General features: G+C 44.1%; 2 protein-coding genes across 7 annotated transcripts in view; both read left to right on the forward strand.

The window, feature by feature from the left end:
• The first annotated feature begins 30,706 nt into the window (after positions 1-30,706).
• Positions 30,707-91,823, forward strand: ABCD2 (ATP binding cassette subfamily D member 2). The gene is made up of 10 exons (XM_040343615.1): positions 30,707-31,789; positions 49,496-49,676; positions 50,423-50,544; positions 53,802-53,967; positions 60,266-60,360; positions 67,136-67,281; positions 73,886-74,031; positions 78,425-78,509; positions 80,822-80,947; positions 91,473-91,823. Exons 1-10 carry the CDS (start codon positions 30,878-30,880, stop codon positions 91,681-91,683), a joined length of 2,190 nt encoding a protein of 729 aa, XP_040199549.1. The 5' UTR covers positions 30,707-30,877; the 3' UTR covers positions 91,684-91,823.
• Positions 91,824-132,585: 40,762 nt separating this feature from the next.
• KIF21A (kinesin family member 21A) overlaps positions 132,586-144,179 on the forward strand; it is a 235,803-nt gene continuing 224,209 nt past the window's right edge. For all 6 annotated transcript variants that reach the window (XM_040343616.1, XM_040343619.1, XM_040343622.1 and 3 more), the window contains exon 1: positions 132,586-132,756. In XM_040343616.1, the coding sequence (XP_040199550.1) occupies positions 132,713-132,756 (44 nt within the window). In that variant the 5' untranslated portion in view covers positions 132,586-132,712. The remainder of the gene's footprint in view (positions 132,757-144,179) is intronic.

A 144,179-nucleotide genomic window follows, 5' to 3' on the forward strand; every position in this document is an offset into this window, starting at 1 on the left:
CTCGTAATAACCTTTGAAGGAATCCGCAATTTCTCTGGTTGCATAAACCATTTTCCCGTCTTTCCTTTTGATTTTTTCGATGTAGTTTCTAGCTTTCTTTTTTTGAGCCATTTTGGCTAAGAGCTTGCTTGGTTTGTTGCCCCATAGGTATCTCTCTTTGGAGATACAGTTAAGTTTATTTCTCGCTTCCTGTTCCATAATCTCCTTGAGAGCATCTCTTTTAATAATTAAATTTAGATATGTTTCTTTTAATCCCTGCTCTTTATGTTCACGTTCCAAAATCCCTATATCTTTAATCAGGATGTTTGCATTACTTTTCATCTCTTTTTTTTTTTTGGCGCCCTCCGCAATTAGAATTCCTCTAATGTACGCTTTGTGTGTCTCCCAGAGGGTTGCGCTGTTTATCCCTTCTGTATCGTTGATATGAAAAAATTGTTTCAATTCCGCCTCTACCCTACTTGCCCCTCCTTCATCTCGTATCAGACTATCATCTAGGCGCCACACCGGCCCCTGTCTCTTTTGTGTAGAAAGTTTGACTTTCATAGAAATTGGTGCATGATCTGACACCGTCATAATTCCTATGTCCGTCTCTGTTATAGAGTCCAGCAACCTATGGTCCGCCAAGATGAAGTCGATTCTGGAGTATGTTCCGTGGGGGGTAGAGTAAAACGTGAAATCGTGCGCTTTTGGATGAAAGATCCGCCATACATCAACTAATTGGTGGTCATGAATCTTCTGTTTTATTCTTTGTAGAAGCCCGTTTCTTGTCTCCCTCCCACGGAACGTACTATCTTCTTTCGGATCCAAAACAAAATTAAAATCGCCCATCAGAATAGTGTATCCCTTTGCGAAATCATTCAATTTTCCCAGAATTTTCCCAAGGTATTGGGTTTGGTGGACATTTGGGGCGTATATGTTTGCTAAGGTATAAACAATATTGTCAATCCTTACCCTTAGGAATAAAAATCTCCCTTCTGGGTCTGTCATCCTTGCCTCTAAAATGAATCCAAACCCCCTTGTGAACCCGATTGCGACGCCCCTAGCACGTTTCGAGATAGAATCACCATAGAACCAGGTGGGGTATGCTGGGGAAAAAAGCTTGATATTCGCATCTATGGTTAAATGAGATTCCTGAACAAATACTACATCCGCTCTTAGTTGTTCGATCTCTGCAAGGACCTTAAGTCTTTTAACGGCGGAATTTAATCCCTTAACATTGTAGGATAAAAATTTTACTTCTGTCATTTTTTTATACCTAGATCATTTCGTGCTAAACTGTCCCTTGAGATTCCTTGGGAGCCAAAAATCCCTATTCCCTTCTCCCTTACCCCCCCCGCACCCTCCTCCCCCCTCCCTCCGTGGCCAATACATTCCTCCTCTCCTTCCCCCCTCCCCCCCCCTTGCCCAGGCCTATACATCGCCTCTGAACCGTAGGGATCCTTGGTACCCCCTACCCGTCGGTTCTTATGGATGAGGTGGAGCACCCCTGCGACCCTCCCATCCATCTTCCCCAGGACTTTCCCGGGGATTTGATCTTATATGGGTGGGGTAACAGATCCGCCCTCCCCGTTCCCCTCCCTAGTCATCCCCTCCCCCTCCCCAACCCCCCCTCAGCGCCCAGGAGCACCTCCAGATTACACCCCGAGGGCCAAGCAATTATCCGCTAACTATTCAACCCATCCAGGTAAGTCCACGGCAGGCATATCCAATTTGCGGCAGAACCCTGCCAGCTCCTCGGGAAATATTAATTTTGCTGACACCCCTTCTTTCTGGCCTATCAGACAAGCCGGGAAGCCCCATTTGTAATTTATGTTATGCCTACGCATCTGCTCTAATAAGGGTTTTTGGAATCTTCTTCTGGCCAGGGTTTCCCATGCTAAATCCGTGAAGATCTGAATCTCCGTGCCAGCATAGGATAAGGGAGGCTTTCTTCTCAGTTTTAACCAGATCTCCTCTTTATGTTCGAAATGTCTGAACCTAGCAATGATGTCCCTGTGCCAATTTCCTCCTCCCTCTCTGATCTTCCCCACACGGTGGACCCGTTCCAATTTTAGGGGACCTTCCGTGCCGTTATCCAGGAGGGGGAGAAACAGATCATTGAGGATTTTTCTCAAGTCTTCACCCTTCTCCTCCTTAATTGATCGTATTCTTAAATTTTGCCTTCTATTACGGTTCTCTTGGTCTTCTAATCTGTATTGCAGCCATCTCTGGTTTTGTTTCATAGTCAGGTGTTGGTTCTTTATTTCGCTGAGATCAAGGTCTTGCTTTTCTATTCTTTTCTCAACTTCCTCTACTCGTTCTAACATATGAAATAAGTCAGTTCTTAATGTACTAATTTCCTCTCTTATTACATTCTCCACCCTTTTTAACATTACGTCCATTTCCCCCATGGTGGGGACATGGGAGCTCAGGCTGGGGTCATCCATTTGGTTAGATACGTGGTCAGATTCTGTTGAGATATCGGCAATTGGGGATGGCAATCCCCCCACTCCCTTTTTGGTAGTCCCAGTTTTTTCAACTTTTTTTGTCGGGCCTGGGCTCTTTGAGCTCCCGTCCGGGGTCATGTAGTGTCTGATCGTACTCACGGAGGAAGTCTCTTTAGGGATTTTCGGGACAGCCCCCCTTGTTGACTTGTTCATATTGTATTTCTTTGTCGTTCTGATACGTTTCCCCAGTTTGAGCAGAGAGGGGCAGGCCTCCACCCCCCCTTCTCTCTTTTTTTTTTTCCTCCTTTTGACGCTGTGTATTTTTTTTTTTTTTTTATTCAAAACTTAGTGAGGCGGAAGTTGTGGGTACTAGGGGGGAGATATTGGTTGTTTCTGGAAAACGGCTAGAATTCTGACTCCCAGTATATCCAGAGATTTTTAAAAGTTTCCGTGAACTGCCCGGAACGTTAGGGTGGGTGGATAGTAAGAGCTACGTACCCCCTGATTTGAGGGGGTTTTCACCCTCAAAACCTCTAGAAGCCGGCTTGGGGTACCGAAAGACTTTAGGTAAGGTGGGCCTGCTGCACGCTGTGCCCTCTATCGACCTCTGCTCGCCCAGCAGAAAAACAAGGTTAGGCCAGTGGTGTTGGCTACAACACTAGTGTTCCCCTGGTGCTCCGGTCTGGCCCTCCTGTGATTTTACCTAGCCCTGCAGAGGTGGGAATAGTGTCTCTTATGTGACTGATACCTTCCCACCTGTAACTAGGGGTGTAACGGATCGTTATTGATCCGTGATCCGCACGGATCAACAGCCTCGGATCGGCACACACGTGATCCGCGGGATACGCTGTAACAGCCGACATTGTAATTGCCTCCGCTCTGCTGCACTCACACAGCCCCGCCTCCTCCTAACCCCCCAGCTTGTGATAGACAGAATGCTGGGATGTGTTCTGTCCATCACAGTGCGGGGTTAGGAGGAGGCGGGGCTGTGTGAGTGCGAGTGAGCCGATCCCTTCCTCCCTCCAATCACACTCTCTTCTATCGCTCCTCATACATCGCCCCGCCCCTTCTACACACACGCCGTGTCCCCATGTTATCTGCCTGTGTGTCCATCCAGGAAATGTAGCGGAGAATCACCGGGAACCGCAGAAGTGGGTGAGGGGCGGGTGTCCCTGGCATGTAGATCTGTCACAGCGCCGGTATTTGTGAATTTACCCTAAATGAAATAGCCGGCAGTTGTTTAGTGTGGATTGGAGGACTCTGCTGGTTTTCTCTCCTTCACTCCACGGGCTAACAAGAAAAATGTATGCGTGTATGGCTAGCATTAGTAGAGGAGGGGAAAGCTATAATCTCTCATACTTTTATCACTATTTGTGAATTTTGTTTTCTCTATCTTGTGACTGAAGATAAGAGAGTGAGGGGAAATGTCACTAATGTTGCCCTAAACCACCATAACAATTGGTCCTTACCTTTTACCATGCCGTTCAAAGCTATAAAATAAAAATTTTGCTGAAGTTAAACTTTAAGTGGACCAGGTGGGTGTCCTTTCTCAAGTATTCAAGATTGATGGATGAATGCTGCATGTACTACAAACCATTGTCACACTGTAGTTAACCGTTATGGTGCAGATAGAACCAGGATCAATTGGAAAATATATATTTCCAGTTGATTGTCAGTACTAGTAGTGTAGGGATGATCAGTTGATGAGGCTGCAATTTGGGGCACGGTGAGACTACAGTGGAGGGCACAGGTCACACTGCATTGATGGGCATTTGTCTTGTCTTTTTTTTTTTTGCCGATCCGAAAAATGATCCGATCCGTGACTCCCGATCCGAGGAACGATCCGAACCGTGAGTTTTTTGATCCGTTGCACCCCTACCTGTAACTCAGGGTTTTTTTTTTTTTTTTTTTAGTATGTTTTTTTTCTTTATTTCCCGCGGCGTATAAGATCTTTAGAAGTTGTAGTCCTGAAAGCTTAAGCTCCTGAGGTGATACCTTAGCACTATTACCCCTTTAGATATATATGTAAATATATATATATATTTTTTTTTTTTTTCCCAATAGCCGGTCGGGGTAGGTAAGGCCCTTTAAGAGCGGCCGTCCAATATTTATTGCCTGTACACCCAAGCAATGCCCCCTAGAGACCCATAAACAGACAGCAATTGATAGAGGCAAATACGGTGGAGCGGGGGTATCTCATACTTTTCCACCCCTCCCCCTCCAGTCGATATCAGTGTGAGTATCCACCAGGTATGAGACTAGAATCGAGGAGACCATGGGTGCTTGCGCAAATTAAGAAAATATAGGGAGTAAAGAAAAAGTAAAACTTTCACATGTCCACTTATGAGGCATAGAGTATTGCACATGAAGTATGGGGACTCCGCTTTCTTACCCAGTCTTCACTTATCACGAGGTCCACATACTGCTACAAATCCATTTTTAACATGAAGAAAAGGGTTCATATTACCTCATGCCGTTTCTCTGGGTGTGCTTCTCTGTTTTTTTTCCCTGGAGCTGTGGTGGTCTAGAATCTATGCAAGCAAAGCAGGGGGGGGGGGGGGGGGGCATCCAGCCCACTCGCCGCTGCAGGAAGCTTCCCAGCTGATCCACCCCCGATCCACCTCGCCTGTCACCTGCCGCCGGGGGGATGCGAGGGGGGGGGACGGAGGACGAAGGGCTCTCGGAGATCAACGGGGGGTGATGTTGGCTGCGGGGTGGGCGGACCAACTGCACGGCGGACTCCCTCGCCTCATCTCGTCAGTCTTCGCTGGAGCTCCGCCGGGTCTAGATCCCTTCATCACCCGCAGCCGTGACCAGGTCGAATCCGTCTCACGGGCAGCTCCTCCCTCCGACGTGCGTGCTTCACGTGCACCACGTCATGCTCTCCCCAGATCTCATGAGCTGCTGACTTTTAATAAGCATACAAATTGTCTGGAACTCCCCTTTAAGGCAAGTTTCTGATCCACTCCTCTCGGCAAAAAACAGAAGGACCCTGGAAATCGAATATGCACGTGGATGCCACTCCATCTCCTCGCACATAGAGATGTAGGCCTTCCAAGTGCGATGGTAGATCTTCCGAGAAGATGACTTTCGCGCCCTCAGCATGGATGAGATGACCGAATCCAACAGACCTCGGCCCCTTAGTACCTGGCTTTCAATAGCCATGCCGTTAAAGCCAGCGACTGTAAAGCAGGATGAAGTATGGGACCTTGAGACAGAAGGTCCTTCCGCATTGGCAACCGCCAGGGTGAATCCACCACTAGGCGCACAAGGTCGGCGTACCAGGGACGCCAGTGCAAATCCGGAGCGATTAGAATTACCGGGATCCCCCTCGGCCTCTACTCTGTGGAGCAGACAGGGGAGCAACTTCAGTGGGGGAAAGGCATAAATTAGCCGATACTGACCCCACGGGGCCACCAACGCATCTGCCCAGGGATCTCTGGACCTGGCCACGAACCTTGACTTCTTGTGATTGAGTTGAGAGTTGAGAAGCCAGGAGGTCCACGTCCGGCGTGCCCCACCTCCGGCAAAGGAGTTGAAACATCTCCGGATGTAACAACCATTCCCCTTGATCCAGCATCTGGAGACTTAGTTTTCTATGCCCGGAATGTAAACGGCTGACAGAGCCGGCACGCTCCTTTCCACCCACCGCAGGATGTGAGCGACCTCGGACAGCACAGCCGAGCTCCGTGTTCCCCCTGATGGTTGACATAAGCCACTACCGTGGCATTGTCCGACTGGATCCTGATTGGACGTCCTTGTAGCCTCTGCGACCACAAGGAGAGGCACAGCCTGATCACTCAAAGTTCTAGTATACTGATCAGCAGGCGGGATTCGTCCAGAGTCCAGCGACCCTGGGCCTACTGGACCCCCCAGACTCCCCCCAACCTGTGAGGCTGGCATCCGTCATGATCACAGTCCAATGGAAGGGAAGGAACGACTTCCCAGACTGAAGAGCCGGGGATCTCAGCCACCAACTCAGAGAAGCCCTGACCAGGTAACTTACCTGAACCTGACGATCCAGAGACAATCTGTTCCACTTGGACAGGATCTCCTTCTGAAAAACTCGAGTGTGGAATTGGGCATATGGTACTGCCTCGAAGGAGGCTACCACGAGGCCCAGAACTCGCATGCAAAAACGGAGCGACGACCATTTGCGGGATGCTAACAATTTCACCGCCGACTGGAGTGTCTGCAACTTCTCCAAAGGAAGGAGGACTTTCGCCTCTGAGGAGTCCAGAATTAATCCTAGGTACTCCTGACACTGAGCCGGTACCAAGAACGATTTCTGAATGTTCAGCACCCAACCAAAATCCTGGAGGGTCTGACTGGCTATAGACACGTCCTCCTCTAATTCTGAGCCAGAAGCTGCTTATAGAAGGCCGTCTACGTAGCCCACGATGGCAATGCCTCGCTGTCTCAGCAGAGCCAGAATCGGGCCGAGCACCTTGGTGAACACTCTTGGTGCTGACGCTAGGCCAAAGGGAAGAGCCTCAAACTGATAGTGGTCTTCTCCTATTGCAAAATGCAGAAACCTCTGGTGTCCTGCGCAAATTGGGACATGCAAGTATGCGTCCTTGATGTCCAAGGATGCCAGAAAGTCCCCCGGAAGGAGAGCAGCCACCACCGAGCGAATGGATTCCATGCGGAACTTCCGTACTCTCACAAAGGCATTTAGGGCTTTGAGGTCCAAGATTGGACAGACCCCGTCCTTCTTCGGGACCACAAACAGATTAAAATAAAATCCCTTAAACCTCTCGTCCTGCACCCCGCAACTTAGCAAGTCTTGCACTGCCCTCAAAAGGGCAGACCGAGGACCCGGAAAGAAGAGGGAGATTTGAGGGAAAGAATCTGTTCGGCGGACAGGAAAGAAACTCGATCTTGTACCCCGAAGTGACCACCTCGCAGACCCACTGGTCGTCCCCCCACCCATGAGTCGGGCGGGGGCAAACCTTCGTGTGGTGGTTTTGGCTGCCGGCTTGTTTGGCTTACACACCCAGGGACGTCTCTGTCCCCCAGCTGAGCCTTTGTTAGCCTGGGAGGGTCTACCCGCGGGCCCTGACTGACCAAAATACCGCTTCTGCGTGGGGAAGGAAGGACCCAGCTTGCGGCACGGCTCCTTCTTCTTGGTGGACTGAGGGAGGAGAGTGCTCTTACCTCCAGTGACATCTTTAATAATGTCGTCCAGTGAGGAACCAAAAAGTCTCCCACCTTTGAAGGGTAAATCTGCCAGGGCTTTTTTGGATGCTTGGTCAGCAGACCAGCATTTCAGCCAAATCAGGCGGCGTAACACCACCGCAGAAACAGAGGCCCTGGATATCAAGGGGGCTGCATCCAGGGTAGCATCACAGACATATACAAGGCCCTGGACCAACTGGTCGGCCTGTCTAACACACACAGGAGGGAGCTGATGCTCCTCCACAGTCTGGTGCAAAACCTTTGCCCATTCAGTGAGCATCTGAGACACCAAGGTTGCAGTCAAAAGTAGGCCGCAATGCAGACCCTAGTATGGTAAACATTGAGCGAGTCATCGCCTCAGACCTCCTATCAGTATGGTCCTTGAAAGGGAGAGTGGTTACCTTGTTTAACAACCGGGGGTCAACCACCGGAGGAGAAGCTTATTTTTTCAAAAGGCTGTCCTCAAAAGGGAAACGGACCACCAGGCGCTGAGAGACCACAAAGGACTTCTGCGGCTTTTCCCATTCCTTATCAATGAACTTGTCAAAGACGGATACATAAGGAAAAACTTTTACTGAGCCCTCAGTGGATGCTTCAGCTTCAATATCCAGCTTAAGGGAGTCCCTCACAGCACTGATGAGCGCACTGACAAGTGCCCTGTCCTGCACTGACCCAGGCGAGGGGTCTTCCTCACAAGGAAGATCTTAGTTCACATCCTCTGACACCCCACAACTGGGGTCCTGTGCCGCAGCCAGGCCCGGGTCTGAGTCAGAGCATTCCCCAGGAGATGGCGGGGGAGGGGGCGCTTTGTACCCCCCTTACGCCCGTATGCCGCTTCCACCCTGGCAACAAATGATTCCAGGACTGCCGACAAACTGTCTATGGGAACCGCAGGACCAGATACTGACTCCATAACAGACAGCTCTCAGGGACCTATTCAAGACCTGAAAGTCCACCCTCTTTGCTGCATTGACCGGGGGAGGGGGGGGGGGGGGTTACCCAGGGAACTTACCAACCCAGCAAGAGACTGCTCAGCGCCACTGTCCGTCCTCTGTACACAGCGTGTATTGTGAGGAAAAAGCTGTGAGGTAAAGCCGTGAGGTAAAATTCTGTGAGGAGATTTGTGCTGCGCGCCGTTTAGAAAGCCAGCACTAGAGGCCAAATCCCACACCAAATGGCCGCCAGACGCCTCAGAGGATAACAGGGTGCGGCCACGACAAAATGGCCACCAATGGGAAATTCCATTGTAAACAGCAGGTATGCAAAAAAATGGCGCCAGCGCTGCCAAAGTGGCAGTGAAACGCTGTGATGTGGATGAGAAGGCCGAATGAGGCTTCCCTGAGGCAGAGCACACCCCCATAGAAAAAAATGGGCCCAGACACCCCTCAGTCTCCCAGTGGGAAATGGAGCCCCCCACAAGTCCATCCCGGTAGCAGCGTGTATAGTAGCAGAGAGAAATGTGACCAAGAGCAGGGAAAGGGAGGATAGGAGAGCCCCCTAACCCCAGGAATGCCACCGAGGCAGGAGGGACAGTACTTACCCATCATGCGAGGACCCGCTGGTGCATTCATGACAGGCATACAACTGCGTTGAAGTAGCTATCGGCTCAGTCCACTGTAAGTGAGACAACACAACAGCCCAGTTATGTGTGGACCCTGGAGCAAAAAGCCCACCGGCCACCCCAGGAGTCATGGGGTATGTCGTTGCAGACCCAGTGCTTAGCTAAGGTGTGCTCACGCTGAATGGCCGGACTGAGGAGACTACAAGGATCTATTTATCCAGCCTGTCACCCAGCCGGCAGTTGATAGAAGAATCTCAAATAAAATAAAATAAAACATTTCTTCAGGGCGCTGGGCCCAAAGGGAGCCACGTCCTTCTCCTCTGCTAGGCAGAAAAAAACTGAGGCTGCTCGCTGCAGGGAGGAGGGTTATGTCCGGAGGGACCGCCCCCTGGGCAGGGCTGTTCAACTCTGTTAAAGTAACATGTATTTAAATTAGGGCTGTGACTGATTAAAATTTTTGTGTTCGATTAATCGTTTTTTTTTTTAATCGATTAATCGACTAATTTCGATTAATTAACGCACATACAGATACAACTACTTTTAGCTGATCTCCTTGCATTGCAACTCTGCATTAGCCACTGGTAAATGTGGTGGGGGCAGTATGGGGGCAGATGTGTATATTCTTGCAGTATGGGGGCAGATGTGTATATTACAGCATCTGCCCCCATGCTGTAATATACACATCTGACCCCATGCTGTAATATACACATCTGCCCCCATACTGCAAGAATATACACATCTGCCCCCATACTGCAAGAATATACACATCTGCCCCCATACTGCAAGAATATACACATCTGCCCCCCATACTGCCCCCACCACATTTACCAGTGGCTAATGCAGAGTTGCAATGCAAGGAGATCAGCTAAAAGTAGTTGTGTGGCAGATGTGTACATTACAGCATGGGGCAGATGTGTATATTCTTGCAGTTTGGGGGCAGATGTGTATATTACAGCATGGGGGCAGATGTGTACATTACAGCATGGGGGCAGATGTGTACATTACAGCATGGGGCAGATGTGTACATTACAGCATGGGGGCAGATGTGTACATTACAGCATGGGGGCAGATGTGTACATTACAGCATCTGCCTCCATGCTGTAATATACACATCTGCCCCCATGCTTTAATATACACATCTGCCTCCCATACTGCAAGAATATACACATCTGCCCCCATGTGTACATTACAGCATGGGGGGCAGATGTGTATATTCTTGCAGTATGGGGGCAGATGTGTATATTACAGCATGGGGGCAGATGTGTACATTACAGCATGGGGGCAGATGTGTACATTACAGCATGGGGGCAGATGTGTACATTACAGCATCTGCCTCCATGCTGTAATATACACATCTGCCCCCATGCTTTAATATACACATCTGCCTCCCATACTGCAAGAAATATACACATCTGCCCCCATGTGTACATTACAGCATGGGGGCAGATGTGTATATTCTTGCAGTATGGGGGCAGATGTGTATATTACAGCATGGGGGCAGATGTGTACATTACAGCATGGGGCCAGATGTGTACATTACAGCATGGGGGCAGATGTGTACATTACAGCATGGGGGCAGATGTGTACATTACAGCATGGGGGCAGATGTGTACATTACAGCATCTGCCTCCATGCTGTAATATACACATCTGCCCCCATGCTTTAATATACACATCTGCCTCCCATACTGCAAGAATATACACATCTGCCCCCATGTGTACATTACAGCATGGGGGCAGATGTGTATATTCTTGCAGTATGGGGGCAGATGTGTATATTACAGCATGGGGGCAGATGTGTACATTACAGCATGGGGGCAGATGTGTACATTACAGCATGGGGGCAGATGTGTACATTACAGCATGGGGGCAGATGTGTACATTACAGCATCTGCCTCCATGCTGTAATATACACATCTGCCCCCATGCTTTAATATACACATCTGCCTCCCATACTGCAAAAATATACACATCTGCCCCCATGTGTACATTACAGCATGGGGCAGATGTGTATATTCTTGCAGTATGGGGGCAGATGTGTATATTACAGCATGGGGGCAGATGTGTACATTACAGCATGGGGGCAGATGTGTACATTACAGCATGGGGGGCAGATGTGTACATTACAGCATCTGCCCCCATGCTTTAATATACACATCTGTCCCCATACTCCAGGAATATATACATCTGCCCCATAATGTTACCACACACAGATTAATTGTCCTTTCTTACCTGACTATCAGGCAGGCAGACCCATCTGCAGAGTAGCCGATGGACACACGTGCGCAAGGGAAGAAGATACAAGCAGGCGGGCAGGTGATGATGACGTCAGCGCGCCGCGGCTCCGGAGCTAGGCCGAAGCCGCGGCCTTTCCTATGGGCGAGACCGCGGAGCTCACTCTGCGGATCGTCATCGATCAAAATAATTTTAATCGACCAAAGAAATTAACGATTAATCGACCAATTAATCGTTAATTTCCGCAGCCCTAATTTAAATATATAACATGTTCTGCCTAGTCCTCTCCTATGAACAGGTACATAACCCATATGTCAAGACTTGCAAGGCTGTGTCCGTCCATGGATGAAAAGAGAAATGGCGCCCACATACAGCGATGTGGACAACAAGGCTGCGGTGAAGGCTTCTCACTAAAAAGACTACTCCCCACAGAGTGCAGGCCTGGACACCCAAACAGATCATAACCGGGACCTGGAGACCCACAAAGGTATACCCCAGGCGCAGCAAACCCTGCAAGGGAAGGAGGAAAAAGAGTGACCGAGGGAGAGGAAGAGGAGGACAGGAGAACCCCCCTTCCCGGGGAATGCCCAGCTGTTCCATCCTGCCGAGGCATGAGGAACTATACTTACCCGTCCCTGCGAGGACCTGCTGGTGCATTCCTGACAGACCTTCAACCAAGTAGTACGGAGTAGCTGTCGGCTCGGTCCACTGTGACTGAGACAGCAAGCAGCCCGGTCATATGTGAACCCTGGAGCATATAGCTCACCGGCCACCCCTGGAGCCATGGGGTATGTTGTGGCCAACCCAGCGCGTAGCTAAGGCCTGCTCACGCTCAAAGGCCGGACTGGGGGGACTACAAGGATCTATATTATCCAGCCTGTCACCCAGCCGGCAGTTGATAGAAGATTCTTCAAAATAAAATCGTAAAAATAAATAAAATAATAAAAAAGTACTTAAGGACCCTGAGTCCAAAGGGAGTCCTACTCCTCTACCAGTCAGAAAAAAACTGAGCTGCTAACTGCAGGGCAGAGGGGTTATGGTCTGGAGGGACTGCCCCCTGGGCGGGGCTGTTCAACTCTGTTTAAAGCAGTGCTTCTCAAATAGTGGGGCCGCGAGGCTCCGTAAAGGGGGGCTCGTTTGACTTTGGCAAATACTGCATACTGCAGAGAGAGGGAGCAGCGCGATCACTTGAGATTGTCCCAGCGCAGCCCCAGTAGCAGCCCGACGCGGAGGACCACGTGACCCTTTCGAGGAGAACAGACCCGATTGGATAGACATAATGCTCTATCCTGATTGGCCAAACCCTCCCGTGTGACTCTTTGTAGACACGAAGTGTAGCAGACCCTCAAGTGACATCATGGAAAAAAATTTAACAGGGATGAGAAGACAGGCGGAGAGAGGAGAGAAGGAGATAACAGAAAGTCTCCCGAAAGCTAAGACGAGGAAATATGACGAGGCGTATGTAGCGCTTGGCTTCACTGTGACTACGGTGGGAGACGAGGAAAAACCGGTGTGCTTACTATTTATTCTCTTATACGTTAATAAAGATACGGTGTTATGCAGAGGTGTACTTATAACAATTTTATAGACAAATGATACTATTAACAGTCGCGCGCGGGGGGGGGGGGGGGGGGGGCGAAATGTTTTCTTCTTCCTAGGGGGGGCATGACAGAAAATAATTGAGAAGCACTGGTTTAAAGTAACATGTATTTAAATATCCAACATGTTCTGCCTAGTCCTCTCCTATAGAACAGGAACATAACCCACATGCCAAAATTTAAGGAAGCTGTGTCCGTCCATGGACGAAAAGAGACAACAATAATTTCTTCCTCAGTTTAGGCAGATATATTCTTCTATATATTTTTGGTATAAAATAAAAATAATAAGCGTATACTAAATAGGTTTGTGCAAAAGTTAAAGCATCTAAAAAATAGGGAATACATTTATGGCTTTTTTTTTTACTAGTAATGGCGGCGATCAGTGATTTTTAGCGGGACTGCTACATTGAGGCGGACAGATCGGACACCTAACTAACATTTTTGACACTTTTTTAGGGGAACATTATTACAGTATTCAGTGCTAAAAATATGCACTGTACTGACGCTGGCAGGGAAGGGGTTAACATCAGGGGCAATCAAGGGGTTAAATGTGTTCCCTGCAGGTGTGTTCTAATTGTATGGGGGATGGGCTACCTGGCTTAGCAGAAAGACACGATCTGTGTGATCTCCCCTGTCAGAACAGAGATCTGCCTTGTTTACACAGGCAGATCCCCGTTCTGTCACTGAACAATCGCGGGTGGCCTTCAAGTCCACCCCACGTGCTGAATTGCTCAACCGCTGGCTAGTGGGCGCGTGGCCACAAACTACAGTTCCCAAGCCAACGTACGATGACGGCTATTTACGGGAATGAGCCGACATGCCACAGAACAATAATGGCGGCTGGTTGGCAAGTTTATATAGATATATAGAGCTAGATTCAGGTAGCTTGGCGCTTCTTTTGGCCGGCGTAGTGCATCTCATATGCGCTACGCCGACGTAAAACAGGGAGCCCAGAACAGTATTCTGAAAGATCCCGCGCCGTATGTTGCGCCGGCGTAGTGTAAATAGGCCGGCGTAAGCCAGCCTAATTCAAAATAGGCAGGTAGGGGGCGTGCTTCATTTAAATTAGCCGTGACCCCATGTAAATGAATTGCCGTTCATACGGCGCATGCGCGCGCATGCTCAGAATCACGTCGCATATACTCCCTAAGAAACGTTGGCGCAATGCTTTCGACGTGAACGTAACCTACGCACAGCCCAATTCATGTACCACTTATGTAAACAACGTAAAATTTGACGGCTGTTCCGACGTCCATACCTTAACATTGGCTGCACCTCATATAGCAGGGGTAACGTTACGCCGGACGTAAGCCTTACGTAAACGGCGTAGCGGGCGCAAGTACGTTCGTGAATCGGCGTATCTAGCTCATTTACATATTCTACATGTAAATCTACGGAAGCGCCCCTAGCGGCCAGTGTAAATATGCACCCTAGATACGACGACGTACTAAGACTTACGTCGGTCGGATGAAGCAGGAATTCAGGCGTATCTAGTTCCCTGAATAGCACGCATAGATACGACGGTGCATCTTTCAACTTACGCGGCGTATCAATAGATACACCGACGTAAAGTGTATGTGAATCTAGCTCATAATTTTTATTATTGGTCTTTTTAGGTTTATAATGCAAAAAAAAAAGCAGGAGGTGATCAAATACCTCCAAAAGTAAGCTACGTTTATGGGGAAAAAAATTACATAACTTTGGTAACGGTATTGCATGACTGCGCAATTATTAGTTAAAATAACACAGTGCCGTATCGTAAAAAAATGGCCTGGTCATGAAGGCGGGTAAATCTTCCAGAGGTCTAGCGGTTAACAAGAGGCAGGCCCTAATATTACCCTTCTAACATGTCCTAAGAATTACTATTAAAAAAACAAAATCAGCCATTTTATTTCCCAATAGCCAAAGTCATGAAAGTGTCTGTGTGGACATTACAGACACTGACAATTACACGGAGCAGGCTGCTGGTTATAACGCTCTCTGACAGGGCCACTTTAAAATGGCTCCGCCCTCCCCCGCAAGTATATAGTACTTCAAGCCGGAAGTTACATTAATAAATAACACAATTAAGGACTCGCCTGGAGCCTCCGACCCAGTTCATGGTGTGGTCGCCTAAATCCGTTCTCTCACTGAAGCCCCTCACGGAAGGCCAGTCTGAGCCTGAGGTAAAATAACTGTATCACACCCGCGTTCCCGCCCACACAGAACGCCGCACCACGTGATGTGTGCAGACGTCGGTAGCCACACCTCCACAGAGGCGGGTCGGTAATAATGCTCTGTTCATAGTTGCCTGTTAGTAAAGTATATAGGAGCGTGTTCTATTATATTGTGTCTACAACTTGAATCCTTCAAATATGATGTTTCAAGCAGTGACTTCTATGTGTTTGGATTAGCTGTTTTATGTAAGAAGCTGTGCTGTACAGGGGCTATGGCTGCACTTCTGCAAGTTTGTTAAAAGAGAAGTATTGTTTTTTTTTTTTTCAAGAACAATACTTCCCTAGGTGGATGCTGCATCTGTACCCCGCTGGCACAAAGACTGAGAACCAAGCGATCAAACAATGCCGATCGCTCAATTCTCAGAGCTCCATTAGCAGAGAGCTAGTGACTGTCTCCCCCCCCCTCCCCCTCGCTCACTGGAGGGGCGGGAGTGGCTGGCTCAGGCTCTCAGTGGTTCGCTGAAAGGCTGAGCCAGGTGTGGGTCCAGGGATGTGGATGGATCCCCACCATATTGTCAAAATACTTTCCACAGCCTAGACCAGGGGTGTCAAACTGGCGGCCCTCCAGCTGTTGCAAAACTACAAGTCCCATGAGGCATTGCAAGGCTAACAGTTACAAGCATGCCTCTCACAGGCAGAGGCATGATGGGACTTGTAGTTTCGGAACAGCTGGAGGGCCGCCAGTTTGACACCCCTGGCCTAGACTGTCTCTGACGTCAGCCAAGCATGCTCTCTGCTGAAAACGGGTCACAGGAGTCACAGAACGAACTGCACAACTGTGATCCACACAAGTACAGCCAAACATATTTACATTCCCCCAGTAAAAACACATTCCCAACGATTAGCAATCACTCCTAGGGAACACATTTAATCCTTTGATCGCCCCTAATCAGGGCCGGTGCAAGGATTTTTGCCAACTCAGGCGAAGGTGCATTTGGCCGCCCCCCCCCCCCCCCCCCGCGGCACGCACACGCGCACATGCACACATACACCATACATTATATATGTATATATATCAGACCCCCCTTCCGCAGTATGTATCCCCCTTACTAAGAACAGACCACCCTCCGTCAGCATAGACCCCACACTAAGTACAGACCACCCTCCGTTAGTATAGACCCCCTCAGTGTAGAATCCCCCCTCTTAATGCAGACCCCCCATCAGTATAGATATCCCCCTTTAGTGCAGACCCCCCATCAGTATAGATTTCCCCCCTTTAGTGCAGATCCCCCACTAGTATAGCAGCCCTCAAAATTTCCACTCGCCTACTAGCATTTGGCGAGTGGATTTAAGCTGGGGGCGAGTGATAACAGGGCTGCATGACCAATCTCCCTCCAATCTGTGCCTACACTTAGAGTCCCGATGAGATTGGCGGCCGAAGAGGAAAGGTGCATGCTCGGGAAAAGTAGTCTGTTGAGCCGCGCACAGGCAGAGCAGTACACAGGTGCTCTCCTTACAATTCTCATTAAGCCATGGGACCTAACAGTATGGCCTCTCTGAGCCTGCCCCCCTCCCCCGGGCCCCGACCAATGTAGCTGGAGAGCAGAAAGTAATGAGTGAGGTGGAGGATTGCAAAAATGACCACTCCGGTGCAGCGCTCACTGAAAGTTGCCCTGACATGAGAGCGGCAGCCTTCTAGTTTGTGCAGTTTTCTTCTCCATGTGCTCTATGTAAGTTTAGCCTGAGCACTGTGAACAGACTGGTCTCAATGTGTGCTGTGCGCTGTCAGTGTGCGCTGTGCTATGGTGTCAATGGCTGTGCAGTTGTGTGGATCTCAGCGCTGGATTGTACTCCCTCCCGCTGTGCTGCAGCTCCTCTCCTCTCTGCCAGCCTGAATAAAAGGGGGAAGTGGGGACATGCAAGCGTGGAGCCGCACACACAGGCTCCTGATGATGAGATGAATGGGAGAGAGAGGATGGATGGGAGTTGCAGAGGAGACAGCAAGAGAATGGGGAAGAGACCCAGTTCTAGTGCCCTGTCGCTCTGGTCTGCCCCCAGTGCCCTGTCCCTCTGGTCTGCCCCCAGTGCCCTGTCCCTCTGGTCTGCCCCCAGTGCCCTGTCCCATTTTGTTAAAGTTGTTGTTGGTAATATTGAATTTTGTAACTTGATTCTGCATAAAACATTGTCATTCCATGACATAATCTACGAGGGCGTGTTTACGGGTGCAATTAGGCGCAGGGCAGTGTATGAATTAGGTGGGGCAACAGGTGGCGAGTAACTCTTGAGGCCTGGCTAGTGGCTCAGGACTTGAAATTTTGAGCCCTGAGTATAGAATCCCCCTTAGTGCAGACCCCCACAGTATAGACACCCCCCTCTATAGTGCAGCCCCCCCCCCATCAATATAGACACCCCCATCAGTATAGACATCCCCCCTCAGTATAGACATCCCTCTTAGCACAGACCCCTCCCTCCATGGCAGCTGACAGGGGGTATCACAGGGCACCAGCACACAGGGGGGTCCGGACAGCAGGGGGTTTGGAGTGGGGGGCAATTAAAGAGGAGGGGGGACAATTACAGAGTTTGGGGGGCAATTACAGAGGAGGGGAGGTAATTACAGAGATGGGGTGCAAATACAGAGGAAGGGGTGCAAATACAGAGGAGGAGGGTGCAAATACAGAGGAGGGGTGAAAATACAGAGATAAGGGGGCAATTAAAGGAGGGAGGTGAAATTACAGAGGAGGGGGGAATACAGAGGAGGGGGGACAATTACAGAAGAGGTGGGGTGAAAATAAAGACGAGGGGGGAATACAGAGGAGGGGGGACAATTACAGAAGAGGGGGGTGAAAATACAGAGGAAGGGGGAATACAGAAGAGGGGGGGCAAATACAGAAGAGGGGGGTGAAAATACAGAAGAGGGGGGTGAAAATACAGAGGAGGAGGGTGAAAATACAGAGGAGGGGGGTGAAAATACAGAAGAGGGGGGTGAAAATACAGAAGAGGGGGGTGAAAATACAGAAGAGGGGGGTGAAAATACAGAGGAGGGTGAAAATACAGAGGAGGAGGGGGGGTGAAAATACAGAGGAGGGGGGTGAAAATACAGAGGAGGGTGAAAATACAGAGGAGGAGGGGGGTGAAAATACAGAGGAGGGGGTGAAAATACAGAGGAGGGGGGTGAAAATACAGAAGAGGGGGGTGAAAATACAGAAGAGGGGGGTGAAAATACAGAGGAGGAGAAAATACAGAGGAGGAGGGGGGTGAAAATACAGAGGAGGAGGGGAGGAGAAAATACAGAGGAGGAGGGGGGAGAAAATACAGAGGAGGAGGGGGGTGAAAATACAGAGGAGGAGGGGAGGAGAAAATACAGAGGAGGAGGGGGGAGAAAATACAGAGGAGGAGGGGGGTGAAAATACAGAGGAGGGGGTGAAAATACAGAGGAGGGGGGTGAAAATACAGAGGAGGGGGGTGAAAATACAGAGGAGGGTGAAAATACAGAGGAGGAGGGGGGTGAAAATACAGAGGAGGAGGGGAGGAGAAAATACAGAGGAGGAGGGGGGTGAAAATACAGAGGAGAAGGGGAGGAGAAAATACAGAGGAGGAGGGGGGTGAAAATACAGAGGAGTGGGAATACAGAGTGCAAACATAAGGGGGAGAGAGAGGTGACAGGCAGCTGCTGCTACGGAAGTTTTTAATTTAAAAAAATGCTTAAATACAATCCACTCACTCTTCATGTTAGAGCTGTAGGCATGTCAGTCTGTGAAGTCGGCTGTCCCATTCTCCCCTCTGATCCACACTGCTGTTATCACTGAATCACTGGAGGAAACAGAGCCACGGGAAACTCATGTGAACTGTCAGCCTCTGATGATGGAGACGTGGTTAAGCCTCCGGAACGCTCTGATTGGTCACAGCAATCCCAGGCACACAGCACATTGCAGTTTCCCCGGTATCCTTGGCTTCTTCCAGTGATTCAATGATAACAGCAGCGGGGATCGGAGGGGAGAATGGGACAGACGACTTAACAGACTGACATGCCTACAGCTCTGACAAGAGTGAGTGGATTGTATTTAACCACTTGCCGCCCGCCAATGACATATTGACGTCGGCAAAGTGGTTGTAGAATCCTGACTGGACGTCATATGACGTCCTCAGGATTCTGAGCCGCTGCGCGCCCCCAGGGGCACGCATCGCGGCGATCGTTGTTGCAGGGTGTCAGTCTGACACCCCGCAACACCGATCTCGGAAAAGAGTCTCTCACGGAGACTTTTTACCACGTGATCAGCCGTGTCCAACCACGGCTGATCACGATGTAAACAGGAAGAGCCGTTGATGGCTCTTCCTCACTCGCGTCTGACAGACGCGAGTAGAGGAGAGCCAATCGGCGGCTCTCCTGACAGGGGGGGTTTGCGCTGATTGTTTATCAGCGCAGCCCCCCCTCGGATCGCCACACTGGACTACCAGGGAAGCCCACCCTGGACCACCAGGGAAGGGCAAAAAAAAGGGGGGCAAAAAAAAAAAAGTCTGGGCAAAAAAAAAAAAAAGCCTTAAAAAAAAAGATGCCAATCAGTGCCCACAAATGGGCACTGATTGGCACACATGGGTAAATCAGTGCCGCCCCACAGTGTCCATCAGTGCCACCACACAGTGTCCATCAGTGCCACCCCACAGTGTCCATCAGTGCCACTCCACAGTGCCCATCCATGCCCAGTGCCAACCTATCAGTGCCCATCTGTGCCACCCATAAGTATCCATCAGTGCCACCCATAAGTGCCGCCCATGAGTGCCCATCTGTGCCGCCTATGAGTGCCCAGTGCCGCCCATGAGTGCCCATCAGTGCCGCCAATGAGTGCCCATCAGTGCCGCCCATGAGTGCCCATCAGTGCCGCCCATGAGTGCCCATCAGTGCCGCCTATGTGTGCCCATCAGTGCCGCCTATGTGTGCCCATCAGTGCCGCATACCAGCACCGCCAATCAGTGCCATCTCATCTGTGCCCATCAGTGCCGCCATATCAGTGCCCGTAATTGAAAGAGAAAACTTACTTATTTGCAAAAAAATTAACAGAAAAAAATAAAAACGTAATTTTTTTTCAAAATTTTCAGTCTTTTTTTAGTTGTTGCGCAAAAAAAAAAAATTGCAGAGGTGATCAAATACCACCAAAAGAAAGCTCTATTTGTGGGGAAAAAAGGACGCCAATTTTGTTTGGGTACAGTGTAGCATGACCGCGCAATTGCCATTCAAAGTGCGACAGTGCTGAAAGCTGAAAATTGGCTTGGGCGGGAAGGTGCGTAAGTGCCCTGTATGGAAGTGGTTAAACATTTATTTTATTAAAAACATCCGCACCAGCAGCTGCCTGTCACCTCTCTCTCTCTTGCCCTTTTGATTGCTCTGTAATTGCTTCCCCCGCTTGCCGCTCCGATCCCCCTGCTGTCCGGGTCCAACTCTGTGCTGGGACTTAAAAGGAGGGCGACTGTCATGGTCAATTTTCTGCCCTGGGCGGCGCCGGCGCCGTAAGGCAAGTGCACATGTTGCCTTGCACTAGCGCCGGCCCTGACCCCTAATGTTAACCTGCCAATGTCAGTACAATAACAGTGCATATTTCCTGGTGCCTCCATGGCAGCATACCTGTGACAAGCTCCGCCTTGGCTCCTCCCTCAGGACTAGTGAATATTATAAAAGAAAAGGTTAGTGCAGTCCCCACATTCTCCTTTTTCAACTCATACCTTATGGCAGTGAATTCTGGGAACAGACGTCCTTACCTTCTGCATCCGGCAGCTTCCGTCCGGGTTCAAGCCTCTCCCGGACACGGTCCCTTCTCTTGGGCAGCTAAACGCGCTTATAAGGTGGGGAGTCCCTTCTGTAGGATCTTTTGGGACGAGCAGTGTTGTCTCTTAAGTAAGAGTCCTTTTCTGCATGTTTATCCTTTATAGGCTTTTGGCTGGCGTGATATCAGAGCAAGCAGCTACCTGTGTCCTTTTCCTTCTATTTTGTTCTCCTGCTTTTTTTTTCCCCTCTATCTCTTCTTCCCTTCCTCTGTGGTCTCTCTCCTCGTTTTTCCCCACAGGTATCCCTCTCTTCCCCCGTTCTCCCCCTTTCCTGCCCATTGCATACTGTCCCCTGGGTGGCTTGGCATCCCCTTAGGAGCGGCGCGTGCTCTCTGCGCTGCTTTTCTGCATCCATTCTGTCTTCCGCTGCGTTCTGCGCATGCGCCGGCGGCCGTGGCCGTCGGGTCCCGAGTCCGCCGGATCGCGCATGTGCGGTGGCCATCTTGGCAAAGGGCAAACACATGCCCTTTGCCAGTAACTTATTTGCACCTGGGACAGAGGCGTTACTTTTCGAGACTCGAAAAAATTAAATAATAAATGCACATTTATTTACCTGCAAAAAAATGTGCATTCATTAATTTTTCCTAAAAGGTGAACTTATCATTTAAAGTGGAAGTAAAACACAATTAAAAACTATTCTTATAGTGGATGTAAACCCGATTCATGAAATTTGAGCTGGGCACATATATCTGCAGTATTTTATCTCACTTCAAAGTCCCATAGCTCTCTTCTGAACGATTCCTCTGTTATCAGCCTGATAACGCCTGACAAAATCTCGGACACATCAGATAAAAGCAGCCTGAAATTTCTGTCAGGGGAGGTTGCTATAAATAGATTAGCAGGGAGCTGGCCCTGTTACAAAACACCTCTGAGAGTCTCAGCCTATGTGGGGAGGGGGTGTGTGCCTTTCCTCCAATCAGCAATGTTAGCTATCTTGGCTGTATGCCCAGACATCACACTCTGTGTTAAACAGGAAGAACTTTCTAAACAGTATATAAATGTGAAGACAGCAGATATACGTGTAAAACCTTTGTAGTGAGATTTGGTTCACCCCTGTGTATCATCTGAGTCTGTTCACTTCACTGGGTGTATGGAGGGTTTACATCCACTTTAACCTTAAAAAAGATGTGTGTACTTACCTATTTCACTCCAGCCTGATCACGTGATCGTACAGCCCCGGCTCCCCTATTCCAGTGAGTTGCTACTGCAGGTAAGAGGAGGGAGTTCAGACAATTGCTGGGCTATGGGAGATGTCACAGCTTCCAGAATTCCCAGCAGTTGGCAGACTTACCTGTCAAATGCAGCCCTCCAGTGTTGCGTGTTCACCACTTCCCTTGGTCCCCAGTGTTCCTTCTTCTCCTAGTCTTCCTTACAGGTTCCATCTCTTCAGGCACTTGAATGGCCAAGCTCCGGTGATGTCACTCCCAACATACACACAGGAATCACATTGCCACGGCACAGCTAGAGTGCTGTAAATGTGATCTGAGCTGTGTATGTGCAGCTCAGATAACATTACTGCTGACAGGCATCGGGGGGCATTTATGACAGAAGAAACCACTGGGGTCTCTCCAGTTATAAAAACCCTGTCTGTCAGCATTTTTTTTTAAATGGACTCAAATTACACTTTAAGAATAATTAGACTCAGGATTTTCTTTCACTTTAATATCCAGTTATTCTTTTTCATAGAGATAGTAAATAATAGCAGGGGTTCCCTGTGGAGCAGAAATTTATTTGAAGGATTCCTCCATGTTGTAAGTGTCCATGCACATTGTGGGTTTATATAGCATTAAACAATTGCCCCAAACATGAATTCAGTGAGAAGTGTACTGGCATAACTTCTGCATAAGGCCCCTTTCACATGGGATGGACCCCGTTGCGATCAGCAGGGGATCTGTGAGTTGATCTACTACCGATCAGAGCACAGTGGGCGGATAACACATCCAAGATTGGTCAGTTTCTACAGAGCGGACACAGACAGAGCCTGCTTTGCTCTATGGGTGGCCAGAAAAAAACAAAATCCACTGTCTGTTTACACCGGACTACACTCCGATCCACTTTATCTAAACCAGTGGTCTCCACTGCGGCCCGGGGGTCAAATGGGTACTGTTTCATCCACTGATACCAACAATGGGGTGTTATTCCCCCCAGTGACACCAACGATGGGGCGCTATTCCTCCCAATGACAACACCGACGGGGCACAATTCCTCCCAATGACACCAATGATGGGGCACAATTCTTCCCAGTGACAACCATGGGGCACAATTCTTCCCAGTGACAACCATGGGGCACAATTCCTCCCACTGACACCAATGATGAGGCACAATTTCTCCCACTGAAACTAACGACAGGGCATTATTTTTTACCACTGATGTCAGGACCTTTTCTATTCCCGTTGGCCACAGTCCGGCTCCCCTAAAGTCTGAAGGAAAAGAAAACTGGCCCTTTGTTTAGAAAGTTTGGCGAGCCCTGGTCTAAACAGAAGAATGTGGATCCCCTTCCATTTTTTTAGCAGACCAGATCAGACCTAGAGGTGGGTGGTTATAAATGGACATGTGTCCATACAAATGCATAGACCTTCTGACCAGGTCTCCCTGAAAAACTGACAGGTGGGTCTGATCAGGTCGCCCATATGAAAGGGGCCTTATATAAATGTAATTGGAGCCTAGTAGCTAGAAAAAAATGAATATTCTAAGCAAAAGAATAAAAAGACATGCATATGTCTTAATCTTGATTCACACTATAAATCGCACAGGAATGGGGACTGCATTTCTGCACAATTTACATGCAGTTCAGGTCAGTACAATTTGAGCCCTTTTTTTTTTGAATGGGTTCAAATCGCACTGCATTGCACCAATGTAGTGCATGCACTACTTTTTAAACACACTGCAGCTACTGTTGCCAACCTACCAGATTTAAATATACTGACATGACACCCAAGATTTACTGGCACAGCCTAGTTTTTACTGGCATTTCCAAAAGTTACAAAATTAAAATTTTAAGTGCATTTTTCAGTATTTACGCTACAAACAAGTACAATATGAAATTAGCAATGTGATTTAAAGGTAGATATTAAGGCAAAAAAACATATTTTTTCCCTCCTGTCGAAAATCCGATCATTCTTTGCTGGGGTTTTTTGCCTTCCTCTGGATCAACTGTGGGTATAGGATTGTGTACATGGGATTGTATGATTTTTTTTTCTTCCCTTTTATAGGTCGAACTAGATGGACTTGTGTTTTTTTCAACCTAAGTATGTAACTATATGTAACAGAAGAGGGAAGGGATAGAAGAGCGCCAGACGACCACTGGTGTAGCAGTTTATTAGGAACAAATTTAAAACCAGTAAGAAGTTCCAGTCACAGAGGGTGTCAAGTGTGGAGGTCTGGGACCGGAGGAAGCTCAGGAGATGATCCCGCCCGGGATCAGGTAGTCAGTCCTTTGCCGCCGCCGTGGCTCCAATAGATTTATGGGAGAGGACGCTGATGAGAGAGCTGTCACGAGCCATAAACCACCTGTCAGCCCAAGGGATGGAAAAGCCAATCGGACAAGTGGTTTCTGGCTCGTGACAGCTTGCTCATCAGCGTCCTCTCCCATCCATCTACTGTAGCCACGGCGGCAAGGACTGACTACACGATCCACAGGGGGATCACCTTCTAAGCTTCCTCCAGTCCCAGACCTCCACACTTGACACCCTCTGTGAGTGGAACTTGTTACTGGTTTTTAATTTGTTCCTAATAAACTGTGCTACACCATTGGTGGTCTGGTGCCTTTCTCTCCCTTCCCTCTTCTGTTTCAGCACAGGTTCCCAGCCCTGAGTAAAGGCAACCTCGCTACCACTGGAGACCACAGTCAGCTTCACCATTATTGGCCTTGATACCCTTTACTATGTATTGAGACTAAGGGCCTTATTTAAAAAAAAATATTCTGGACATTTGCAATTTACCAATTTAGGGCAGTGCTGAGAATTTTTGTTTGTTTAAACCATATGTAATTGACTGCAACTGGACTATGCGATGCAGTGCAGCCAAACACACTGCGTTTGCGACCTGTGTTTGGGGTGTTGTTAAAGAGGAGGTCCAGCCCCCCAAAAATGTAAAAGGCAGCAGCTACAAATGCTGCAGCTGCTGACTTTTAATATATGGACACTTACCTGTCCAGGGACCCTGCAACGTTGGCTCCCCAGCTGATCTTTGGATCGACTGTTGGGTGTAACCACTGACATTCCTGGTGTAGCACCCTGATGTTTAGGCAGGGTTGCTAGTACATTTACCTGCCAGGTATAGTTACTCTGGCCAATTGATAGGGGATCAATTGATTCCACCCTAAGACCCCATCCACACAGGTCCGACTTTGGATCCGACTTCAAGTCGCCCCTAGTCGCCTCAAGTTGCGCTGCATGAAGAAATCAATGTAAGCGAATGGAGCCATCTTAATGCACACTACTGCAGTCACTCCGACTTGAAAAAAGGTTCCTGTACTACTTCAATGCGACTTCTAGGCGACTTGTACCCATTGATTTCAATGGAAGTCGCCTCCGGGCCCCCCACCCCAAAGCACCCTGTCCCCATGCTGATGGGGACAAGGTCCTCTTCCCGACAACCATGGCCGTTGGTTGTCGGGGTCTGCGAACGGGGAGCTTATCAGAATCTGGGAGCCCCCTGTAATAAGGGGGTCCCCAGATCCCGGCCTCCCACCCTATGTGAATGAGTATGGGGTACATCGTACCCCTACCCATTCACCTGGGGGGAAAAAGTGGCAAGAAAAAAAACACACTAGACAGGTTTTTAAAGTAATTTATTAGTCAGCTCCGGGGGTCGTCTTCCGACTTCGGGAGTCTTCTTAAAACCTCTCCGCTCTCTTCTCCTGCTCTCCGGTTCTTTCTGCCTTCTGCCGGGTACTGCTATCTTCTTCCAGTTCTTTTACTAGCGGTGGCCCGGTTTTCTCCCTTCTTCCGACTTCTGGGGTCTTCTTCCGACTTCTGGGGTCTTCTTCCGACTTCGGGGGTCTTCTTCTCCCACTCTCCGGGTTTCTTTCTGCCTTCTGCCGGGCGCCACTCTCTTTCTTCCAGCTCTTTTACTAGCGGTGGGCCAGTTTTTTGCATCTTCTTCTTCCCTCTTCTCTTCTACGTCGTTGACTCAACACTTCCTCCCGCTGTAATGCCGGGTGCGCGGTGTGCAACCATTTATATAGGCATGGGGCGTGGTCACCGGGTGATATCACCCGGTGACCCCGCCCTTTATGTCGTCACCACCTGAAGCATGATGGGACTGTGACGTCATAAAAGGCCTATATAAATGGTTGCGCACCGCACACCCGCAATTACAGCGGGAGGAAGCGTCGAGTCAACATCGAAGAAAAGAAGAGGGAAGAAGACGACGCAGAAGACCGGCCCGCCGCTAGTAAAAGAGATGGAAGAAAATGGCGGTGCCCGGCAGAAGGCAGAAAGAACTGGAGAGTGGGAGAAGAACACCCGACTGAGGACAGAGATTCTTCAGTCCCTTTCTCTTCAGCTAAGCAGCAGGGGGAATCTGCACAGCACAGCGTGATCGGGGTGTGCCCAGGCACACCTGGCATACCCTGTGCGCACGCCTATGCTATCTGTCAAGTTAAATCGTTCAGGAGAGGTTGTAAAACGTCCTGTGTACATTAAGCCTAATTGGCCCGGCGGCAGAGGAAGGAGGATGGGGGTTGAACTACAGGTACCCGTTCCACCCCCCTCCCTTCACCCTGAAAGATGCCAAATGTGGGGGGAGGAGACAGATAAGTGGAAGTCCCACTTTTTGAGTGGAACAACCTTTTAAGATTGCACTGACACCAGGGTTGCCAACCTCCCGCAGCATTTTTTACTGACAAAACAAAAACAAAACAAAAATTTACTGGCGGAGCACATTTTCTACTGGCAACCTGAGAAATTACAGAACTCCTATTGAAAACTAACACAGTAAATATTTAAACAGTATAAACATGATATGGAAACACTGACAATACCTAGAACAAAGTAATTTGCTTGATTTACACTTAAAAAGTCAACACAGCATGAATATATTATTTACTGGCACATTTGGCACCTTACTGATTTACTTACTGATTTACTGTCAGTAAATTGACACCTGATGCAGATCACAAGAGCAGCGTGTATTTGATCACGAGTGCACGGATCACGCTTTCTAGTGTGAATCTGGGCTTACGCACGTCAACGCTTGTAAATATTCACCAAATTAAGCGTAATTTGACAATTACCGGGGAGTCTATCTTATGACATTAAAATGGAAGTCAACCCTCCATTACAACTTTCACCTACAGGTAAGCCTAGATTAAGGCCTACCTGTAGGTGTTTGCAATATCTCCTAAACCTACACGGTTTAGGAGATATTTGGCAAAGAGAATGCACCGTTGTCTACGGCGCATGCGCACTGAGAATGACGGTTTTCTGAATGGAGAATGCTGGCTTTGACGGCTCCCACGCGCATGCGCGGAGTGATGTCGTCACGGCTCCGGCCAATCACAGCGCCAGAGCGGCGATACCCGGAAGTAACCTCGGGGAGAGATGGCTTAAGCTGGAGGGGAAGACGAGGATGACTTCTGGGGCTGCTAAGATAAGTAATGTATAATGAGCTAGTATGCTAGTCATACTAGCTCATTATGGCTTTGTCTTGCAGGTTTTTATTTTATTTGGGTTTACAACTGCTTTAATACTCCCTAATGCCTTGTACACACGACCGTTTTTCTCGGCAGGAAAAAAAAACAAAGTTTTTCCCGACGGGATTCCTCTCAAGCCTGCCTTGCACACACACGTTCAGACCAAATACTGCCCATCCAAAGCACAGGGACAGACACCACGTACGACGGAACTATAAAGGGGAAGTTCTATTCAAACAGTGCCACCCTTTAGGCTGCTTTTGCTGATCCTCGTGTTACTAAAAGTTTGGTGAGAGACGATTTGCGCTTTTCAGTCCGTTACAGCGTGAATGCTAGTTTTACCAGAACAAGAGCTCCTGTCTCATACATGATTCTGAGCATGCACGTTTTTTTCCCCCTCGGAAAAGCATACACACGACCATTTTTCCAGATGGAAAAAGTCAGGCGGGAAAAAAGGAAACATGTTTTCTTTTTTTTTTTTTTCAGTTTTCCTGTCGGGAAAACTGTGATGGAGCATACACACGGCCGGGATTCCCGGCCAAAAGCTCTCATGGCAGTTTTCCTGCCGGGAAAACTGGTCGCGTGTACTAGGCATAACTGTGTCAGACTAGAGCAGGGGTGCCCAAACTTTTGAAGAGCAAGGGCCACTTAAGAAACGTTGTAACTGGTCTTGGGCTACAATGACCGGAGCGGGTGGATGGCAACCCACTCTACTCTATAGAGCCCACTGTACTTTTTTTTTAGTGGACTGGATTGGTAGGCATTTGTAAACGGACATTTACATCTGCCATTCCGTAGATGTAAATGAAGGGTCTGACTGACTGTGTGAAAGGGGCCTAGAGCTGCTTTCACACTGATGCACTGATGTTTACCTGCACCGCAGGTGTAGAACAGTTCACCTGTGGCTCAGTGCAGGTAAGTTTGAAAGCAGCCTAGTAACCACTGCAGTACAGATATGCCCATATTTAAACTCTGATTTTATTAATAAACTTATCTTTAATAACAGTATTCTATTTCATCCCAGAGCAGGAGGTCACGGCCACATCAGAGGGCTCCGTGGGCCACTGGTTGGGCACCCTTGGACTAGAGGATGTAGCCATGGGGGGTTATTTACAAAAGGCAAATCCACTTTGCACTGAAAGTGCACTTGGAAGTGCAGTATCTGTAAATCTGAGGGGTAGATCTGAAATGAGGGGAAGCTCTGCTGATTTTATCATCCAATCACATGCAAGCTAAAATGCTGTTTTTTATTTTCCTTGCATGTTCCCCTTGAATCTACAGCGACTGCACTTCAAAGTGCACTTGTAAGTGCAGTCGCTGTAGATTGCTGTAGAACTGAGGGGAAGCTCTGCTGATTTTATCATCCAATCATGTGCATGCAGTTTTTTACTTTCCTTGCATGTCCCCCTCAGACAGTGCCGGGGACAAGGCCATCTGGTGCCCAGGGCAAAGATGACAAACTGCACCCCCCCCCCCCCCCGGGTATAAAGAAAGAGGCAGTGTCTTTTTAAAACAGAAAACGCTTAAAACAATACAACACTACAATACTGTAGCCCTGTCGCAGTATATGTACTGTGGGGGGTCGGCATCTTGTTAATGTGTAAGTTCACCTTCCTGAAAATCTGTCCTGCTAACCCGGAGTCCCCCCCTCCCCCCCCCCCCCCCCACACACACACTGACAGCTTGTATCGCCGCTTTACCGGTCTGGGGATTTGAAATCCCCGCGGCTTTCTCTCCTCTTTGCCTGAGTTAGCCCATTCATTCATAGCTGACCATCTGCTTACTTTGTTATTGACTGCCTGGTTGGTTCCTCCTCTTGCCTGGCAGCTCTCTATGGTCCTCTCTCCTCCCGGGTTGGCCTCTCAGTGACATCACGTCACTCCAAGACTTGAAAGCGAGTGTCGGGTGGACATTGCTCCGCCTGACAGGGAAGCGAAGACCGGGTCCTAAGCTTTTCCCGGGGTGCAGGAGAGCACTCTGCAATTCTTTGCAAGCAGGTGCAGCTCTGCAGTGTTGTAGGGGTGGTTGGCGGTAGTCACAGTCAGGGCCGTTTGAAGGAATTTGGGGGCCCCAAGCAAGAAGGGGGTGTTGCTGAGTTTCAAGTTGAGAAGCGGGGGGGTGGGTAAGTTGACAAGTGTAAAAAATTATTCTGCTATAAACCAGATATGGGGGGGGGGGGGGGCTGCTGCTGCCGAACGTCGGATAGTACTTCTTCTGACTGCCTGTGTTGTAGGGGTGGTTGGCGGTAGTCACAGTCAGGCCCGTTTGAAGGAATTTGGGGGCCCCAAGCGCAAGAAGCGGGGGAGGGGTGTTGCTGAGTTTCAAGTTGAGAAGCGGGGGTGGGTAAGTTGACAAGTGTAAAAAATTATTCTGCTATAAACCAGATACTTCTTCTGACTTCCCCCCCCCCCCCATGTTCTTTTTAACCCCCCCTCCCTGCCGCGTACCGCTGCATACAGCTGCTGCCCCCCTCCCTACCGCATACTGCCGCATACAGCTGCTGCTGCCAAACGTCAGCTAGTACTTCTTCTGACTGCCTCCCCGGCTCCCCCCCATGTTCTTTTTACCCCCCCTTACCGCATACCGCGCTGCAGAAGATTCAGTTTCCCTGAATCTCAGTTTCCCGGCCTGAATCTCCTGTACCACGCGGTTACGGTACCCGGCCGGACTGCAGGAGGAATTAGGAAAGGAGCTCGGCCACGCTACAGGCTGCAGCATTTATAGGAAGCGGCGGCAGCGGCGCTCTGTTGGGGCCCCAGGCCAGTTTAACAGCACACGGCCAGCACTGCGCCTCCCTTCCTACAATAAATGGCTTCGTCCATTCTGCCCACCCCTTGCACTGGCCCTGCCCTCAGATCTACAGCGACTGCACCTGTAGTGTATTTTCCTTATGTAAATAACCCCCATGATGTCTGTTTTATGTTTTGTTCTTTGAGCGTTTATTCTTGCAGGAATCTGTGAGTACGCCCGTGTGCATGGCATGGCTGATGAGCACAATAGAAGCAGCAGCGAATGACAGCCAGCAGGGTGAAGCTGTGTTGTAATGAATGTGGAGTGGGCGGAGTCAGCGCTCCATCCTATGGCTAGGAGCTGTGATCAGGCACATGAGATGCTCAGTGTACTGCATGTGTCACTATGCTGACAGCTCTCTTCCCGCAGGTCATGATGCAGTGCGGGGGACATCTGTACACCGCGGCTTAGTGCAGAGCAGGAGGAGGAAGGGGGGAGAGCAGCGATCGGATCTGACAGACAGGCAGGCAGGGGGGAGACATGTCACATCTGCTACAGGCGGCCGATCGGGTGCGATGGAAGAAGAAGGAGGCGGTGGTGAAGAAGGCAGCCCTGGTCCTGGTCGCAGTGTATGGAGTGAAGACTCTCTATCCTCTCCTATGTAGACAGCTCCGAAGGAAGGAGCCCAGTCCGTGCAGACATGATCCTCCGAGCCAGGATGGGGGGAGCAGCTCGCCCTCCTCCCCCGCTATCAATGCGGAATTCTACCGGCAGCTGCTGGAGCTCCGGAAGATCCTCTTCCCCCGGCTGCTGAGCAGGGAGCTGGCGCTGCTGTCCGTACACTCGGTGGCGCTCGTCTCCAGGACCTTCCTGTCCGTCTACGTTGCGGGTTTGGACGGGAAGATCGTGAAGAGCATCGTGGAGAAGAAGCCGAGGAGCTTCCTACTGCAGCTGATGAAATGGCTCCTGATCGCCATCCCCGCCACCTTTGTAAATAGCGCGATCCGCTACCTGGAGTGTAAGCTGGCCCTGGCTCTGCGCACCCGCCTGGTGGACCATGCCTACCAGACCTACTTCGCCGATCAGACCTATTATAAAATCATCAACATGGACGGCAGGCTGGCCAACCCTGACCAGTCCCTGACAGATGACATTATGATGTTCTCCCAGTCTATAGCACACTTGTACTCCAACCTGACCAAACCTATCCTAGATGTGGTGCTCACCTCTTACACCCTCATCCAGACTGCTAGATCTAGAGGAGCCAATCCCCTGGGGCCTACTATGCTGGCTGGCCTGGTGGTCTATGCAACAGCCAAGGTGCTCAAGGCCTGCTCCCCCAAATTCGGCAAGCTGGTGGCCGAAGAAGCCCATAGGAAGGGCTACCTGCGCTACGTCCATTCTCGAATCATAGCCAACGTAGAAGAAATCGCCTTCTACAGGGGCCACAAGGTAAGATGAGAAGAGCCCAGGAGGGAAATGTGAGAGGCCCTGGGAAGATGCTGCTGCTATTGTGATGCTGATGAGGTCCCATCCCCCGCCTTATTATCTAGCACTCTTTCCTCTAGAAATTTAAAACCGTCTACCGCTAACGCAAAAGGCACAGTTGGCTCAGCGTGTGGCACAGATGTCATTTTGTTTGTTGTGTCGCTGTGCAATCTTATCCTTCAACGGTTATATCATTGTTGACTATATGCTGCATGTGTAATATCAGGTACAGTATCTCACAAAAGTCAGTACACCCCTCACAATTTTGTAAATATTTTATTCTATCTTTTCATGTGACAACACTGAAGAAATGACACTTTGCTATAATGTAAAGTAGTGAGTGTACAGCTTGTATAATGGCCCTTTCACACCTGCGGACCGTATGTCCGTTTTTCATCCATCCATTTTCGGATGAAATATGGACATACATGTATCCCTATGGGATTGCGGATGAAAATCCGCTGACACCCGATCTTATCGGTCCCCGATATGCTCAGTTTCTGCAGACGGAGGAAAATCCTATTTTTCCATCCGTCATCGGATCGGCGGTCTGTGTTCATCCGATCCCCTCATAAAGGAGAGCGGAGATCTGCTCGGGTTGTCCCTGCACAGGGTGGGTGATTAACGGAGCGACCTCTGGATATGTGCAGGGACTGCCCTGTGATCTGCTGGCTCAGCCGGGATCAACGGAGCGATCCCCGCTGAGCAAGCGGATGTATAAGGAACGGATCCTCACGGGATCCGTGGGTGTGAAAGGGCCCTAACAGTGTAAATATGTCCCCTCAAAATAACTCAACACACAGCTATTAATGTCTAAACCACTGGCAACAAAAGTGAGTACACCTCTGCGTGAAAATGTCCAAATTGGGCCCAAAGTGTCAATATTTTGTGTGGCCGTTATTATTTTCCAGCACTGCCTTAACCCTCTTGGGCATGAAGTGTGGACCAAAAAAAGGGTCCTGTGCGTGTTTGGGTCAAATGAGATGCCGATTCAGCCATACAGTTTGTATGGCTGAAATCGCATCGCACAGACATCGCATGTGATCTGAACAGCAATGTGGTGCGAATCACTTGCGATCTCGCACAGCGCACTAATGTGAACCAGCCCTAAGTTCATTCAGCCTTACTGGGTGTAAGTATAAAAAGTGAGAAATCCACCCCTCCCCCACATAACACATCCTGGTAATATAAAGAAATGTTGCATATGTGATCAGGTGACCTCAGACACACACTGCAATATAATAATAAGATCACTCAAGCTTCTACTCTGCCCAGCTCTGACTAAATATATCTCCCCTAATCACTTGTCTATGTATATTCTGCTGTCTGTTCACTGCACCATACATTACCTCTCACAATGAACTGTGAATCACCTCCCATATTATGATAAACATCCAGGAATGTGCATGTGTCCAAGCTAGTGCACAAGATATGTAAATAACCTGTCAAAAATTTGAGGGGTGTACTGTTATACTGTATATAAACACACCCAGGCAGGTCTAATGGACAGTATTGATAGGACCAGTGTATTATTTATGTTACGCCTAAAGTACTTTGTTTCACACAAACGGTCCTGTCAGTTTTTTAAGCTGAACTGATTGGACCGTCCATTGCAGCAGGTGTAAACTAATTTTGGGGTCAATTAACTAAGATACATACCACATGCATTTTTGAGTTAAAATAACTCATGTGGTATTAATCTCAAAAGTAGTCAATTCACTAAAACACGTGTTATTTACCGAATGCGTTAAATATTTTTGTTTATTAGCACTTACATTTTCCATTTTTTTTGGCTTTTTTTTTCACTTTTTTTTTTGCAGGCTAAGGCAGCTTTCTCACAGGGGCCTCCACCTGACGGACTCTGCTTGCTTAGCAGGGGATCGCTCTGCTGATCCCTGCTGAGCAGGTGGATGACAGGTCTGTCTCTGCTCACTGTGCTGAGCAGAGATGGGCCCAGTCCCACTCTCCTCTACGGGGCGATCAGGAGAAAATGGACTGCCTGTCCATTTTCATCCAATCCACTAGATCAGGGGTGTCAAACTAAATTTTATCGTGGGCCGCATGAGCATTATAATTGCCCTCAAAAGGGCCGGTTGTATCTATAAGATTAGATGTCCAGCACATTCCCCTCCCCATAATATAGATGTCAAGAACCACCCCACCACCAGAAGTTGAGTCCCTCCACTCTCCCTTACATCACAGTGCACCCCCTTTCCTTATGCTGCTGCTGGGAAGAAGCTGGATGCATTGCTTGAAAGCAGAAATAAAGGGTCTGGAGGAGGACCAGAAGAGGGCTGAAGCTCTCCTGCAGCTGCAGTAGAGGTGCGAGGGCCACATGAAATGGCCTGGAGGGCTGGATTCGGCCCGCGGGCCTTGTGTTTGACACCTCTGCACTAGATGGATTGAAAATAGGTCTACCATCCATCTGGATTTGGCGGACAGGATCAGATGTCACCGCTGACATCTGCTGCTCCATAGAGGTGAATGGAGGGTGTGATCAGGTCCACCTGATAAATAGGCGGACCTGTTTGGACACACTGGCCCGGATTCAGATAGAGATACGACGGCGTATCTCCTGATACGCCGTCGTATCTCTGAGTTCCGTCCGTCGTATCTATGCGCCTGATTCATAGAATCAGGTTCCGCCTAGATCTCCCTAAGATCCGACAGGTGTAAGTGACTTACACCGTCGGATCTTAGGCTGCAATTCCAGGCCGGCCGCTAGGTGGGGTTTCGTTTTTTGTACGCGAGGAATATGCAAATGAGGAGTTCCGCGGATTCAGAAACGAACGCCCGCCCGGCGCATTTTTTTTAAGTCGTTTGTGTTTGGCTTTTTCCGGCCGATAGTTACCCCTGCTATATGCGGCGTATCCTATGTTAAGTATGGCCGTCGTTCCCGAGTCGAATTTTGAATTTTTTAAGTTGTTTGCGTAAGTCGGTCGCGAATACGGATGGACGTAATTTACGTTCACGTAGAAACCAATGACGTCCTAGCAACGTCATTTGGAGCAATGCACGATCGGCGCGGGGACGCGCCTGATTTAAATAGTAAATTCCCCCTAGCCGCGGAATTTGAATTCCGCCGGGGGATTTACGATCTTTCTGAATACAGCACTTGCCTCAAAAACTTGCGGCGGCGTATCGTAAATCAGATAGGTTACGCGGATCTAAAGATCTGCTACCATATCTGAATCTAGCCCACCGTGTGAAAGGGCCTAACACTGCACCAGAAGGCACACAGCAGTATTGTGAAACTATGAAAACATTCTAGGGTGCTATCATTCACAAAATGGTCTCCCTCTGATGAAGCGTTACAATTCATTTTCATTCCTGAGCTCAGAGGAGAACATTTTCACACTGATACATTGTATACTTTTCCCTTCCTGGCTAGTGCAGAGTTCCTCTAATTGTTATTTTGTACTTTTCTAAAATACCGCCAGCAAACATCAGGTGATAAATAACAAATGTGTGTGTTTTTTTAGTGATGATTTTATGATTTATCTCATGTTTTTGAGCTGAATTTTCCTCACTCTTCTAACAATTGTGCGGTATTTACCTCACATTCAATATCTTACTTTGATGAATCGACACTTTTATTATCTCATGCAATATTAAAAAAAATAAAAATTGTCATGTGACCTTCATATCACATGCGGAATGCTTTAGTGAACTGACCCCTATGTCCTCATGCCCATGAGCATTTTGACAGCCGCGCTTAGGAGTTTTTTTAGAGCTTAAAAACGCCTCTCCATGTTATTCAATGCCCACACAGGCATTTTTGAGCTGTAAGTGACATAGGCGTTTTTAAGCTCCAAAAAACCCCAGGACCAGCGTGTTCTGAGGCTCCAGCGCTAGAGCTGTAAAAACGCTAGACGTCGGTAAAAGCTGTTAAACACGGCTTAACTATGTAAACAGTGCTTTAAGCTTCGTCAGGCGTTTCTCTGCCTCTATTCAACATCAATGGTTCCCTATGGGATCTCAATACTGTGGAGCAAGATCATCACCCCACAGGTCCGCAGCCAGCTCCCACCATGACCCACAGGTCAGTGGCCCCACAGGTCCGCAGCCAGCTCCCACCAGGACCCACAGGTCAGTGGCCAGCAGGACCCACAAGTCCGCAGCTTGGGGGTCCTGCTGGCCACTGACCCATGGGTCCTGCTGACCACTGACCCGTGGGTCCTGCTGGCCACTGGCCCATTGGTCCTGCTGGCCACTGGCCCGTGGGTCCTGCTGGCCTGTGGGTCCTGCTGGCCACTGGCCTGTGGGTCTTGCTGGCCTGTGGGTCCTGCTGGCCACTGGCCTTGCGGGTCCTGCTGGCCACTGACATGTGGGTCCTGCTGCCCATGGCCTGTGATTCTTGCTGGGAGCTGCCCATGGCCTGTAAATCCTGCTGGGAGCTGCACATGGCCTACAGGCCAGCAGGACCCACATGCCATGGTCGGCTCCCAGCAGGACCCACATGCCATGGTCGGCTCCCAGCAGGACCCACATGCAATGGTCGGCTCCCAGCAGGACCCACATGCCATGGTCGGCTCCCAGCAGGACCCACATGCCATGGCCAGCAGGACCCACAGGTCAGTGGCCAGTTCCCAGCAGGACCCACAGGTCAGTGGCCAGCTCCCTGCAGGACCCAAAGGTCAGAGGCAAGCTCCCAGCAGGACCCACAGGTCCGCGGCCAGCTCCCAGCAGGACCCACTGGTAAGTGGCCAGCAGCTTGTGGGTCCTGCTGGGATCTGGCCACTGACCTGTGGGTCCTGCTGGCCACTGGCCTGTGGGTCCTGCTGGCCATGGCCTGGGAGCTGCCCATGGCCTGTGAATCCTGCTGGGAGCTGCCCATGGCCTACAGGCCAGCAGGACCCACATGCCATGGTCGGCTCCCAGCAGGACCCACATGCCATGGTCGGCTCCCAGCAGGACCCACATGCCATGGTCGGCTCCCAGCAGGAGCAACATTGGGGGGTGGGTGCTTTGGGGTGGGGGCCAGGTCCTGACTGGCCATAGGGCATACTGGGCATATGCCTGGTGGGCCGGTTGCAGCGTATCACAGCCAGCTCTGACATTTCTCCCCTCCCCTTGCTGCCCGCACGACCAGTTAGAGGAGAGGAGCTGCTTCTACTCCTCCCCCTCCTCTCGTTCTCTCCTCCTGTGTCTGCCCCGCCCACTCTCCCCGACAGACACTGTTCTGCTGCCTAAGGGATGTGGGCGGGAATATTCAAGTTAAAGCCAAACAGAAAGGAAAGATGGAGTCTGATATCCATCCCTCTAGTCAGTCCCTCCTGCCTCTGAGTGAGTACTGTATACACTGATGTAGGGGTGCCCTTCATTCCCTTCTCTCTCGTTTCATCTTTCTTTCTTTCTTTCTTTCTTTCTTTCTTTCTTTCTTTCTTTCTTTCTTTCTCTTTCCCTATTATATATCTGTCTTTATCTATCTAACTTTATCTATCTATTTCTATATCTATCTATCTATCTATCTATCTATCTATCTATCTATCTTCCTTCCTTCCTTCCCTTCTTTCTATATTTATCTATCTTTATTTTTTTATTTATCTTCCTTCCTTCTCTTCTTTCTTTCTATCTTTAGCTATCTTTCTTTCTTTATCTATCTTCCTTTCTATCTATCTATCTATCTATCTATCTATCTATCTATCTATCTTCCTTTCTTCCCTTCTTTCTTTCTATCTTTATCTATCTTATCTATCTATCTATCTATCTTACTTCCCCTTTTCTTTCTATTTTTATCTATCTTTCTTTCTTTATCTATCTTCCTTCCTTCCCTTCTTTCTTTCTTTCTTTCTATCTTTATCTTTCTTTCTTTATCTATCTTCCTTCCTATCTATCTATCTATCTATCTATCTATCTATCTATCTATCTATCTATCTATCTATCTATCTATCTATCTATCAATCTTCCTTCCCTTCTTTCTTTCTATCTTACTGTAATCTATCTTTCTTTCTTTATCTATCTTCCTTCCTTTCTATCTATCTATATTTATCTATCTATCTTTATCTTTTTATCTATCTTTCTTTGTATCTGTCTTTCTTTCTTTCTCTCTCTCTGGCTATCTATATTTTTTTGTCTCACCCCACATCCCATCATTAACCCCTACGGCCCCCCCGGGCTGCTCAGTCTAAAATGCCCGGGCCTATTTTTTGTCCCAGTCCGGGCCTGGTGGGGGCCCTGCGCTCCCCCATCCCAAAGCACCTTGTCTCCATGTTGATGAGGACAAGGGCCTCTTCCCAACAACCCTGACCGTTGGTTGGCGGGGTCTGCGGGGTGGGGGTTTATCGGAATCTGGAAAGCCCCCTTTAACAAGGGGGCCCCCACATCCCCGCCCCCACTCTATGTGAATGAGTATGGGGTACATTGTACCCCTACCCATTCACCTTAACAAAAGTGGAAAAAATAAACACAATACACGGGTTTTTAAAGTATTTTATTAAGGCAGCTACGGCATTTCTTCCGATTTCTACTAACCTTTCCGGCAATGTCTTCTCCCTCTTCTGGCGACATCTTCTCCCTCTGCTGGTCCTTCACCCTCTCCGGTTCTTCTCTCTCTGCTGTCTCCTATCTGTGCTGTCTTCTTGCTCCACAGACCCCGACAACTAACGGCCAGGGTTGTCAGGATGAGGCCCTTGTCCTCATCAACATGTGGACAAGGTGCTGCCCAAAGCACCCCCCCCATGCTGAGGGCATGTGACCTGATACGTTCCCCCTTTCCTGACCTACCGGGCTGTGTGGATAGATCTTGGGGGGGACCCCCACGCCATTTGTTTGTCGTGGGGGTTCCCCTTAAGATCCATACTAGACCAAAGGATCTGGTATTGTCCTGGGTGGGAACCCCACACCAATAATTATTTTCGATTTGGCAGGGGTTCCCCTTCAAATTCCTTCGCACACAAGTCGCGCCGCAAGTCAAATCATCATGATCCGACTTCTGGTGCGACTTCTATTCAAATCAATGGGATCCCATAGGGAACCATTGATTTTGAATAGAGGCAGAGAAACACGTCTGAAAGCTAGTGTGGCTAAACAAGCATTGACACTTTTAACACTTTTTTCCTGTCGTTGGTACTAGCTTTATAGCCTGTTTACAGCCTCCTACCTCCAATCTGATCCAGTCCGCTAAAAAGAAACAAAGGGATCACTTAGATTTTAATCACACCTAAGTGTGCGCAATTGCCACGTGTGCAAAATCGCGGCAAAACACTGGGCGCGATTGTGATGTTGTAACTTGTTAATGGCACCCTAACCGCAGTGTTTCAAACAAATGCAAAGTTCATATATATCCAAAGTATTCTGTGTAAAATTTGTAATTCTTATATTGTGCTTCTTCTTCACCCTTGTGAATCCTTCACCCTAATTTTAGACCTGTCTCCAGGTCTAAATAAAATTTCTCCTGGCTCATCAGCTCCTCACATTCCTTCCGTCCTTTCCCCTTCTCTGGGTCCTATTATGCTGGTGAGGCTCTTTATACCCTTATGTTTCTCCTTCCTGCTCTGTTCCTTAACCACTTGGGATCCGCGCTATGGACGAAAGACGTCCACAGCGCGGCTCTCAAGTCAGGGTTTGACAAATTTGCTTGGAATCTACAGTAGGAGCCAGCTAAAAAAGTTAGGAGCCAGAAAACGCACCCCGTCCTGACGAGCTTGACCTCGACCTAGACCTCCTCTGTAACGCAAAACATGCAACCTGTAAACTTTTTTAAATGTCGCCTATGAAGATTTTAAAGGGTAAAAGTTTCCACGAGCGGACGCAATTTTGAAGCGTGACATTTTGGGTATGAATTTACTCGGCGTAACAGTTTTCATAATATTAAAAAAAATGGGGATAACTTTACTGTTGTCTTATTTTTTAATTAAAAAAAGTGTAATTTTTTCTCAAAAAAGTGTGCTTGTAAGACTGCTGCGCAAATACGGCGTGACAGAAAGTATTGCGACGATCGCCATTTTATTCTCTAGGGTGTTAGGATAAAAAATATATATAATGTTTGGGGGTTCTAATTAGAGGGAAGAAGATGGCAGTGAAAATAGTGAAAAATGACATTAGAATTACTGTTTAACTTGTAATGCTAAACTTGTAATACCAACGGCCACCACCAGATGGCGCCAGCTCACACATCTGGTGGTAATAACTTGTAATACCAACGGCTCACCACCGGATGGCGCCAGCCCACCTTCCAAGCCAAGTCGCCAGGACGCTATTTCTAGTCGCCATGGCGACCTGGCGACCGGGATTTGTCGAGCCCTGTCTTAAGTGCCGAGTGGACGTCTTTGGACGTCCTGTTGTTGTCATTCCCCGTGCGCGCCGCTGGGGGCGCGCAGTGGGGAAACAATGTGCCCGGCGCATCGCTCGGGAGCCGATGCGTGTGCCTGGCGGCCGCGATGGCCGCCAGGTACCCGCGATCAGCAAAGACAGCAGGGACGTGGAGCTCTGTGTGTAAACACAGAGCTCCACGTCCTGTCAGGGAGAGAGGAGACCAATCTGTGTCCCTTGTACATAGGGACACAGCATTGGTCAACTCCCCCAGTCAGTCCCCTCCCCCCACACAGTTAGAACACACCAGTCACATTTATACAGTAATTAGTGCATTTTTATAGCACTGATCGCTGTATAAATGTGAATGGTCCCAAAATTGTGTCAAAAGTGTCCGATACGTCCGCCGCAATATCGCAGGCCTGACAAAAAAAAAATTGCAGATCGCCGCCATTACTAGTAAAAAAAAAATCATAAATCTATCCCCTAATTTGTAGGCGCTATAACTTTTGCGCAAACCAATCAATATACGCTTATTGCGATTTTTTTTTAAACAAAAATATGTAGAAGAATACTCGGCCTAAACCGAGGGAAATTTTTATTTTTTTAAAAAAAAATTGGGATATTATTATAACAAAAAGTAAAAAATATTGTGGTTTTTTTTCAAAATTTTCTGTCTTTTTATGTTTATAGCGCAAAAAATAAAAATCGCAGAGATGATCAAATACCACCAAAAGAAATCTCTTTTTGTGGGAAAAAATTATAAAAATATAATTTGGGTACAGTGTTGTATGACCGCGCAATTGTCATTCAAAATGCGTCAGCGCTGAAAGCTGAAAATTGGTCTGGGCACGAAGGGGGTTTAAGTGCCCAGTAATGAAGTGGTTAATCAAACAAATGTCACCCAATAGTGTAGTATAAGCATGATTTATTTAAAACATTAAAAAAAATTAGCAGTCAAATGCTTCCACAATAAAAACCCGATGAAGCTGCGGCTCCAGTCCTTCTCCCTCCTCTCGTCCTCCACAGTGCTACATCACCTGACTCTGCCCAACGCGTATTATCACGATCACGTGACTTCGTCAGGGGTTCTCTTTATATAGGGTTGAGGAGTTGTAGGGAGCGTGGGGAAACACAATAGTTTTTTTATTTTATTTTTTTGTTTTTTACAATAAATTTCTATTCATTTAAATTCATAATATTAATTAAAAAGTCAAATATAATACAATTATACAGTGATGGGAAAATACATTTGATCCCCTGCTAATTTTGTACATTTGCCCACTGACAATGAATTGATCAGTCTATAATTTTAATGGTAGGTTTATTTTAACAGTGAGAGACAGAATAACAACACAAAAATCCTAAAACACGCATTTCAAAAAAATTATCAACTGATTTGCAATTTAATGAGTGAAATAAGCAAAACACAACTTAGTACTCGGTGGCAAAACCCTTGTTGGCAATCACAGAGGTCAGACATTTCTTGTAGTTGGCCACCAGGTTTGCAGGAGTTGGATTTTGTCCCACTCCTCTTTGCAGATCTTCTCCAAGTCATTAAGGTTTCGAGGCTGACATTTGTAACTCAAACCTTCAGCTTCCTCCACATATAGTCTATGGAATGTTGGTCTGGAGACTGGCTAGGCCACTCCAAGACCTTAAAGCGGGAGTTCACCCATTTCTAAAAATTTTTTTTTTCTTCCCCTAGATTCCTGCTCGTTCGGTCTAGGGGAATCGGCTATTTGTATTAAAATATGAGCCGTACTTACCCGTTTTCGAGCTGCATCTTCTTCCGTCGCTTCCGGGTATGGGTCTTCGGGAGCGGGCGTTCCTTCTTGATTGACATTCTTCCGAGAGGCTTCCGACGGTCGCATCCATCGCGTCACTCGTAGCCGAAAGAAGCCGAACGTCGGTGCGGCTCTATACTGCGCCTGCGCACCGACGTTCGGCTTCTTTCGGAAAATCGTGACGCGATGGATGCGACCGTCGGAAGCCTCTCGGAAGACTGTCAATCAAGAAGGAACGCCCATTCCCGAAGCCCATACCCGGAAGCGACGGAAGAAGATGCAGCTCGAAAACGGGTAAGTACTGCACATATTTTAATACAAATAGCCGATTCCCCTAGAGAAAACGAGCAGGAAGCTAAGGGGAAAAAGTGCCCTCTAAGGGTGAACCCCCGCTTTAATGTGCATATTCTGGAGCCACTCCTTTGTTGCCTTGGCCGCATGTTTTGGGTCATTGTCATGCTGGAAAACCCATCCACGATAGATTTTCAATGCCCTGGCTGTGGAAAGGAGGTTCTCATCCAAGACTTGACGGTACATGGTCCCATCCATCGTCCCTTTGATGCAGTGGTGTTCTTGGGGTCATAGGCAGCATTCCTCCTCCTCCAAACACGGCGAGTTGAGTTGATGCCAAAGAGCTTGGTTTTGGTCTCATCCGACCACAACACTTTCACCCAGTTCTACTCTGAATCATTCAGACGTTCATTAGAAAGCTTCAGATGGGCATGTACATGTGCTTTCTTGAGCAGGGGGACCTTTCGGGCGCTGCAGGATTTCAGTCCTTCGTGGCATAGTGTGTTACCAATTGTTTTATTGGTGACTGTGGTCCCAGATGCCTTGAGATCATTGACAAGATTCTCCTGTGTAGTTCTGGGCTGATTCCTCACTGTTCTCATGATCAATAAAACTCCACGAGGTGAGTTCTTGCATGGAGCCCCAGACCAAGGGAGATTGACAGTTATTTTGTGTTGCTTTCATTTGCAATTAATCACACCAGCCTTGTGTAGGTCTACAATCTTGTCCCTGACATCCTTGGACAGCTCTTTGGTCTTAGCTATGGTAGAGAGATTGGAATCTGATTGATTGATTGATTGCTTTTGTGGACAGTTGTCTTTTATATATATAACAAGCTGAGATTAGCAGCACTCTCTTTAAGAGAGTGCTCCTAATCTCAGCTCATTACCTGTATAAAAGACACCTGGGAGCCAGAAAACGATCTGATTGATAGGGGATCAAATACTTATTTCACTCATTAAATTGCAAATCAATTGATAACTTTTTTGAAATGCGTTTTTCTGGATTTTTTTTTTGTTATTCTGTCTCTCACTGTTAAAGCGGGGGTTCACCCTAAAAACATTTTTCTAACATTACATCCAGCATACGAACAACATTTACAGTATGCAGGTCTTTTTTTTTTTTTCGCCGTACATAGATATAGTGTGATTTTCTCCCCGACTTCCGGGTTCTGATTTCCGTGGGACTGGGCGTTCCTATCCCTGGGTTAGATGATTGACGTGTTGTGAAAAAGTTCCCATGTCGCACAAGGCGCGTCACCAGTTTTCCGTAAATAGCTGAGCTGCGAGGCGGGGCTATACGGCGCCTGCGCCCGCCGTGTAGAGCTGACTGCGCAGACGCCGTATAGCGCCGACTCGCAGCTCGGCTATTTACGGAAAACTGGTAACGCGCTGTGTGCGACATGGAAACTTTTTCACAACACGTTAATCATCTAAACCAGGGATAGGAACGCCCAGTCCCGCGGGAATCAGAACCCGGGAGCCGGGGAGAAAATTTACAATATAATGGTATGTACGGCGAAAAAAAAAAAAAGACCTGCATACTGTAAATGTCGTTAGTATGCTGGATGTAATGTTAGAATCTTTTTTTAGGGTGAACCCCCGCTTTAAATTAAACCTACCATTAAAATTATAGACTGATGATTTCTTTGTCAGTGGGCAAACGTACAAAATCAGCAGGGGATCAAATACTTTTTCCCTTACTGTATATAAAAATATATATATAATTTAAAAACTGTCATTTTCGGGTTTCGGTTTTAGGCTAAGTACATCCTGCATTTCAGTTTCGGCACCAAAATTTATTTTTGGTGCACCTCTAGGATCGCTCCGTCTAGGTGGATGGGAGGGAGGTTGGTTGTAAATGGACATCCGCAGCAATCTCCAAGTTTTTCCGGCCCTCCTCCTTCCCCCCGCTGCATTCTGGGACATACACAGGCCCCAGAAGATGGCAGGACCATTCAGAAAGCGCAGCACCGATTTCCCTTAGTGACGACATACACAGGCCCCAGAAGATGGCAGGACCATTCAGAAAGCGCAGCACTGATTTCCCTTAGTGACGAATATGCCGGCACCTGCACCCAAATCCGATTGAAGAATCGGCTTGCGGTGCCGACATTCCTGGATCCCTGGACAGGTAAGTGTCATTAGTATTTGTAGATGTTGACAATTTTATTTTTGCCCAGACTGGCATTGTACAGCTCTGGGACTTAAATTACTATTAAACCCAAAACCAAAAATGTAATATAATGCAGATTGCTAATCATTAGTTGTAGTGGCTGCATTAGCTTTTTAGGCTTTTTTTCCTGTTTTCACCTGGTGATCTGGCTAGTAACACACCTCCTGTAATATAGTGCCTTCACTGGATAAAGAAGCACAGAGGCACCTTTGGACAGCAGCATTGTCAGTCTGGGAGGAGGAGATATATGTACAGTTAGATGTATTAGCAGATATAGACACACTAAAAATTTGAAGCCAAACTCCAGGTAAAATTTTATCAGCAGTTACAGAAAAACGTTTTTTTTTTTTTTCTTTTGAGGTGAAGGTTTTTTTACATTAAAAAAATAAAGGCTGATCATTGTAAGCACCTCTGCCGTGTAACATGGTTTGTCTCATCCATGTATACTAATACATTCTGTTGGAGAGCTTCTCCTTTTGAAAAACAACAGACTTACTGGCTAGATCACCAGATGAAGATACAAGAAAGAAAGCCCAAAAGGGCAAACTATCACATCTATTAATTGGAAAGCTGCACTATAATAAGGACCCTTACATACGGGCATCATAATTTACTGATGTTTACCTGTGTGCAAGGGGCCAAAAACTGTGTGTAAAGAGTAATGTTGAGTATAGGTGAGTGAAGGTGTGTAAGTGTATAGATGTGTAAAATTCTTCTTCATTGCCAGTATTGTAATATTCTTATTTATACTTATGACCCCCATGTGTAAGGGGCCAGTACCGCGGCCGCCGCTGGGGGGAGTTTGTGTCGTAAACCAGCATCGGGTATGCAAATTAGGAGTTACGGCGGATACACAACGGTTTTTCGCGTTCGCTACGTCGTCCGTAGTCAAGTTTCCCGTCGCAAAGTTAGTCGTTTTTTGGTGCCCTAACTAGTCAGCAAGTGTATTGCTGAAAACAATTTTGTGGCGCTAAAAATAATAATAATGATATGGTACTAATAGTCTGTGTTAACACCAATTGACAGTGTAATCAAATAAAAAAGTCCATATATAATAAATCAATGACAGTAGATGGTTAAAAATAAACTGTTGATGGATGAGTAATCAAGTGAATGGTTCCAAACACCACGGTGAGTCAAAGTAAATGATTTGTGAAAATGAATTGTGTATTGCTGTCTAAAGTATGGCCGTCGTTCCCGCGTCGAAATTCAAAATTTAACGTTGTTTGCGTAAGCCGTCCGGGAATACGGAAGTACGCTACGCGTGTCGCCGTTCAAAAAAATTACGTCATGGCGCGCAAAGCACGGCGGGAGTTAGGAAACGGAGCATGCGCAGTAGGTCCGGCGCGGGAGCTCGCCTAATTTAAATGGCACACGCCCATTTGAATTGGCCCGCCTTGTGCCGGAGGCCGCGGGCGTAGTTTTCATCGCAAGTGCTTGGTGAATCAGGCACTTGCGATGAAAAATTGCGGCGGTGTAACTTATCTAGGATACGTTACGCCGCCGCGATTCTATGTGAATCTGGCCCAAGATTCCCTCGCTGGATTGGAAGAGGTGACTTACTTTTTCCCTGGGATCCAGCAATGAATTTCTGCAGTGCGCGGCGGCCGGATCTTCCGCCCTGTGTTCCCCTGTTTTCCTGCAAGCGTTGCGTCGCAGGGGGACGGAACGGAGCCAAATTCAAACACAGTATAAAGTAAAACACACTGGGCCAGATTCATGAAGCACTTACACCGTTTTTTTGGTAGATGCACGGCGTAAGTGCAGATTTGCACCGGCGGATCGCTGCGCCTTACCCAGAGAACCAGATTACGCCTCCAAATAGACTTCATCGCCTCGGTGTAACCTTTCCACGCCGGCGCAGATTTACGCTGGTTGGATCTGCCGCGGCCATGGTTTTTGTGTTTTAAATATGCAAATGAGGTTTTTGGGCCGATTCATCAACTTAAGCTTGACCGGCGCAGGCTACTCCCGGTGAGCGGAGCTGAAATTTCCGGTGCAAAGTTACACCTCATAAAAGCAGGGGTAACTTTGCACCAAACTTGCAGAGGTCAGCTGGAGAGCAGCTAAAGCAGCAGCGTTACAAACGAACTGAGCAACAACACTTGCTGGACAACACATAGAGGCGGTCCCCATGTTGGGAGAGGCCATCAATAATTACAGCCCTCTCCTCTGGGCTGAAATTGGTTATCCGCCCACCTGAGGATTCCTCATCAGCCATAACTGCCCCACCACAATGCAAACGACCTAGCTTAGAAAAAAAAAAGCTTCAGTACATTTGCACCTGCAGGGCGGAAGTCTGGGCTCATTCATGGACTGGGCTTTGGTAGTGGGTCGGCGTAGCTCAGGAATCACGCCGGGGCGCAGTTCTGAGCATGTGCAGATTGGGGCATTTACCCCTGGATGTCACTGAGCATGTGCGGTCTAAGATGCGCCCCGGCGTGACCCCTGCGCCACGGTCGGCACTTCATTAGCATAGGGTGACTCCCAGTTGGCCTTACGCCGTCTAAAATCCGCCCCGCTGGGGCATCGTAGACAAAAAAGTTTCTTGAATCACCTAACTGCCTCTCCGCGCTGGACCGGTGTAGTCTAAAAATTATGCACCACGCCGGTGCAAATCTGCACCATTGTTCATGAATCTGGCCCACTGATACAATGTAATCCTATTGGATTACAATAAAAGATAAAATACAGTGACCTTAGATTGCCCCCCAGTGCTTTCTCCAGTGCCCTTGTCTGCAGATTTACTGTACTTTGTGACTGTAAACTGCACAGCGACCATGACATCAAAATCGTTATGCGACCTGCTGGAAAACAGCCATACAGAATCGCTTGCAGAGGAGTTGAGTGACAGCGACTCGTGGGGAAGTTCGTCATCAGATGTAGAAAGTGATTTCAGCGATGATCCTGCGACTGTGCCCAGCGATGTGCGGACTTGGTGCTCAATTGTTTGCGGTACAGAGCACATCGCCACCAAGATTTCTGTTTACAGGAGCACCTGGGATCAAAGTGGATGTTGAGGATGACAATCCCTTGGCATACCTCCAACTTTTTTTGACGGATGAAGTTTTCGCCAAAATTGTTTTGGAGACGAATCGCTACCAGGAGCAACAAGCTGCCCTGTTTCTCTCTTCATTCGCTGCTGTCTCAGCCAATGAGGATTAGGAGTCCAAGACACTCCTGCAACATTGCTGGATCTAGATGGGGCTGCACACAGAAGGCCTTTTTTTTATCTTAATCTTGCTCAAGAGTAGGGTGACCACATTTCCAAACTGCCATTCAGGGACACCCTCCCTTCCGAAAAATCAGCTTGTGCTGTAACGAATCACAACACAGTGATTGGACACAAGAGGCAGGATTTATGACTTCTCCAATCACAAGCAGGGGGGGCGGGGATTGTGCTCCTCCAGGCATTCTCGGCCAGGACAAGTACTGTCAGTGAGTAAAGCTGTGATGTGGCGGCCTTTTTTTGTGGGCATCAGATTGGCCCATGTCAGTTTCATTCCGGGACACTGTATTGTCCTGGAATGAAGGTGCGCGGGACAGACCTGCAAAATGCAATCCAGGACACGTGGTCACCCTACTCAAGAGCCCTTTGGGGTTTTTGTCCATCAAAATAGTAACAGCTAAGTAATTCCAATGCAGAGAATTAGGGCTTGTACACATAGGCTGCCTGAGCCGGTCCAACGTAATTCCCAGCATATTTCCTCCACCCAGTTGCAGCATACACCCTGTCATTTGCATGGATGACTGTGTGCTGCTGTACTTGTGTATACGGAGAGGCTATTGTAAATATAAACATGAATACAGTGTACAAACTTTTGCAAGAATATATAAAAAATTCTATTTTTTGCAAACACTTGTAGGGTGCACTCAATATTACAATAGGACTGCTGTATACATGAGTACAGAGGCACACAGCCATTTGCCTGGATGTAGGAAATATGTCTGACTTTATGCTGAATGGGTTCAGGTGGCCCCTGTGCAAGAGCTCTTAATGGCCTGTTAATAGCAGGTACATTGGGACTGAGCTAGGCAATCTTGCCCAGCACAGTGCCAATGTAAGAAAAGGCAAAAAGCCTTGTTCATGTCAGACCAGGTCACAGCACCATGCTGCAATGGTGTATGCTATAAAAAGTATGACATGCAGTACTTATTTCGGTGCAGCTAAAAAGAAAAAAAATAGTAAACCGTGCCTTGGTCAGACATCAGCACTACTTCTCTCAGCGCACAGCAGCCATGCGTTAAGTGTGATTGCTGGTGTGAACAAGCCCTGAATCATTATTTAGCATATGAAAAGCACAACAAGGCCCATACATCAAGCATGAGAAAATAAAACAAGCACACAAGTTGTTGCTAACGAAAACCAATGATGTTTTGCCTTTTGCTTTATGGAAAAATGAAACAAGATTTCTGTTTGTATTTGCCAGTATAGGATAACTCTATTCCTTGTTTTAGTTTGTCCAGGTATATAATGATATTGTGAAAGAGTATTGTTAGTAAAGCGATTTCTGGACCAATCATGTGACTTTTAGCCTGGGCTCACACTATTGCGATGCAGGAACCAGCACGATTCCAGCGCCGGTTCCTGCATCGCATCTCCCCGCAGGCAGTTTAGACGCTGCGGGTGTCAATACAAAGTTAATGACACCCCCAGATCGGTTCACAGATCGAAAGAAGGGGTTAAAATCACCCGTGTTGAGGCGCTTCCGAAGCGCTTTTCATTTCAATGGGCAGAGCGTTTTGGGAGCGCTAAATACAGCGCTCACAAACCGTCCCAAAGATGCTGCTTGTAGGACTTTTCCTAACATCCCGCAAGCGCGCCACCCTAGTGTGAAAAGACACACTGAAATGAATGGGAGGCAGTTTTCAGGCACTATTTAGAGGCTATTTCTAGCGCTATTTCTGCCTCGGGCGTTTTGTAAAAATGTTTTTTCAGCTTTTTAGAAGCAGGGTCACTTTAACATACCTGTCTGCCCTCATGTTGTAAAGTGCTGCACAAACTGTTGGCACTGTATAAATCCTGTATTATAATAATAACCTTAATGTCAGGACGGTTTGTTTATTTGTATCAATAACTGCTATTATAAAATTGCTTTTATGTCCCTTCTGTAATATATTATTATCACTAAGTTGTTTTTTTGTTTTGTTTTTTCATTTTTAGGTAGAAATGGCAAAACTTCAAAAAAGTTATATGGCACTAGCAGATCAAATGAATCTTATTTTGTCTAAACGTTTGTGGTATGTCATGATTGAGCAGTTCTTGATGAAATATGTGTGGAGTGGAAGCGGCTTGGTTATGGTTGCTGTGCCCATCATCACTGCAACAGGCTTTGCAGATGGAGGTAATTTCTATTTTATGATCTCAGAATCTAGGGCTTTCTGATTAAAGTGATCACTTTTTTTGGGACTCTGAAAGGGCTCGTTAGCTTCCTTGTGATAGCAATAAAGGTAAGATAAAAAACATTCTTAAAGCACCCCACATACAACTCACATAAAAAACGCAGTGTAGGGCAAGCATGTGTATGTAAACATCATTTGCCTGACACATGTGAAATGTTGTCACTAAAATCAGAGTCAGAGTAATTGACAATTGTCAGTTTAAATAACGCTGTGCCGCATCGCAAAAAATGGCCTGGTCATGAAAGGGGGGTAAATCTTCCGGAGGTCAAGTGGTTAATAAATCACCCATGTCCCACCCAATCCCAGAGATCTTTCACTGATCACAGCTATGATTGACCGACCGTGCAAGCATGGTTGTCTGTGCAAGGATGTAAGGCAAGGAAGCATTATACCAATAAAAGAGGAAACATTGATCACTCTGATAGGTTGTGTTTTTTCCTTTACTAAATCAATCGTGTCATTTTTCTTCACCCTCTAACAAGATTATGTGGTTTGTTAATGATCCTAAGCCTATAATGGTTCAGCAGTTCATATTTTGTAATTTACACAATAAAAAGACCAATATCTGTTCCCATCTGCAGCCCTGCAGATATTAGCTTGTAAATATGAAATTTGACATAGAGTGTGTAATGAGTGTACTGAGTAATGTAGAAAAAAATTATTGTTCGCTAATCTATTTATTCTTTAGATTTAGAAGATGGCCAGAAACATGAAATGGTGAGCGAACGTACCGAAGCCTTCACCACAGCTAGAAACCTGCTGGCTTCAGGAGCAGATGCAATTGAAAGAATTATGAGTTCATATAAAGAGGTACCACAAATAATAATAGCTGTAAATGCATATATGCTTTATATACCTTTTTTTTTGCAAAATAAACAGAACTTTGCAAAAGATATACAGAATTTAAAAGAAATTTACTATATGTCTCATTATCTGCAAGCAAAAGTTACAAGCTTAATATAAAGACATAAGTAGACTAAGTCACTAAAGCAAACATTTTTGCCTATGAAAAGAAAACTCAGTCAACTTTGTGCATACATTCACACATGAATTCATGTAAGTTTGCGCATGAATCAATAAGATGCAAAGTCGTACATGTTCCTATGCAAACTGGCCTCTTTACACATAGTACTGTGTGCTTATCTGCCAGAAAGCATGCAAAGTATAGCAATTAAATGGAGGGGGTTTCTGGAGGGTGATTGCTGGTCTTTCATTGATGCAGCTAAACAAGTTGTCAGGAGCCATGAGAAGCATGTATACCCTGCAATACCTACCAAATCAAGCACAGTATTAACCACTTGAGGACCGATCCTCTTGCTGAGATTTGGTGTTTACATGTGAAAAACATTTTTTTTTTATAGAAAATTACGTAGAACCCCCAAACATTATATATATATATATATATATATATATATATATATATATATATATATATATATATATATATATATATATATATATATATATATATATATATATATATAATTTTTTTTTTTTTTTTTTCTAACACAAAAAAAATCTTTCGTCATAAATTTAGGCCAAAATTAGGTCTGCCACATTTTTTTGGTGAAAATAACCCAAATCAGTGTATATTATTTAGTCTGTAGGAAAGTTTTACAGTCCACAAACAAAATGGTATATACTGTATATCTGAAAATCGATTAGTCCTGATGTACTGAATGCCTATCTCATTTCTTGAGGCCTGAAAATTCCAGAACAGTACAAATATCCCCCCAATTACCCCTTTTTGGAAAGGAGGCAGTCCAAGGTATTTACTAAGAGGCACGGAAAGCTTTTTCAATTTGCAATTCTTTTGTCACAATTTTTTGGTAAATTAAGAAATGTAAAAAGCTATTTTTTCATACATACTGTCACCAGTGCAGTACAGTGTCATCATATAACTGGTGTGGCAGTGATCAGGGACACTGACAGGTGACAGTGACAAGAGCAATACAGTTTTTACACACTATGATTGCTGAGAACTGTCAATTTAACAGTTATTAGCCACCATTTTTTTTCTGAATGGAAACTATTCATTCAGTGTTTATTTTTGTGATTAGCTGTGATTGGCCACAGCTAATCACATGGTACTAATGGGCTGAGATTGACCCTGTCTGTACCATGTGATGACTGTGACCAGTCACAGACCTCATTACAATAGTATGCAATAAAAGGCATGAATCAAAGCCTTTCATTGTGTACACTTGTCATGTGATCTGCTGTGATTGGCCACAGCATCACATGGTACCGGCAGCAGGCCGGTACAGTTATCTTTCATCTGCTGTGTCCGGTGGACACAATGGGTGACAGATCGTGCCAGAGCATATGATGCCCTCCCAGAATATCATGGCTCCGGATCAGCCGTCATATTATGATTGGCCAGGGCGGAAGGCTGTTAACCTCCCTAGCGGTATGATTATTTCAGATTTTAGGTGCTGAAAGCGGTACTATTATTTGCAAGGAAATTTGGCATTTTATACTGTAGGCCTGTAATTTTTAGGAATAACTCACTTAAATCTGACCAAACAAGAGTCTAGTAGGCATACCGGGTATGACATTTTTTAAAAAACAAAATCATAAATTATAATATAGGGAATAATTATAAATAATTATAACAAATAATAATATAATTATAATAAAAATTATTCAATAATGTAATCAACTCAAAATCACTGAAGTTTGCTCAGTTGCAGAATTGTGGCTGTCATTACTTTTTTTTTTTATGACGAATTTCCCCACAAATCGCTATCGCACAATTCTGCAAGTGATTATAATTTATTATCACTGTTTTCTAGCTGATCTAAAACCATTTTTGACATAAAGGGACACTTTTGGTTGCTATGGACAATCTACAGTTTGCAGGCAGAAAGAACAGTTTTTATTATATAAAAGAACATGTAGGGCACTGGGCAGACCACTAGGGACAAAGGGGGTGTGTATTTTTTACATACAGTACTGTAATCTATAAGATTACAGTATACTGTATGTAAGGTGTTTGTTTACCTTTTTGAATTTGGCGCCGTTCTCCGCCCCAGTGCGTCGTAACATCGCAGGGAACAGAGATCGGCGGCACACAGAGGCACTGTGTGAATCGAGCGAGGACCTGCTCACTCACACAGCGCGGTGGCATCGCTGGATCCAGGGACAAGGTAAGTAAACACTGCCTGTGGATTCAGCGAGGCGAGCCTGAGTCTGACTCGGGGGTTACCGATCGCAGCAAAAAAATGTAACCCCCGAGTCAGACTCGGGAACACCGCCAGGGGGGTTAAATATAGCCATAGTAATACATGAACCAGCCACAAAACATACATTATGGGCGTTCGCTTAGCATAAAATCATCAGCAACCAGTTTGTATTTTGAAATAATGCACCTGAGCAATAAAATGTTAGTGAAGCTGGGTGCAAATAAAAAAAATAAGATAAGAAGTGCAAACCTTTAGTAAATTAGGACAATAGAAAAGTGTCACTTTTCTAACAGAGTTAATAAAAGGAGGAAATGACTAGTAGCTAATTTTTAGTAAAGGAAGATTCAGGTAGGATTGTGAGCAGACGGAACAAAAAACACAATATCACAAACACCTACTGTATATACATGGGTTCACAAACACTTTAACAATATTGTTGCATTGAAGTTGATTTACTAAAGATGTAGTGGCTGTCCTCTCAGAAAAGTAAATGTAATGAATAAGGTGAAGCAGTGTTCACTTTTAATGCCCAATCATATCCTGAAAAAATTCCCTGCAAAAAAATTGGATAGTTAAAGTGAGCACAGCCGCCTAAACATTTTATTATAAACTTACATTTTTAAATGAACAGCCGCTACACTTTTAATAAATCAACTCAGTGTATTTTGTTAAGGGCTTTTGTGCAGATCAAATGCTTGTTATTCAATCTGTAAAAATCATAATTTCCAGCAACTTTACACATGGATTTTTCTAAGAAAAAATTATTCATATTTAACACTTGGTTAAACCTAATCAACCCTAATGAATGAATTTCTCCCCTATTTTTTTGTTTGCGGTTTCTTTGTTTCTAATTGTTATTATCATTGTTTATTTATTTTATAGGTTACAGAATTAGCAGGATACACTGCAAGGGTTTACAACATGTTTTCTGTTTTTAATGAAGTAAAAAAAGGAATATACAAGAAATCAGTGATTCAAGAAACACAGATGCAACTAAAAAACCAAGAAAAATCAGGATTTCACATAGAAGGACCCCTTGAAATTAAAGGTAATTTTTCTTCCTAAGCTACTATTTTTTGTAAAAACTAGAGGAAATATTTACTAAACCAAATTATTTCTAGTGTGTAATGTAAACTGTTTCTTCAAATGTGACTGTTTTAAAATCTCATCACATTAAAATATTCAATTTCATTCACTGTACAAAGGTTTAGGGAGCATAGTTGACAAAATGTCCTTAAAGCCTACACTTTGTTTTGCTGTTCCCAATGCTAATGTTGCAAGCAGGCTCAGATTTTGTAATGAGATCTGATTAAAGGTCAGGAACTGAGCAACTGCTGATGTGGTGATAGGTCAGGAAAAACAATTGCTGCTATATCCAAATTTGTTTTCAAGTTAAAAAAGAGTACCTCATTTTATGCAAAAGAAATGTTCACTTACATGGCTGGTAAAAACTGCTAATGCTAATAAAACTATTCTAATACTAATACCATGCGAATGCTAATTAAACAAAGAATAAAAATAAGGTGTGTGGTGGCAAAGTGGAGATGACAAATTTGTTCTTTTGTAGAGCAGAGCCCCCCCCCCCCCCACACATTGGAACATAAAACTACTCTTCACCACCTGAACCGATGCCCAAAGGGGGCCCAATCTACTCCTACCTGGCTCGCCAGTTGTGTTGGCAAAGTGGGCTGTATGCACAGCATACCGCCATTTTGCCCTGTGCTAAAAAGCACATACTCAGTCTTAATGAAATAACCCATATTTAAGCTAAATAAGTTCACTCACCATTCATTCTCTGCCCATCCATACAAGTCAAGAGACCTCACACCAGCTTGTTCTCAAGTCACCGTCCCAGTCATCACTGGTTTGCCGACACCCTCACAGGCAGTTTTATTAAAGACCCAGTAGGAAGTGATGTCACAAAATGTGACCACCTCCATAGGAAGTGAGCTCACAGGGTGTCAGCTCCACCCAGCAGATGCCCATATACGGAAGCCCAACAGGGATTCAATACAGTAATATAACAATAATAAAATAATACAACAACACCACAATACAATACAATGAATAGAAATACATACAATGAATACAATACAATGCTGGCTAAAGTCTTATGGGCGTGTCCGGCAGGGAGTGCCCCCCCTGCCTCCGGAAACGATCACAAGCTCTTATATTAATCGCTGATAGAATCCTTAATCTGCGCCATTCCATAGAATAATGCATATCCAGATTATACCCTTATTAAAGGTGGAAAGGAGGCTACCTACAGGCGTACACTACGAATCCCAAGCTATGCTGATCAGACATGACCCAGATAAGAGCGCACATCTGTCCATAACCACTAGTTTGCTTGCGGAGTGAGCGCATCCCCTCCTCAACGATCGTCGGTGCTAAATGCACAGAGGGCCCCTCGCCGGCGGACATAAGCCCACGCCGCAAACATCACACTCCAACCTCAAGACATTTTCTACTACCAGACGAGATTCAACCAGCCTCGGACTGCCCCAGTCAGCTCTGTTTAGAGCGGGTTGTGGCAGTACTAAAACTGGGTGACACTATGACAATACATATTAAATACATCTTGAAATTTCCAGCACAGGTGAATATTTAAAAAGCAGTACATTTGACTTTTACCAAACATTCACTGGTGGCCAGTCAGTCACTTTCATTTAACAATCATGCACCTGGGGTGAATGTTTGGTAAATAGCAGATTGACTACCTTATAAAAATGCAACTAAAGACCTTCCTATCAAACGGCATGGGAATCGGACCTAGGGGAGATAATTGAGGAGGAGGTGTGGAAGAAATGGTCAACCCTAGTGAACAAGGGCAAACTCAACACCTCATTGGTGGAGGCAATTAAGTGCTATCACGTTGGTACCTTGTTCCTACAATGCTAGCAAAATTATACCCTGGTACTTCATCCCTATGCTTTCGTGGATGCGGACAGGAATGAGACATGAATCATGTCTGGTGGTCTTAACCCAAAGGTCCAATGTTTCTGTATCAGAATGTTCAACCTGTCCTATTCAGTGATGGGACAAAATATACCTAGAGGAGCCAAAACAGGGCTGTTTACTGATCTGCCAGAGGAGATCCCCAGACATCTACAAACTCTCAGAGTTTTCATTCTTTTAGCGGCTAAAATAACTATAGAATGTGCATGGAAATCACCTGTAATCAATGTTACCTTGGTGAAACACAAAATATCCTGGTTTATGATCAAGAAGAGGATTTCTCAGAAGAAATAAGGACATTTAAAAGCAAAATGGAAGGATGAGGTAAGTGAAGGAGGACTGCACTAAGGTAAAGGAAGCTATTTAGGTAAAAAAATGTTTACCTTTACAACCCCTTTAAGGTCAGCCTCTTCTTACCAAACATCATGGTTGGTATCTGGTAAAGAAAAACAAAAATACAAGCGTCTTTATTTCTAAGAAGGAATACCAGGATCTCTGCAAATGTGCGCAGTTATAGCTCACAGTCTCCTAGTAATACAATGTTGAATCACAATCTGTCTTGAAAGGTCCCCACTGGCCATAGTGAGCATTTCTCTAATAGGATAAACTAACTACACTGCAGGACACAGGTAAACATCTTCCAACCAGTCAGTGCACCTGTCACGATTATATTAATTTGCTGCCAGATGTTTTTGGACCTTTCATTGAAATGAATGACATCGGCGGTATGCATACATGAGGTGGTTAGTGGCAAGCTGGATAGATTTTGAAGGAGTTGTAAAGGCAGTGGCCCGGATTCAGAAAGATCTGCCTATCTTTAGGCTGGCGTAGCATATCTCAGATACACTACGCCGCTGTAACTTAGAGCGGCAGGTCCCATATTCAGAAACAACTTGCGCTCTAAGTTACGGCGGCGTAGTGTATCTGACACGGCGTAAGCCCGCCTAATTCAAACTAGGCTGGTAGGGGGCGTGTTGTATTTAAATGTTTCGTGACCCCACGTAAATGACGCTCTTATCGAATGGCGCATGCGCACGCATGCTCAGTATAACGTCGAATTTTCAAAGTAAATTACGCCCGCTCAATGCTTAGTCGACGTGAACGTAACCTACGCCCAGCCCCATTCACGGACGACTTACGCAAACAACGTAAACAACGCAAAATTCAACGCTGGCCCAACGTCCATACTTAACATTGGCTACACCTCATATAGCAGGGGTAACTTTACGCCGGAAAAAGCCTTACGTAAACGACGTAAATCAATGCGCCGGGCGGACGTACGTTTCTGAATCGGCGTATATATCTCATTTGCATATTCTATGCAGAAATCTACGGAAGCGCCCCTAGCGGTCAGCGTAAATATGCACCCTAAGATACGATGGAGTAGGGGACTTACGCCGCTCGTATCTAGGCAACATTGAGGCGTATCTGATTCTATGAATCAGGCGCCGAGATGCGACGGCCCGCATTCGGAGTTACGACGGCGTATCTGGAGATACGCCGACGTAACTCCTTTCTGAATCCGGGCCAGAATGTTTTTTTCTGAATGCATTCTATCCACTTAAAAAAAAAGTACTATATTGGGGGTATAATGTTGGGAAGAATTACAGTACTTATTTCAGATGATGGCAAAATGAGCAAACAGCGTGGCCTAGCAGTGAAAAAAGTGAATAGAATTCTACTGTGAATTATTAGAGGGGGTCATCAGCAGGAGGAAGGAAGTCTTGTTTCCCCTATATAGATTGTTAGTTATACCATATTTGAAATACTGGAGGAGATTCACTAAAACTGGAGCACTCAGATACTGGTGAAGCTGTGCATGGTAGCCAGCCAGCTTCTAACTTCAGCTCAGTCAATTAAGCTTGACAATAAAACCTGGAAGCTGATTGGTTTCTATGCAGAACTGCACCAGATTTTGCACTCTCCAGTTTTAGTAAATCTCCCCCACGGTGTCTAGCTTTGGAGACCCATTTAAAAAAAGACATTTATAAAATAGTATGAGACCAGAGACAGGCAACAAAATGGTGAAAGGTCTGAAAAGATAAAACCTATCAGGCAGTAGCAGCCTGTACATTAGGGGAGCCCTGGGCGCCGCCCCCTCTATACTTGCCACCCCCTATATCAGTGATTGCGAACATTGGCACCCCAGATGTTTTGGAACTACATTTGCCATGATGCTCAACTACACTGCTGAGTGCATGAGTATCATGGGAAATTAAGTTTCAAAACATCTGGGGTGCCAAGGTTTGCCATCACTGCCCTATATGAATAATGGTTAGATTCATGTATAGGATGAATCTATCCATGGCTGCCGCGGCCACCCCCTATTCAGGCGGCCGCCCCCTTTCAGGCCCCCGGTCGCCTTAATTACAGCGGTGGGGGTGTTTTCTTGAAGCACCTGATTAAAGCCATAGGCTCTAATAGGGTTCAAAATAGGGTGTCATTGCGCCATGAGCCCACCCAAGTGTTAATTAATATTCACTGTTGTAACACCGATCCTCAATCCGGCCAATCAGAAGTGGGTGTTAGACCCATTTTCTGATTGCCCGAAAAGAGAAGGCTCCTGATTGGAGCCAAGAAGGAGGGAGCAAAGGGATGACGCTGTCGCCGTGGAAACTCGTGGAGAGCAGGGGAACGAGAGACTGCCGCCAAACAAGGGAAGCCACGATGGGGTAAGTGCGACCGACCGCCCCATCAACGGACCGATGGGGGGTGTCGGTGGCATACTGTTTACTGCCCCCCCCCCCCCCCCAAAAAGAAATCCACCGGCTGCCATGGCTATCAGGAGAGACTGCAAGAACTTAATATGTACATTCTTCAGGGAAAGGGGATAAATGACTGAAACCTTAAAATATATTACATTTTAGCTATTTTTCTTTTGCTCTATAGCTATAGGGACACAACTTACCTGTGTAATAAATGATGATCTACGTTATGTGAGCAGCTGAATCCTAAAAAAAAATCTTCACTGCAGAGAGGCCCCATCCTCTTTCTGAGGCTGAATTTCCAGTGTTCAGACGGTTAATAGTATGGGATCTGGGTTAAGCTGCTGTGAAAATGCTCCTGATGATGACCCACTCCCTGCTCCCTCCTCTGAGATAAGTTCTTTGATTGCTTTCACTGCCTGTAACATTATCTGTTAATGGGGGAAGAATGTGATGAGTCACATAATTCTCACTTCCACTCACAGATCATGTTATAGGTAGTGAAAGTAATCAATGAAGTGTTTTTAGTGTAGTAGGAGGGGGTGGATACCTGTCTGGAACTTTTTTTACAGCACCTCAGCCCAGACCTCAAGGCTATTAACCCCCTGCAGCCCAGAAGTTCTGAGAAAAGAAGGTTGTAAATGTTACATTTATTTTAAATAAAAATGATAAACATGTTACACTCACCTGCTCTGTGCTATGGTATTGCTGCCCTGAACCACCTTCTCTGGGGTCTCCTGCCAGCACTCTTGGCTCCTCCTCTTCTGTGTTATGCTCCTATAACAAGCCGTTTTCTCTGGGGCACACCTGCAGGCTCGCTGGGCGTGAGCTGAGTTGTGTGTGTCCATAGACACAGTCAGCATGGCTTGGCCCTACACCCTCTCACTTCTTGCAGGATTTAAATGACAGCAGCAAGAGCCATTGGCTCCGGCTGCTGCCCCTGTGTCCTGTGAGGAGAGGAACATAGACCAGCGCTGCTGCAGACAGGCACAGCACTGAATCAAACAGGAGGGAAGCATATACAGTATGAAGCTATGATCAAGAACACAGTGACATTGTTTCAACCTAACAAGTAAAAAGCTTGGAACTAACCTTATGAGGTAATATTTTACCAAAGGACTAGTTGATGTTTGAAAACAGCCTTCCAACAGAGGTAATGGGGTTGAATTACTAAAGGCAAATAGACTGTTTACATTGCAAGGGAAGTTGCATGTTGCAAGGAAATTTGCCCTAGAGCTTAAAGTTGTGTTTTTCAACCTTTTCTTTAGCTAAGGCATCTTTTTTTAAAAAAAAAAAGTTCCAGAGGCACACCAGTCAAGCATGTAAAAAAAAAATATATATATATGTTACTTAACATCATTGGGAGACCTGAGCTCTGGGAGTGTGGGAGACATTTTGTCACATGTTGGAGGATTTTTTCATCACATTTTGCAAATATTTTGGGAGTATCTTGAATGTTTGCACTTCTTTCATATCAAATATCAATGCTGTATGAATCGAGGTATATTGATAATAAAGTGTCACTTATTTATACCAGATGTGTGTATTCCCTGAGATCGCAGACTTTTTTCAAGGGTTCTTATATGATTAAAGGTTTGAGAAAGGCTAGTCTATGGTGTTCTACTATGAATGTTTTTTAGAATATGATCTGTAATTTTTCCTTGGTTCTATTTTCTGTCACAGGCAAAGTGATTGACGTTGAACATGGGATAATTTGTGAAAATGTTCCTATCATTACACCAAATGGAGATGTTGTGGTGTCTAAGTTAAACATAGAAGTGAGTAAAGTGTGTAACTTTTATGAAATGCATATTTTAAATGTGTATGAGGGTGCAACTATACATGTAGAAGATGCTGTAGCAAGGAGAAAAACAATGGGATGTGACCAAATGTGATACCTATTTAAATGTAATCAAAAGGAATATTACAAAATTGATATCTAGTTGCTTCCCATTCGTCAGATTTTGTAGTCTTTTAATGAGGTTGGGAGTGTTACCCAAGATGGTCGATTTTTGGGATAGGCCTCTTCTCACTATTATTTTACAAGACGTAAATTGAAAAGGTTAATGTAGACCAAGTACAAATCCAGAAGCCAAACTCACAGCTCTCTGTCTCTTAAATTATTACATTTATCCAGCCTGGTAAAGAATTTTATCTAAAACAAGTTAGTGTTAATATACTGTATGTTTCTGTACAAAATTTTTATAATTTTACACATAAACCCAACAATGTAGAAACCCACGCACTTGTGTTCGAACAAAACTTGTCTTAGAGAATAGCCTTTATAACCGTTAATGACCAGAGGGCCCTGTAATGATTTTGCTATACGGCCCACATATCTATTTACATTTTTTACATGTTTGTAGCTACAGCCCATTTTTTAGCAGTTATCAGTTGTCTAACGTTGTCTAATGTTTTATTTTCCATTTATTTTTGAGCAAATATATCTAAAGCTATCAAAGGAAAAATGCTGTGTACTTGTTAGTACACATATATACTGTAGATAAAATTGTAACATTAATCAGAAAGTAATTTTATTGTGACCTTTGCATTTTTACTTTTCCTTGCTATGGTTTCACTTCTGGCTATTATTGTGTCCCATAGTAAGGCTCTTTTTACACGGGCTTGTCCGTTTGACGGACTCTACTTTGCTCAGCGGGGAATCGATCCACTAATCCCTGCTGAGCAGGCGGATGACAAGTCCATCTCTTCTCACTGTGCTGAGACAGACCTGTCAGAGTCCCACTCTCCTCTATGGGGAGATCGGATGAAAACAGACCACCTGTGCGTTTTCATCCAATCTAGTCTGCCAGACGGATGGAAAATAGGGTCATCATCCATCTGAATTTGGTGTACCGGATTAGGATTGTATAGCAGCAAATGTCAGCGAACCTTTCACTGCTGACATCTGCTGCCCCATGGGTGAATGGAGCATCTGATCAGGTCCGCCTGACTGGCGGAACTGATCGTAAAGCCTGTGTGAAAGGGGTCTACTTAGGCAGCAACTTTGCTGAATGATGGCTAGTATAAAATACATTACAGGATAAACCATAGAGAGATTGTATGGGGCGAAGTCAGGCCTCGACAAAATCCGGGGGGCCAGGTCGCAATTGTGACAAGAAATTGTGACCTTGCGCCTGGGGAAGCTTAGGGCAGCAGAAGGCCGCACAGCCACGGCCTCAATTACCGGCCGGCCGGTAATTGAGGCCACGGCTTTGCGGCCTTCACAGAAGGAAGCTGAGGCCTGCAGAAGGCCGCAAACCCGCGGCCTCAATTACCGGCCGGCGCGGGCCCGGCCGGAAGTTGAGGCCACGGTCTTGCGGCCTTCACATAAGGAAGCTGAGGCCTGCAGAAGGAATCTAGGAGTGGTCATCTTGTAGTGGTCATTGGCATTACAGGTTACATTACAAGTAGCAAAAAACAGCAGTTCTAATGTGTTTTTTCACTGCCATCTCCTTCCCTCTAATTAGAACCCCAAAACATTATATATATATTTTTTATTCTAACACCCTAGAGAATAAAATGGTGGTCGTTGCAATACTTTCTGTCACACGGTATTTGCGCAGCGGTCTCAGGCCTCGTACACACGACCAGTTTTCTCGGCAGAATCCATCAAGAAACTTGGTGGGAGAGTTTTTTTGCCGAGGAAACTGGTCGTGTGTACATTTTTCATCCAAGAAACTGTCGAGCCACTAAGAGAGCAAGTTCTCTTTTTCCTCGATGGGAGTCAAATTGGCTCGTCGAGTTCCTCGTCGGGCTGGTTTCCGACGAGAAACTCGAGCGTGTGTATGCTAAGGAACCCGCGCTTGCTCATAATAAAGTATGAGACGGAAGTAAAAGTAGCATTTGTAATGGAGAGAACACATTTTTAAAGCTGTAACAGACTAAAAAGTGCAAATAGTCTCTTACCAAACTTTTACTTAACACGCAAACACATGAGATTAGCAAAAGCAGCCCCAAGAGTTGTACAAGTGGAATTGAACTTCCCCTGCCGTCCTATGTGTTGTAGTCACCGCGTTTGAGAACGAGGAGATTTTGTCTTGACTGTGTGTACGCAAAGCAAGCTTGTCCTTCCTCGACAAGCCTAACAAGGAACTCGACGAGGAAAATGATGTGTTTCGCCCGACGAGTTACTGGGTCGTGTGTACAAGCACACTTTTTAGGGGAAAAAAATACACTTTTTTTAATTAAAAAATAAGACAACAGTAAAGTTAGCCCAATTTTTTTTATATTGTGAAAGATAATGTTACACCGAGTAAATTGATACCCAACATGTCACGCTTCAAAATTGCGTCCGCTCGTGGAATGGCGACAAACTTTTACCCTTTAAAATCTCCATAGGCGACGTTTAAAAAATTCTACAGGTTGCATGTTTTAAGTTACAGAGAAGGTCTAGGGCTAGAATTATTGCTCTCGCTCTAACGATCGCGACGATACCTCACATGTGTGGTTTGAATACCGTTTGCATATGCGGGCGCTACTCACGTATGCATTCGCTTCTGCGCGCGAGCTTGGCGGGACGGGGTGCATTTTTTGGCTCCTAACTTTTTTAGCTGGCTCCTAGATTCCAAGCAAATTTGTCAAACCCTGGGCTAAGTAATTCATTGTGGGTATGAGCGCTCCAACAGATGATAAGACAAGACAAACAATAACAAAAAAATCACTCTGTTGTACTACTAAACTGTGAAATTACAAACTAAACATTAAAACAACCTTTTCCTATTTACTTCCTGCGGCATGGTAAACCAGTAGCCAGAATGCAATTTAAGCACTCTCAAGTGTTCATTGTCTTCAGCTCCCCAAGAACCCCTAAACCCAGGGTACTCTGATTTGGCAAACTCTACTTTTGCTGATAAAGTTAAAGCAGAACTCCGGGATTTTCAAAAAATCCCCCATTAGTGCACCAAAAACACACACACACACACAACACTAAATAGTTATTACATTTGTGAAAGTTCTTACCGTTTAAGAGAAATGACTGATTGAATTTTCAGGAAGTCTGTTTTGTGATTCAAAAAATGCAGCCTGTATTCTAGCAGGTAGGATGTTAGAACAGGGATTGCATCATATCCTCTTCTCACTCTCTAACTATAATTAGCCTGCTAAATACATTCTAGGAGCACCGCCACTAAACCAACCCCCCCCCGCCTGATTATGATTGACAGCGCACTGTGCCCAATTGGCACAGTGTGCTGTCAATCATAATGTTCTGATATGGTATACCTGATACAGTGTGAGATCCCCACTGTGTCATACAACTAATAATACTACTGATTACTAATAATAATTTCCGCTATGTACGGACATATCGGGGGGCAGTGCGGCTCGGGGGGGGGGGGGGGGGGGGGGGGGGGGCAGACCACCAGGCAGGGAGGGGGATGGAGGAGGACAACTCAATGGGTGGCACAGACCGGGGGCTGGGAGACCCCCCACCCACTACAGTCCTTTCAGAGAACTGAGCTGAGGAGAGGGATAGAAGCCAGTGGTCTTACAAACAGGATGTCAGCAGCCAATAAAGTTTTTTCAGGATGTCAGCAGCCAATAAAGTTTTTTCAGTGAGTTCAGCAGCCTATTACAGAGGAACTACAGAGCTCATAATAACATGGATGGCAAAATTGGTGAATGTAGAAGATCAGCAACAAGGACATGGAAAAAATATTTGGGCTGGAGTTTTGCTTTAAGGCCTGGCCTTCCCCTTTCTGTATCTCACAATTTACTGCTGAACACAAAGGCAGGCCATAGACAGTGCACATTTCTTTTCTGCAACCTGTGGTTGCAGACAAGAAACTTGCACAATTCCCCCATTAACACAGACAGTGTTGATGGGGAATCCCTCATGCCCAGACATTGTATTCTCCCAGCGTGGGGGGGGGGGGGGGGCACAGGGGAAGCCCCACCGGGAGAAGACAGTGATTATTGCTAGTGGCTATAGTAGCCACTAGAAATAACCACAAGTAAACCTGGTAGGCTGGTTGTACATTCAGTCTGCCCATACATGGTTCGAATCTCGGCCAGTTCCTGCTGAACAGCCTATGAACTGCCTTAGGCTGGTCATTGTTAGAACAATCAATTGTTAGTTACCAGTGGTGGGAGGAGGTACTGTATTTATTGGCATATAACACTCACTTTTTACCCTGAAAATAGAGGGTAAACTGTGCCTGCGTGTTATACGCAGGGGGCTGTGGAAAGTTTTTTTCCTGAAACTTCCATCTTAAAGTTAGGGTGCGTGTTATACGCCGATAAATACGGTATTTCAGGCTTTCATTTTTTGGAAACAAACTTTTAGCTGATTAGAATATCCAAGGGACCATATTCATGAATTATATAGCTAAAGCAAGATGTTTGAAAAGCTATATATACCTTTATAATATTGTAAAAAGTTGATATACAGTATATTATTGGGGGAGACTAGTTTACAGAAGTGTGTATGTTTTAAAAAAGACTGGTAAACCTGCATTTTAATGGTAGATATAGTAATACTGTAAAATTTAACAAAAGCACCCCTGGCTAATTTAACTTGGTTTTCCATAAGGTAACACATGCTAACACGTTCAGGCTAGCAGAGCATTCACGTAAAAGGATATTTAAATTTTGAATAAAAGTTGAACCCCTTTAATTTTATAAAAGACAGCAATATTAAAAAATAAATTGACGGGTCCAGCGTTGTCCTCTTCTCTACAGCTGCCACTCAGGTCTCACGCCACCATGTTCCCCTCCGGCTCTTCCAGGTTCAGACGCAGCCTCCTGATCATGCATCACTATGTCTTCCCCCCTTTTAGTAAATTATTATTATTATTATTATTATACAGGATTTATATAGCGCCAACAGTTTGCGCAGCGCTTTATGACATGCAGAGCTCCTGGTGCCTGGTTGGATATGCACATTACATATTCCATGAGGCATCGGGGGCACTGAAGTCATTGGAGTGGGGGAGGGACAGAGAGCAGGAAACTTCCTGAAAAGGGTTTAAAGCAGTTTCTGTCATCTTTGTAAATGCAACAGACAAAACATTTTTTTTTTCTGGATAAAAATAATTACTGAATAAATTTGGATAATAAAGGGAACATTAGTCATTCAATATGTAATTAATTTAAATGATATATGTAAGGTACATCATATTGACATGGTGCATTTATGGGGCTTAATTGCATGCTGATATATAGAAAAAAATGTGAAACATTCTGCTTCCAAAAACAGTGTGTCTTCTGAACATAATTACAGAGTAACCACATTTCATTAGAGATAATTACAAGGTATTTGCATACAATTTGCATTTAGCTGTTTCTAATTAAATGTGGTAATTAATCATTTGTATACTACCTTAAATATTGCACAGCTTTGTAGTAACATTGTTTTGTTCTCGTTTTTTAACTGTAAAATGTTATTGTTTTTTTGTTTTTATTTACTTACAAGCAATAATATAACTAATATAATATATTATTCTCAGACACTGAGAATGGAAGATGCATAAAGGGAACATCAGATTTGAAAGAGAGAGGTTTACCTTGGTTTTATGGTGGGGTGGAGGGGCAGATCATGCTTATAGTTATTTACGCCACAGGTGAGAATAAAATTGATGTAGCCCCATAAATTGTTAGGGATGGCTCTGTCTGCGCTTCATAGTGTAATACCATAGGGTAGATAGGTCCCAGGTAGTCTCCTTTGTCCATGGCAAGAGTAACCCATGCAACATGGGGTTTTACACAGGCTTTCTCTGTTTGCACAAGAAGTCAATACTGCACACCCCATTTCTGGTGGTGGTGGTGCAATGTGACTATCAACCAGGTTCAGGTCCTGGCTCAACTGGACTCAGGGAGCATGGTAACCTTGGTACAGGACTTTTGGTCCTGTGAGGTGGAAAACATTACCAAGATGCTACAGCTAGCTTGCATTTATGGAGAGACATGGACCCACCCATTGGTGTCTGTGTCCATTACCACTGAAAGTGGAACTTTTGAATATGACGTTGGACTGATAAGAAATCTGGTACACCTAATAATATAGGACCTGACTTTCCAATATAGACAACGACCCCAATAGACAATGACACCAAACATTCAGCCAATTTCATTAGGCGCTATCTTTAACATAAAGAAGAATAAGGAGTCCTGGAAGTGATGGTTTGGCCCCCACAGAGCCTTGATCTCAACATTATGGAGTCTGTCTGGAATTACATGAAGAGACAGAAGGACATGAGGCAGCCCACATTCATAAATGATCTGTGGTTAGTTTTACAAGATGTTTGGAACAACCTATCTACCAAGTTCCTTCAAAAACTGTGTGAAAGTGTACCTAGAAGAAATGATGCTGTTTTGAAGGCAAAGGGTGGTCAGACCACATATTGATTTTATTAGGATTTTTTTTATGTTCATTTACTTTTAATTTTGTAAATTGATAAAAAAATAAATCATTAACATTTGTATTTCTGAAGGCATTCTTAATGTACAGCATTTTTTCACACCTGCCTAAAACTTTTACAAAGTAGTGTAGTTCTATGATTGATAACTGGTTTTAATACTCTAGCTGTATTAACTTTCTTCTTTAATGTCTAGGTAAAGGAAGGTATGCATCTTCTCATTACTGGCCCAAATGGTTGTGGCAAAAGCTCTTTGTTCCGAATTTTAGGAGGTCTATGGCCAGTTTATGAAGGAGTCCTTTACAAGCCACCTCCACAAAATATGTTTTACATTCCCCAAAGGTATGTAGCAGGTTAATGTCTCTTTTGCTTTGTGCCATTCTTAGGCCTCGTACACACGGCCGTTTTCCTCGACAGAATCCATCAGGAAACTTGGTGGCAGAGCTTTTTTGCCCCGAGGAAAACGGTCGTGTGTATGTTTTTCATCGAGAAAACTGTTGTGAAACTCGATGAGAAAAAAAGAGAACAAGTTCTCTTTTTCCTCGTCGGGAGTCTCAATTTCCTCGTCGTGTTCCTCGTCGGGCTGGTTTTCGACGAGAAACACGTTTGTGTGTATGGTTAGAAACCCGCACATGCTCAGAAGGGTGGCGCCAGTGGAATCAAACTTCCCCTTTATAGTGCCGTCGTACGTGTTTTACGTCACCGCGTTTGAGAACGATGAGATTTTGTCTTGACAGTGTATACACAAAGAAAGCTTGTCAAGATTCTCGACAAACCCGACAAGGAACTCGTCGAGGAAAACGATGTGTCTTTTACGATGAGTTCCTCGGTCGTGTGTACGAGGCCATACTCTTCTGCAAGAATGTAAAATATAGTTAGTCTGATTCAGCTGGACTTGTTCTGTAATGCTGAATATGTGTCATAGCTTATTCAAGTAACTTCTTCAGTTCGAATGAGAGTCTGGAATATACTCTGGCATGTATAGCCATACCGATAAAACAGTTACCTTAATGCAGTCACCAAGTAATGTGTCAAGGGAAGGTGTTGATTTTCCAAGAAGAGGATGGAGGTGTGAAAGTTGTGGAACGACCCTGTTTTAGTTATATAACCACGTGATCTTTCTGGTAAGCATTTGAAATGCTGAGAGAAAGCATACAATTAATCTTAGAGGGACATCTTCCAAGTATATCTTGCAATGTGTAGATTACCTGAGATGAAACAGTGGTACAAGTTGGTACTAGCTGTTGCAAACAGATTGCTTTGCCCAATCAGGGCGCAGTGAAAATAGCTAGTTGTTAAGGAGCAGGCCCGGAAGCCGGCTGCGGCATCCTTAACAACCGATGAGTCATCAGCTGTCAATGGGCTTCCCTGTTGACAGCTGAAAAAAAAAAACGTTGCCGGCAATAGAAAAATGTTTTAAAAAACTGCCAATTTTATTTCTTTTTTTAAACAGCGTGGGGTCCCCCCAAAATCCATACCACACCCTTATCCGAGCACGCAACCCAGGAAAGGGGGGAGAGCGAGCCCCCCTCCTGAACCATCATACCAGGCCACATGCCCTCATCATGGGGATGGATGAGTGCTTTGGGGCAGGGGAGGCTCCCTCCCAAAGCACCTTGTCCCCATGTTGATGGGGACAAGGGCCTCATCCCTATAACCCTGGGTTGTGGTTGTGGAGGTCTGCAAGCAGGGGGTTTTTCTGTATCTGGAAGCCCCCTTTAACAAGAATGAGATGAGATGACAATAAAAAGTTATAAAAACACAGAGACAGTTTTTGACAATTCCTTTATTAAAAAAGAAAAAAACACTGCCCCCCCATGTAGATCCATCGTCAATCACGACGACAACACCACTGCCGGAGCCCCCAAAATAAAATGCTCTGCCGTCAACCGCTGAATGCCTGGCTTGTCTTTTGACAGTTCTTATATAGGTAAGGGGTGGAGCCACCTGGCAACGGCACCTGGTGGCATCATTGAAAATGCATCATTAAAATTACTGCTCCTCTTTTTTAAAAGTTTTTTTGTTTATTGGTACATTGCCCCCATACCCTTTTTATGGCCATATACTTGAAAATAAGCCTTTCAAATTGGGACTTTTGATTTTCCAAGTTTGGGTCCTATAATACAGACTTTAATGGGGTTTGGGTCAGAACTTTTTCTCTGTTTTCGTGTGAAACGAACAGGGGGCGTGTTCGGCTCATCTCTATTAAACAGTCTAACCTCTTTTTCTTGTAACAGCTATTAGAGTCCCTCTTTAGCGGCACATAGTTATTGGCATCCAAAGAGTGGTCACCTTAGAATGGTAATCAGATGTATTTATGGCCGTGATGCATCTTCCATTATCCTGCTGGCAGGATACCGTACTAGCGCTCGGATCACCCCAAGCAAGAGTCCTCTTCTCAAGTGGTGCCATGTTGGAAGAAGGTGCTGGCCTGGGCTACTGAGACCCACAGACAGAGTTGTTAAGCCTTGTCTATTGATATGTGGTCATTCTGGAAAAACATGACACATTTCATTTAGATTGGATTAAGGTGTCTGTGCTACCTGTGTGGATATATATTTTGCAATATGTTCCTAATGCACATTAAAGCAGAATTCCTGGTATGGATATTTTTACAGCTTGGACCAATGTAACTATGCATATATCATACCTGTGGGATGACCCATGGAATCTAGAAATCACTGTAGTAAGCACCACTACTACAGTATTCTCCATTAGCTTCTGGGGCCTGTGCTGAGTGGCTGAATTTTTTCATTGTGAGCACAAGGGGTTTGCCTGCCCAGCATGGCTGCCATACAGATAATGTTTTGCCTTTTCCAAATGAATGCAAAGCATTCTCTGATTGGAAAGCATGATGCCACCACCATGCCTCACTACCATAGCTTTACCTAATATGGATGGCCGCGTGACCAGCATTTGCACAATTCAACCTATGCACTTGCACAGTTTAATATCTCGAAATGTTGGTAAAGCAGTTGAAGTAATTTTTATTCTGTTAATATGCCTGTAGTTACATTTATATGGCAGTGAACATAAAAAAAAGAAACATTTCATAATTTTCTTCTGAACTATGTTGCATACAAATAGACTTATTTTATTACTGAGATTGCGCCGAGTTTTGTGAATCGCGACGGGTAAAAAAGAGATGCGGCTGGAAAAAAAAAATAAAAAAAAATTTTGATAGCGACGCGGAAAAGAAGGGTACACTTTTACATGGTGTACTAACTTTACACTTTGTAAAAGGTACCCTATCTTTGCGACGGCAAACTAACACTTACGGCGACTTAACAAAGGGAAAAAGCTTCGTGGATCTCCGTAAGTGCTAATTTGCATACCCGACGCTGGATTAGGACGAGAAATGCCCCCAGCGGCGGCCGCGGTACTGCATCCTAAGATCCGACAGTGTAAGTCCATTACACCTGTCGGATCTTAGGACTAGCTATGCGTAACTGATTCTATGAATCAGCCGCATAGTTAGAAACAGAGATACGACGGCGTATCAGTAGATACGCCGTCGTATCTCTTTTGTGAATCTGGCCCTTAATAACGGTCCTTCAATACAGCTTGAATTTGAATGAAGGAAGCCAGTATAAAACTAGATCAGTATGTGACGTGAGTCTAAAGCTGAGTCACTGCACGTTCACTCCCAGGAAAATCACAGACTATAAACAGGATTACCTCTATAGAGGGTAATCCTTCTTACTGCTGCTTAGGCTATCATAGGCTTCCTCATTTCCCCATATGAATCAATGTGTGTTTCACTGCTACAAAAATCTATTTTGTAGTACAGAGGCTCTAAAAACACATGATCTGTCCCGATTTCTGCATATTTAATTTATTCTAGTTAAAACCTAAAGGTATCTATAAACGTATAATAAAAGCTATATTAGTGTTGTATATACATTTTATGTAATATGTAACAGTCAAAAGATTGACTAAACATCCTGTATCTCCTGAAATGTGTCTGTAAAACACTAGAGAACATATGTATAAGATAAACGACTGGGACTTTAAATGAGGTAAAAACAGTAAGGCAAAAAAATGAGTCAATTGTAAATGTATATATATTTATTATCCAAGCAGTAAATAATATCGTATAAACATACAATGGCATGTTACCAACCATATTCATAAAGAGAAATCCTAGCATCATAGCACAATACATTATGTTACGTGGGACAGTGTCCTCAATGATTTAAAATCACTTGAAAGTGAAGATTGTACAATGACATCAAAATGGATGAAAAACTTAAATCGTCCATATGGAACACACTAGAACAAGGTTCTAGTTTCATAGGTTTCAGACTGCGCTGTAATCTGAGTATATGAAGAATGGATGATTCCGTTCTTCCATATATTATAATTTTTAGCATTATATGGCTATTCACTAGACCATAATGGGTTTATTTATATATTCTTTTATAGATATGGATGCACCCACCCCTGAGGAAGTGGTTGATCCATGAAACATGTTGGGCATATCAGGATGTATCTTGTTTCATACGGACATCTAGGCCCGGATTCAGATATGAGTTACGACGGCGTATCTCCGGATACGCCATCGTAACTCTGAGTGTGCGGGGTCGTATCTATGCGCCTGATTCTTAGAATCAGTTACGCATAGATTTCCCTAAGATCCGACCGGCGTAAGTCTCTTATGCCGTCGTATCTTAGTTGCATATTTACGCTGGACACTAGGTGGCGCTTCTGTAGATTTACGCAATGAATATGCAAATTAGGTAGATACGCCGATTCAGAAACGTACGTCCGCCCGGCGCATTTTTTCATGTCGTTTACGTAAGGCTTTTTCCGGCGTAAAGTTACCCCTCATAAAGCAACGAATGTCGTTCGCGATTAGGCCTGTACGTAAGTTACGTTCACGTCGAAAGCATTGACAGTTTGCGGCATAATTTGGAGCATGCGCACTTGGAAACGTTCACGGACGACGCATGCGCCGTTCAAAAGAAACGTCAATTACGTGGGGTCACAAGTAATTTAAATAAAACACGCCCACATCATCCACATTTGAATTAGGCGCAAGTTCTTTCTGAATACGGAACTTGCGCCCTAAGTTACAGCGGCGTAGTGTATGAGATACGCTACGCCCGCCGATAGATACGATAATGTATCTGAATCCAGGCCTTTAAGTTTTTCATCCATTTTTATGTCATTGAGCATTTTCTCTTTCAAGTGATTTTAGATCATGGAGGACGCTATGATGCTAGGAATTCTCTTTATGAATATGGTTGGTAACACACCATTTGTATGTTCGTAATCTATGTATGTTTATATGATATTTTTTACTGTTTGGATAATAAATATATATACATTTTACAATTGACTCATTTTTTAGCCTTACTGTTTTTACCTAATTTAAAGTCCCATCCGTTTACTTTATACATTGTAATAGAGATGAAGATGCATATTGCCCGTGTCTTTAATTTAAAAACTCAATATTTGCCCTCCTCCACCCTTTTTAGACTAGAGAACATAATATAATGTTATATAGCCCTAAATTAATTCAGTTTTAAAAGTAAATAACACTGAAAAATGTATGTTATAAACTTTAATAGCCAAGAGGGCCATTTTCTGTGCATCTCCATAATTAAATATTCATGTTGTTACAGGGGTCTGACTTTGTGGCCTAATTCAAGCAACCTAAACTATCTAAACCCCAATTACCCCAAATGCAATATAAAATGTGTTGCTTTATGAGCAGATTTCTTCTTTGTTTCAATTTTAGCTCTTGTATTACCCAGCCATCGGGTTTCCTTACTGAAAACAGATAAAATCCAATTTTATTATCTTGTATACAAGTATCACTTTTCCTTGGGTTTACCCTCAGTATCACTCTGGATTTCCTTTTGATCCTGTAAAGCAGGGTTTAAAAAAATAAATAAATGGATCCTGCTCCTTTAAAGCATGTTATACAGCACAGTGCTTGTGCTGTGTCATTTGTGCCCCTGTAACACCTAAAAAACCTGGCTGATCCTGCCTGGTTCTACCCTTCCCTATGTAAATGACCACAATGTATTATGGCTGCTGAGCCGTGACACCGTGGTCAGTTTATGTGCCTCCGTCATCCGCAGCCATGCTCTGTCTCCTCTGTCCTCCTCCCCCTCCCCTTTCTGCCTGTCAGCTAGTGACAGTGCCCGCCCCCTCCCTGCCTGCTGCTTGAATAAGGACATTTTATGTGGGGGTGTATCAGACCACATTATTGTAGTAGAGTGGTTTCCTTCACATGCAGCGCTTTGCAGGGGTCAGCAGGGCACATTACATGGCAGCAGAACATAGTACGCCGGGGGGCAGCAGGGCACATTACATGGGGGGGACATCACATGGGGACTGCACAGCACATTGCGTTGTCAACACTGTTATAGACATTTATATAGCAATTCAGACATTGGGTTTCAGGATATAGAAAGTCTCTGCATCCCACACAATTTTTGACGGTCGCAATTGTTCTTAATAATATATTTAAAAGAGCAAAAAAAGTTAGTAAGAGAAGTTCATTAATAGGGTTTTCATAAATGTTCATTTGATATCAGTAGGCATGCCTTGTAGGACATTGTTATATCATGTGAAAAAAAAAAAAGTTGGTTAGGCACTTTGGGCATAATTTAATTGTACTTGGATTCTATTTGGAAATTTCTGAAAAAGAAACCACTAAATTTTGTAAAAAATTCAAAATCAGCAGCTACAGATACTGTTGGCTGATTTTTTTTACAACCAGGTACTTACCAGACCATGAATTTCAGTGATGGATTTAGAAGCCAGGTGTGATTTCCTGATAAATCACATCTGGCTCCCGCTGCGCATGCACTAGATCACGGTGGAAAAATAAATGTTTTAAATATTTCAGGTAACTTTCTGTAACTTTAACATTTTCATTGATGGTTTACATCCAAATCATAGTAAACTTTTTAACCAGAGCATTGTTTTACAGGCCGTACATGTCAATAGGATCTCTAAGGGATCAAGTAATTTATCCTGACTCAGTGGAAGACATGCATGAAAAAGGATATCGGGATAAAGATCTGGAACGTATTCTTGACATTGTAAATCTTAACCATATAGTGCAACGAGAAGGAGGTACATGGCATTTACTTTTGGCAAACTGATTTCATTCACAGATTCACATTTGAAAGAATTATTGAACTTTATTATTATTATTTCGGATTTATATAGCGCCAACAATTTGCACAGCGCTTTACAACAAGAGGGCAGACAGTACAGTTACAATACAATTCAATACAGAGGTATCAGAGGGACCTGCTCATTGGACCTTACAATCTAGAAGGGAGGGTCAAGTAATACAAAAGGTAATAGCTGCGGGGGATGAGCTGATGGAGAAAATGAAAATACAGTTGTTAGGTGTGGGAGGGATAGGCTTCTCTGAAGAGGAGGGTTTTCAGGGATCATCTAAAAGCTAATAGAGTAGTAGATAATCAGACCGATTGGGGTAAGGAGTTCCATAGGATTGGAGAGGCTTTGGAAAAATCCTGGAGGTGAGCATGGGAGGAGGTGATGAGGGAGTTAGAGAGCAGGAGGTCTTGAGAGGAACAGAGAGAACAAGTAGGTTGGTATTTTGAGACTAGGCTACTGATGTAGCTGGGGGTTATGTTATGGATGACTTTGTAAGTAGTTGTTAGTATTTTGAATTTAATTCATTGGGTGAGCGGAGGCCAGTGGAGGGATTGACAGAGGGGAGTAGCAGACACGGAGCGATTGGTAAGGTGGATGAGTCTGGCAGCAGCATTCATAATGGATTGAAAGGGGGATAGACTATGTAGTGGTAAGTCAATAAGAAGGGAGTTGCAGTAGTCAAAGCTAGAGATGACCAGGGAGTGAGTTAAAGCGGAGGTCCACCCTAAAAAAAAAAAAAATAGCCAAAAAGGCTAAAAAAAATGTGGAAAAAAAATGTATACTTACCAGAAATGGCTGTTGCTAGGCAGATCGTCCTAATCTGCCACTTCCTATTCCGTGGTGATCTTCTCTCTTCTCCCCGCATCGCCTCCTGGAAATAGGGGCCGCGCTGTCTTCTGTGACCTGTTTGCGTCCCAGGAGACAGCCGTCCATTCACAAAGCGCTACGTGACTCGTGCATGCGCAGTAGAAAATGAGCAGTGAAGCCGCAAGGCTTTACTGCCTGTTTCCCTTAGTGAGGATGAGAGGACCGACATCACGGGCACCCTGGACAGGTAAATGTGCTTATTAAAAGTCAGCAGCTACTGTGTTTGTAACTGCTGACTTAAAAAAAAAAATTCTCAGCTGGACCTCCGCTTTAAGAGCTTAGTTGTGTCATTGGTTAGAAAGGGGCATATTTTGGAGATGTTGCAGAGGTTGAGGCGGCAAGATATTAATGTTTATTGAATTCTTCAAAAATTAAAAGAACATACAAGTAAATTCCATAATCCAGCAAATATATACCTGTAAACATTATAATTTTTATCAGGCTCAGTTTCTCTGTCAGCCAAGTATATACCTTAACCACTTAAGACCCGGACCAAAATGCAGCTAAAGGACCAGGCCAGGTTTTGCGATTCGGGACTGCGTCGCTTTAACAGACAATTGCGCGGTCGTGCGACGTGGCTCCCAAACAAAATTGGCGTCCTTTTTTTCCCACAAATAGAGCTTTCTTTTGGTGGTATTTGATCACCTCCTTATTTTTTGCGCTATAAACAAAAATAGAGCGACAATTTTAAAAAAAAATCAAATTTTTTTTACTTTTTGCTATAATAAATATCCCCCAAAAATATATAAAAAAACAATTTTTTTCCTCAGTTTAGGCCGATACGTATTATTCTACCTACTTTTGGTAAAAAAAATTGCAATAAGCATTTATCGGTTGGTTTGTGCAAAATAGGGGGTAGTTTTATTGCATTTTTATAAAAAGAAATTTTTTAACTACTAATGGCGCCGATCAACGATTTTTTTTCGTGACTGCGACATTATGGCGGACACTTCGGACAATTTTGACACATTTTTGGGACCATTGTCATTTTCACAGCAAAAAATGCATTTAAAATGCATTGTTTACTGTGGAAATGACAGTTGCAGTTTGGGAGTTAACCACAGGGGGCGCTGAAGGGGTTATGTGTCACCTAATGTGTGTTTACAACTGTAGGGGGTGTGGCTGTAGGTGTGACGTCATCGATTGTGGATTCCTATAAAAGAGATCACACGATCGATGACACCGCGACAGTGAAGAACGGGGAAGCCGTGTTTACACACGGCTCCCCCCGTTCTTCAGCTCCGGGGACCGATCGCGGGACTCCAGCGGTTATCGGGTCCGCTGGTCCCGCGGTCACGGAGCTTCAGACCGGGTCATGGGAGTGCGCCCACGGGCGCGCCCCCGCGACCCACGGCTGGGCTTAAAGATTAATGTACATATACGTTGATGTGCCCAGCCGTGCCATTCTGCCGACGTATATGTGCAGGAGGCGGTCCTTAATTGGTTAATAACATTAGAGTAGCATTTAATAAAGACACAAAGTAAGCGGAGACAATAATATTTCAGCAGTAGTTTTCCCTTGAAAGCCTTCATATGTATAGGTGGATAGTTTAGGAACTGTTCACCTGTAAGTAAGCTGTGATGAGACCATCACCTCATGTTGCAGCATGATAATGCACGGCCCCATGTTGCAAGGATCTGTAAACAATTATTGGAAGATGAAAACATCCCAGTTCTTGCATGGCCAACATACTTACCGAACATGTCACCCATTGAGCATGGTTGGGATGCTCTGGATTGGCGTATACGACAGCGTGTTCCAGTTCCTGACAATAACCAGCAACTTCGTACAGTCATTGAAGAAGAATAGACCAACATTTCACAGGCCAAAATCAACAACCTGATCAACTCTATGCGAAGGAGATGTGCTGCACTGCGTGAGGCAAATGATGGTCACACCAGATATTGAATGGATTTCGGACCCACGACCCCCCAATACAGTAAAACTGCACATTTTAGAGTGACCTTTTAGACCCCTTTCACACTGGGTCGTTTTGCAGGCGATATTGCGCTAAAAATAGCACCTGCAAAACGAACTGAAACAGCCGCTGTTGTGTCTCCAGTGTGAAAGCCCTGAGTGCTTTCACACTGGAGTGGTGTGCTAGCAGGACGGTAAAAAAAGTCCTGCTAGCCACATCTTTGGAGCAGTGAAGGAGCGGTGTGTATACTGCTCCTCCACCGCTCCTGTCCATTGAAATCAATGAGACACCGCGGCTATAGCACTGCTTTTCCGCCGACGCCGCTCGCGCCCCAGTTTGAAAGGGGCCTTATTGTGGCCAGCCTAAGGCACACCTGTGCAATAATCATGCTGTCTAATCAGCATCTGGATATGCCACACCTGTCAGGTAGATGGATTATCTCGGCAAAGGAGAAGTGCTCACTAACACAGATTTAGACAAATTTGTGAACAATATTTGAGAGCAATAGACCTTTTGTGTACATAGAAAAAGTCATAGATCTTTAACCACTTCAATACCGGCCCATAGTCATATGACGTCCACAGAGGGGATCTCCCATCCCGGGTGGACGTCATATGACGTCCTGGGCTTTGTGGGGGGATATCTGAATAATGCCTGCAGCTAGAGGCATCATTCAGATATCCTTCTCTTCTGCCGGCGATTCTGTGCAACATAATAACGATCATAGCAGCGGTTCCGCCGCTTGATCGTTCTTATAGGCAGCGGGAGGGGACATGTTGCATTAGTTTCCATAGGGAGTCTCCAAACTTTCCAAACAAAGGGCCAGTGTATTGTCCTTCAGACTTTAGGGGGAGGACTGTGGCCAATGGGAGTAGAAAATGTCAGTGTCAGTGGAAGTAAACAATGCCACATATTTAGTAGGAATAGTATGTGGGAATGATTGTGCCCCATCGCTGTTGTGGGGAGAAATAGTGCCCCATCATTGGTGTCATTGGAAGGAATAGTGCCCAATATTGGTGTCAGTGGGAAGAATAGTGCCCCATCGCTGTTGTAGGGAGAAATAGTGCCCTATCATTGGTGTCAGTGGGAGGAAAAGTACCCCTGTTAGTGGTGGTAGTGGGAGCAATATTGTCCCATCATTGGTGTTAGTGGGAGAAATAGTGCCCATCATTAGTTTCAGTGGCAGTAATTATGCCCCCCTTGGTGGTGATAGTGAGAGGAAAAGTGCCCCATCATTGGTGTCAGTGGGGGAAATAGTGCCACATCATTGGTATCAGTGCGTGGAAAGGTGCCCATCAAGGTATCAGTGTAAGGAATAGTGCCCCAATGTTGGTGTCAGAGGTAAAAAATATGCCCCCATTGTTGGTGTCAGTAAGAGGAATAGTGCGCCAAGGGCCAAATAAAGGCAAGCACAGAGCCACATCTAGCCCCCAGGCCTCAGTTTGGAGACCACTGGTTTACATCATTGTTTTATTAAATGAGCCTAACAGAGCATTATGAAAAATGCACTTACTAGCTTATAAAATGTGATTATTTTCCTTCTATAATTGCAGGATGGGATGCAGTTTTAGACTGGAAGGATGTCTTGTCGGGAGGTGAGAAGCAAAGGATGGGCATGGCACGGATGTTCTACCACAAGTAAGTATAATGTATTTCTATGGTTTTATATAAAATGAATTGCACATAATGCTAAGACATTGTTTTGCAGTCTCCATTGCCTAATGCAATATTTTCAACGCCATTAGCAGCTGACCGCAGAGAATGGATGAAAATAACTTCAGGCCCTGCAAATAATTAATACCAGTATCCCGCAGCTTTTGGATTATAGAAATACTGTAGATAGATTAAATAATAAACAGTATACACTTATCTAGGCTGGAACTGGTAATGCTAACAGAACTTTGTAATAATGTAAGCTTTATTTTGCTTTAACCAAAAGAAAATCTATCACTGCATAGAGAGAATATAAAATAATTTTAGATATAGACAGAGACGTAACTGTAGAGATAGAGACTCTGCATAGGTGTGTTCTTATATTTTGGCATATGGGGTATATACCTATATATGTGAAGAGTCAGGTTATGTGGATGTGCTACTGCCCTAATGTAGCCTCCAAGGAAAAAAACTTTTTTTTTCTCACACTAGCAAGAAAAGGCAATGCTATCATGATGTGTTCATTGGGAGGAGAAAGAAGATCATGGTAAACTTTTGCTTAGGTGAACAAATATTACCTTGGGCATTGGGTCCAGGTGGTTCTATATTGTTAGAGGAAAAGAAAGTGAAATGGAAGCCTTTACACCTATTTTTATAGTGGCAACGGTGAAAAATGTTTCTTCTCTTCTAAATGCCCAAATTGACATTAGATATACCCAGTGTTATTTTATAGGAAGGCCATGGTGCCAAATGGGAGGCGGAGACATAACATTTTGTAAACAGTGCACAGCAAATTCGTTTGGGTCTTGCATGTTGTAGTTAAAAAAGAAATAAGGTTGGGACTTTACATGAGGCATATGATCAGCAAACATAGGCCTCAATCCCTATTAATGGATAGAGAAAGGGGAGGTTTTGGGACTTTAAATGAAATGCGTTTTTAGCAATAATTAAATATATATATGAAAAAATTGTTTCCATAATAACCAGGCTCAAAGTTATACACATGCGTTTTTCCGGTGCTCTTTATTGTTAAACCAGCCATGGGTGGGGGCGTGTCAGGTAGTACACCAGCACCTTTGCTTCTATGCGCTGGTTGTTTGGTGTGCTCCTGCCCCTTTAAGCCTCGTACACACGATCAGTCCATCCGATGAGAACGGTCCGTTGTCATAGGTTAACCGATGAAGCTGACTGATGGTCTGTCGCGCCTACACACCATCGGTTAAAAAAACGATCATGTCAGAACGTGGCGACGTAAAACACAACAACATGCTGAAAAAAACTAAGTTCAATGCTTCCAAGCATGCGTCGACTTGATTCTGAGCATGTGTGGATTTTTAACCGATGGTTGTGCCTACTAACGATCGGTTTTGACCTATCAGTTAGGAATCCTTTGGTTAAATTTAAAGCAAGCTGGCTTTTTTTTAACCTATGGATAAATAACCTATGGGGCCCACACAGGATCGGTTTTGACCGATGAAAACGATCCATCAGACCGTTGTCCTCTGGTTAACTTATCGTGTGTACGAGGCCTTAAGGAGGACTGGGTTACCCCCAGTCACCTGCCCCTTATCCATTGATTAGCACACCTGTGCTCCCACGGAGGAGACTTTAAAAAGGTCAGAATTAGGACGGCAGTACACAGAGTGCCTTGACGGGGGCTACAGCTTACACAGGTATTTGCAAATGTGTGCAACTAAACCTGTGTGCATACAGCTAGACAGGTTAATTTTTTTTTTTTTTTTTTTTTGATTGGTAACTTTGAGGCTGGTTATCATGGAAACAATTTTTTCATATATATATTTAATTATTGCTAAAAACGCATCTCATTTAAAATCCCAAAACCTCCCCTTCCTCTATGCATGTTGTAGTTAATGCACAATCATTGGATATAAGTCTTATATTTCTGTTAATTATGCCCGAATGAGAATGAGAATTACTGTATAGGCATTTTCTGCTTGCTTATAGATTTATCCTATCCCAAGGGCTCTATACCTTTATATATGAAAATGAATGAGCACCTTGAGCTTACAAAGCACGAGTGGGCTTTTATTTTTTTTTGTTTATTGCTCTCTCATATAAATACTATATAAATAAAAAGTAAAATGAATTAAATTATAGACCTGTAACTAATCACTGGGGAGAGGCTTTCAAGACCCTAGACCGAGCATGTCATAAAGGAGTAGGTTTGATAAGTCAAAGTGGTTTTACTTGTGGAGGCATGACTGAAAATCAATGTACCATATATAAGTAGGCATGTCTGTGCATGTTATTTATTGTTTTCATTTCTCCAACAAAAGGCCACAATATGCTTTGCTAGATGAGTGCACCAGCGCTGTGAGCATAGACGTGGAAGGAAAGATATTTCAAGCTGCCAAAGATGCTGGGATAAGCCTCCTTTCCATAACTCATCGACCTTCTCTTTGGTAAGCATTACACTTACAGCAGAAATAAGACTTGGATAGCGCATTTAAAAAGCATATTAGTAAAATTCTTGGGTCAGCTCTGTTGATTAGTGCACGCCAAACTCTCCAACAAATATTTTGAAGTGGCAGTAGAAATAAGAAAGTATAATTCTCCTAAAAGAATAAATAATTAATATTATGTTCATATGTGATCCATGGATATTCCCAATGTGCCATGAGAGTTTGAAGAGTCAAGTTATAGGAGTCTAAATTTCCTTGGAATAAAAAAAATCAAAGCTCAAGTAAAACAATAAAATAAAACAGAATCCACCCCATACTTTAACTTTTTTTTAAAGTTTAACCACTTTCCTATAGATGTGTTTTTCAGCATGATGCCAATTCTATACCACCTGTGCCAGCCACTAGTTCTGTGACAGGTGATCAGCAATCCAATTCTGTGCCAGAAAATAGCAGGTCATCCCCACCCCAAGACAATGTAGCATTATTATACTGGATTACATGTGCCCCAAGTAGAGAAAAATAAAAGTTATTTTGTATTGAGCCTAATGCCAATTAGAGACATGTTTGCTATATCAAATGCATGGGGCGCAGGCCAAGTATTATTGCAGAACTAATGTTCTTATTTATTGAAAAGAGCACAAAAATGAAAACATAGGGCCAGATCCTCAAACGAGATACGACGGCGTATCTACTGATACGCCGTCGTATCTCTGTTTCTAACTATGCGGCTGATTCTTAGAATCAGTTACGCATAGCTAGCCCTAAGATCCGACAGGTGTAATTGAATTACACTGTCGGATCTTAAGGATGCAATTCTAGGCCGGCCGCTAGGTGGCGAGGCTATTGCGGCCGGCGTAGAATATGCAAATGAAGACTTACGGCGATCCCCGAACGGCCCGTCGATCTAAATCTACGTCGTTTCCGTCGAGTTATGTCGCGTAAAACTAGGGCTGAGTCCTATTTGACTAAGCCATGGTAAGTATGGCCGTCGTTCCCGCGTCAAAATTTAAACCTCAACGTCGTTTGCGTAAGACGTCCGTGAATGGCGCTGGACGCCATTTACGTTAACGTCTAAGCAAATGACGTCGGTGCGACGTCAGTTAGCGCAATGCACGTCGGGTAATTTACCCGACGGAGCATGCGCAGTACGTCCGGCGCGGGAGCGCGCCTAATTTAACCACTTACCCCCCGGACCATATTGCTGCCCAAAGACCAGAGACCTTTTTGCGATTCGGGACTGCGTCGCTTTAACAGACAATTGCGCGGTCGTGCGACGTGGCTATTTGATCACCTCTGCGGTTTTTATTGTTTGCGCTATAAACGAAAATATAGCGACAATTTTGAAAAAAATGAATATTTTTTACTTTTTGCCATAATAAATATCCCCCAAAAATATATAAAAAAACATTTTTTTTCCTCAGTTTAGGCCGATACGTATTCTTCTATATATTTTCCGTAAAAAAAACCCGCAATAAGCGTTAATTGATTGGTTTGCGCAAAAGTTATAGCGTTTACAAAATAGGGGGTATTTTTATGGCATTTTTATTAATATTTTTTTTTACTAGTGATGGCGGCGATCAGCGATTTTTTTTTCGGTACTGCAACATTATGGCGGACACTTCGGACACTTTTGACACATTTTTGGGACCATTGGCATTTTTATCATCAGTGCTATAAAAATGCATTGGATTACTATAAAAATGCCACTGGCAGTGAAGGGGTTAACACTAGGGGGCGGGGAAGGGGTTAAGTATGCCTGGGTGTGTTCTTACTGTGGGGGGGGGGTGTGGCCTCACTAGGGGAAACACTGATCCTCTGTTCATACATTGTATGAACAGAAGATCAGCATTTCCCCCGCTGACAGGACCGAGAGCTGTGTGTTTCTGCGCCCCTAGTGGCGGCTCAAAGAGCCGCCGTATAGCTACGGGCTCTCGCCCAGCAGAGCCGACCTGCCGCCGTAGAATGACGGTGGCTGGTCGGCAAGCAGTTAAATAGGACTCGCCCCATTAGATTGGGCACGCCTTGCGCGGGACGGATTTAAGTTACACCGCTGCAAATTTCCAGGTAAGTGCTTTGTGGATCGGGCACTAACTTGGGAAATTTGCGGCGGTGTAACTTAAATCGGCAAAGTTAAGTTGCGCCGCCTGGCTGTGGATCTGGCCCATAGACTGCACTACACAAAACTTCACACACTTTAAAAAGGCAGTAGAAAGCAGAACAAATTAATTTCAGGTAATCTTTTTATTGCTGAAGAGACATACTGGGGTTCATTTACTAAAACTGGGGAGTGCAAAATCGGGTTCAGCTCTGCAAAGAAACCAATCAGCCATAGTTTTTTTTCTCCCTCAAAGCTTAAAGGGGTTGTAAACCCTCATGGTTTTTCACCTTAATGCATTCTATGCTTTAAAGGAAAAAACCTCCTGTCATGCAGCAGCCCCCCTTTGACTTACCTGAGCCCCGTAATTACCACGACGGGAACAAGCACACCAGCTCTGGCCGGTGTCTCGTGTTCTGATTGGATAGATTGATAGCAGCATAGCCATTGGCTCCTGCTGCTGTCAATCAAATCCAATGACACAGGCGGTCGGGTCGAGTCCTGCTGTCTGTGTCAATAGGCTCATAGCTCTTAAAGGGGCACATTTTTTTTTTTTTTATTATTATTATTATTGTTATTATTGCATATTAGTAAAAATATGAGATCTGAGGTCTTTTTGACCCCAGATCTCATATTTAAGAGGTCCTGTCATGCGTGTTTTCAATTACAATGGATGTTTACATTCTTTGTAATACGAATAAAAGTGGCACATTTTTTAAAGAACAAAGTAAAATAAATAAGAAAAAAAAAAGAAACAATTTTTTACATCCTGACGAGCTTGTGTGGATAAGCGAACGCATACTTGAGTAGCGCCTGCATATGAAAACGGTGTTCAAACCACATGTGAGTTATCACCATGATCGGTAGAGTGAGAGCAATAATTCTAGCCCTAGACCTCCTCTGTAACTTAAAACATGCAACCTGTAGAATTTTTTAAACGCAGCCTAATTACATTTTTAAGGGTAAAAGTTTGTCCCCATTCCACGAGCTGGCGCAATTTTGAAGCTTGGCATGTTGGGTACATATAGGTAGATGGCGCATGATTAGAAGAGCACAGTCAATAATCGAAAGAAAAACAGAATCATAAGGTCCATGTCAATAACATTAAAATGAATGAATAAAAAGTCCAATACACACTAGCGGCAGCAAAATCCTGAAGCAGAAGGGAACTCTGAAATATATGTACAAACAAGAAGGAAAATGCGCCAAACTAAGTGCAGTAAGTAGGAATTTAATTCAAATCATTTTGTACACAGTAAAATGGTTACTCACAAAACCAGTGATAACACAGGCATGATAGGGAAAACGGCTTACGACCAGAAGTGACGTAGGGACTCCGGGCAGCCAATGGGATTAATTAATGATCCCATTGGCTGCCCGGAGTCCCTACGTCACTTCCGGTCGTACGGCGGTACGTTGCGTTCCACGCTGGAACGCACGCCGCTTTGAAACAGCATCCACGGCTCCTGGATTCCCTGTGGTCCCCCAAAGGCTCCCTAATACCTCGGACCTCTATCTCCATCTCCCATGGGACCAGGTTATGAGACCAGCCTGTTGTGAAACCCCTGTAGCTGTTGATGACACGCTGTGACACCGGACCAGCCGTTTTCCCTATCATGCCTGTGTTATCACTGGTTTTGTGAGTAACCATTTTACTGTGTACAAAATGATTTGAATTAAATTCCTACTTACTGCACTTAGTTTGGCGCATTTTCCTTCTTGTTTGTACATGACATGTTGGGTATCAATTTACTCCGCAGAACATCATCTTTCACAATATAAAAAAAAATTGAGCTAACTTAACTGTTGTCTTATTTTTTAATTAAAAAAAATTATATTTCCAAAAAAAGTGCGCTTGTAAGACCACTGTGCAAATACAGTGTGACAGAAAGTATTGCAATGACCGACATTTTATTCTCTAGGGTGTTTATATATATATATATATATATATATACAGTGTGTGTATATATATATATATATATATATATATATATATATATATATATATATATATATAATGTTTGGGGGTTCTAAGTAATTTTCTAGCAAAAAAAAAAGAAAAGATTTTAATTTGTAAACAACAAGTTTGAAAAATAGGCCTGGTCCTTAAGTGTGTAATCTGAAAATTGCCATTACTGAGGTCTGTCAACTGGCAAATTTCACACAGTGACACCCATTTTACGGTGTGTGAGAGCTTGCCAGTTGGCAGGCAAAAACTGTCAGGCCCCGTACACACGACAGAGTTTCTCGGCAGAATTCACCGAGAAACTTGGTCAAAACCCGGATTCTGCCGAGAAACTCTGTCGTCTGTACAGTTTTGGCTCGTTTACACACACAAATCCCCGTTGCCAGCGGCGATCACGCCCACCGGCCACAGGCATCGGGTCCCCCGCTGAGCGACAGGGCGCGTGCTGGCGGCTCTTAAAGGGCCGACGTATGGGTACATGATTTTGCGCACCCGTGCCACTTTTCCGACGTATATCGGCGTGAGCCGGTCGACAAGTGGTTAAACAGCATTCTTAGGATAGATTTTCCTCTAGCCCCACCATTAGGTGGAAGAGAAAATTACACTATACAAACTATTTACGTCCTAGCACCTATATTAGGAGGGTGCTACTTATAGTAAAAAAAACTGTTGATTATTATATCATAATCTGACATTTCCTTTTTTTTTTCTTGGTTTCTTCTTTGTTTTTTCTTCTTTAGTTTCTTGTTCAATAATAGACTTCAATAATAGACTACACTGTTTAATAATAGGATGTCGGCTAGGACTAGCTCTATATTAGTGTAAAAAGAAAGCTGACCCTGTAGTTTTACTTTAGACAGAGCAGAGAAGGGAAAGTTCACTTCTATTTTTAAACAAAAATCAGCTTGACACATGCTTATCTAATGATTTCAGTACACTAATGTGGTTTATGTGGTGAGGACAGGTCATATTTAATCTATGTAGATCATATTAACATAGTAGTTATAGTAGCTCTTAATGTCACTATTATAAATATCAGTAACAGTCAAAGACTGCCACACTAATTAAAGGAACATTTTCTTCTACTTTAATACTTCTAATATATAAAGTGGAACATCTGGGTAAGTATTTTTTTAAACTCGTAATTGAGTTTTAGAGAAATGCCAGTGCACTCCATGAAGAGGTTTACCAAAGGAACACTGAAAGGGCAAACACATGTAAAAAAAAAACAAAGAATTTCCAAGCTCAACTTACCAACCAGCCTGCGACCAACCAAATTAACCTGTCTAACAGTATGCGTTAAAAACAGGGGTTTAGTTGCACACATTTGCAAATACATGCGTAAGCTACAGGTCCCGCCAAGCCCCGCCTGCAGACCTTAACTCTAAATTTGAAGAGTCTCCACAGTAGGAGCACATGTATTCTGATGGATAGATGAAGTGCAGATGAGGCTGGGTTCACACTACGGTTTTCCCGTCCGTCAGCCGCATACGATTTCAGTATTGAAAACGTACGGGCCCGGACGGTAAAACGTATAGATAGACAATGCATTGCAAATCGTATGCACTCAGATGCATCCGGGTGCGTACGATTTGCTGGCAAAACGTTTTTTAAACGTACGCAAAACCGTGTTCAACCACGGTTTTGCGGCCGTTTTTAAAACAGTATGGCAAACGCATACGTTTTCCTTTAACATTAACGTCAATGGAAAACGCACATATGTGCGGTTCCATATGTTCCCGTCCGTTTCAGCCGCATACGGTTTTTCATATAAATCGTATGCGGCTGACAGACGGGAAAACCGTAGTGTGACCCCAGCCTGACTGGAGGGAGCCTAACCCTCCTTAAAGGTGCAGGAACACCCAGCACATTGCACAATATTCCTCTAAAATTGTCTTTAAAGTGGAGGTTCACCCTAAAAATACATTTTTAACATTAGATTGAGGCTAATTACTGGAGGCAGAATCGGGTGTTTTGTTTAAAATCAATGCAGTACTTACCGTTTTAGAGATACATGTTCTCCGCCGCTTCCGGGTATGGGCTGCGGGACTGGGTGTTCCTATTTGATTGACAGCCTTCCGACCGTCGCATACAACGCGTCACCAGTTTCCGAAAGTAGCCGAACGTCGGTGCGCAGGCGCCGTATAGAGCCGCACCGACATTCGGCAACTCGTGACGCGCTTTATGCGACCGTCGGAAGGCTGTCGATAAAATAGGAACTCCCAGTCCCGAAGACCATACCCAGATGCGGCGGAGAACATCTATCTCTAAAACGGTAAGTACTGCATTGATTTTAAAAAAAAACACCCGATTCTGCCTCCAGTAATTAGCCTCAATTTAATGTTAAAAAATTTTTTTGGGTGAACCCCCGCTTTAACCACTTAAGCCCAAAAACCATTAGCCCAGGACCATTATGCAGCTTAAAGACTTGGCCACTTTTTGCGTTTCGGCACTGCGTCGTTTTAACTGACAATTGCGTGGTCGTGCGACGTGGCTCCCAAACAAAATTGGCTTCCTTTTTTTCCCACAAATAGAGCTTTCTTTTGGTGGTATTTGATCACCTCTGCGGTTTTTAGTTTTTGCACTATAAACAAAAATAGAGCAACAATTTTGAAAAAAGTGCAATATTTTTTTACTTTTTGCTATAATAAATACCCCCAAAAAAGATCTAAACATTTTTTTTTTCCTCAGTTTAGGCCGATACGTATTCTTCTACATATTTTTGGTAAAAAAAAATCGCAATAAGCATTTATTGATTGGTTTGCACAAAAGTTATAGCGTCTACCAAATAGGGGATAGTTTTATTGCATTTTTATTAATATTTAATTTTTTTACTCGTAATGGCAGCGATCAGCAATTTTTATCGTGACATGCCACATTATGGCAGGCACATCGGACACTTTTGACACTACTTCGGAACCATTGTCAATTATACAGCGAACAGTGCTATAAAAATGCACTGTTTACTGTAAAAATGACACTGGTAGTAAAGGTGTTAACCTGTAGGTGACGCTGTAGGGGTTAAGTGTGCCCTGATTTGTGTTTCTTACTGGGAGGGGGGGGCGGTTAAAGACATACTAAACAGAGAAGTGTTAATTGCCACAATTCATTCACATAAATCATATACGGTATATCATGCCACTGTATTTCCTTTTTTTTAATCCTCTTTTAATAAGTACCAAGGGCCAGATTCACAAACGAGATACGACGGCGTATCTACTCATACGCCGTTGTATCTCTGTTTCTAACTATGCGACTGATTCATAGAATCAGTTACGCATAGCTAGCCCTAAGATCCGACAGGTGTAATTGAATTACACTGTCGGATCTTAAGGATGCAATTCTAGGCCGGCCGCTAGGTGGCGAGGCCATTGCGGCCGGCGTAGAATATGCAAATGAAGACTTACGGCGATCCCTGAACGGCCCGTCGATCTAAATCTACGTTGTTTCCGTCGAGTTACGCCGCATAAAACTAGGGCTGAGCCCTAGTTCTCTTAAGCCATGGTAAGTATGGCCGTCGTTCCCGCGTCTAAATTTAAACATCAACGTCGTTTGCTTAAGACGTCCGTGAATGGCGCTGGACGCCATTTACGTTAACGTCTGAACAAATGACGTTGGTGCGACGTCAGTTAGCGCAATGCACATCGGGTAATTTACCCGACGGAGCATGCGCAGTACGTCCGGCGCGGGAGCGCGCCTAATTTAAATGGGACTCGCCCCATTCGATTGGGCCCGCCTTGCGCCGGACGGATTTAAGTTACACCGCTGCAAATTTCCAGGTAAGTGCTTTGTGGATCGGGCACTTAGGCAGAAAATTTGCGGCGGTGTAACTTAATTTGGAAAAGTTAAGTTGCGCCCGCTGGTTGTGAATCTGGCCCCTTATTCCTGCAGTGCTGTTGTGTGGTCACATAATCTTTCCCTGTGTTTTGGCATCTGCAGGGAAAAATCATTGGGAGGGGTTTCTATTACTCTGATGATGTACGTATGCTCTTTACAGTGTGAGTCTGTATGGCTAGCCCTGATTGGTGCTGATTAACATGTAAATATCAAAAAACTGTTTTACAGCTCCCCATAATTTTTTTTGAACATCAGATGTGTATTATTTGTCCATTAATATGGTGTAGGCGGAGTCAAAGTTTATTGATACTAGCTTTCATTTTGTTCAGATGGCATCTGCATCCAAGACTCTTTTTTTGTTTTACTTTACAGCTATTAGCAAGTACATTAGATATATTTAAAACAGATTTATATTAAAACTAAGCTTTTTTTGTGAGTCTCAAATGCCTTGTTTCCACTGCACGGAACGGTTCGGGTCAGTAAGAATGGAGCGGTTTAGAATGGACCGGTCTATTCTCGTGAGCGTTTCCACTGCAAATCGGACCGTCGGGGACCATTCAGGATTTAGAAAAAATGCCTAGCACGTCCACCAATCAGTGGAATGTATTGCATCTCCTCCCCTAATGGAACCGTTCCATTTCCTATGGCCCCACATCTGAAGCAGGACCCAGAATGGTCCGGTACGGTACGGTTTAATGGCACACTTTCGTAGTGGAAACACCCAAAATAGCGTACCGAACCGAACCGTACCGAACCGATCCGCTCAGTGGAAACGAGGCATTAGTGAATATATTCAATCAACATACTATATCCCTCCCCCATAGTGTTTAGCAATAGGAGGACATGGAGGAGGGAGGGATCATTTAGCACTGTGTATTCATCCACACATGCGATTCTTTTTTTTTTTCAAAATTGTTTATTTATTAAGAACAGGAAACAGGTCCGCAGGAACCACAGCGGCAACATATACAGTACAACCACAATTGTATGGGCAAGGTAGAGTACAAAGAAATACAGTACAGGCAGGGGTGGGAATTCATCTCATCTATTGTAATGCAGTTGACATCATACATATTTTACCCATTTGTTCCAACCAAGTAATCAGCTGCCCAACTTACACAGCGCGCAGTCTGTTCGCCATGGTCCCACGGGACCGCCACCTGCCACTTTTTTTAAAGAATAAGGTCTAGTGAGGAAGAAAAGGTTAGAGGAGGTAGCCTAAGAGAAGGCCAGAGAGGTGCCGGGTAGAGCCCGGTTGGAGTGGGGGCAGAGAGAAAAGAACAGTTATGGGGGGGGGGTAGAGGGGGGGGTTTGGGAAGGATCCGCGGACATGAACTTACGTTTCGCCCGAAGTGGTCTATTAGTACCGAGGGCCGTCCAGCTAGATAAATGTAATCGAGCTTGCACGACCCATCTGAGTTTTCTAATGCGCTCCTCTAAGTGCTTGTCCCTCATCCGAGTACTTGAACATATTCCAGAGCTGCCACGTCTTAGAATATGCTTCGCTTCTGTTTTGGCTCGTAAGGATCAGGTCTTCTAGACTGCTGATGTCATCCACTCTCCGCAGCCACATAGCGACCGTCGGGGGATGGGGAGACTTCCAACACAGTGGAATGCATGCCTTGGCTGCGTCAAGAAGGTGGCGGATAACTGATTTCTTATATACACGCATAGGTACGTTGTTTGCGTGCAGCAGGAAGTATGCCGGGTCGTCGGGTATCACCCGGTCAGTAAATTTTTGCGAGATTTTTCGCACTTCTTCCCAGTATGGTCGTAGGGTCGGGCATGTCCAAAAGACATGCAGCAATGTGCCCTTGTCTGTCTGGCATCGCCAACAGAGATCCGACGTTGTCGGGAAAATCTTATTCAGAAGGGCTGGGGTCTTGTACCTTGGTGCAGATTGACGATTTATGTGTAAACGTAAGGATGTGTTGTGCCTGCCCGGACGAAAATGTACATTGCATATCTCGCTCCCACTTAGCCAGACTTGGAATTCTGTAATCCTCCGCCGGCGTGACCAACATAGTGTGGATAAGGGACAGGGCATGCGGCAGCGTGCCCGATTCCGAACATATCTCTTCAAAAGTTGAGAGAGGGTGGTCAGGCCGGGCGGGGGGGGTCATCGTATTCAGAAAATGGCTTAGTTTTTGCGCTCGCAGGAAATCCAGCTGAAATTGACCCATCGGGTCCGTGAGTTCCATCGGTGTTCTCCACCGGCCCGCCACACTGAAGTGAGAGGCCTGAAATAGGCCAGCGTCTCTTAAGGTGGAGAACCTTGCGTCCCGCATGCCCGGCTCAAAAGAGGGGTTCCCTAATATTGGCCGTAGCGGTGAGATCCCCGACGAGAGATGCGATTGTGTCACACATGCGATTCTATACTCATGGGCTTAGAAGGGACTGAAATATGAGCATGCTCCAAAGAGGACAACAGCTGGTCTACACACTCTCAATCTGCAGTGGGGACACAGAAAAGATGGGAGGGGCAGCTGAAGGCAGGAACCACCAGGTATATTTCACTCAAAACGAATGGTTTAGTTGCTTTGTGAGTATGCACATTCTGTTGCATGGCATGTAATGAAAGTTGTCATAGTCTGGGTTTTATGACACTTTAAATTATGTCTCCACAGGAAATATCACACCCATTTGTTGCAGTTTGATGGAGAAGGAGGATGGCGCTTCGAACAGCTAGATACAGCTACACGTTTATCACTAAGTGAAGAAAAACAAAGACTTGAGTCTCAGCTTGCAGGGATACCCAAAATGCAGCTGAGGCTGAATGAACTGTGTAAAATCTTGGGGGAAGACTCAGTGCTTAAAACCAACCCCGAAAATGACTAACAAATAATTCTCTGTATTTTTCCAATGGTTTACCCAGATGAAAGATTATGATTAATAATTTATGAATGTATACTATGCATGGACTGCTTATCTGGAACTGGGTTGAAAAAGAAAATAAATTAAGTAAATAAGTTCACATCCCTTTTCTGGAAACCTGCTATACATTAACTTCAACAACTAGAAATGAAATAAGGAATGAATTCTGCTTTTCAATAATGAATAGTATATAGTATCAGCAGCGAATAAAACATGGGGGGAAGGGGTGCTATGTTTCCTATAAACAGATGTCTAAAGGCAGATATGCAACCATACACGTTATACTTAGAGTGGCACCAGCTAACATTAGGCAGAAACAAGGCATGATATAAAATCAGCAGGCAAGACCATTGTAAAAACTGGCAAAGGTCAGGGCAGACAAATAACAAGGATCATTGAGGAACAGGTAAAAGTCAGGTCAGGTGGATAAAGCTAGTCATAGATAGAATACAATTTGATTGGTTCAGCAGGGACTGGCTGAATTTCAATCTATCTAGAGTTGTTTCTGCTCAACAGAAGTCGATCTAACAACCAACCTCTGCCAAACACGAATGCTGGAAAAAATTTCAGCCATCTGTAGCTACTGATCAGTGGAAACTGGATTTGAAAAGTTTGTTTTCCAAGGGTTTAGAAAGCTGTTGCACAGAAGAAAAAGAATCAAGTATGCAACAGTGGTGTAACGCCACAGACTGTGACACATGGTAAGTCAGTACTGAGAAAAAAGATGAGCTCCAGGGAGAGCACAGACAATATTAGGGCTGAGTCTTTTGTCCTTTTTGCCTTTTTTTTTGGGCATAGCTTCTGCAGTTCAGGTCCTCTTTAAAGGCCTCTGCTTTCAAGTTTAATGATGAATTGTTTTATAGTGTTTGCAGCTACAGAAGTCAGTGAAGGCATGTTTCAAAGCTCATTTACTGTTAAAGCCCAATTGTAGTTCTACAAAAATTAATACCAATAAACTCAAGGCAGAGTAAAACAGTATGGCCCAGATTCACAAAAGAGATACGACGGAGTATCTCAGATACTCCGTCGTATCTCTCAGAGTATCTATGCGACTGATTCATAGAATCAGTTACGCATAGATAGCCATAAGATCCGACAGGTGTAATTGTTTTACACTGTCGGATCTTAAGATGCAATACCGCGGCCGCCGCTGGGGGGAGTTTGCGTCGTAAACCAGCGTCGGGTATGCAAATTAGGAGTTACGGCGATCCACAATGGTTTTTCGCGTTTGCTACGTCGCTGCTAGTCTAGTTTCCCGTCGCAAAGTTAGTCGTCGTTTTGGGTGCCCTAACTTTACACAGCACACGTATGTGCTGTATAAAGTATGGCCGTCGTTCCCGCGTCGAAATTTAAAAATTCATGTCGTTTGCGTAAGACGTCCGGGAATACGAAAATACGCTACGCACGTCGCCGTTCGAAAAAATGACGTCACTTCGCACAAAGCACGGCGGGTAATTCAAAAGGAAGCATGCGCAGTAGGTCCGGCGCGGGAGCGTGCCTAATTTAAATGGCACACCTCCCTTTGAATTACGCGGGCTTACGCCGGAGGCCACCAGCGTAGGTTTTCATTGCAAGTGCTTTGTGAATCAGGCACTTGCGATGAAAACTTGCGTCGGTGTAACGTATCGACGATACGTTACGCCGCCGCACTTCTACATGAATCTGGCCCTATGTTTTGAATAGATGTAAGCATTTGCTTACAAAGCTCCTCTGGTTCCAGCAGACTGCTGCACTTACTGACTGCTGCACTTTATATGAGAGCAGCTGTCTTTTACAGGGGTTTGACACCCCCCTTCAATACCACAAATATAGCACTCCAAACAGCAATGCTATCAGTCTAGGTTGATTGATGTGTTGTAGTTAGATATACAGACAGTAGTAAAAACATTGCAAAGGCTCTAAAGGTGGCCATACACTTGTAGATCTTCAAACGCATGTTTGGTTTGATAATTTGATGAATGTCGTTCAAAAATATTTCAAAATGTCATTTGCTTTTAACATTCGATTTAGGAACAAATTGACTTTACTGGACTAAAGCAGCATTCACTGTTAAAGATTGGTTCATTCACAAAAAAAAATTAACAGCCTGCTCCTTCCAAATTTTCACATTACAGTCGATTTGTTTCCACTAACAATTAGAAAATCAAACACACACTGTAAAAAAATAAAGTATGGAACAAAATTCTACTAATATATGGCCAACTTAATTATTTCCTGCGCTATTGAAATTGCACCTAAGGTAAAGTCTACATGCTTGGAAAGATCAGTTTGTAAATGGAAGGAAAACTGGCTAAAATTCAGAATTAAGAGAATAGTGGTTAATGATTCTTACTCTGAATGGTCCAAGGTTATCAGTGGTTCAATGTTGGGACCCTTACGTTTTAATATCTTTATAAATGATTAGGGTCTGTGATTAAAAGTACAATTTCAGTCTTTGCAGATGACACCAAGCTATGCAGTGGAATAACATCCTTACAACGTCTCCAACTTACAAGCCAAACTCAATGCAATGTTTCATTTGGCAACTATGTGGCAAATTGAGGTTTAATGTTGATAAATGTAAAATTCTGCACTTGGGAACTAAGAATATGCATGCGTCATACATACTAGGAGGAGTACAACTGGGGAAATCTATAGTGGAGAAGGATCTGGGGGTTTTGGTAGATCATAAGCTTAAGCAAGCAAAGTCATTTCTTGTATTAGGAGAGGTATGGTCTCCAGAGAGAGAGATATAATTTTGCTCCTGTACAAATCATAGTAAGACCTCATCTGGAATATACGGTTCAGTTTTGGGCACCAGCTCTCAAAAAGGATATCAGGGAACTGGAGAAAGTGCAGAGAAGGGTAACCAAACTGATAAGATCATCACAGAGGTCAAGGGCGCACTCTTTATATCTAGAGGGAAAGAGATTGTATATCCAAATACAGAAAGTTTTTTTCACAGTAAAAGCTGTGACAATGTGTAATGGACTCCCTCAAGAGCTGGTTCTGGCCAGCTCGATAGATTTCTTTAAAAAAGACCTGGAATATTTCCTAAATGTACATAATATAACTGGGTACTAACATTTATAAGTAAAGTTGTTTCAGGGAATATCCGATTGCATCGCGGGGGATCAGGAAGGAATATTTTCCCCTGCTGTATCAATTTGGATCATGCTTTGCTAGGATTTTTTCGCTTTCCTCTGGATCAACTGAGGATATAGGATTGTGTATACGGGATTGTATGATTTATTTTTATTTTTTTATATTGGTTGAACTGGATGGACTTGTGTCTTTTTCCAACCTGACTAACTATGTATACCTAAACTTGAAATTGCTGTTATAGGAAACATTTAGAAATGTTAATTGTGCCTATAGAGTACGCTGGAAAATTTACCTTTTGGGTCCTTTACGACCAGTCAGTGACGTCACCAGGTGACCCAGCCCCTTACTTATTTAAAGGGGTTGTAAAGGAAAAAAATGTTTTCCCTAAATAACTTCCTTTATCTTAGTGCAGTCCTCCTTCACTTACCTCATCCTTCGATTTTGCTTTTAAATGTCCTTATTTCTTCTGAGAAATCCTCACTTCCTGTTCTTCTGTAATGCAAGGCTTTCTTACTGGTGTGGAGAAAGCCCCTTGAGGGGGGAGGGGACAAGCAGGAGTGTCAGGATGCCCACTAACACACAGCTCCTTTCTGTATCTGCAAAGTAGAGAGTGTCCTGACTTGCCTGCTCTCCCCCCTCAAGAGGCTTTCTCCACACCAGGGAGAAAGTCTCGCATTACGGTGTTGAGTTACAGACAGAAGAACAAGAAGTGAGCATTTCTCAGAAGAAATAAGGACATTTAACCACTTAAGACCCGGACCAAAATGCAGCTAAAGGACCCGGCCAGGTTTTGCGATTCGGCACTGCGTCGCTTTAACAGACAATTGCGTGGTTGTGCGACGTGGCTCCCAAACAAAATTGGCATGCTTTTTTCCCCACAAATAGAGCTTTCTTTTGGTGGTATTTGATCACCTCTGCGGTTTTTATTTTTTGCGCTATATACAAAAATAGAGTGACAATTTTGAAAAAAATGCAATATTTTTTACTTTTTGCTATAATAAATATCCCCCCAAAATATATAAAAAAAAACTATTTTTTTCCTCAGTTTAGGCGGATACGTATTCTTCTACCTATTTTTGGTTAAAAAAAATCGCAATAAGCGTTTATCGGTTTGTTTGCGCAAAATGTATAGCGTTTACAAAATAGGGGATAGTTTTATTGCATTTTTATGATTTTTTTTTTACTACTAATGGTGGCAATCAGCGATTTTTTTTTGTGACTGCGACATTATGGCGGACACTTCGGACAATTTTGACACATTTTTGGGACCATTGTCATTTTCACAGCAAAAAATGCATTTAAAATGCATTGTTTATTGTGAAAATGACAATTGCAGTTTGGGAGTTAACCACAGGGGGCACTGATGGGGTTATGTGTGACCTGAAGTGTGTTTACATCTGTAGGGGGGTGTGACTGTAGGTGTGACGTCATCGATTGTGTCCCCCTATAAAAGGGATCACACGATCGATGACGCCGCCACAGTGAAGAACGGGGAAGCTGTGTTTACACACAGCTGTCCCCGTTCTTCAGCTCCAGGGACCGATCGCGGGACTCCAGCGGCGATCGGGTCCGCGGGTCCCGCGGTCACGGAGCTTCGGACCGGGTCGCCGGTGCGCGCCCACGACCGGGTGCTAGCACAGGACGTACCTGTACATACATGTGCCCAGCCGTGCCATTCTGCCGACGTAAATGTGAAGGAGGCGGTGGTTAAAAGCAAAATCGAAGGATGAGGTAAGTGAAGGAGGACTGCACTAAGGTAAAGGAAGCTATTTAGGGGGGAAAAAATTCCCTTTACAACCCCTTTAAGAACTGTCAAACGTCTGAGCAGGCATTCAGTGGTTAGCCTTCATCGTGGGTGGTGCGTTTTTTCTTTTTCTGGGTGCTGCAGGTGTCGTGATTGATGATGGATCTACATCAGGGGACATTGTTTTTTAATAAACTGCCAACTGTCAAAAACTGCCTCCTGTCTTTATTTTGGACACCTTTTTTTGGTGAATGGGTAGGGGTACAATGTACCCCATACTCATTCACATAGGAAGGGGGATGTTGAGGGCATGTGACTGGTATTATTTGGGGGGATGGGTGTGCTCACTCATTCCCCTCCCCCTTTCCTGACCTGCCGGGGCGGAATGCTCAGATAAGGGGCTGGTATGGATTGGGGGGGGGGGTACGGCGTTTTTTTAACATTCTTGTATTGCTGGCAATGGTATTGTATTGCCGGCAATCTTAAATGTAATTTTTTTCTCTTTATAAATGTCAGTTTTGCTGCAGCAGGTTCTATACACCGTACAGATGCGCCACTTTACAGGCAGATGAAGCGGACCCCCCAGGCACTATATTTAAGGTAATTTTCTTTCATTACTATTGTTTCACTTTACGCATCATTAAAAATCACTGTTCCTGTAAAAAAATAAAAATAAATATTGCATTGATACATGTCCCCAGGGCAGTACCCGGGCCCCCATACCCCTTTTATGGCCAATACCTTGCATATAAGGCTTCAAAATAGGGACTTTTGATTTTTCAATTTCGGGTCCCATAGACTTTAATAGGGTTCGGGGTTTGGGTCCAAACTTCTGCAATGTTTCAGAGTTCTGGTGTGGACCAAACCGGGAGGTGTTTGGCCCAACTCTACTCATGAGATGTACGACATCATTTTGGCCTAGGCCAGAAATCTGGAAGCTACTGAAGAAATGTAAAAAAAAAGTTTAAAAAAAGTAAATATAATATACCTTTTTTTATCTATTTACTAATGCTAGCAGCATAAGGATTAAGACTGGGTGCACACTGCTACTGGTGCACACTGCTGCCAGATTCGGCTCGCAGCAGGGATCCGGTACGTCAATGTTCTCCATTTAAGGGAAGGATCAGGGCTGAATTTTTGCCTGAATTCAGCCCTGAAACTGAGCCAAAGACACACAGGACTCCTGTGCAAGCCGCTTCGGAGATGTGTGAACTAACTCCACAGAGAGCAGGTCACTATCTCCTGTCATGCGAATTGGATGCGGGGTAGTATGATTTTCTTTTTCAATGAACAGTTGTTAGCATTAATACATCAGATTTGTACAAAATAAGACTACAGGTATTTTTTTTGCGGCAGATATGGAAAACCAATCTGGTTGAAACAGGGAGCAATGAAAACAAGTAAGTTCACCTTGTGAAGGGGGGGATGTATTTGGTGGTAATTTTTGTTCTGCTTGAATGGAGTTACAGTCAAACTCCAGTTCCTTTTTCTTGTATAGAGTGAGGCAGGGTTTGGACAACTGTAAAAATCTTCTTTGTCTCCATTAACCACTTAAGCACCGGACCATTATGTAGCTTAAAGACCAGGCCACTTTTTGCGATTCGGTACTGCGTCGCTTTAACTGACAATTGCGCGGTTGTGCGACGTGGCTCCCAAACAAAATTGGCGGCCTTTTTTTCCCACAAATAGAGCTTTCTTTTGGTGGTATTTGATCACCTCTGCGGTTTTTATTTTTTGCTCTATAAACAAAAATAAAGCAACAATTTTGAAAAAAATTCAATATTTTTTACTTTTTGCTATAATAAATATTCCCAAAAAATATATAAAAAAAATTGTTCTTCTCAGTTTAGGCCGATACGTATTCTTCTACATATTTTTGGTAAAAAAAAATTGCAATAAGCATTTATTGGTTGGTTTGCGCAAAATTTTATAGCGTCTACCAAATAGGGGATAGTTTTATTGCATTTTTTTTAATATTTTTTTTTTTCTAGTGATGGTGGCGATCAGCGATTTTTATCGTGACTGCGACATTATGGCAGACACATCGGACACTTTTGACACTGCTATACAGTGCTATGAAAATGCACTGGTTATTGTAAAAATGACACTGGCAGTGAAGGAGTTAACCAGGGGGGGCGTTGTATGGGTTAAGTGTGCCCTAATGTGTGATTCTTACTGTGGGGGGCATGGCTTGGTGTGTGACATCACTGATCGTCGTTCCCTATGACAGGGAACAGACGATCAGTGACAGTCTGACTTGGAAGCACGGGGAGAGGTTTGTTTACACTTACCTCTCCCCGTTCTTCCTCTCTGTGATCCGATCGCGCGACACCGGCGGCGATAGGGTCCGCTGTTCCCGCAGGGACAGTCACGGAGAAGAGGACCGGGTCGCGAGTGCGCCACCAGTGGCGCGCTCGCGACCCACGGCTGGGATCTTAAAGGGGACGCACATGTACGCCCTTATGCCCAGCCGTGCCATTTTATCGACGTATATCGTCGTGCGGTGGTCCTCAAGCGGTCAAGGAGTTTTTTTCTTAATTTCCTGTTCTGTTGACCACACAGAATTCTGTTTCAAGGCAATTCTCCCCAATGGGTTTGTTGACATCAATAAAAAATCTAACAGTAGTTCTAGCCCCTTCCTCCTTAATCCAAAAGTAATACGCCATCCAAAACTTTTTGTTCTGATCCTAATAAGGGAAATTGCCCTCTATTTCTGTTATGGTGATAACTCAAAATTTGGGATTTTATTTCACTTTCAATCTTGGTGATAAGACGTGCAGAACAAAAAAAAATGTTTAGTTTGGGATAAATTTGTTACGTTAAAAATTAAATTTAGTTACATTCATTATAATACAATGATTTGTTTTGATGATTCGTTTCATTTTTCATTATTGATTCAACTCAAATTTTTTGTCTGTATACAAATCAGATTTAATTTGAATTTGAATCGAATATCCAAATATTAGTTAGATACTACTTGTTCCTAAAAAAAAATTATATTTGTGATTTTATCAGATAAAAGTAAATTTATAGACAAGTTATCATAATTATAATATATAAAAAGTTTTAACTACAAGAGCATGAGCCGGACCCAAACACCTTGATGCTATTCATGAAATACCATTAAATTCTTGTACTGGAAATCATGGTGGCAAATGTATGCAATGTATAAAAATGTAATTACTATTACTAACGTAAAACTCGCGTGTTCGAAGATACTATCTTTTTGTATACTTTAACCACTTTAGCCCCGGACCATTTGTCAGCCTAAAGACCAGAGGTGTTTTTACAATTTGGCACTGCGCTGCTTTAACTGCTAATTGCGCGGTCATACAATGGTGTACCCAAACGTCCATTTTTTCCCACAAATAGAGCTTTCTTTTGATGGTATTTGATTGCCTCTGCGATTTTGAATTTTTGCGATATAAACGGAAAGAGACAGAAAATTTTGAAAAAAAAAAAAAAGATATTTTCTACTTCTACAAACTCAATTTTAGTCATACATTTAGGACAAAATGTATTCAGCCACATGTCTTTAGTATAAAAAAATGTCAATAAGCGTATATTTATGTATACAAACTAGGGTACATTTTCTGGAATTTACACAGCTTTTAGTTTAAGACTGCCTATCTCAATTCTTGAGGTGCTAAAATAGCAGGGCAGTACAAACCCCCCCCCCAAATTACCCCATTTTGAAAAGTAGACACCCCAAGGAAATTGCTGAGGGGCATGTTGAGCCCACTGAATATTTTTTTTTTTTTGTACCAAGTGATTGAATAATGACAAAAAAAAAAAAAATACAAAAAGTTGTAACTAAATGATATATTGCTCACACATGCCATAGTTATATGTGGAATTGCACCCCAAAATACATTCTGCTGCTTCTCCTGAGTACAGGGATACCACATGTGTGGGACATTTTAGGGAGCCTAGCCGCGTACAGGGCCCCGAAAACCAAGCACCACCTTCAGGATTTCTAAGGCCTCGTACACACGATAGGTTAACCAGAGGACAACGGTCTGAAGGACCGATGTCATAGGTTAACCGATGAAGCTGACGGTCCGTCGTTGTCCGTTGTGTTTTTGTGTGAGTTTTTTGTTTTTTTTTCCACTTTTTTCACTTTTATAAAAACTGTAAGAAAAAAATGTAAACTGAACGTTGCAGATTATGGTCTCTCAAAATGTGATGGCCATCACATCTTCCGAGACCCTGTGTTAGTGTGCCTAGGACTGTGTGGTGCTGTACCTTAATGAAAAATCAACCAGTGTGTGGTAGCATTTGTAACATTCACCAATGCAGACACCAGGTTGGTCAGGACAGGAGGGACAATAAAAGCGGGTGTCACGCCTAAATCCACGTTTGCTGCAGACACAACCTCTTTTTTGGGGGGTTCTTTGTAGACATGTGCAATTCGTTTAGTTTCTAATTTGTTTTTTTAACAAAAATTTGTTCATTTCGAATTTTCGTATTTCCGAATTTTTGGACTTCTGAACATTTTGAATTTACAAATTTTCGGATTTCCGAAAATTAGAATTTTCGTATTTCCGAGTTTTTGTATTTCCGAATTTTCGTATTTCCGAATTTTTTGACTTCCAAAATTTCGAATTTGGTACCCATTTCCGAATAAGGGTGACACTAATTCCCACACTATCTTACCAGCGCTCCCTATGTAATCTGGGCAGTTCTCCGGCTCTACGTGGCTATCTTTTCCCTCGTAAACCATAAAGCTAGATGTATAGCCTGTTGCCATGTCACAGAGCTTATACATCTTGACCCGTATCTGGCACGCTTGCTGGGAAGGTACTGCTTGAAAGACAAGCGGACAGAAACCAGTAAGATAATTCTAACATGCTATACATTTCACATAAGTGAGGACTTAATTCTCAACAACATAATCATCAATACAAAGGGGTGGGGGGGACAAGGTTTCTTTAGTATGAGATTTTGTTTTTAAAGTTAAGAGAACAGACATCATGTGATCATTTATGAATAAGAAAAACATTTATTTATAATGTTCTTTTGAATATATACAGTATATAATCCTATATACTGTGTAAAGGTTTTGCATTTCATTTCTATTTTCTAACTAAATGGATTGTTTAGCAAGGAGAGAGTTCACATATTACTATCTAATAGTCTGCTGATAAAACTTTACTCTGTTCACTCTCCATATAACTTCTTCTTTCACTTTCAAGATGATGGTGTGTAGGTTGAATGTTGTAAGCTGTCCACAATTTGGTAACAGCTAAAAGAAGCCAATCATTATTGTGCCATAGATAGTACTGTTATTTTCCGAGACAAAATGTTGAGTAACATAACTAGAAATAGTTTCCTCCAAACTATATGTGTTGCTTCATTAAACAGCTGTTCCGCTGAAGTGCATTCTGTACTTTACTCGCCACAAAAATGTCAATAAATTACACAAAAATATTTATATAAAAAAAACACTTTTTCCTGACACCACCATGGCAGCATACTAATGATAGAGCCCCGCCTCTTAACCACTCTATCGGGACCAGTGAATAGCATAAAAAAAAGGAATAGTTAGCCGCCCCCATTCCTTTTTTCCTCATACCTCCACGCACATGTGAAGAGTAAGCAGTTCTGTGTCCCCACCTCTGCCTCAGTGCAGTAGTTGTCTGGGTTTAGCCTCTCCCAGTGCAAAGTCTCAGCGCCAGTGTTGCCAACCTACCAGATTTAAATTTACTGGCACGACACCTGAAATTTACTGGCACAGCTACGTTTTTACTGGCAATTCACAAAAGTTACTAAGTTACATTTTTAGGTGCAAATTTCAGTATTTAGGCTACAAACAAGTACGCTAGGCAAATAGCAATGTGATTTAAGGTAGATATTAAGGTAAAAAAACATATTTTTGTTATTTTCAATATAATAAGGGCAAATTATTTAGTCACATCACCCCCTGCCTCCATCCCCCTCTGCCACCAACACCCCCTGCCTTCACCCCCCTCTATGGTGCCACAATCTCCCCCTGCCTACATCGTCCCCTGTCTCCATCCCCCACCCTCTGCGCTGCCACCAACAACCCCTGTCTCCATCCCCCACCCTCTGCGGTGCCACCATCCCCCTCTGCGGTGCCAATAACACCCCCTGCCTCCAATCACCCCCTGCCACTAACACCCCCTGCCTCCAATCTCCCCCTGTCTCCATTGCCCCCTGAATCTGGCCCTATATATTTTTTTTAAAGCAAAGGCCCTACAGATTAAAATGGTGGGTGTTGCATTTTTTTTCACACAGTATTTGCGCTGCGATTTTTCAAACTCATTTTGTTTGGAAAAACACACTTTTAAATTTGAATGCACTAAAACACACTATATTGCCCAAATGTTTGATGAAATAAAAAAAGATGATCTTAGGCCCGAGTACATGGATACCAAACACGACATGCTTTAAAATTGCGCACTAAGGGGCAGATCCACGAGGATCTGCACCCGCGCAGCGTATCAGAGATACGCTATGCCGCCGTACCTTACCTGGCGTTCTTTCAAATCCTCAAAGATTTTTCGCCGTAAGTTACGGCGGCGTAGTGTATTTCTGGCGGCGGAATTCAAATCGGCGATTAGGGGGCGTGTTTCATTTAAATGAAGCGTGTCCCCGAGCCAAATGAACTGCGCATGCTCACTTTCGAAATTTCCCGCCGTGCATTGCGCGAAATGACGTCGCAACAACATCATTTTTAAACTTAGACGTGACTTACGTCCATCCCGATCACGAACGTCTTACGCAAAAAAAAACCAAAAAAACGAATTTCGATGCGGGAACGACAGCCATACTTAACATAGCAAGTCTATCTATACGCCGCAAAATACCAGCTTTAACTATACGCCGGAAAAAGCCGACTAGAGACGCGGTAAGAGAATGCGACGGCCGCGTGTACGTTCGTGGATCATCGGAAAAAGCTAATTTGCATACCCGACGCGGAAAACGACGCAAACTACACCCAGCGGACGCAGAAGTTTTGCATCTACGATCCAAAGGCGTGCGAACTGTCAGATCAAACCCAGATGCCGTCGTATCTTGGTTTGAGGATTCAAACTAAAGATACGACGCGGGAAATTGGAAAGTATGCCGGCGTATCAGTAGATACGCCGGCGTACTCTCACTGTGGATCTGGCCCTAAATGTGCAGCGGCAACAAACTAAATACATTTTTAAAAGCTTTTAAAAGCCTCTACAGGTTACCACTTTAGATTTACAGAAGAGCTCCACTGCTAAAATTACTGCCCTCGATCTGACCTACGCAGTGATATCTCACATGCATGGTGCAATTGCTGTTTACATATGACGCCAGACCGACGCTTGCGTTCGCCTTTGTGCGAGAGCAGGGGGGGACAGGGGTGCTTTTTTTATTATTATTATTTATTTTGCTTTTTTATTTAATTTTTAATTTGTTCCTTTCATATTTTTTTTATCATTTTTATTGTTATCCCCTATGATAGCAATAGGTAGTGGCAGGTATTCTTTTTTTTAAACATTGGGGTCTACCCACACCTAACAACTGTATTTTCATTTGAGTCCATCTGATCATCCCCCACAGCTAACTACCCTTTGTTTCACTTGACCCCCCTTTCTAGATTGTAAGCTCTAACGAGCAGGGCCCTCTGATCCCTCCTGTATTGATTTGTATTGTGACTGTACTGTCTTCCCTGATGTAAAGCGCTGAACAAACTGTTGGCGCTATATAAATCCTGTATAACAGCAATAATAATAATAATAATATTAGACCCTAGATCTCTTCTCTGCCCTCAAAGCATCTGACCAAACCAAGATCGGTGTGATAAAATGCTTTACCAATTTCCCAATGGCGCTGTTTATATCCAGCGAAATCATGAAATGCTGGTAGCTTCTGGTTTCTTATGCCATAGAGATGATTGGAGCCATTCTGGTCTCTAAACCGCTCTATGGTCAGCTGGATGAACCAATGGCTGCATTCTCAGGTTCCCTGTTGGGACAGAAGAGCCAGAGAAAACCATGGAAGACGGTGGTTGGGGGGGGGGGGGTTGTTCCCTCCCACTGCTTGTAAAAGCAGTCTAGAGGCTAATTAGCCACTAAGATTGCTTTTATATGAAAGCCGACCGCTGGCTAAAAAGAATAATACCAAGATGATACCTAAACCCGCAGGAATCATTCTGGTATAACCACTCAAAGTCCAGCAACATATCAGTACGTTGCTGGTCCTTGTTGGGCATATATTGTAATCTTTTTTTCATGCAGCCTGTGGGCTGAACAAAAAAAATAGATACTTACCTTGGATTTATGTGCGTTAGTCAAGCTACCACTAATGCCCCAATACTACCCTCTGGAATATGTTCCGCGCTGACTATCTCTATACCTCTGGGCCCTTCCCCTTGTCCCCTTTTTTTAAAAAAAAATCAAACTTTTTGGCCATCTTCACTCCCAGCAGATCTGCGCCCTTCTCATTTAGGTGCAGTTCATCCCTTCTATAGTATTGGTGACTGACTAAGAAGTCGACCCAGTCTTCCACCCAAACCCCTCCCTACTACACCAGCTCTTTAGCCACTCGTTTACTTCCTTAATCTCCCTTTCTGGTGTGGCTCGAGGTACCGGTAAAATTGCTTAGAATACGCAATTTAGCTCCCAAGTCCCTAAAATAGTTCTTTAAGTAACTCCATCTGCCTCTGACTTAGTCATTGGTGCCAACGTGCACCATGACAGCCGGGTCTTCCCCAGCCCCTCCCAGTAATCTGACCACCAGATCCGTGATGTGCCGAACCCGAGCGCCCTGTAGACAACATACCGTTCGGCGCTTCAGGTCTTTGTTACAGATTGCCTTCTCTGTCCTAAGAATTGAGTCCCCTACCACCAGAATCTGTCTTTCCTTTCCCTTCATTTCCCACTCACTCTCACTGCAGGAGTTCTTCCCCCGGCAGCAAGGAGAGTCCTTAACTCCAGAAGTGCTGGTCCCTGACTGGTTTCACCAATATCACTTAATGGAACATACTTATTGTGATACTCCAGCCCAGGTTCAGCCTCTCAGGCACTTTCCCCTCTACCCTTCCTGACTGTCACCCATTTACTAGTTTCTAGTGCCTGCACCTCTTTGTCTTCACCTGCCTCGGTGGTGGCCCCTACCCTACCGGGTACGTTCCTGGACCGGTTCTCCTTTAGTATGGAGGGTCTTCTCAGTGCTGACAGTTGCTTCCCTAGATTCAGAACCTGGACTTCCAGTGAAACAATGTGCTTAAATTTTTCACAGCAGTATTTGCCCTCAATCAGATGATCAAGGATTGCATACATGCCGCGAGATGTACATCGAAGCGCATCTCCACACTTGCCGGGCATCATATTTACTAATTTAATGAGGATTGGGGATTGTACCCTGTCCAAATTACCTAACAATTAGCTTCCTGACACTAATACTCAACAAGACAAAACACAGGTACTCAACAAGACAATACACAGGTGCTCCTAGACCCACGTGCACTCGCAGACCAAGGTGCACTCGTAGACCAACGTGCACACAAATGAATGCCCTCCTATTGTTTGTTACACTTTCTTCTGAGTAGCAATTGCTCTACGCACTCTGGATGTGGTAAAGGTTGTCTGGGTTTATTTGAAAGCCACAACTTTTGGATAAATATTTGTCATTCTGAGTTCTTGAAGGGGATCTCCAGCTTCAAATGTGCTAATCTCTTGATGGATTCATCAGATTATTCCACAGGCTTACAACTTGATCCAATGGGGTCGAACATGTCATTACTCATTGTGCCAGGGTGGTGAATGTTTCCTGGGTTTCACAGCACCGTGAGTCCGTTTCCCAGGTATACAAGGCAGCCACCTGATGTTTTACATGTTCACAAAGTTTTTGTACATCATGTAAAGCATGTAGTTGCATCAGCAAATATTGGGGCCAGATCATGTAAAGCATGTAGTTGCATCAGCAAATATTGGGGCCAGTTTTACAGGCAAGTGCCTGATTCACAAACCACTTACCTGTAAATTTGCGGCGGCGTAGCGTAAAGTCCACCCGCGCAAGCCCTCCTAATTCAAATGATCCTGGTAGGGGGCGTGGATCATTTAAATTAGGCGCGCTCCCGCGCCGATCGTACTGCACATGCTCCGTCGGGTAAATTACCCGACGTGCATTGCGCTAAATGATGTCGCACGGACGTCATTTGTTTTGACGTTAACGTAAATGGCGTCCAGCGTCATTCACGGATGACTTACGCAAACAACGTTAAATTTTCAAATTGCGACACGGGAACGACGGCCATACTTAACATTGAGTACGCCACCTAGGGGGCATGTTTATCTTTACGCCGCGTATCGCTTACGGAAACGTAAACGTAAAATCACTACGACGGGCAAGCGTACGTTCGTGAATCGGCATGACTAGTCATTTGCATATTCTACGCTGACCGCAATGGAAACGCCACCTAGCGGTCAGCGTAGATATTGCACCCTAAGATACAACGGCGCTGGCCGTCGTATCTTAGGCATGTTTAAGTGTATCTCAGTTTGAGAATACACTTAAGCATACGACGGCCTTAGATTCGGACTTACGTCGGAGTATCTGCTGATACGCCGGCGTAATTCTATGTGAATCTGGCCCATTGTCTTGAAATGTAAGGTTCTGCAGGCTGTTGTGTGATACAGTTACACTTTTCTTTAAAGGTTACCTTGGCACTTTGTTGCTTTTGCCTGCTTCTGTTTTGAGCTTCTGGATATCTCATCAGTCACAAAATAGACTTTACTACTGGTGACTACCAGTAAATGCTAAGAGAAATAAGCATTTTTTTTGTACTCACTATAAAGTTATTTTCTGTAGTAGATCAGCTTGTGCTGTACAAACAAAGGTATAGCCACCAGATGGAGCTGTGCCCTTTGCTTTTCTTTGCCTAGTGTTCAACCTCCAAGAGGCATTAGCTCATCTGTCACAGAACAGAGTCCTTCCTATATCCCCCAATAAACTGCTTGAGAAAAACATTTAAAGGGAGTACAATAATGTACATGTTCTTTATCTGCCCTGAAAAGTGAATTGCAATGCTTAATTTGCATTTTGTAGCTGTGGGCTAATTGCATTTTCATGCTCACACAATAACAAAATCTTTTCTCATATTGCCAAAAGGGTGTGATCATGTATGTGGTTAGTTTATAGGAACCACCTTTACATTTGCTGAGCAATCTTGTTAAAGTGCCCATAAAACAATAAATAGTCCTTGTCATATAAAACCAACCCATTAATTCATGTATATGCCAACATTTTCACTCATTAAGAAATTAAAATCAGGCTGCAATTTCCTAAACTGAAAATGTAATTATGCCTACGTTTTGGGATTTTCACAGAGATTTGAAAATGCCTATCAGCCTGTCAGATTATTTTGATGAGTATTGTTGTATGATCCTTCGGGATCATACCACATACTGTATGTTTCATGAGGCGTGCAAGGTCCAGTATACAAATAAAGTAAATATATAGAATAAAAAAAAAAAAAATTCTATTAACGAACAAAAAAAAGTCTTCCTACCTTGTTATTGCTGGTTGCTCCATTTATCAAACACACATTTTCAGGGGAAAAAAAAAACAATTTTTGAGTAAAACATAAAATATGATGTTACACCAAGTAAATAGATACCTAACATGTCATGCTTTAAAATTGCATACACCTGTGGGGCGCCAGACTATGGTACCTAAAAATCTTCATAGACAATGCTTGAGATGGGAAGTGGTTAACCACTTAAGGACCAAGCCTCTTTCTGAAATTTGTTGTTTACAAGTTAAAAAAAAATATTTTGATAGAAAATTACTTAGAACCCCCAAACATTATTCATTTTTTACTAACACCCTAGAGAATAAAATAGCGGTCATTGTAATACTTTCTGTCACACCCTATTTGCGCAGCGGTCTTACAAGTGCACTTTTTTGGACAAAATACACTTTTTTTAATTAAAAAATAAGACAGCAGTAAAGTTAGCCCAGTTTTTTTTATATTGTGAAAGATAATGTTACGCTGAGTAAATTGATACCCAACATGTCACGCTTCAAAATTGCGCCCGCTTATGGAATCGTGACAAACTTTTACCCTTAAAAATCTCCATAGGCAACATTTTAAAAAAATCTACAGGTTGCATGTTTTGAGTTACAGAGGAGGGCTAGAATTATTGCTCTCGCTCAACCGATCACGGCGATACCTGACGTGTGGTTTGAACACCATTTTTATATGTGGGTGCTACTCACATATGGGTTCACTTCTGCACGCGAGCTCAGTGGGACGGGGTGCATTTAAACGTTTTTTCTTTTTTTTCCTTACTTATTTAACCTTTTATTTTTTAATTGTTCTTTTAAAGTAATCCCTTGTAATAGAAAAAAGCACAACAGGAGATCTGGGGTCAAAAAGACCTCAGATCCCATATTTACACTAAAATGCAATTGGAAAAAAAATAACCCTTTAAGAGCTATGGGCGGATGTGACGTTTTGACGCCGCTTCTGCCCTGCAATGGTATGGAGACGGACGGGGCCATTTTTTCCTCACTCGTCTCCATGCTACAGAGGAAAAAGGACCTGATTTCCTCGCCGCTACCGACAGCTCTGGTAATCGGCGGAGGGCACCAGAGAGCGGCGGGAGGATGGGCCCTTTCCCGCCTCCGAAAAAAGTGATCTTGCTGCGATTCTGACGCAGAGACCACTATTATCAGAAACCAGACTGCTCACTGAAGAAGAGGATACTGGGGTTATGGCAGCTAGCTGCTGCCATAACAAAGATATCCCTCTCCAAATTGCCGACATTTATCGGCATGAGCCGTTCCGGAAGTGGTTAAAGAGCAGTAAGATTATTCAAATTAATAACAGCAAATGTCTGTTAAAATATCAAATTTTTACCTTTCAGTATGAAAGTAAATAGAACACTTTTGTCAGGAAAAATTATGAATCCAGAAATGTAACCACTTTCTAAACTGTGCTGGAATCTGATTAAGTGAAGTCTAACGAGGTGCAAATCTCATTTCTTTATGTAGCGCCCTGCTCCTGATGACCAGGCGCTATGTTTAAATTTAGTGGGTGTCTGAGCTGGTAGTTAGCTCAGACTCTGATGATTAAGGCTAAATCAGCCTCTGTTCCGGCTATAGCTGTGCTTGGAGGGTTTTTCCATTGTTTGCCTGTAGGTGGCTTTACCACCACCGTGTTACCACCACAGGCCAATGTTGGAACACAGGCAGGCCAGAGTGCACTGGGTGTTTTTCCCTGGGAACAGCCCAGTGGGAGTGGTCTCCCTGCTGGGCATGCTGGGGAAGGATACTTAAGGGGCAGACGCCATTTGCGCTGGTCCTTTTTGCCTTGTGGCCCTCCTGGCTCGAGGTATGTGATGGTCCATTTTCAGCCCCGGGACCATGTTGGCCCGAGGCTGCATTTTCACCAGGTAGGCGGGTACACGCTCCCGATTATACACAGCGGGAGCTGATCCGCGGGTACTGCAGACTCAATGTTCGCTGGCACCCGCTAATCATTTGTAAACAAGGGAGATCGTCATTCTGTCAGTGGGGAAGGCATGGATCCATGTCCTTGCACAGCAGGGACATGGATTCCTGCCTTCCCCTAGTAAAAGCACCTCTCACAGTACACTAAAACACTGGTCGGGGCACACAGTTAACCCTTTGATCGCCCCTGATGTTAACCCCTTCCCAGCCACTGTCATTAGTACAGTGACAGTGCATATTATTTAATAGTGTCACTAGAAAAAAGTGTCAGTTAGTGTTTGTCTGTCTACTGCAATATCACAGTCCCGCTATAAGTCACTGAACACCGTCATTACTAGTAAAAATAAATAAATAGAAATATCCCATAGTTGTAGATGCGATACCTTTTGGGAAAACTAATCAATACACGCTTTTTGGAATTTTTTTACCAACAATATGTAGTATAATACATATTGGCCTAAATTGATATAGAAATTAGATTTTTTTTGTAATTCTATTGGATATGTTTTATAGTAAAAAGTAAAAAAAATATATATTTTTTAAAAATTGCCTGTCTTTTTTTGGTTATAGCACAAAAAAAAAAAAAAACACTGCAGTGGTGATCACATACTACCAAAAGAAAACTATTTTTTGGGGAAAAAAAGGACAACTTTATTTGGGTACAGCGTTGCATGGCCGCGCAATTGTCAGTTAAAGTAACGCAGTAAGTATCGCAAAAAATGGCCTGGTCGTGAAGGGGTGTAAACCTTCTGCAGCTGAGGTGGGTGATCGCATATGCGTGCCTGTAGCTTGACATCTAACACTCAAAACCTGCTTGAGCTTCTTTTGAGAATCGGGCATTTTTGGCCCCATAGACAGCAGCTGTCAGCCTACCATAAAGTTTGATAGGCTGTGGGGCTGGACAGTACAACTGTCCCATCTGCCCACACCTAAACACCCAGTGTACATGGGGTCTAAAGGCCCCAGCTGGCCCAGAGCAACTCTTTTCACCAAACACTGCTAGGAACAGAAAGGGCAAACAACTTATCAATCAATGACTAAGAAAAGAAGTAAAGCTGGAACATTCCTATGAAAATTCTTATCAGTACATTCGATCACTTAATAAATGGCGTTTGAAATTACTTCCAAATTTTGTTTGTTTTTATCATTCGATTTAGAAACAAACTGACACTCACGGTTATAAAAAAAATTCCATCCCGCTCCTTTGAATTTTCTCCTCACTGCAGCTGAAAACACACGTCGATTTGACCTCACTAATCATTAGAAAATAGAATGAAAGCTGGTTCACAAAAACGCACTCCAGATTCGTTCCGGATTCGTGTCTGTATGCACGTTTTTAATGCAATTTTGGTGCATTCCAGTTTGTTTTTTTATGCATTTTTTAATGTGTTTCTTGGATGCATTCCAGATGCTTTTTTTTTTTCTTTTATTCCGTTTTTTTCTCACACTGTACTGGAGTTCGGTGCATTTTTGATGCATTCCAGTGCATTTTTGCACAGGAAAAATGTTCTACTTTTTATTCTGGAACTGGAAAGCAATTTGGAAACCATACAACATACTTTCCATACGTTTTTGATGCAGAAAAAAAAACCACAATGAACTGCATGCGGTGTGAACTGGTCCTAAGAGCCAGTATACACCATATTATTTACAATCCAAATGTATTCCAGATACTTTTCTGCATGCTCGTTTTTGATGTGTTCCAGGGCATTTTTGATGCGGTCCAGTGCATTTTTTCCCCTCTTTTTTCTTAGCCCTAAATAAGAACATGTGTGGTCCAGTGCATTTGGTGTGTTTTTGGTGCATTTAGGTGCATTTCGGTGCCTTCTGGTGCGTTCAGGCAGGTTTTAGATGCATTTAACAGGGTTCCAGTACAGTCCAGTGCAGGAAAAATAAAGCATGTTCTACTGAAACTGCAAGCACTGGTGTGAACTATGCCATTGAAAACCATATGATCTACTTTCCATTCATTTTTGATGCAGAAAAAAGAAAAAACGCACTGTGGTGTGAACTGGCCCTAAATGTTCTGAAAATTAAAATTTTCTAACATTTTAGTCGTGTAGGGCCAGCTTTATGCTTACTGGGAATTAGTTTGCTGCAGCTGTAGTGAATAGGGTTGCCACCAGTTTGGGATTCACGCATCTATGGATGCCGACTGTATGACACGGGAGCACGCCTGCAAGGTAACCCCTAAGGATAGAGCTTCCCAGGGGGGGTTGGCTATTGTGGTGAAGAGCCGCGAGAGCTGGCGTGCGACCCCAGAACAACAGGATCGGGCCACTCTGTGCAAAACGAGGAGTAAACAAAGTGCGCCTGTTATGCCGTTTCCGTAATAGGGAAGGGCTGCCCATATCCAATATGGCGTTTTCGGTTCCGCATCGGGACTCAGACCGAGGTGTGGTTTTATAAAAAGTGGTGAGTCAGCACACTGCCCGTTCAACATTGACAATGTCACGTATGACGAAACGCTTCTGGAGGAGGGATGTGCTGATGTCACCACGCTGTCTCACTAGGAGGACGGGAGTTTGTTTGTAGCCGGTCGGCTTCTAAATTTATGTGCAAATTTTAAATCCTTAAATATAAGTGCCAAATTTTTTTCTTAAATAAACTAATAGCTGGACAATATTACACTATGGTCAGTTTCTCTTTTTGGGTCCAATGCTGAATGTTATGATCACGGACTCTATGGTGGTGTCGGTGTGAGAATCAGTGCAACCATCTACCCAGGGTTTTCCTTACAATCATCTGTGTAAGTAAAGGCCTTGGCTAGGCTATAGCTACATGCCCAGTTTTGCTTGCCATCTGGTAAGCAATTTTGTTATATGGTGGCGGTGCACTTTATGGAATAATCACTGTGATGTTTACACTAGATGAATCCATCTCACCATTCCAAATTATTGAAAGAGTCATATGTTCTTCAATCAATTTATCTGATTTCTTATTTGGACTAAAATAGCGTGGCTTCTCTTATCTATTTACGTATTTGTGTATATCTCACATCAAGCTACTGCTCTTTCTGGAACTGTATTTTTTCTTTTTAGTAGCACGTTTTTTTCCCCCTTTACATACATACATGAACAGTCTTCAGATTTTAGGCAGTTGAAAACATATGCATTTGAAGATTATACAGGAAGTCCCCTGTGTGATAATAAATACATTGTAGCAGATAAAGATGTGTTAGGCAGCTTCCTAAATACAGGGGGCTGCAAGTCTGGCCCCTGACACATTAGGACCACATATTATGTATAGCTTTCAACACTTATCTACTTTGTGAGGAAGAAATATGTAGAAAAAATGTATTCTGCTCTTTTAATATTGGCTATCCTGTATTACTCATATTGCTTTGCTTTAGTCATGTTACCTCGTTATCAGAAATAAGATCAAGATTAACGGCTCGCCAGAACTGTACAAAATAGAGTACACACAAGGACATCACTTACTCAGATACTCCAGGATGATTTAAGTGCTCTCCACACATCACTGCATTTTGCAATATTGTTAACAGGTGCTTGGCATTAACATTTTCCTCAAAATTAAATATCCAAGGTGTAAACGTCCATTTTTATTCATTTGAATATAGAAGTAAATAAGCATGTTATTATTGAGTTGGGCCTGTAAGCATCACTACACAGCGTATGCTGGTGTGAGGGCCATGTTTATCTGCACGTGGATGCACAGGTGTCCTGTGCATTCCTGTGTAGGCAGTCCCATTGATGTCATTAAGGATGTAGTTGCTTCATGGACACAGCCTCTACTGCCAATCTGAAATTTTTCTGGATGTGTACACAGCCCTGAACTCACATGCATGTGTTCATGTACCCACAGATATCAGATTGGAAGCACAGGCCCTATCCACGGAGCCATTGCATCCCAAATTACATTAATAGGTCTGCCTACACAGGAATGCACAGGATACCTGTGCATCCCCATACAGGTAAACACAGCCCTCTCACAGGCGGCATGTCAGATTAGAAACTATTAGGAAGGGACTAGCACAGAGTACATGACTTTGAGTTTAAGTGCCACATCACAGTTTCTGCCGGTGAGAAGCTCTGTTCCAGCCTGGTTGGACAACAGTAGAAGATCTCCCTGAGACTGCTGATCTTGTCTTCAGATCATAGACACAAAAACAGATGCTGCATTAACTTCAAGAACCCCTCTAACTGGTCTTTTCTGCAACATTTATCTGGAGGTATCCCTATTAATGACTATGTATACCCAGGTATATATGCACAATTCCACCAGGACTCCTATTATGCTCTTTGATTATAATACCTGTTTGTAACTTGAATATATGTACTATTTTTAATATTTTGTTATACAGTATAAAAATGTGTATTATTTATATACTGTATGGGGGGGCAGATGTACAGGGGTCGCAGGAGTCACCATTGCGACTGGGCCCCATGCTGGCCCCTTATATATCTAGATAGGAGGAACGGCAAAGGGTGGATGATACCAAGCTCCCCGATCACACTGTTTACACCTAAAGTGAAAGCACAGTGTGTGCTGTGCTCTCTGCCTCCCCTACAGTGCAGTACCCAGCAGGAAGAGATAAGATAAAGGACTGCTGTTTTTTAAAAGGCTATCTGTATGTATGTGTGTTTATGTGTGTGTGTGTGCATGTATGTATGTATGCGTGTGTGTGTGTGTGCATCTATGTATGATTGTGTGTGTGCATATACGTGTGTGTATGTATGTATGTGCATGTGGGTGCATGTATGTGTGTAAGTTTTTTTTTTTTATGTGTGTCCATATGTGCATTTATATATGTGTGTGTTTATATACGTGTGTGCATGGGTATACAGTATATGTGTGTTTATATATATATATATATATATATATATATATATATATATATATGTGTGTGTGTGTGTGTATATATATATGCGTATGTGTGTGTACATATATGTGTGTAAGCCGATTTTATGTATGCGCTTTTAATCCTGACCCCCTATATGTATACAATCAAAACTTTATTTCCCTGCTTGTTCATAGTACCAGCAAGAAAATTCTGTTCCACAGAAAACCGATCCATGCTCAGATCACTTTTCAGAGGCATTTGACAGCTGGTAAAGAGGCAATAAGCGCTTTTAATCCTGACCCCCTATATGTATACAATCAAAACTTTATTTCCCTGCTTGTTCATAGTACCAGCAAGAAAATTCTGTTCCACAGAAAACTGATCCATGCTCAGATCACTTTTCAGAGGCATTTGACAGCTGGTAAAGAGGCAATATGTTGCCTCCTGACCACCTGTTTTAACCCCCTAAATGCATCATTACTATACTGCAACTGCATGCAATGCACACAGTTGAGTGGTTACAGTGCAGCTCCATTCACCTAGGCGTAGACTTCAGGGGTGCCCTGACTGGAAAAAGATTGAGGAACACTGGTGTAACGGCTACCCACTGGTGTGAGGGTCTCAGCCGTTGGAGACGTCCTTTTCCCTGGCAAGCTGCGATATGCAGGTACCGCCGGTATATCCCATCGAACGCCCTTCCAAGAAACGAGACGGGCTACGTTTGAAGGGTCAAGCAGACAGACTTTATTTGGCATATTTCACCTGCTTATATCTGCTTACAACTGTACAGAAACAAATGACACTCCCCCCCCCCCAGGGGGGACTTCAATACACACACTTTGAAACAATGACACTCCCTTGAGCCAATCAGCCGCTAGCCGTTTTGGCTCCTTAACTTGATCAGACAATAGAATTCAATTAACCTTTAAAACAATTATCACTCACACATAATCCCCATCAGCAGACACCTCACAGGGGGCTGTTACCTCCACAAGAGAGAGTTCATTAGCTATGCGAAGGGTACATTAGCATTCAGCAGTGAAAGAGACTCTTTGTCCAGTTAACCCTTTGAGCTCAGAATACACTGTGGTGCATCCAATTGTGACAAGCCATGCAGTTCCTTGTAGTCCCCCTGCATGAAGATTATCGATGTCCCGGCAGCAGGCATATGTCCGTTACAACTGGCATAGAGGAACCGAACTCTCCATTTTCCTCCTGCAGACGCTGATTCCCTGCGGGAGGGAAAGGAGGAGAATCAGGAGGGGAAATGGAGGAATCTGTTAATTTTATATGCAGCCACCCACTTGTGACGGGCCCTGGCATTCCACCACTGGGCTCAGAGGAAAGGGCCCTGTTCGGGGGGTCAGGGGGCCCTTTTGGTTTCTTGGATCGGGGCCCTGAAGGTTCTAGTTACACCACTGCTGATATGCATCTTTATACTTAAAGATCCGCTAATCTATGTGAATCTAGCCCAGTGTATCTAGGTTGTATCTGTGACAAGAAAATTTCTCTTTGGGATCTCTAAACATTAAGAGAACGGAGGATGCCATTTATTTTCCAAAACCACAGCATGCAGCACTCTCAGAAGCTGATTGCTCTTCACCACAATATTCTGGGAAGGACATAAATACCCATTTATTTTTAGGCTGAGCTGATCCAGACTGCATTTATATTTTAAAAAAAGTGCTGCATGTAAAATGACAACGCGACGCGGTCCTGTCAGTCTGCAATGTGATCTGTGCTTTGGTCCCACATGGATGTACGGTCGTAGATGCCCTTGGAGATCCGTCCGGCCATAAATCTATCACTGATTTGAACAGGCTGCATGGGTGAAGATGGTCCTTCACGTGGGTGTGCGGATCAGTATGCCTGTGTGAATGAGGCCTTGCCTATCGGATGCCTTTTATCTGAAATTATTGGTCACAGCCCATTTTATTAGATGTCACTCAGAGATTTACCTCTGGTAATTGCTGTGATTGTCATGGGTGGTGTCAGGAAGGTTATTATTATATTTTCTTTCACCTTTGCATATATTAATATGATAGAAAAATAAATACAATGACAACCTCTATAAGAAAAAGATAAAATGCAGAAGTAGGATGTGCTTTACCATGTTTTGGGGCCTAATTAAAACTACACTATATTGTCAAAAGTATTGTGACGCCTGCCTTCACACGCACATGCACTTTAATGGCATCCCAGTCTTAAGCTGGATACACACACACTATATAATTTTCTGTCGATTTTTTCCTTTAGATTTACCAAAACCACATCATACCTTAAAGCCCTGTACACACAATCAGATATCTGATGGAATCTAATCCGATTGATTTTTTCATCGGCAATCCGATGAAGTTGACTTGCATCAGTCTTGCCTACATACCATCGGTTAAAAATACGATCGTGTCCAAAGCGGTGACGTAGAACACTACGACTTGCTGAGAAAAATTAAGTTCAATGCTTCCGAGCATGCGTCAACTTGATTCTGAGCATGCGTGGATTTTTGACCGATGGATTTCCCCACAGACGATTGGTTTTTTAACCATAAGAAAAAATTAAAACAGGTTCTATTTTTTTTTCACCGATGAATAAAAAAACGATGGGGCCCACACACGATCGGTTTGTCAGATGAACCGATCGTGTGTACAGGGCTTAAGAGTTTAAATTTGTATGCAATCAGGCAGGCCCTTGCACTACATGGTTTTGGTAAATCTAAAGGAAATAAGACAACAAAAGTTGTATAGTGTGTATGGGGTCTTAGTCCATAGGGTTCAATATTGAGTTGGCCCACCCTTTGCAGCGAAAACAGCTTTAACTTTTCTGGGAAGGTTGTCCACAAGGTTTAGGAGTATGTCTATGGGAATGTTTGATCATTCTTCCTGAATTAAAGCGGAGACTGCGAGCAAGGCCATCTCATCCAATATCAGTACCTGACCTCATAAATGCGGTTCTGGAAGAATGGTCAAACATTCCCATATACACACACCTAAACCTTGTGGAAAGCCTTCCCAGAAAAGTTGAAGCTTTCATAGCTGCAAAGGATGGGCCAACTCAATATTGAACTACTACGGACTTAGGCTCGATTCACACTAATGCGTTTTTTGGTGCATTTTGCATTTTGCAGAAAAGCAGGGAAGTTTTTTAACATGGGTTCCTATGGAACATGTTCACATCAATGCTTTTTTGTGCCTCTGCGTTTTTGGAAAGGGTCGGGGACTTTTTTTTCCCGGAAAAAGCAGCGTTTTGCATGTAATAGAAGTCAATGGACCCGCATTCCAAAACGCAAGTACCGCGTTTTTACCACATTTTTACCGTGATTTTGACGCGTTTTTGTCGCGATTTGCGTTTTTATTTAAATTTTTTTAACCTGGTTTTTACATGAAATGTAAAAAATTTAAATTGATGTAAAAAAACGTGGCAAGCACCGCAAAATGCACTGCAAAAACGCTCAAAAGCAACATGCATAGGTGTGAATCGAGCCTTAGACTGGAATGCCAATAAAGTTCATGTGTGTGTGAAAGCAGGAGTCCCAATACTTTTGACAATATAGTGTTATAGCAATGCATCATATATATGTTAAGCCCGCCATAGACAGATCAAAATTCATCTGGTTCAGCTGGAACTAGACAAATTTTGATCTGGCATTGGGCATGCTGGTAGCCTGTTATTTTTATTTTATTTTTGCCCTATCATTGATAGCTCCTATAGCCGCCAATAGTGATCCTTGTATTCTGCTGGTGGGGAAGGCTCCCCACTGGCAGAAGACAATAGCGCTGCAGGAGAGATTCCCCAATCAATACTGACTATGTTGATGGGTAAATCAAGCAACTTTCCTTCTATCAACCAGTGGTTGAAGGAAAGAAAATTTGTTAATATATGGCCTGCCTTGGTGTCATTCCTTTTCTTTTTAATTCATGTAATCTTGATTCAAAAAAAATGTCATCATTACGTCCACATTCAATCCAACATCCCAACATTTAACATATACAAAAACACTACAATTTTTCTTGTAATATTATCATATTTTAAATATCCCACTATATTTTCTAAAAAAGAGAGAAAGAACAGTCGCCAGATAAAGGAAAATTATTTAACATTAATTTCACTTTTAACCATATATTGCACTTTACCCTTATCCGTCAATCCAACATTTGCATATTTTTTTAAACATTTTGGCATTTCCCCCTTTTTTATGCACACATATTTCCTTCCTCATTACATTTTTAACCTTGTTTTCCCATTCAGCAATAGTTGGTGGGTTTGTTGCCAACTACTTCCTTGCTATTCATTTCTGTGCTAAGAAGAGACATCTAATTATTGCTATTAATTTTGGGCACCTCCACATCATATGGATTAAGTCTCCCGTCGGATCCCTACATCTTGGGCATTTAGCATCCAACCTCCACCCATATAGGAATAATTTCTGAGGTGTCACACATACTATCGTAAATACATGAAATCAAGCCCTTAGATGTATTAAAGTTAATTATTTTCCAAAGAATGGTCGCATTACTTCACTCCACTCCACTGGTCTCTCTTTAAATTGTGTCTCCAAAGCATGTCGGATTTGCAAATATTTAAAGAAGCATTGATTTGGTATATCATATTCCTCCTTAAAGAGGAACTGCATTCCGCTCACTTAATTTGCTCACGTAATTTGTAATAAAAACATCTTTGCCATCCTGAAGCCTCCCTCCAACCTCTGCATATTATTTTATATATACTGTGATTCTGTACTTGCCAAATATGCTGCAGAAATCTCCCTCCACTGAGTCTGGCTGCAATCATTTTAACTGTGGGCAACTGAAGCTGCTGCCTGTTCACTTCCTGGATTTATACACAAACAGAGGCACACCTCCAGCTCTGTAGCTCTCATTGGCCCTCTTATGACTCATCCCCCCTCCCTTCCTGGCAAACTCTCAAGAGAGTGAGAGAGAGCTGTGCATGATGTCATAAGAAACAGGAAGTGAGCTATATAGTATTTACTGGTAGAAAAAAAATGTTTTACTATTCAAAGTTAAAACAACAAGTGCAGAAGTTTTGATAGATGAAAAAATTACTGAAGTTCCACTTTAAGTTCCTGAAATGACTTAAAGACATCCACCCTATATAACTGAGCGAGATAAACAAGCCCACATCTTTTCCAATACCTGGTTCTTTCTGTATTGAGTATTTCCTGTAGCTGTTTATTATCCCACAATGGTGAAAATGCTTGTAAATCCCCGATACCCTAATATCTCCTTGACCCCTTTCCATAGTTTCCGTGTTAACAAAAATGTGGGAGATCCAAGTTAAAAAAATTCGGCCTCCAATGCCTCTGCCAATGTATTGTGGCCTGTGCTCAATAGCACAGCTCCCCTGTCCAGATTCTTCTTATGCCATGTACACACGGCCGGACTTTCCAACGGGAAAAACTCAATCGGAAACCTTCTCTCTATCTAAGTCTGTCGGAAATCCTGGCAGAAAAAGACAGATGGGGCATACACATGGACAGAATATCCGATGAAAAGCTCCCATCTGACTTTTTCTGCTGAAAATTCCGACAGTGTGTATGCGGCTTTAGACACCACAGTACAACCTCTTAAATGCTGCAATTGTGCCATAAAATAGAACCGCCAAACCCCCCTGTCTCTTGGCAGCTGCAATGTGCAGAGTCGCATGCTTGATTGCCCTTTTCTTCCAGATTCGCTTCCAAAATATAGTGTCCATTTTCTGAAACCACTGTTTATTTATCCAGACAGGGGAGTTGTGTAACATATAGAACAGCTGAGACATCCTAATCATTTTGATTAAATTACACCTTCCTCCAACCGTCGCTATACCTTCCCCTTACTTTAAGGCTTCATTTCCATGGACGTTTTTGGATGTTTTTACAGCCACTTTTCTGAGCTTTTTTTGCAGCTTAAAAACGGCTCTCCATGTTAGTCTATGGCCTCATGCCCACCATGACATTTTTGAGCTGTAGATGGCTGAGCCGTTTTTAAGCGGCAAAAAAACCCCAGGACCAGTGCGTTCTGAAGCTCCAGCCTTAGAGCTGTAAAAATGCCAGACGTTAAAAAACGCTCAAAAAAGCTACCGCTGCGTTTTTGAGCTCTAGCTCAAAAAACAAACAAAAAAAAGGCTAAATAAAGTCGCTGTAAAAACGTCCATGGAAATGAAGCCTTAGGCTTCATTTCCATGGACGTTTTTACAGCTACTTTTCTGAGATTTTTTTGCAGCTTTTTTTTTGTAGCTTTTTTGCAGCTTAAAAACAGCTCTCCATGTTAGTCTATGGCCTCATGCCCACCATGACATTGGGCGTTCTGAAGCTCCAGAGTAGAGCTGTAAAAACGCCAGACGTTAAAAAACGCTCAAAAACGCTACCGCTGCGTTTGTGAGCTCTAGTTTAAAAAAAAAACATGGACAGGCGTTTTTAAGCTGTAAAAAAGGCTAAAGAAAGTGGCTTTAAAAACGTCCATGGAAATGAAGCCTAATCTAATGTAGCAGATGGTTGCTACTAGTTAGTAACATCCACCATGTTCACCCTGCTGCCAGACCTCCAAACATCACTCTTCAGTAGACAATGAACAGTCATTTGCTTTTGTTTTGTTTTTGTTTATTCAAGGGATATAACTTGGTTGGGGAAGGGGGTATGGGATGCTCAAAGAACAGATTACTTTTGTCACCATCACTAAAGAATTGTTGAATCATCAGCACTATAAGCAAATGATGGATTCTAACATTTACAGTCTCTCCTCTGCACCAACTCCTGTAGACTGTTATTCCTCCTCTCCACCAACTCCAGCTTTAGATAGTTGGTGAACTACTGATCCCAGCTAGCCTGACTTGCAAATCCTGCGCCTGCATCGATTTGATACAGGACCCCACAGTCTCTCCTCTGGCCTTGCACCCAGCTCCCCTGGCATGCCTCCTCCAGATATCTACTGTGCCTCACTCACCAAAATTCTCCTGCCTTGAGCCCTTGATGAAGAATTTACCCAGACATGCGTACCGACTGCTTCTCCAGCTTCTCTGTTCCAGGACACCTTCTCCATGACCGTGTAAGGATGAGGCTCCTGAGCTCTTCCGCCGAGGTTCCCCCCCAGATGGGGATGAGCCTCCTGCTGCAGTCTAACACTCCATTCTGAATTTGCGGGCAGAATCAACCACGATCCCGGAACGCCCAGGTGTGAATGGAGCCTAACTGCATGTGCAGAAAAATTACAGTTTCAAGGGCAAAAGTGTAAAGAAGCTCCTGTGGTGGCCATGCACACTTCAATAATGAACAATTTATTTTTTGATCAATCTCTTCCAATTTGAATAATCGTTTTAAAGTTGACAACCCATTAAATCAATATGCCACACAAGAAAAAGTGGATTTCAATTGATAGTTATGATGCGATCGTAACTTATGATCATAAATCATCAATCACATCCCTATATACCATATAATAAAACCATAAATCTGATTGATCAAAATACAATCATATTGATGAACAAAGTATCTCAGTGCTGCCGATCAAATGCAAGATTATTCATTTTCCACCCGGACCCAATCAACTCAGTTTGATCGAATTTAAATAAAAATGTTGTCTAAATGGATCGGAAGGGAAGTTATGACTATTTAATTTTTTTCCTTTACATTCGCTTTGAAAAGAATTGCTGTGTCTTTGTAGGCTCCGATAATTAGCACATCTCCTATTTAGCAGGGTGTTGTCAGGTGGTGAAGTGGAAACTGCAGCTGGGAAAACTGAAGAGAGGGGGTGGAACTGTGACACAGGGAAGGGCTGCGTGTTTTGTGACTGTCTATATTAAAAGTCTTGTTATTTATTTCAACCTAGGTCAGTTAATTGAAATGTTCACACATTCTATATATATATATTTTAAATAGCCACATGAAAAAGGAAATGTACAAGTTTCAGTATGTGTCAATACATTAGACCAATTAGTTTGGGAGTATTAGTTCACAAAGTAAAGTATAATTATAAATTTTTGTACCTGTTCGTGCCTAAGGGCAAACAAATTTTAATGCCTAAGCACAATTTTGCAACTTTGACATGTGTTAGTAAAACTGTACATGTCATGACAGCAACAGCTACTTTGTGCATCCAGGTAGATTATACCGGGACTCTCCAGCAATATCGCTGGATTGAGATGGGCTCAGGTAAGTATAAGAGGGGCTGAGAGGGACTGCTACACACATCATCTTAATGCATTGTTTTTACCATCCCACCCAACTGCAAGTGCAAACTAGGCTTTAAAACAAAAGATTTTGAATGAAATTGTATGGCCAGCTTAAAGTATAACTAGAGCATTTTGTTTTCATTCTGGATAGCGTAGAGAGGGATTAGCACACGTGTCAAGTTTACTCTTATCAGCAAAAGTGAAATAAAATCACAGATTTTGGGTTGTCACCAGACCAGCAGTAGAGGGGACATTAGTTCTGGTAACAAACAGGATTCCCCTCAATTCAGAGGGATTTCCAATCACTTTCTGCTGTGGCTATGAGACAGGAAGTAAAGGAAAATCTCCACAATGGGACACTGATGGCAAAAAAATAAAATAATTGGGGTTATAACCCTCCCTTACTCCAACCAAAATGAAAAATAAAAGTTTTTCCTTTAGTTATACTTTACAGATCGGTTCCCTTCATGTCACGAGTGACAAAATGCGTAGGGCAGGTCCTATTACATCATTGCACATACCCGGAAGTGAGGGAATTGGTTAATTTTTTGAGCTGCAGAGCTTATATCCTCTTCAGGTGTTCTATACTGCGGTGCACCAGGTTATTGTGCACTTCATGAAATGGGTGTAATTTAATTATTTCTAAATAAAAAATGTTTTTAATAAGTGGAAAGCACAGTAATGGTTTAATTGTTTTTGAGTCACATGCTGGACATAGCGGTCGTGGTGGGAGCTATTGTAAACTCAAGATTGGACTATGCAAATGCCCTTTACCTCAGACTCCCCAAGTACCAAATCGCTCGTCTACAAGTCATTCAAAATACGGCCGCTAGACTTGTGACTGGGAAAAAACCCTGGGAATCAATCTCACCTTCACTGAGATCCCTTCACTGGTTACCAGTAAAAGACAGAATCACTTTTAAAGCACTCTGTCTAACGCATAGATGTATCTATGGGAATGCTCCCCATTATCTATGCGAAAAAATAAAAGCTCATAATCCCAATCGCGTTCTGCGATCCACCAATCAAAATCTCCTCCAGATACCGAAAGCCAACTACAAGTCCAAAGGAGAAAGGAGATTCGCGGTCCAGGGTCCCAGACTATGGAACGCTTTACCAACCAGCATTCGGTTGGAGGAGAACCACTTGGCGTTCAGGAGAAAGATCAAGACTCATCTCTTTTGATACCAAAGGAGACAGGAACAACAAGCGCCCAGAGGCGATTAAGTTTGCATGTGTTGCGCTATATAAGTTTTCATTCATTCATGCTGGAGAGTCTTCTGCAGGAAGGAGGTTGGTTACTTTAGTTCGTCCAAGGAACCATATAGAACTGAGGCATGGTGACATGTCCGGGGATGCCCAGGAGGGGTTCAACCCCCTAAATGGGAAGGAACATATGGTGAAAAGTGGTGAAATAAGTGGGATTTACAGCACTGATTCTAAGTGTGGAATTTGCATTTGGAATCTATTGCTGAGAACCTACATCATGCATTCAAAGTAACTGTCCATGCAAGTGAAGCCGGCCATTGTAAGGCTTCAAAAAAATAAACAAATCCGTCAGAGATATAGCAGCGACATTAGGAGGGGCCAAATCAACAGTTTGGTTCATTCCTGAGGAAAGAAGAGCGCACTAGTGAGCTCAGCAACATAAAAAAGCATGCATGGCTTCCAGTGGCACTGGGTCAATGGTGTTTATTGATGATGTTACAGAAGCAGCCGGATTAATTCTGCAGTGTTTACAGATATACTGTCAGCCCAGATTCAGCCAAAGTTGATTGAACCAGGCTTCACAGTACAGATGGACAATGATCCAAAACACACTGCAGAAGCAACCCAGGAGCTTTTGAAGGAAAAGAAGTGGAATATTCTGCAATGGCCGAATCAATCACCTGATCTCAACCGAATTTAGCATGCATTTCACTTGCTGAAGGCAAAACTAAAGGCAGAAAGACCCACAGACAAAGAACAGCTGAAGACAGCTGCAGTTCAAGCCTGGCAAAGCATCAGAAAGGAGGAAACCCAGTCTTTGGTAATGTCCATGGGTTCCAGACTTCAGACAGTCATTGCCAGTAAAGGGGTCTCAACAAAATATAAAAACAAATTATGACTATATTAATTTGTCCAATTACTTTGAGCCCATGAAAATAGGGGAACGTGTATAAAAAATGGTTTCAGTTTCTAAAATTTGAACTTGATATTTATGTTCGACCCCTTGCAAGCTGAAAGTCTGCACTTCAAATTAATTTGGATTGTTTCATGTTAATGTTATTCTGGTGGCATACAGAGCCAAAAGTATGAAAATTGTGCCTGTGTCCAAATATACAGTATATGAACCTAACTGTATATGGACTTCAGTGGGCTTAATGAACTGTTCTAAGCCAATCACGCCAGAGGCAAAGAGACTGTGGGTCACACAAGTTAAGGGCCCAGTGAAGAGGTTTATGTGAAAAGGCTATGGTTTTATTAATAGGACTTAAAATAAATTGGATGTCTTCATTCATCAGATGGTAATCTAGACACTTGATAACAGTGTTTTATTATCAGTAAGATTGTTCATTTTAATGTGTTGAAAGGAGCATAAAAGCCTAGTGGCGAGCCAGTTAAAAAGGTTGAGTTTATAAGGTAGAGATCCTGACATCACCTTCCTTCCTCACCACCTTATCCAGTTGGAAAATACCTTATGTTCATTGAAAAAATTACAAAGAGTTCTTTGAATGCAGCAATAGTGAGCAAACAACCTCCTGTGGTCACTGTGCAGAGGGGAAACCGCTCGGCACAAAACCTGGAAGACTGCAGTTATCATTTTAGTAGCTTTGACTACTGCATTGATTGTCAGCTTCCCCTGCGGCCCCTCAGGTATGAGATATTCATATTATATTGTGCCAATCCGGACCAGCGTAATTATACAATACAGATCATACCTCGAGTTCAGCTTTCATTTTACTTAAGTAGAGTAACCCCTTTACTCTACCCCTTGGCAGCCCTTTAACTTGGAACTAAATCCTCCTATCCTTTACAGCCAAGGAAGATGCAATCTTAGCCTCTATTTGATCTGCAGTTGCCATAGTGCTGCAGTTGGAATCAGTTATGACACCAGCCATTTAATGGCTTGAAAGTTTGGTCGAGAGCACAAGTAAATCTAAAATGAATAGCATGTTTGGGGAAACAGTTAAGAAAGCTTTAATCCCAGCAGGTGGCATGCCTGCTGGGATAACAGGTGATAACAATGATTGGCTTTCAAAGGGTCAGGAGCCTGTCCAACTGGATCCCGATCAATTTTGTCAGTGTGCTGGGAATGCGTAGCGAGCACGCTTTTAGCACACAACCTCAGGCTGACATGGATGCACCCAGCAGATGGGTATTAAATCTCACTTTTCCTGCAGTCGCACATATGCGTTTTATATATATATATAAATATATATATATATATATATATATATATATATATATATATATATATATATATATATATGTAGTGGGTGCCCTGCATATCCTGCTGCCTGGCAAAGCTGGCCAAGATTCTTCTGTAGGGTGAAAGTGCCTGTCAGTTTTTGAGGGGGATATTTTCCCCCTCCCTTTTTCTCCTCACACAGACACACAGGGTTGCTCACTCTGCATTCTCCCCTGTGTCCCTTATTACAGGAGCAAATCAGAAGGACTTTAACAAGCAGCAGCTGCAAAGGATTCGGGGATATGTAGTCCCCATCTAAAACAGCACCATAGCTTTCTATGGAGACAGAACTGCAATAGCCAGCCTGCTTTGAGGGAAAAAGAACTAGAGACTCCATCTTGCTGATCTTAGGAGATTTCTCAGACTCCATGAGGCAGAGGAAGATAATAGACCTAGGGGAGAGGTGCTGTCTTCCAGGTCAGTCCACAGCGTGATTTCAGGCATCCACAGCCAGTCGGGACATTCAACCTGAGAGAGGGGCAGTGTGAAGCGTTTCAGTGTGAGGTGACCAGTCGTGGACCAGTGTGTCCTGTTCCAGGACATTCATTTGGGCCTTGACCACAGGATTGGGTGAAAGGGCTTTTGCCCATTTGCAGGAAACTGGGACACTGCACACAGACAGGGTTACATGGACACTGCATACTGACATCATTGCTGTTAGTCGTCTTGTGGACACTTGTGCTGCTACAGGACACTAGGCCATTCAGATACAGAGACACTGTATACAGACACCATTGGCCAGTTGTGTCGTTTGGCCCTACTTTTCAGGAGTTTAAGTGCACCAACGAGAGTGGCTAGCTGAAGATACAAAGCATCATATTTCTTCAAAAAGACTGAAGCTACTATTGCCATATGGGCCCACACACATACTCAGTGCTCTGTTTATGCCGTGGGTCATTTTATCTGGGAAATTAAGCCATTAAATAGTTATTTGAGTACAATGTTTGAAGTTGGGCTTGTGGTGTTAGGGGACACAAGAGAGAGCCCTGACATAAAGAGGGTCAGTCTTCTGCTCTTCCCCTGCCTGGAATCATAGAGCTGACCTGAGTAAAGGTAACCAATCTGGTACAGATTGCCATATTGTGATTTATTATTATTGAAGTGTTTGCCTCTGCTTTTGGGGTTATTCTCAGGTTTTGTATCTAGTGAAAGCATCCTGAATGTAGTATTGAGCTATATTGCTCTTAATCTTAGTTATTGCTCTCCAATTGCATTACTTGAATATACAGTATCTTACAAAATGAGTACACCCCACACATTTATGTAAATATTTTATTATATCTTTTCATGTAACAATACTGAAGAAATGACACTTTGCTACAATGTAAAGTAGTGAGTGTACAGCTTGTTAAACAGTGTAAATTTGCTGTCCCCTCAAAGTAGTTCAACACACAGCCATTAATGTCTAAACCGCTGTCAACAAACGTGAGTACACCCCTAAGTAAAAATGTCCAAACTGGGCCCAAAGTGTCAATATTTTGTGTGGTCACCATTATTATCCAGCACTGCCTTAAAGGAACACTAAAGGTTTGTTTTTTATTAGATCAATTGATTGCTGTAAGCTAGAGCATTTAAATATCACTTACCTCGTTTTTCCTTTTGACCTCTACAGTAATCCAGGTTTGAAAATGCCATTTCCTGTCTCTCCTCTTCTTGCTTTCCACCAGCATCTGAGCCGTTTTGCATGGTGGAAAGCAGAATGTGCTCAACCCCTCCCTATGACTACAGCCCTGCGTGAAGATGCTCTCTTATCCCTCACAGGCATTGAGGCTAAGCCTAATGGGAACTGTAGTTCCCATTAGGCCGTGATGTAGCAAGAATGAATGCGCACCGCAAACCAGGAAGTCAGTGAGAATAACGATTCAGGAGTGACGGAGGTGAATAAAACAGCTCGATTTCAACATGTATCAAACTAGTTATAATACAAAACATTACTTTTTACTTTATCAGCTACTGTCAGACTTTAATTTAAGAGGAACATATTTTTGTCTTTACAACCCCTTTAATCGTCTTGGGCATGGAGTTCACCAGAGCTTCACGGGTTGCTACTGGAGTCCTCTTCCACTCCTCCATGACAACATCATGGACTTGGTGGATGTTAGAGACCTTTCGCTCCTCCACCTAACATTTGAGGAAGCCCCACAGATGCTCAATAGGTTTAGGTATGGAGACTTGCTTGGCCAGTCCATCACCTTTACCCTCAGCTTTTTCAGCAAGGCAGTGGTCATCTGGGAGGTGTGTTTGGGGTTGTTATCATGTTGGAATACTGCCCTGTGGCCCAGTCTCCAAAGGGAGGGGGATCATGCTCTGCTTCAGTATGTCACATTACATGTTGGCATTCATGGTTCCCTCAATAAACTGTAGCTTTCTTAGTGCCAGCAGCACTCATGCAGCCCCAGACCATGACACTCCCACCTCCATGTTTGACTGTAAACAAGACACACTTGTACTCCTCACCTTGTTGCCGCCACGCATGCTTGACACCATCTGAACCAAATAAGTTTATATTTGTCTCATCAGACCACAGGACATGGTTCAAGTAATCCATGTCCTTAGTCTGCTTGTCTTCAGCAAACTGTTTGTGGGCTTTCTTGCGCATCATCTTTAGATGAGGCTTTCTTCTGAGATGACAGCTATGCAGACCAATTTGATGCAGTGCGTGTTGTATGGTCTGAGTACTGACAGGCTGACCCCCCCACCCCTGACAAAAAACACTCATACGTCTATTTCCCAAACACAACCTCTGGATATGATGCTGAGCACATGCACTCAACTTCTTTGGTCGACCATGGCAAGGCCTGTTGTGAGTGGAACCTGTCCTGTTAAACCACTGTATGGTCTTGGCCACCGTGCTGCACCCCAGTTTTAGGGTCTTGGCATTCTTCTTATAGTCTCTAGGCCATCTTTATGTAGAGCAACAATTTTTTTTTTCAGACCCTCAGAGAGTTCTTTGCCATGAGGTGCCATGTTGAACTTCCAGTGACCAGTATGAGAGAGAGAGAGCGATAACACCAAATTTAACACACCTGCTGCACCTTGTAACACTATTGGCTCTTAGGGACATAGTACCACTTCTAGTTAGCGATGTTTTTTGGTTTTTGGATATTATTCTAATCCTCTGACCCTGCTGTTTTACACAGTGGCCATGAGGTTTGAAAATATACTGTAGGTAAGCCTTCTCCATGACTGTTTGCAGATAAGTCTATGACATAGCACAGGAATACGGCTCGGGCTGGATACATCCTTCGTGAGCAATACTCTCATGCACAAGTTGAGACTGAATACAAATAATGCATGCCACGCTTTTCACATATATATTTGTAAATAAAATTTAAAACCAGTTATTATTTTTCTTCCACTTCACAGTTATGTGCCACTTTGCGTTGGTCTATCACATAAAATCCCAATAAAACACATTTACATTTTTGGTTGTAAAAATAAAAGGGGTATGAATACTTTTTCAAGGCACTGGTTATTGGTTTCCCCAAACAGTTGCATTCAAGGCCTGCCATGAATGATAACTGTCACATCTGCTTATGTTCACAACTGAACTGTCAGGCCATCAAATGGCTGGTGTCATAGCTGATCACATGTGTAGCACCATGGCAACTGCAAATCAAAAAGAGGCTAAGATGACAGCTTTCTTGGCTGTAAATGACATGGGAGTTTAGTTCCACTTTAAAGGGCCACCAAGAGGTAGGATGAATGGGTTAAATCAAAACTTTACCTAAGTAAAAATGAAAGCTTAACTCCAGGTATGATCTGATTTGCATAGTGTAGCCCCCTTTTTTTGGGCCGTATTAGAAATGGCCCTCCCGTAACAGGTTAGTGTTTTAAACCTGCAGGTCAATGGGCAAATCACATATTTCAGAGTTGTCAGGTTTTCTTGTAAGTCTCGTGTCTGTCTTGTGCAGTCATAATCAGATCCTCCATCCTATTCACATCCTCCACTTTCCGCAGCCAAGTCGCAGTGGTCGGTGGACACGGCTGTTTCCAGAGCAAGGGCATGCAGAGTTTAGGAGTGTTTAGCAAGTGACGTAGTATGGACTTTTTATGGGTTCTGGCAGGTATAGTTGATATGTGTAGCAGAAAGAACGCTGGGTCATTAGGGATCTTAAAGTCTGTACATTTTTGGGAGATAGTGTCCAAAAAGCTGTCAGTTTAGGTCAGGACCATAACATGTGCAGGATTGTTCCTTTGTACCTCCAACAACGTCAACAATCTGGTGTGTTGGGAAAGATGATATGTGATCGAATGGATACCATTTTGTTTGAATTTTGAAATTGGTTTCCTGTATTTTAGTGCACAGTGGTTTAAGGGAGAACCTGATCATGTTTCGTTTTTGGGATTCTGTAAAAGTACGGCTGAGGTCTGCTTCCCATTTGGATAAACAAGGTAGGGGTGGTTGCTTCAGGGGAGTGTTCAGGAGTGCATATGTTTTGGAGAGGACTTGGGGTAGTGGGTCTATCCCGGAGCAATATTCCTCAAAGGTGGTCAATTGCCGGGTGAAGTTCCGAGGATTGGGGACAGACAGGAGGAAGTGATGTACCGGTAGCTGCGCTACACTCCAAAAATCGTGAGTTGAAAAGAGACTGCAGGGTCCATCAACTCTGAAATTGTTGGCCAACTGTCTCCTATCACAAACTTGGAGACAAATACACAGTGAAGAGTTTTGTAACATTTGGAATCCTGCAGGTGATAGTCCTGGAGGGAAATTGAGGTGTGCCAAAATCGGGGGCAGGGGCGGTGTCGCTGTCGTTAGGGGGGCTTGTAGAGTAGCTTGAGAGCATTGGCGCAGTGTATTTCCTATTTTACTTTCAGATTTTACTCAGATATTTCCATTATTTATATCAGGCTCCACCCAGGGGCAGACTGACAACTCATGGGGCCCCCAGTCAATAGGAGATTGTGCCCAGGCAATAGGAGACTATGGTGCCCACAGGCAATAGATTATGGGGCCACACAGTATACACACACACACATACAGTATACATACACAGTATACACACAGACACACAATATACACACACAGTATACACACACATACAGTATACACACACACACAATATACACACACATACAGTATACATACACAGTATACACACAGACACACAGTATACACACACAGTATACACACACATACAGTATACACACACACACACACACACAATATACACACACATACAGTATACATACACAGTATACACACACAGACACACAATGTACACATACAATATACATACACAGTATACACACACAAACACACAATATACACACACATACAGTATATACACACACAATATACACACACAGACACACAATATACACACACACAGTATACATACACACACACACACACACACACACACACAGTATACACACACAGACACACAATATACACACACAGTATATATACACACACTGAAAAGGTACAGGAGAGGTGGGGCAGCTATAATTTGGGGATTTTTTTTTAAAACACTGATTTTTACATACTGTCCCTGGTTTTACTGAGGCTGGCAACCCTGATGGGGACCCTAGTGGCATGGGGCTCTCGGGCAGTGCCCAAGTGCCTGAATGGTCAGTCCACCCCTGGGGAGGGTACCTGGTTTTGACAGTGACACAGAAGTTTGGACCCCTCTCCTTCCCTCCACAGCCGACCCATTCACAGAGCGCAGCGTGATTCGTGCTTGTAGCTGTGAAGCTACAAGATTGGGGGCTGGGTTGAGGACACCGCTGGATCCCTGGACAGGAAAGTGCCCTAATAGTAAAAGTCAGCAGTTACAGTATTTGTTGATGATTTTAATTTTTTTTTTTTTTTAGAGTGTCCGCTTTAACTTGTGATGTGCCCGACTTTTCCTGCTCATCAGCTCTCCTCACTGTTAGTGTATCTTATGTGTGTGGCCCATGAGAATCCCTGACTTCTGTATCTGAATGTCTCCATTACTTTGAGCTCCCTATAATGAGATCACACCATCACGTCTCTTTGTCCCATGACGTCATCCTCCTGCTGTCACTCGCTCGTACGGGTGACAGATGACGGAGAAAGGACATGGAGTGAGGTCAGGGGGCGTGTTGCGGTGACGCAGTACACTGAGAGAGGCGGTAGGGGGCGTTGTTCGCCCGTCTCGGCGTGTCCTCGCCCCCCCGTGGCTCCTCCCCCCTCTCCCCGGCTCCTCTCCTCACACAAGCGATGTCCCGGGGTGAGCAGTGCTGGCGTCAGATGGCAGTTGCTGAGGCGGAGGACGAGTGAACACCCCCACCCCCCCAGCTTGGAGCCGGGACTCGGGCCGTCATGTCGGGCATGCAGGATGAAAGCTCGGTGCGGGTGGCTCTCCGGTAGGTGGTGTTGTGGGTTGCAGGGGGCGGCTTTGTGCACCTGTACCCCTTTGTAGGGGGCGCACACTACACCTGAGGAGGCCCAATGTGGCTTCCTGCTCGGGTCACGTGCCCATTCATGGAGTGCACCTGTCAGGGCCTACCCTGAGTACACAGCAGGCTGGAGGATGAGCGCCCTTCACCTGTCATGGTGACCCCCCATATCTGTGTGTGGTCTGGGCTGACATTGCACCTTTAGACTGGACTGTGCAATCATTAACCCATTCATTGTGCCCTGTGGGCTTGTTGTCACAGCATCGGGTAAACAATGCTTTCAAGGACTCCTGTGAATGCTAAAAATGTGCTTGTGGTGGTTGATTGTTGTTGCAGAGTGTAACTTTATTGCAGCACACCATCTGAGGCTGGCATTGTTTCCTTTTTGACCTTTAATGGGATAGGTTAGCGGCCGGGTGATAGTGAAATGATCTGGTGACCAGGCCGGGTGCTTTTCTTGTCATCCTCAGGTGCTGGAGGGTCATTTGGAGGAATATCACAGTTTAGGGTTAGCTGGATCAGATCCTGGAGTAACGTGTTCGATAAGAATTACTGAAAGAGGACCTGTCACAAGTGGGCTTATGGAATTAATGGGATATTCAGGTCCACACCGCATGCAGTCCAGTGTGTTTGTTTTTATTCTGCATCAAATACATATGGACGATGTTTAATGTGGATTCCAATGACCCGAGTTCACATCAGTAGAGTGCGTTTCAGTGCAGTCATCAAGCGTAGAACATGCTGCAATTTTTTCCTGTGTGGAATATGGCAAAATGCATACAAATTGCACATGTCCTTTAAGCAGAACTCCACGCAAATTGGAAGCTCCACTTTTTTGGTTGTCCCCAAAATCAATACCAGACCCCTATCTGAGCATGCAACCTGGCAGGCCAGGTAATGGGGGGGCGGCTTCTGTTCAAATGTTGATGGGGACAAGGGCCTCTTCCCAACAACCCTGGATGTTGGTTGTGGGGGTCTGCAGACAGGGGGCTTATCGGAATCTGGAAGCCCCCTTTAACCCCCATACCCCTCCATGTGAATGAGTGTGGGGTACACAGTATGAAATGTCTGTGTGACATTTCAATAAAGTTGGTATAAAAAAAAAAATTGCAGTACGGAGCAGTGATTTCCACCAGACTGCATCTTAGTCCAACCACTGCATCATAATGCTCTGACTGGCGTGAATGAACTCTTAATTGGGCAGACCAGCCATTCTCAACCAGGGTTCCTCCAGAGGTTGCTAGGGCTCAGATGGATCATGTGCGTCAGCCTTTCCTCTTGCAGTATGATCCACAGTGGATCTCTTTTCTGCAGTTGTTTGACAGACGATGGGGCAATATGTTTGTCTCGCTGTCTCTTTTATTCCCTAAAAAACTGTAACCATGTTGCACACAGTTGGAGGGAGGTTGCATTGAGGCCCCGTTCCCTTGAATGTGACACGGGTAGAATTCTTGCTTCAAAGATGCAGCAAGTATATGACCTTGTCCAGCTGCTTTTGCAGCTTAAAGTGTAAGTTCACCTTTTCACACAAAATAAAAGGATGAACTAACGCCCTTCCCACTACCAGCTATGAAAAGGGTGAATAGTGAGCAGCGGTGCCCCGTAGTTGGGGTGGGTGCGAGCAGCGGTGCCCCCTAGTTGGGGTGGGTGCGAGCAGCGGTGCCCCCTAGTTGGGGTGGGTGCGAGCAGCGGTGCCCCCTAGTTGGGGTGGGTGCGAGCAGCGGTGCCCCCTAGTTGGGGTGGGTGCGAGCAGCGGTGCCCCCTAGTTGGGGTGGGTGCGAGCAGCGGTGCCCCCTAGTTGGGGTGGGTGCGAGCAGCGGTGCCCCCTAGTTGGGGTGGGTGCGAGCAGCGGTGCCCCCTAGTTGGGGTGGGTGCGAGCAGCGGTGCCCCCTAGTTGGGGTGGGTGCGAGCAGCGGTGCCCCTAGTTGGAGTGGGTGCGAGCAGCGGTGCCTCCTAGTTGGGGTGGGTGCGAGGAGTAGTGAAAGTGTTTAAACTTTAAACACAAACATGTCTCGGGTCAGTTAGCAACAGATTTGTTTTATTGCACCCCTCCCTAGCAGCATGTACTCGCCTTTCCATTTCTGCAACTTTTAGTTGTCAGGGTAAAAGAAAATACCCTGAACATCCAAGTTATAGGGGAGTGTGGGTCAAGCACCAATGCATCATTTGAAGGCAGGGAAGGTCCTCCAACCCTATGTAAGCTCTGATCGCTGTAACTGCTCACATCAACTAAACAGAACAACATGGGCTCGAAGGAAAGGTAAATATTCACAGCTGGGGGTGGAGGAATTAAAATAGACCTGCTATTTTAATGCCCTGGATTGGCCAAGTGTTTGCCCATGAGGGCAAAAGGATGTGCAGACCTAGACAGCTCTGGCATTCTTTGCTATTTCCTCCTAAGGTCTCTCTGTTCTAAGACCCCTTTCACACTGAGGAGCTTTTCAGGCGCTATAACGCAAAAAAGAAATCTCCACTACCATCTGTTGTATTTAGGAATTCGTCTCGCCTGCGCTGCATGAATCGGGTTCAATTATTATACAGGGTTTATGCAGTCGCTGTTCGGTCAAACATTTTCCACCCGGCTTAGTTATTAGTTATTTTCCAAACTAGATGGTGCTTGCAGGGCCTTGCTCAAGTTGCAGCTGATTCAGCAGTTATTGGCTGAAACGCAAGTTGTCTATAGCCAAAGAGCTGAACCCATACTGCTTGTGCTCATTAACTGAGGACTGTCTATTAAAGCGATACTAAACGCACACTGTTAAAGAAGTCCTCCAGCCAAAGATTGTTTGGCTGTACATTGCCTGTGGAACACAGAAGTGCAGTTCGTTCTGCACTCCTGTGACCAATTTTAGCCCACTGTCTGCTGATGTCACAGAGCCTGTCCAGGCTCGGGAAAGATAGCGACCATGTGGTTGGGAACCATCCAGATGCCTGGATCGGTACCAGGCTCAGCCTCTCAGCGAGCCTCTGGGTGCCTGAGCCAGACACTCCCGCCCCCTCCACAGCCCAGTGCTCCAGTGAGCATGGAGAGGGCAGAGTAGAGAGCCTGTGTTTGGCAGTCGCCAGCTTTTTGCTCACGGAGAACTGAAAGATCAGCTGTCTTTGATCACTCAGTTCTCAGCCTTAGAACCTGTGGGGTGCAGATGCAGCATCGGACCGATGTTGCATCTACTTGGGAAAGTATAATAAAAAAAAAACGTAACCTCTTTATAATTCCATTATCCTTTTTTCTTTCTGTATGTGAATGATGACACTGTAATTTTTTAAATAAGAAAACTAAGTATCTTTTTTCCTAATCATTATACAGCTGTCACATGACCCAGATCTTTCCCACCCTGTCTGCAGGGAAACGTAAGCAGAAGGAACGTCTAGTGCTCTGCTGCTGGTCACAGTCTTTGGAATACAGCATAAAAAAAAGAATATCAATAATCGGTTTTAAAGGTCATACAAATATATATTTGAAATCAAATCTTTATTTTTTGGCAATAATGTGATGTGGATTTCTGCCAGTCACAGGCTGTGTCATGCCCCTGTAGCCGTGTCTTAGAATAACAAGATGGTGGAGCCTCCATTAATCAAAGTGTAATATCTCACCCTCATTGTGTTTAGCTGGTTAGTGGGCATGGAGGAGGAGGAGGGAGGGCGTGTGCGCTGTCATTTACCAGAGTGTATACTCCCATATGTGTGACTTTATAGTCAAATGGCATGCTCAGATGTGATAGGGAGGATATGTTTAGGGTAGAAATGCACTGAAAACTGAGCATGTGCAGAGCTGCCAATACTGCTTTGCAAAATCCCCCATCTGCAGTGGGGACATGGACAACATGGGGAGATGGGGAACAGCAGGCTTAACCAGGTTCCCCCTGCAGAATACAAAAAATGTGGTACAGCATTTGTTGATACATCATTTTTTTTTTTGATGCGTGTTTAATGACACTTTAAATTTGGCTGGATTAGCAGACCATCCCATCATGTCGATGGTCATTTCTCTTGCTCTGTTATTTGCAGCCCATATCTAAATATCGGTATGCAGCTTTTGCAGTAGAAACTCTTGATGGTGACAAAGCAAGTTTTATTGTACATGATTGCATTGGCCTGAATGGCATGTGCCTATGATCCAGTTGGAGCACAAAGAGGTTTACTCAGGGTTTATGAGATTGCAGATGAAATGCAAGTTGGATGATTTTCTTTAAACGATAACAAAGATACAGTACAATTTAAACATGCCACATTGTGTGAAGGCATTCACTGTTCATATAATCATCTGTAACCTAATTCCTTGTTTACCTTGTGCCAACAGTCGTGTATTCTAGGAAGATAAAGCAATAGTTTACTGCTATGTGGATCATAAATGAGATCATACTGTTGCCAGATCTTCGTTTGCAATATCTATATTTTGATTAAAGGGAACCTGTCAGTTTTGACATTTAAAGTTACGCTAAACAAGATGCTTGTTTTTCCAAAAATAATCAATACAGATCCACTACCTAATGGCCCTGTAATCTATTTTTTATGAAAACATTTGGTACTTCTTATAATGTCCTCAGTGACGCGAGTTTTCAGTGCATGTCAGTTGTGGTAATGTACACTGCTCTATGCACACTACAAATCCCATAGTTTAGGGTTATTGGCCTATTTCAAGAGTGGGCAAGATAGGGTGGGTATGTGACTACATAAATGAAGAATGTATGTAGCTACTCTCTAACCGGAAGTAGAATTGTAGAAACAAAAGGGATTCAGTTGAGACTGCGAGCAATAGAAGGTACTTTTCTTTTCTTTTTTATTTTTTTAGTTAGGAATACATATTGGAATTCTTTTTTTAAAACCAGAGTTTAGTGTCACTTTAAGAGCCACCATTGTCCTCTTTAAAGGCGCTTGCACCAGGACTGTTATCCTTGGCCTTTATTCAGTGACCTGGAACAAACATTCTGCCAGTGAAGTTGCAGCACACCTGATATGAATGTACTTTTGTAAGTTGTGGACCTGATCGGACACTTAATTCACCTCTGTGGAGCGTCGGATATCTGATCCGATTCCGTCCATGAAATCCAGGCGGAGGGTGACCCTATTTTCCATCCATCTGACGGATTGGATGAAAACGGACAGGCGGTCCATTTTCATCCAATCTCTCCATTGAGGGGAGACAGACCTGTCATCCGCCTGATCAGAGTGGATCAGGGGATCAATCCACCGCTGAGAAAAGCGGAGTCCATGCCTCCTGTTCCCCGCTGAGCAGGCAGATGCCTTTCTTCTCTATGGGCGTTCAGATGTAAACGGACCACTTTCCCGTTTGCACCTGACTGCCATATGATCTGCCAGACAGATGGAGAGCGGATCCTCATCCGTCTGTTTTGATCGGATGTTTTCGGGTGTCCATGGACACATGTCCGTTGTCACCCACCACTCCATAGAGGAGACTGAAGGGTCAGATCTGGTCTGCCTAAAAGACTGACCTGATGGGGCCCATGTGAAAGGACACTTAGTGACTTAAAGGAACACTAAAGGTTTGTTTTTTATTAGATCAATTGATTGCTGTAAGCTAGAGCATTTAAATATCACTTACCTCGTTTTTCCTTTTGACCTCCAAAATCCAGTAATCCAGGTTTGAAAATGCCATTTCCTGTCACTCCTCTTCTTGCTTTCCACCAGCATCTGAGCTGTTTTGCATGGTGGAAAGCAGAATGTGCTCACCCCCTCCCTATGACTACAGCTCTGCGTGAAGATGCTCTCTTATCCCTCACAGGCATGGAGGCTAAGCCTAATGGGAACTGTAGTTCCCATTAGGCTGTGATGTAGCAAGAATGAATGCGCACCGCAAACCAGGAAGTTAGTGAGAATAATGATTCAGGAGTGACGGAGGTGAATAAAACAGCTTGATTTCAACAGATATCAAACTAGTTATAATGCAAAACATTACTTTTTACTTTATCAGCTACTGTCAGACTTTAATTTTAAGAGGAAAATATTTTTGTCTTTACAACACCTTTAAGCTGGCCATAGAAGGTTTGCATCTCGACCAGTCCCAGTTTAACCAATCCCTGATTTAGTCCAGGTTCACATTGTTGCGATTTGACATGTGAAATCGCATGCCAAATCGGTGGCTATTGCCGGCAATAGCACAGTTTGAATCGGTGCTTTCTGTACTACTTTTGGCGACTTCGGGTGCGACACCTACACAGATGTCTTTGAAATCGCCCCCGAAGTCAGACTAGCATGCGGGTTTGAAATCATGCAAGTTCAGCTGAACACGCACAATTTCAATACTGCAGCAGTGTGAACCTGTATGGGCAAGCTGAATGTACCCAAGTTAATCGATCAACTTGGTAACAAGCAGCCTGTCAGATTTTACATATGATTATTACTAGTGGTTAGTATAGCCGCAAGCATTAATCATTGTATTATCCTGGCGAGGTACGGCTTCCCCCGCCAGGAGAACTCCATGGCACTGCAGTCGGTGTTAATGGGGGTCCATGATTGCAAGCAGTACATGAAGAATAACCACCTGGAGCCAACACCTAAAAATGAGTTATCAGTGACAACCCCCTATTTTTATCTTGCCATTTTTTTTATTTTTAAGGGTTTATAGGTTAAAGGGAAACTCTGAGTGTCCTGTGAGCTGGCAGTGCTATCCAAGATAACAGTTTGCCTGGGAAAGTTCATTGATTTTATTTACCTTAACCTCACCCTTGTTACTGTTGGATCATCTTGTGCTGCTGTCACATGGTGATTCTGTGCTGTACAAGTTCCTTTCTCTGTATAAGAGCCTGATGAATCAAAGTGTTTGTACGAAGCATTGACCTTGCCTACAAGTACAGGTCCTTCCTTAACCCGTTATAAAAGTTTTTCTTGTTGATTACAGAACGTTTAAATCTCATTCCTTAGTACAAACGGTTTGGAACACGAAGAAACAAATGAGGGACAGTAGTGCTAAAGCTGACCCTACACTATACAGTCTGTGCAATCTTTTATTTCTACCATCATCTGTGCAATGCAAGGATCTACCTGATGTAATACAAGTTTAATGGATCATTTGGCTATATCCTCATATTGTATAAACCTAAAGGAGGTTAGACAGAGATTGTCTAGTGTACGGCCAGTTTAAGGCTAGTCACATATCCCATCAAATTCAGATATTTATCTTTTATTGTTGGTTATTAGTAAGATGAGAAATATCAGCCTAATGTTCTGTAGTTGTAAGATATTGAATAAAGTATTGTACATGTGATCTCATGCTCTTTGTATCTCATACAGCTTTTGACTGTATTAGTAGAGAGTGTATTTCATCAGCTGGGAGAGGACAGTATTATTTTATGCTTCACCTTGAGCACTTCCTGAGCTGCTTCCTGTGGCTTACCTTAGTGTACCGATGTGACTGATGTGAATGTTTCTTAATACAAGAATCGTCTAAAAAGTGCAGAATAGTCGTCTTAGATTTGACATACATTGTGGGTCTGTTCAACATCCTAGTCTTCCATTGCAACTGTTTGTGTCACCGTTAGACACAGTAACATTAATGCCGCTGTTAAATAATTCAAATTGGTAAATAGGGAAGTCTAGTCACTTTCAATGTGCTGTCATAGTTACAGAGAGCTTTTAGGCAAAGTAGCTGGCTTAGTGATGAAAGCCTTTCAATTATGCAACCTACATTCTACACTCTTGGGGAGGAACTCAGTAAAAAAAGGTTATTGCTCTGAAACTTCATTAGATGCAAGATGTGCTTAAAGTGATCTGTCAGCCATTTTAAATGTTTAAAAATAGAAGTCCTGCATGAGAGCAGGTGTCACAAGATGCATGGTACTTTTTTATTAGCTGTAAAAATGCTTCTCAATGTGTCTTTTTGAAGTCCGGAGGCGGTTAGTGTCACATTGTTCCTGGGAGGTCTGATTTCATGACCAAAGTTACATGGTAAGATTTCTTCCATTCAGCTTGCAGACTGAATTAATGAAATCTAACAGATTCCTCTATCCATGCCAACCAGTGGGGATGGGGAATCCTTCTGCTGGGTTATTGTATTCTGACAGCAGGTGGTGGCTGTTAGAATACATGAAAAAGCAGCTGCATCTGATTAAAATGGTTGTAAACCCCAGACATGAATTCTGAGCAAAGCATATCTCTCTATAGTGTGTGCTTGTCTCAATCCAGAGCACAAAGGAGTTTATTTACTAAAGATATGGAGTGCAAAATTAGTCACATTTCTGCATAGAAACCAATCGGCTTCTTACCTCAGATTGTTCAATTAAGCTTTGACAATAAAACCTGGAAGCTGATTGGTTTGTATGCAGAACTGTGACTAATTTTGCACACTCTAGCTTTAGTGAATAAACCCCTAGGTGTCATTTCTGTCTGCTTCCTCCCTCTATCGGCTTGAGTCACCTTTGACAATTTTTTTCTGAAGAAAGGGAAAAAAGGACAGGGAGAGAGCTCCAGCACACACCCTGTGATTGGCTCTGTTCCTGTGTGCTTTGTGAAGAGGGATGTGTCCTTTTCCTCCAATCAGCTCTCAGAGCTCTCCTCACCGAGCGCTGTAGTGTGTAAATTCAGCTCCCGCTTTATTTTTTTATTTATTTTTCTGAACGCTCCGACAAGCTTTTTAAATTCTGCACTTTGAACAGTTGTAGAAAAGACTGCAGGATAAACTGATACATCTTATGTAAGAGGATTGGTTTAATCTCTGTGTATCATCTGAGGCTAGTCACTTTGTGTGTGTGTATTTAGGTTTACTACCACTTTAAATGCAGCCACTATTCAGTGGGCTCATTCAACAGTTGAACAAACTACATATAGACTTTGGTTGAACAGAGAGGAGTCGGCAGGGCCACCCGAGCATGTTTCAGCTTATTCACCGAGAACCGGCTGAAATTTGCTGTGTATGGCCAGCTTAAAGTGATCAAAAGGTTAAAAAAAAAAAAATTATATATATATATATATATATATATATATATATATATATATATATATATATATATATATATATATATATATATATATATATATATATATATATATAAATTTTCAGCAATGCAGGACCACCACTAACATTAGGCGCATCCTTTTAAAACTTTCCAATCTTCCTGGTTTGACCAGCCCCATTACTACTCCCCCTCCACCTTTCTTTTCTAGGGCGACACCTTTCTCTTACGGGGTGCTGTGGTGCTACCCTTGTGTGCACAATCCCTGCTGGCTGTGTGCATTAGTGTGTGTGTGTGTGTGCGTGTGCGTATACATGCACACACAGCAAGCTGCTACTCTTGCTCCCTAAAACGAATTAGTGGCTGGTGACTCTTTGTCCTTCAATGACCTCATATTCAGCAATGGTGGGCCTGACTGCAAGTTTGCAGAGCTGCTAAAGGACTTTGGGTCAGCAAATTGTCTGCTGGTCCTAGAGCTTCAAGTTCATTTAAAATAAATAAAGGTTTGATTTTATTTTTACTTAATCCATACACATAATCTATACCGTGTCCCCACTCTCCTTCCCTCATGGCCTGGAGCTGTATGAAGTGACTCAGCATTGTGAGATGTATGAGAGCATGCAGCATTGCAGTGAGTGACCAGGGGACCAATAGATCCACAGACAGAGATCACACGGGCTGCCCATGCAGAGTTTATGTATAAATAATAATATAAATGCTACAGATACATTTCATGCTCATTTGGTATCTGATTTTATTTTCCATGATTGTACTATAGACTGTGATCACGTTTACCACAATGTTCAGTATTTTCTCGTCCACTGTGCATCTTCAGGTTAATTATTCATGGATTCTGGAAGAACAAAAACATTGCCGTCTGCGTTGTCACTTTAGACTGCACTGAAAAATTGATGGCTTTTTTTTTGTTTGGTGCAACATTTATACTTCTATTCATTTTGGTATGCATGTACTGGTGAGGGGGGTTGTGTTTACACACTTCCATTTTCTTATTTTGCAGTGTCTGTTGCTTGTCTGACCTGTTGTGAAAACATTAACAGTGTTTTTGGAGGTTTGTTATTGCTTAAGCATCTTCCCACAGCAAGAAAAACAGACCTTGCTACAGAAAACGAGACATAGAAAAGAGACTTAAAGGGTAATGCCCCTTTCATGTATTTCCTTCACTACTTTTTTTCTGAAGTCGGATCAAAGTCAGATACCGTATTAACGGATCTGACTTTGGCATGCGACTTGTGCATGAAGGGTAACTCCAATTTTTATTTTTATTTTAAAAGCATACCGGGCCCTTAGGTCTGGTATGGATTTTAAGGGAACCCCCCCACGCTGAAAAAAAACAAAAAATCCATACCAGAACCTTATCCGAGCACGCAGCCCAGCAGGTCCGGAAGGGGGTGGGGACGAACAATGTGAATGAGTGTACCCCTACCCATTCAGCTGGATTAAAAAGTGTAAAAAAAAATGCACTACTCAGGTTTTTAAAGTAATTTATTAGGCAGCTCTGGGGGGCTCTTCCTCCTTCTCCGCTCTCTCCAGCCTCTTCTCCATGCTCTTCGGTTCTTCTTTCGCTGTCAGGTGTCTTCTGCTGGGCTCCTCCGCTATCTTCTGCTCTTTTGCTAACGGTTGCCTGGTCTTCTCCGTCGTCGTCTTCCCTCTTCTCTTCTTCCGATGTTGACACAACGCTCTCTCCCGCTGTAATGCTGTGTGCGCGGTTCACAACGACTTATATAGGCATGGCCTTATGATTTCACAGTCCCATCATGCCCCTGACGGTGACATCATAAGGGGGCGGGGTCGTCGGATGACATCACCCGGTGACCCCGCCCCGTGCCTATACAAGTCGTTGCACACAGTGCATTACAGCGAGAGAGAGCGTTGTGTCATCTTCGGGAGAAGAGGGTAGAAGACAACGGAGAAGACCGGGCAACCGCTAGCAAAAAAGCAGAAGATAGCGGAGGAGCCCGGCAGAAGACACCAGACTGTCACTGCGGGAGAAGAGTCCAGAGAGAGCGGAGAAGGAAGAGACCCCCGGAGCTGCGTAATAAATTACTTTAACCACTTGCCGACCAGCGCACAACTATATACGTAGGCACAATGGCTTGGGTGGGCAGATTGACGTACCTGTACGTCCCCTTTAAGAAGCGACATTGTGGTCGTGTGCGCTGTCGTCAGCGGCGCGCTCACGCCCCTGCCACAAGCTCTGTGAGTCCGACCGCGGTTCCCCCGGGCTCGATGTTGTTGGCCATGCTACACGACAGCGCAGTGCCGAATCGCAAAATGTGGTCTGGTCTTTGGCCAGCCAAATGGTCCCGGGCTTAAGTGGTTGAAAACCTGTGTAGTGTGTTTCTTTTTATTGATCCTTTTTCCCCCCAGGTGACTGGGTAGGAGTACGATGTACACCATACTCATTCACATAGGGTGGGGGCCTGGGATCTAGGGGCCCCTTATTAAAGGGGTCTCCCAGAT

The sequence above is a fragment of the Rana temporaria genome, chromosome 3 (genome assembly GCF_905171775.1).
Source record: "Rana temporaria chromosome 3, aRanTem1.1, whole genome shotgun sequence".
In the NCBI taxonomy this organism is placed as follows: Eukaryota; Metazoa; Chordata; class Amphibia; order Anura; family Ranidae; genus Rana; species Rana temporaria.

What these genes read in the sequence shown, in the direction of transcription:
- ABCD2 (XM_040343615.1), top strand. Translation starts at nt 30,878, where the DNA reads ATGTCACATCTGCTACAGGCGGCCGATCGGGTGCGATGGAAGAAGAAG. An exon ending in TGTCTAAGTTAAACATAGAA is followed by an intron (nt 60,361 to 67,135) that starts GTGAGTAAAGTG and finishes TTTAATGTCTAG; the next exon opens with GTAAAGGAAGGTATGCATCT. An exon ending in GCACGGATGTTCTACCACAA is followed by an intron (nt 78,510 to 80,821) that starts GTAAGTATAATG and finishes CTCCAACAAAAG; the next exon opens with GCCACAATATGCTTTGCTAG.